General features: G+C 38.5%; 1 protein-coding gene and 1 pseudogene across 1 annotated transcript; both read left to right on the top strand.

The window, feature by feature from the left end:
* The first annotated feature begins 18,135 nt into the window (after window positions 1–18,135).
* LOC131535242 (NACHT, LRR and PYD domains-containing protein 3-like) lies at window positions 18,136–52,824 on the top strand (annotated as a pseudogene).
* A 19,386-nt stretch (window positions 52,825–72,210) lies between these two features.
* On the top strand, window positions 72,211–98,938 carry LOC131535240 (NACHT, LRR and PYD domains-containing protein 3-like). Its single transcript, XM_058768192.1, has 10 exons — window positions 72,211–72,509; window positions 72,738–72,819; window positions 78,556–78,669; window positions 78,942–79,055; window positions 79,157–80,953; window positions 82,203–82,376; window positions 87,071–87,244; window positions 88,024–88,197; window positions 97,247–97,425; window positions 97,787–98,938. Coding segments are annotated over exons 1-10 (2,850 nt in total). The 5' UTR covers window positions 72,211–72,469; the 3' UTR covers window positions 97,789–98,938.
* The last annotated feature ends 8,999 nt before the right edge of the window (window positions 98,939–107,937 follow it).

Raw genomic sequence — 107,937 nt, forward strand, 5'->3', positions numbered from 1 at the left:
ATCTCAAGATTGACTTATCTGCTGGTAACAGCCTCACCTGGTGAAACATCCCTTTAATATCGCTACTTATGGCGAAGGGATGCTCTCTAAAACGCAACAGAATGCCCAAAAGGGATGAAGTCAAGTTTGGTCCTGGTAAGAGTAACTCATTCAAATTGTGTCCCTGATATGAAAATGAACAATTAAACACAATTCTGTTCTTTCCATTATGTGTTACCATATGGTGTGGAATAAACCAGGATTTTTTTGGGGACATTGTCTCTCCTTCAACTTTGATTGCATATCATGCATGTTCAAGTTTGGAGATCTCTGCATTATAGGCAGCAGCACATTCTGGCTCTTTGAGAAGATGCATCTCGGTGTGACGAAGGTTAGCCATAACCGCTTCAGGGGTTGCTGACAGAGTGGGCGTGTTCTTTACACGCAGCAAACTCCAGCCACTTCTACTCTGACGGTTTTAGCTTGCAGGAGTTCTATGGCCTCCTTATCCTGCTTGGATCTAGTAACCAGTTTTTCACTTCTATATGGCAATACATCCAGTTGCCACAATTTTATCTCCTCATGTGGAATACAAAGTGCCAACTTACACTTGATGCACGCACATAGTCGACATAACAAATAAACCAGTCATGGCCTTCACTGCTCTCTAGGCCTCAACACTCCTTCAAATGCATTCCACCATTGCCATGTGCTCAGAGAGAAAGTGAGGTGACAGATATTTAAAGAACAGTTAGTATCGCCCCCTAATGGCCCATTCCCTTCATAAAAATCACAGAAAGTTAAAACACAGGGCTTATATAGGCAGAGTTAGCAATGGCAGGTGTGAAAAATGGAACCAATTGCCTTTTTTGCATTGATGTTATGCCCTGAGACACTAACGTGTGTAATGGATCAATCAGCGCCAGAATCTAGTGCAGGATCTAATTGACGATAGCTGTGTTGTAACTGATGCTTGTGTGTCAGCTTGTGATTTTAAACATGTCAAAAAGAAGTAGTTTGAGCTGTAAGGGTGGATAATTGAGGAGAAATGGAAAGAAAGGTATGTTCTTTGAGGTCAACTCAGACCGGTGTTTAATCATGACCCGTGGTTGTGGTAAAAGTTTGCAATTTAAACGGCACTATGAGACGCACTGGTCACTTAGGACGAAAAAGTAAATGAGCTAGGAGTGCGAGATATTTATCATCTACTATAATATTGTAACTCTTTTAATGATGTGCGAGGTGACAATATGTAGTTCTGCAAAAAACAAACACATCTTGAGAGTCTTTCACTGCAGGACGTCTTATTGTGACGTCAAATTATTCAAACTGGATTTCCCTCAAAATGTCATCAAACATTTCCAAACATGTTCAAAAGAATCAAAAGCCCTAGTCGGACGGGACTAGTTTTCTAAACTACGTTTCAGTTTCGGTTCTTATCACCTGACGTCTGCAAATATATATATATATATATATATTTATTTATTTATTTATTTATTTTTTCTCCCCCATGTACCAATTCGGATGGGTTGGATGGGTTAAATGCAGAGCACAAATTCTGAGTATGGGTTACCAGTGGGCCACATGTCACGTCGCTTTCACTTTCACTTAAATGAATGCATGGAAATATAATGCAATGTTGGATGTACAAAGGAAAAAAAAAATCCAGTATGCAGCTCTCTCGTGGCCATTCATCTCGCTTCTTTTAAAAAGCCCAAAAGGAAGTCAACAACAGGCATCTTCAGTGAAACTACCAGAGAACAATCACTCGGGAGGAAATCCCCACATAAGACAGAAGTCATCACACATTTACAAAGCAACATAGTAGTAATGGGGTGTCAAGGTTTTTTATTCAAAGGACATTTAAGAAAATAGTTATTTTTATACACCACTGAAAACCAAGGAAAATCAATGTCAGATTTTCAGTGATGGGCTCCTGAGCTGTCCAGCTCCATAGATTTAATATAGATAATCATAACTGTGTATTTTGAAATTCAGAAATAGACAACTTATCACTTGTACATTTCCTAACATTTGATTGTGTAACCTTTGTATGCATGTTTATTTTTATTAAAATATGTGCCCTCTCGAGAAGAGGGGCTTCCTCTTGATACCGTCTAGAGAAATGTGTGCCCTGCCATGATTTAAATGCACTTCAAAACTCTTATTTTGAAATGAGCTTCAGCGATATTGAGGGTCACCCAAAATGTTTTTTTTTCTTTCTTTTTTTATTGCCAAGGTATCAAAACATGTAAATGCATAACAAGTGTAAAAGTACATATTTAAATAAAATGAAAATGTTAGCAAAATATTTTGCATTTCATTTATAATTGATATAAACTTAAAATTTATCACAATAAATGAACACTGCCACAGGTTTATCGTCGTTTTGGAGTTCTGTGAGGATGAAATAGCTTGGATGTATTTCTGTTTCCATGAATGGTAGAGGTCGACTGATTGATCAGTTTTGATGATTAATCGGCACCGATAGTCGATTGCTATAATTATCGGCTAAAATCCATGCTGATGATCGACGGGTTTGATTTTGGCATTAATGGGGACATAACAGCAGACAACAGACATTTCATTGTTCGATCAAAATTATTGCTAGGGACAAGTGTCTATATTTTCTTTTGTATTTTTTGGCTACTCAATAGAGAATATAGGAAAATATAACTTAAGTTGTGTTTTCTGCTACCAAATTTCTTATAAACAAAAATCCAGCTCTATATTCACGTGTCGTCTTAAGCTGAAAAAAACAAAAACAAAACCAAAAAACACATGATTACCCAGGTGAAAAAAAAGTGCACTTCCATAATATACTTAAAGTTCTCTATTTTCACTAATTTTGTATTTAATATACTAAAAATGATCATTTTAGTACTCAAGATAAATTTAAGATCATCTTGTACTCAACTGTGCTTTTAGTTCATATTCATGGTGTCCCAAAATAGCACAGTTGAGTAGCCTACCCTTGTGAAAAAGAAGTGTGCTTAATTGCAGTAAAAGTGTACTTTTTGTGTACTTCAATTATTAAAAGTATACTTTTTAAAAAGTGCACTTGCAGATAATATAATATAATTTAAATTAAAGGCCACTTAAGTGTACTTAGAGTACACTTTAATGACAGTGGGGCTTAACATACTTAAAGGAACACTCCACTTTTTTTGGAAATAGGCTCATTCTCCAACTCCCCCAGAGTTAATAAGTTGAGTTTTACCGTTTTTGAATCCATTCAGCCGATCTCCGGGTCTGGCGATAGCACTTTTAGCATAGCTTAGCATAGATCATTGAATCCGATTAGACCAGTAGCATCGCGTTAAAAAATGACCAAAGAGTTTCGACAGTTTTCCCATTTAAAATTTGAGTCTTCTGTAGTTATATCGTGTACTAAGACCGGTGGAAAATGAAAAGTTGCGATTTTCTAGGCCGATATGATTAGGAACTATACTCCCAGTCCGGCGTAATAATCAAGGAACTTTGCTGCCGTACCATGGCCGCAGCAGGCACAGTGATATTACGCAGCGCCTGAAAGTAGTCCCCAGCTATATTATAACCAGTTACCTAGCTGGGGACTACTTTCAGGCGCTGCATCACTGCGCCTGCTGCGGCAATTCAGTTCAATTCAAATGAGCTTTATTGGCATGACTTGCACAGTATTGCCAAAGCATAATTATAGCATTACATTACCGGGGGTACCATTAAGACAGTTTGGTAATGTTTTACAATAAGGTCTCGTTTGTTTTACATGGAATGACAATTGTCTTGATTGTTGTTGTTTTTTTTTTTTTGTTTTTTTTTTTTTTATTAAGTGTGTGTGTTTGTGTGTCCTTTCCTGCACTTAAGTGCGAAGTGTTAGTTTCGATTTGAGCCATTGGCCCTGCGATAGGCTGGTGACTGTGCTAATTAAAGGCGGCCACAGCTTTTTTCACTCTAGACTGTTTATTTGTTTGAGGTCTGTGCGCTGACGCGGAAGCGTCTGCGGAAGCGTTCAGCCGTCGTGTTCAGCCTCCTCGTGTGAAGACCGAGGAGTGTAAAGACCTGCGACTTTTTCCTGCGCGACTTTAACCGAGCAACGACACCGAGCTACAAACTTAAGTATCTTTTTTCCTTCCTCACACACTCTGCTTTCCTATCCTCTTTCCTTCTACCTCTATCATGTGTCTCCAAAACATTCCGGTTCTCTCTCAGCCACGCTCTAACATTACACGCAGACGGCAACGTAATCCTTCTAACCTACGCCCTATCTCTACATCTTCCACTACACCTCTGGCTTTCTCTGTGGGTCTCTGGAATTGTCAGTCAGCTGTCAACAATGCTGACTTCATTTCTGCCTTTTCTTTAAAATCCACACTCAGCATCTTGGGCTTGACTGAGACCTGGATTCGTCCAGAAGACTCAGCAACCCCAGCTGCTCTCTCTACTAATTTCTCTTTCTCTCACACTTCGCGTCAAGTTGGCAGAGGTGGGGGCACTGGCCTGCTCATTTCAAACAATTGGAAATACTCAACACGCTCTACCCTATGCAATTACAACTCATTTGAATCTCATGCCATTACTGTATCAGCTCCAATAAAACTCCAGATTGTGATAATCTACCGTCCCCCTGGCCAAATTCTAGCCACCTTCCTAGAGGAGCTGGACGGGTTGTTGTCCTCTTTCATGGAGGATGGCACTCCACTCTTAGTCTTTGGTGATTTCAACATTCACCTAGACAAGCCTTATGCTACAGACTTCCACTCACTCCTAGCTTCATTTGATCTCAATCACCTTACCACTATTAGCACGCACAAATCAGGCAACCAACTTGATTTAATTTACACACGCAATTGTACTGCAGATAACATTCTGGTACAACCGCTACATATCTCAGACCATTTCTTCATTACATTTACACTACATTTTGCTACCCGTGTGCCACCAACCCCCTACCGGTTACTTTTAGACGAAACCTACACTCCCTTTCTCCCTCCCATCTTTCCTTTGTAGTATCCTCCTCTCTTCCCTCACCTAGCCATTTCTCATCTCTGGATGTAAACGCAGCTACTGAAACTTTATGCTCTACCTTAACTTCTTGTCTAGACGACATTTGTCCTCTATCAGCTAGGTCAGCACGGGCTGCCCCTTCTAACCCCTGGTTATCTGATGTTCTTTGTGAACATCGGACTAAACTCAGAGCGGCAGAGAGAAAATGGCGCAAATCAAACAATTCGTCGGACCTAAGTAGGTATCTTTCTCTGCTGATGTCCACACTGCCAAATCCTCACATTTCCACAACAAGATCAACAGCGCTCCAGACATGCGTAATCTCTTCAGAACATTTAATTCTCTCCTCTGTCCCCCTCCACCACCTCCCACCACTTCTATTACAGCTGATGACTTTGCTTTTTCACAGACAAAACTAGATCGATCAGTGATCAGTTCTCACCTCCACGCACATAGGACCCCCAACCAACCACATCCACTGCTAAAACTCCCATCTTCTCCTTCTGTCCCCTGACAGAGTCTGAAGTATCCAAACTTCTCCTCTCCAACCATCCTACAACATGTCCTCTTGACCCAATCCCCTCGCACCTTCTGCAAGCAATCTCTCCCATGCTCTTACCGGCACTCGCACACATCATCAACACATCCCTCCTCACAGGCATCTTCCCCACTGCGTTCAAGCAGGCTCGGGTACCCCCACTGCTCAAAAAACCTACATTAAACACTTCTCTTATAGAAAACTATAGACCTGTCTCTCTCCTTCCATTCATAGCGAAAACACTTGAACGTGTTGTCTTCAACCAGGTCTCACTGTTTCTTTCACAGAACAACAAACTAGACGCTAAACAGTCAGGTTTCAGGAGTGGCCATTCAACTGAGACTGCGTTTATCTCGGTCACTGAAGCCCTGCGAATTGCAAAAGCCCATTCCAAATCATCAGTCCTCATTCTGCTGGATTTATCTGCCTCGTTTGACACTGTCAATCATCAGATACTCCTCTCCACCCTCTCATCACTGGGCACCGCTGGAATTCCACTTCGCTGGTTTGAATCCTATCTCACTGGTAGGTCTTTCAGGGTGGCCTGGGGAGGGGAGGTATCCAAAGCACATACACTGGTCACTAGGGTTCCTCAGGGATCGGTTCTTGGACCCCTCCTCTTCTCCACATACACTACATCACTGGGTCCCATCATACAGGCACATGGATTCTCCTACCGCTGCTGATGACACACAGCTCTATCTCTCTTTTCAACCAGATAATCCAACGGTACCTGCAAGGATCTCAGGTTGCCTGGCGGACATCTCGGCATGGATGAAAGAACATCACCTTCAGCTCAACCTGGCAAAGACTGAGCTTCTTGTCTTTCCTGCCGTTCCAACTCTACAGCATGACTTCACGATCCAGTTAGGTTCATCAACAATTACCCCATCAACTTCGGTCTGAAATCTTGGTGTAATCTTTGATGACCAGCTGACCTTCAAAGACCACATTGCAAAGACTGCTCGATCTTGCAGGTTTGCACTACACAACATCAGAAAGATCAGGCCCTTTCTAACGGAGCATGCAGCACAACTTCTTGTCCAGGCCCTTGTCATTTCTAGGCTGGACTACTTCAATGCTCTGCTGGCTGGACTTCCATCAAACACAATCAAACCTCTACAAATGATTCAGAATGCGGTGGCACGACTGGTCTTCAACGAACCCAAAAGAGCCCACGTTACACCTCTCTTTATCTCATTGCATTGGCTACCAATCGCAGCTCGCATCAAGTTCAAGACACTGATGCTTGCTTATAGATCAACCACAGGCTCAGCACCCGCCTACCTGCACTCACTATTAAGAATCTACATCCCCTCCAGAAGTCTGAGATCTGCTAGTGAGCGACGCCTCGTGGTACCATCACAAAGAGGCTCAAAATCACTCTCCAGAACATTCTCGTTCACCATTCCTGGCTGGTGGAATGATCTTCCCACCCATATTCGGAGTGCTGGATCCCTGTCAATCTTCAAGCAACAGCTGAAAACTCATCTCTTTCGACACTACTTGACTTCACCGTACACTTAAAAAAAAAAAAAATCTCTCTTTATTTATTCCTTCCCTTGCTAGCTTGTACTTGGAGACTTGGTGTTACAAGCACTTTGTTTGTCGGATTGCCTCTTCAAGATGAATCGCTTTATGTATTCCCAATTGTAAGTCGCTTTGGATAAAAGCGTCTGCAAAATGACAATGTAAAAGTAAATGTTTGTGTGTTAGTAATCCTATACATTATGGAGACCAAATGACTCCACAAGGATAGTAATGCCAGTAAATTTTGACCTTGTTGACATTTTTAGGTCCCCAATGAGGAAACTTATACTTATACTTCATACAGAATTATGTTTTCTATGATGGCGAGATTAGGTACTTTTGTATGTAAGTGATTTTGCATTGTTCTCCAGACTCTTTCTAAAAAGTGAGTTAAAGTGTTGCAACTGTGTATAGTGTTGGGTTTTTCTTTTGCATCAGCAAATAACGTTTTTGTGTATTTGATTTAGAGATTGTTTTTTCAACAAATGTAGAGGGTTTTCCATTTATTTTCCATTTAGTTCACATTAATTGCTTATTCAGAAGTAAATATTTACCATATTTCAAAGTGCATATAAAATATACTAAAGTCCCACTTAAGAGGTTCAAAAATATCACTCAAAAGTTCAACTAATTGCATTTAATGTAATTTTAAACTGTAATATATTTGAAATCAATTACAAATAACATGCATTTAGGTGGTCGAAAACATTACATTTAATTCATGCTTAAGTGTATTATTAACTGACATTAAAGTATATTTTAGTTAGCATTAATTGCTTGTCAGTACATTAGTAGTACACTATAACCATATTTTAAAGACACTAGAAACAATTATGAAAATACATATGAAGATGTACTAAAAAGTCCCACTGAAGTGGTTTAAAAAAATCACTCAAGTTTAACTAATTGCATTTAATATCACTTTACTAATTTACTTTTTCAATTTAATTAAAAATACAATGTATTTAAGCGTCGAAAATAACATTTAATTTGCAATTATGTGTGTTCTTTTAAAGTATATTATTTCTGCAATAAGTACACTTTATAAAAGTATACTTAAGTGCACTTCTTTTTCACAAGGGTACACTTAGATGATCTTAAGTTTATCTTCAGAAGTACTAAAGAATAATTATTAGTAGGTATATTAAGTACAAAATTAGTGCGTGAAAATAGAGCACTTTAAGTAGCATTTCACATTATGAAAGTGTAGCCTACTTTTTCACCTGGGATAACTTACGATGTCTGGATAATGAAGCGTTTAATTCGCTTGGATATAAACCGAACACAGTAAGTATGCTCGCATAAAAATTTCCTTAATATCTCAACTGTCTCTCCTAAATGGAGATTAAACTTCACCTGAAAAGACAAAAGGCATATAATCCCACGTTTATCTTCTTGAAATCTCAATATCTGTGCTCATTTTTGCCAAAACGCAAACATCTGTAATCAAAAGTCTCATTATATCAATATTGACACCAATGTTTCTAGTAAATTAAAATTTGTTTCTTTACAGCAAATGAACTTCCTCTCAGCCTGAATCACTGGTGTTCATGTTTTAGTGGCTGTAGTGTACTACGCATGCAAACACTGCCCTGCTGAAAACAAAAAACAAAAAAACAATCGACACCATCACAGAATTTGTAATGGTTTTATCAGTTATCCTAGTGAAAAAAGTATACTTTATTGTATTTGTAATATATTCCCTGTTTTAATAGTACATTGCAAATATACTAACAAAAATCTTTAAATATATAAAAAGTATATTAGCATCATGCTTTTGTCTGTTTTCACAATACAACTTTTAACACACTTTAAAATAATTGTAATTTAGTATATTTTCTAATAATATATATTTTACAAAAATATACTTTAATTGAAAGTTGTTTATTTTTTTGTACGTATATTTATTTGCAATTTATTTAAATATATTTTATGAATACTTTCAAAGTACATTATTAAATAACCTGAAGTTGTAGTATGTTTGAAAAATGAATATTATCAGCCTCAATTTTGAAGCATCGCAACTTTAGCAAGAATGACTGAATAAAACTCAGATGTAGCCTAGCTATCAAGCATGTTTAAATAAACATTTTTAAATGTTCTCTGGTGGTGTTTTGTGTTATTTCTTGCCCGTTTTTAACCACAATTAGACTTGGCTCATATTGACACTGTTACGTGTATCTGTGTGACATTTATATTCTAAGCCCATAGGTGGCGTTGTTCGAGAGTCGCGTGACGTCAGCAAGGACTCCGGATAAAAGGCTGCGAGGCGACAATGGCAGTCTCTCTCTCTCTCTCTGGTTCTGCTTCCCATTGTTCTCGTTAGAGTCTCTTTCATTGCCTCTCTGAGGCTATATTTTTGTTTTCTTTTACGCTTAGGTTTAACTTGTAAATTTGTGTTTGATATGTGATATTTTTCTTTCTACTTATCAGTAGCGGGTAGTGTATTTATTAATTAGTTCACGTTTTGTTTATTTAGTCAGAACTGAGCGAGGGAAGCAGTTGCCCAGAAGACTCACCCGTTCTTATTTTTATTTCGGGAGACAGGTAAGAACTTTGTCCCGAGGACAGGTGTAGTTAGGAGTCTGTTTTCTTAGCTTTCCTACCCGTGAGTACTTTATTCCTAATGATTCTTCCTTTGTTAGTATCTAGTAGTATGTATCTTTGTGAATTGTGTATTATTTCTTGAATGTTTAAGTTGAACTCCGTAAAACTATTAAATAGAGGCGTCTTGAAATTCACATCAGGTGTTGTGATTCTTCAAATATGTTCGGCCTGTGTCCTTTTATTTTCATGTTGGAATTAACGAGCATTAAACTGGTTATGGGCCTTAACAACACAATACAATTAGCCTACTTTGAGCATTATGACTATGTGATTTTAAATAGGCTACTATTTACACTTTTATAAAAGCAAGTCTTTTTCCTGTGGACAACTAAAAGGTTTGTAATGTTGCAAGGGATTTGTAAATGCCAAATAAAGTTTTACTTGTATTCATTCATTCTTTCTGTATAAAAGTGCTTTGGTAATTCAGTGTTAAACATTGCAAAGGAAGTTACAGATTTGGAATAATAACTGTACAATAATTAAAAAGTGCATTTCTAATCTAATCTGTTTTGCAATCACATTAGCTGGGTAAAAACCATTAAATCACTCATTAAGGCAGGTTCTCATGACATACTAATGGTTTCATTGTTAATGGTTTTAATGGTTTAACATTTAATGGTTTCATACTCAATATTATAATCATAATCATAATCATGTATTAACACCTACTTGAATGAATGAAATGCTATATAAGAAAATATGCATATTTAAATATTTACCCAAGTTATTACAAACTTTTTAATTTGCAGAATTACAACTTTAACAAGAATGTCTAAAAGGAAATTCAGATGTAACTATCTGCGTATTTAAGTACATATTTAGCAAGAAACTGCTAGGTTTTGAGTCTTAAGGTCTGCTTACATCAGTCCATGTTTTCTATGTTTGAGATAGGCCTATGCTTAACAAAATAAATACACAGTTATGTTAAAAGCTGAAGAATACATAAGTGTGAATGCACAGTGTGGTTGAGGAACAGATTATTACAACAAAAGTCCAAACCAAAGAAAAACAGATATTATAATGTGTGAGTTTGACAGTCTGTTCCTGATCCACCATCTCTACACCTTGAGGTCAATTAATTAATCAGATAAATAATTAATGAATCCAATTTGTTAGGCCTCTAGCACTGAACTGAATATAAGCCTCTGATAGGTAAACTTGGCCTTCTACCCCAAATTTGTCAATTTGTTGGAAACAATGGATGAAACAACTTTCCAACTGTTGTTGGGTTTAAAAACAACTGGAACATTACCTGATGATCTGTCAAAAAAACCAAAAATATGTACTTTTAAGAAAGGAACGTCATGATTAAAGGTGAGTTGGGCATATTTAGTCATAGCACTTTGAAGACCTTGGCTGGGTGAGTCTTGTGGTCTGTGTTAAGATATATTAATGAACACAACTTGCTACTTTTAGATGAAGCTTTATACTACATAAGAAGATGTGGAGAGGGTGGTTTAGCCAAGGTTTTAAGTAAAGAAGAGGCCAAAGATGTTTTTACTGAATTCCATACAAATGCAATTGGTGCCCACTGTGGCATAGTAAAAACCACTGATGCGATCAGTAAAAGATTTTATTGGCCTTCCATGACTGTAGATATCAAAATTGGACCCAGACTACATTGGTCCATACACAGTTATGAATGTGGATGACAAATCCATTGATTTAAAGGACGTTCTTGTCCAAAGATTAACAAGGACTATTTAGTTTTTTTTTTTTTTTTTTTGGAGGAGTATCCCTCAAAAGTCCCCAAACTCAGTGATTCCTTTCCCGTTACGGTATCCTCAGCCCTCCCTAACCCACCTGGCTTCACCCTTGCTGCTACCACCCAGCCTCCTGTCAGTGCCGCTACCACCTTTTAGAAAAAGAAAAGCTTACAGGGGCACGAGTCATGACTGGCATGTTAGCCTGATGGGACCAACTTCCTCTGTAAGTGATTTTAAAACGTAAGACAGTACCCAGATTTGAAGACTACAATAAGATTTCACTTCTACTGATAATGAAATTTTGGTAGGCTACTATGAGATGGATAGCCTAAATGTTATATAATTCAGATGGGCTACCTGTTATTTCAATGGTATATCAAAAAGTGTATATTTTTCAATGTCATTGTTGGTACATTTTACCAGTATTTACCATACTTTCAAAACAAAAATTAAAATAGGAAAAATATGCAATTTGAAAATAATTTAAGAAAAAATGTGTTTTACAGAGAGAGAGAGAGAGAGAGAGAAAAAAAACAAGATTTGGTTTTCAAAAAGCCTTTTTCCAAAAGGTACATGTGGAAAAAGAGGAGTCGTCTTATATTCGGGACAATACGGTATATATATTGTAAATGTATAATATAAAATGGACATAAGGTACAACTGACACACCAATATTATGTGCATCACTTTGATTAATTTATTTCCACAGAGGACCTCTCTGAACTATGCTTGGCCTGTGGGGACAAATATCCATACACAGAAGACACTGAGGACTCTTGGGTCTGCTAATTAGCAAACTGTTCTTCGACATTTCACCCTGCTTCAAAACATGTTATAATGTCAGTGTCTCTTTCAGATTCAGTGTGACAGCTGCAACGGATGGATTCACTGGGAATGTGTAAACAGACCCATAAAAGATAGTTTTGTTTGTCACGGATGCCAAGGCCCTGCTTAATTTTGTATTAAGGCTTTCTTTTCTTTTTATTTCTTGCAAATAGAGTGAAATGCATTGTTTTGGGTAATTATCCAATAAATAAAAAGAGGGGAAAAAGTTGACCCCTGTCTCCTCTTTTATAAAAGTGTAAATAGTAGCCTATTAAAATCACATAGTCATAATGCTCAAAGTAGGCTAAGTGTATTGTGTCAGTATGAGCAAAGTGTTATTGTGGTTAAAAGCGGGCAAGAAATAACACAAAACAACACCAGGGAACATTTAAAAAATGTTTATTTAAACTTTTAAATAAAATGTTTTATTTAAAGTTTTATTCAGTCATTCTTGCTAAAGTTGCGATGCTGCAAAATAAACAACAAGTAAGGAAAGTTTACAGCTTCAAAAGATACGACAAATAACAGAAATATCAGCTTGATTCGTTTGTGCTCTGGCTTCAGTCTTTTTAATCCCTGACGTTACAAGGTTACACAGCAAAAACGATGATTTAAAATCAGAATAAAAGCGCTCTAATAAAAGCACATGCAAAATCATTTTAACCGATTATGTAAAGAATACGAACCTTCGCCTTTATTACTTAATGGAAATAATCCACCAAACAGAAAACAACAGTTTCCATTCCATTCCACTGTTTGCGGTTCAACAAAGCCACGCCCATCGCGGAGCGAACTTATGCATATTCATCTATACCCCACCCACTAGAACAGTTTTTCACAGGAAGGAACCGAATATTACACAACACCGGCCACCCCAGCCTGCAGCACGATGAAGTAGCTGGACTATATACACTAGTGGATGTTTTACGCACATGCACTGTAGTAGAATATTTTTATTTACATTTAATCATTGTGCAGACACTTTTATCCACAGCGACTTAGTCTAATGACTTGGTCTAAGTGAAGTCTAAGGCAGTACATGTAGCAAGGGTTTTTGACCTACAGTACAATACGCGATGACCTACATTACATTACAATGTAAAAATTTTAATGTCTAAAATCATTAAAATCATCCACGATGTTTTCGTCTTTACAACTTCAAAGCTTTTTTTTTTGATTAGTTTGTATTTCATATGTTACCGCCAGGATGCACATATCAGTGTTGTATCCATTACTATAAGGATACAACAAGCACTGTAACATGATTGATATGCGGAGGTTGCACTGTAAATAGCTAATTCAGGTATACATCACTCTGACAGATTTAGCCTAAATGTCTTTTTGATTATATCTGTCATGTTTATTTAAATGTATTATATAAAATGATTAGGGTAATGTGTGTTTCATGTGTTTTAGTATGTAACTGTATGAATATTGTTTATTGTATGTTCTATGCCAGTGTCAAATATGAATTTCTGTTCAGAACCTCTGTACAGACAATAAAGTCAATTTAATTGGGGATATTAGATTTGTAACGTGGCTGACGAGACGTGAGACATTCGGATCCAAGTGCAAGCTTTTATTGATAGGCATGGTCATAAATACAGGCAGGGTCGAGCAATGGCAAACAGGTATGGCAGGGACAAGACAAAGAGTAATCCTAGGGCAAGCAAAGGTCGATGATCGGTGAACAGTATCCAGTGGGCAAGGCAGAGAGAATAATCCAGGGAACACGGGCTAGAAATCAAACACGGGAAAACACAATCCAAGACAGGTAGGGGAAACTAGGAAAACTAACAAGGGCTCAGAGAGTTGCTACGGCTAGGGGAGCGGTAAACGCAAACAATACTCGGCAACGAGGGAGAGAAAGTCCAGGGTAGAAATAGTGTGTGTGATTAGTGATGCTGTGTGATCAGTGCCTACAGCTGTGTGTGCAATCAGTGCAATGAATGATTGGTGACAGCTGTGATCAGTGTTGGATGATGGGAAATGAAGTTCAGTGTTATGTATGGTGTGAAGTCCATGTGGTGAGCGAGTGACCTCTGGTGGAGGGTGAATGGAAGTGCAGACTGGATTCGTGATAGAGCCCCCCCCAAAGAGCGGCTTCCAGACGCTCCACACAGTCTATAATCCAGGAAGGAGGTGGAGCGGAGGCGGAACAGGGGGAGGGATGGAGGGCCAGGTCCATGTGGAAGTGGAGTGGTCTGGGATCGAGGTAGAGCCGGCACAGCAGGAAACCTGGGCAGAGCCAACGGACCTGGTGCCCACCAGGGCGGAGCCGACGGGACTTGAGCCCACCAGGGCGGAGCAGACAGGACAGGAGCCCACCAGGGCGGAGCAGACGGGACAGAACGAGAGTTCATTGACGGCCTCTGTAGCCGTGACCGGACAGGACGAGAGTTCATTGACGGCCTCCATAGCCGTGACCGGACAGAACGAGAGTTCATTGACGGCCTCCATAGCCGTGACAGGACAGAACGAGAGTTCAGGAACGGCCTCCGTGGCAGAGCAAGACGAGAGTTGGTGAGTGGATACCACTGACACCTCCGGAGGTTCTGCAGTGATTGCCGCCACCTCTGGAAGTTCTACAGCGGTAACAGTCTCCTCGACCGCAACTCGACAGACCGAGAGAACATTGCAGGGCGCCACCACCATGCAAGAGGCTGAGGCGAGCCCGGCCGCTTCGGAAGGTTCTGCAGCGTGTGCCGCCACCTCGGGCAGTTCTGCGGTGGTGTACGCAGCCCAAACGCAGCATAAAGCGATTCCCATCAGGGGAAGCGCTTCGGACAGGAGAATATGCAAAAGAACAGGAGAGTTAGAGTGAGTGGGTTTGGGGATACCAGCTGCGCGTGCAGACACCAGTAATACATCCCTCAAACTAGACATCAAACCAGGATAATGGGAGACTGACCTTGATGATCTGAGTGTGTCAGCCCAAACGTGACGTGACACTGGACGGTCAGCGTAGACGTGATGCTGTGACTCTGGACGAGCAGCTGTGACGTGCTGCTGTGACTCTGGACGAGCAGCTGTGACGTGCTGCTGTGACTCTGGACAAACAGCTGAGACGTGCAGCTGTGACCCTGGACGAGCAGCTGTGACGTGACTTGACTTTAGGAGATCAGCTGAGACGTGAAGTGACTCTGGACGAACAGCTGAGATGTGCTGTGACTCTGGACCATAGACTGTAAAAAAGATGGACGACGCGTCTCCGCTTCCTTCCACTATAGAAAAGTGAAGCGAATACATCTCAGTATGGCCGCTGCCATCTTGAGTAAATGACGTCATTTGGAGCCCGAGTCTGCGCAGTAGAGATTCGTTTGGAGCCCGAGTCTGCGCAGTAGAGTCATGAGGTGGAGCCGCAGAATCAAACTCCCGCAGACCCAATCAACCATAACGACACGCCCCGTTTTTATAGCATCAAATTAATAGCTAAAATCAAACGTATCACAAAAACGAACAATTGAACATATAATTACATATGTTATGTATGGTGTGAAGTCCATGTGGTGAGCGAGTGACCTCGTCAGGGTGAATGGAAGTGCAGACTGGATTCGTGACAAGATTAATGCCAATCCATTTTGTTTATTCAGATTTTATGTTATTGTAATATAGGTATTACAAAATTTTCAATAATAATAATAATAATAATTAAAAAAAATTCAATTTATATTAAGACTTTACCTCGCTAATAACGCGTCAGGTCAAAGAAATGTTTTATTAGTTTATTTTCACACTATCGTCTGATACAATACAAAACACACACACATGTTGGTTTATGTGGTTAACGGGGACTCTCCATAGGCGTAATGGTTTTTATACTGTACAAACTGTATGTGCTATTGTCCTACACCAACCCTACACCTAAACCTACCCCTTACAGGAGACTGTCTGCATTTTTTGATAAAAAAAAAAAACACACCATTTAGTATGTTTTTTAAGCCTTTTGATTAACGGGGACATGGGCAGTGTCCTCATAAACCACCTTCAAATTGTAATACCTCTGTCATACCCATGTTATTATACAAATTTGTGTCCCCGTAAACCACAAAAACATGCACACACACAAGTCTCCCTAGAGAGACAGAGTGAGAGAGAGAGAGAGAGCGCGCGCTCTCATAACAGAATGAATGGTTTATGTTTTTAGCCATTAGGTCTATCTATCTCCGGGGATTTCACTTGCATATAACACTCAAAAAATAGAAATTATCATCTTTGTGTTAATATGCCTTGTCCCCGATTTATTTATTTGTTGGACATGGGATTAACTGTAAAAACCCGGTATAACTATAGGCTAACGGAACCCCGACTAACAGGATTGTTTTTCTTCTTTTTATTTTTATACGGTATGAAAAAGATGTCCGCATATTTTAGTAGGCCTATAACTTTTATACTCTGCCACGTATAGCACAGAGAGTGAGAACGAAAAATAATATTTGATTCATGAACGAATTATTGACAGAGCTATAAGACTATCAGAGGAAAAAAATAAAGACAGTAGTTATACCCCATTTTTTCACAAATAACAAACTAAATTGTAATTAGTAGATTTTTACTTCCAAAATGAACCAAATAATAACAAATAAACATACCTTACATACCAAACATTTTCATTCAACCATTGTTGCTTGAATAAAGTTTGAATACACCAGTTTAAAATCACTGTATTATATTATTTGTGTACGCCTATGAAACACATATCTCGTAATTACAGTTTAATTTACATAAATACTAGCTTCAATGATAGCCCCACTATGCCCATGCACATTAAAATCAAATACTGCACATGCGTGTCAAACATCCAATACGTATTGGATCTGATCCAGTTACGTCATCTGCTACAGGCTGCAGCGAGGACCTCTTGTCTCATATAGAAATTGCTCTGCACTTAAAGTATTCCTGCAGGGAATCTTATGCCAGACAATGGCCCTTTATTGCATTTGTTGTTATTATTATTATTATTATTTTATTATTATTATTATTATTATTTTACTGTTTTATTTTGTTGTTGTCTGTTCAAGTGTTATGTGGATAATTTGTATTTTGTACTGTTTTGTATGTTCTTGATTTCAGCAAGTATAGACAATCCGAAAAATATTTTCTGCAGTATGCTGAACACATTTACAATTTATTATTGATTCAGTTTATATAGAGGTCTGGTCTATGTTTTGGATGAATATTATAGACGAGCCGCGCCTGTCGCAATATCAACGTTGATCCAATTTGCAAAATCGAAACACAATGCAACATTGATTCAACCATGGTACCCGATGTTGATTCACCGGCTGGGTATTTACTGGTCAGATGAAGTGTGAGCATTGAAACATACGCAAATATGATTATTTATTGAACCCTGCACCTTTTTTGTACAAATGCTTTTTTAATGATTTTGTATACTAAAACATGTACGTTATTTGAAAAAAATGATTTGATATCACAAACGTTTTTCCACTGTGTGTGGAGTTTAAAGACGCTCCCTTAAGCTCTATAGATGCGTGGAGTGATGCGCATCACAATTAATCACAATCGTTTCTCCATGTTAACAGCCAGAATCGATTCTATAAGGAATATCAAAGTGTTTCATAGGAACCTTTATAAAAGCTAAGCCACGATTTTACGTGTAGCTGCTTCATAGAAAGGCGGTGGATTTTGTGAATCTGTGTAAATAAGGTGAGTGCTGATGCTCAGGTGCTTTACAGGTGACTTCCTCATTCATATTTCCTCTAAAGGACGTATATTTTTTATGTTTTAATATTTTAATTTGCAAGCAGATGAATGTGGTTTGATTGGTGTTTGGTGTTGTCTGTGGTTTATTTGATCATTTGTTAACACACGACTAACATTGTGTATCTGAGTGAACCGTGTCTCATGATCTGTTTCTCTCAGGATCCGTTCAGATGAATTATTGTGTTTGTTTGTCATTTCCATTCAGAGTCAGTGCTGGAGATCAGATTCTGTTTCATCATGGATCACACACAAACATCCACAGATGAAGATTTTTCTCCAGGATGCAGGTACTTTGAATAAACACTGTATTAAATCACCTTGAATGATGGTAGATGGGAGTCTCCATCGAGTTTTTGTGTCTGGAGGTTTGTAAGTTAAAATTGAGATTTTATATAGTGCTGTCAATCGATTAAAAAATGTAATCGCATTAATCACAGTCATGGATTTAAATTTTTAATTCAAGGCAATTTTAAAATACTAGGATTTACCTGTAAATGTGTTGAAAAAGAAATGCATGACAAACTAGTTTAAGGAAACAGAACCTTTCACACTTCCGCCAGGTATGAGACATAATCCTCATTATTCTTTTGTCATTATTCTTTTGTTTTTATTCAGCCATTATCAGCCTTTAAACTGGCAATAAAACGTTTACCAAGCCACATCACTTCAATCCCAGTATACATTTACCCAACTGTTATCAAAAGTATTTCTAAATAAATACAACAAAACATTTCTTGCGACCTTACGTGAAGGATTATGAGAAAATGCATTATGAAGAAGAATTGGACCTGTTCTGCAGGTGCATTAGAGCTAATATTAGCATCATGCTTCATAAGACAATTTATGAGATTAATAGTGCGCTTTTACTCAGAATTCACTTTAAACCACCATCAAGTGTTTGTAATAACTTCCTTTTACGATCACATGTGGAATTTGGTTGTTTACTGTTGTTAAAATATGCTATTTATAGCCTTTTATATTGCTGCACAAATTTCCTATTGTAATCGTGTTTATTATCTTATATAATCTATAGTGGCTGTTGTCATGTTTATTTCTGCTGTGTAAAAGCCTTAACATGTATGCTCTGCTGAAACTCACGTTGTTTGTGATGTTACAACCGCCTCTCTGTTCTTAAGTTGCCAGGGATACATTCCAAGTATAATACACATTAGTAAAAGGATCTATTTTCATTTTTATTTGTCTATATACACTTTGGGGCGGCCGTGGTAGATTATAAAAGTAGCCCAAAAAACTGTTTCCAACTATTTTTTAGGGGAAGTTGCTAAAGGAAGGTTGATTTGTTGCTAAAAGTTGCTAAATGACATTATTACGTAATCACGATGCAAAATTGTCACCCCATCAAATCTCAGCGAAAAATATATTTTATATGTTAATTTGGATTTGTTCATTAAATAATATAAATGCATAACATAATATCAAAATGTAAATAACTGTTTTAAATACATTACATTTTTGAAAACAAGTTTTTGTATTAGCTAGTAAACAAGTAAAATTACTAGTACCTTTTCCATTTTCCTAGATATTGTTCTTACAGTGTACCAACTGTACAAGCTACTAAGTGTATCATAAAATTAACAATTATTAAATTACGAAATTATTTTTTTACTATCATTATTAAATTAAACAATTGCAAATAGCAGCTAACTTGATTCACGTGATGTGTGCACTACTAGGCATCTTTGTTTTCTCTTTTGTGTAATTTAAATGGTAAATGTTCCTTTTTATCATTTGAGTCCCTTATCAAATGTTGTTAAAAGTTGCCAAATAAATTTTAAAAATAGCTAAATTTGCTGCTAGGTGCTTTTGGAAGAAAAAGTTGTTAGGGTAGTCTGAAAAATTGCTAAATTTAGCAAAAAAACAGCTAAGTTGGCAACACTGACCGCAACCCACGGCTCTGTAATTTTTCCTGCGACTGTATTTTCAAAATAGTCCACTTGTGCCGCGATCCTGGCAACACTGGTTCACTGTACCCTCAATCACACAATGATAGATAACCTTCCACGCTGCGATGACAGCAAGAAGTTGGGGTCAAACCTTATCAAACGATGAATTTGCGGTAAAAAAATATTAACGCGTTAAAATTTTTATTAATTACCGTTGAAAATTAACGTTCATAAATAAACAAAAAAATAAAAGCCTTCTCATGGAGAAAATACGTGAAGACATTAAAAGAAATAGATTATTATAATAAAGGACTAAATCTGTTTTGTTATAGTTTATTTCAGCAGAAGACATCAGAAGCAGAGTCCAGCTGTGTGTCTATGAGGAGTGACGAGTCAATAGGTCATCCAGTAAATTTTAAGAGTGGAGATGCAACGACTGATCTCAGGTACATTTTTATATAAATATTATTATAGCATGTCATTTTATATCAGCTAAAAAGTGTTATCTTTAAAGATCTTTATCTGATATTTTAACATGTAGCCTATAATGTTGCGCAGAGAGACAGATTTGTGAAAGCACTCAGTTCTATTCAACATCTTTTCTAACAAAAGTGTAAATTAAATAATCCTGAAGTGATTTTTAAATTGATTTGTTTAAATAATATATGATGCACTTTGTTAAATATGGTAATTCAAAGGAGTCACTATAATCTCTCTCTGTTATAGTTCAGTTCATCAGAAGAGATCAGAAGCAGAGTCCAGCTGTGTGTCTATGAGGAGTGATGCATCTATGAGTCAAATAATAGATTATAAGAGTGAAGATACAAAGACTGATCTCAGGTCTAATGTTTCTGTAAAAGGTTATTTGATTATGATACAGAATACATAAGACACTGTGCTTATTAAATAATGTAGTATTTTAATTTTACAGGCATGAAGTCCTTAACGCATTTAGATCAAATCTGATGAAGAAGTTTGAGCGTCTGTATGAGGAACAGCGACGAGAAACCCAACACTCCTGAATGAGATCTACACAGAGCTCTACATCACAGAGAGTGAGAGTGGAGAGATCAGTAATGAGCATGAGGTGAGACAGATTGAGACACAATCCAGGAGAGCAGCAACAGAGGACACAGCCATCAAATACAATGACATCTTTAGACCTTTACCTGGACAAGACAAAGTCATCAGAACTGTGCTGACAAAGGGAGTCGCTGGCATTGGAAAAACAGTCTCTGTGCAGAAGTTGATCCTGGACTGGGCTGAAGGGAAAGAGAATCAGGACGTCCAGCTCATATTTCCACTGCCTTTCAGAGAAATCAACTTGATGAAGGACAAAACACTCAGTCTTTTGGATCTTCTTCACGTCTTTTTCCCTGAGACTAAAGAAATGGAAATATCCAGTGATGAATATAAAGTGCTGTTCATCTTTGATGGTCTGGATGAGTGTCGTCTGTCTCTGAACTTTAAGAACAAAGTGAAACTCTGTAATATATCTGAATCAGCCTCCGTGGACGTGCTGCTGACGAACCTGATTGTGGGGAATCTGCTTCCCTCTGCTTTCATCTGGATCACCTCCAGACCAGCAGCAACTGATCTCGTCCCCTCTGAGTGTGTCCATCAAGTGACAGAGGTACGAGGCTTTAATGAGCCACAGAAGCAGGAATACTTCAGGAAGAGAATCAGTGATCAGAGTCTGGCCAATACAATCATCTCACACCTGAAATCATCAAGGAGCCTCTACATCATGTGCCACATCCCAGTGTTCTGCTGGATCTCAGCCGCTGTTCTAGAGAAGATGTTGAGTCCAGCAGAGAGTGTAGAGATTCCCAAGACTCTCACTCAAATGTACACATGCTTCCTGATCCTTCAGACCAACATCAAACATGAGAAGGACTATGAGAAGAAGGTGACAGATGAAGACATGATCCTCAAACTGGGGAAAGTGGCTTTTCAGCAGCTTGTGAAAGGCAACCTGATCTTCTATGAGGAAGACCTGAGAGAGTGTGGCATTGATGTGACAGAAGCATCAGTGTACTCAGGATTGTGCACTCAGATCTTCAGAGAGGAGTTGGGCTTGTATCAGGGGAAAGTTTTCTGCTTTGTTCATCTGAGTATTCAGGAACATCTAGCAGCTCTGCATGTGCACCTCTCCTGTACAAACCACAACAGAAATGTGATTGACCAAATGACTAAACAAAGACCACTTTCTAAAGTTTTGAATTGGTTTCAGAATAATTCATTGTCTGGGCTGCATCAGAGAGCTGTGAATGAGTCTCTACAGAGTGAAAATGGATATCTGGATCTTTTCCTGCAGTTCCTTCTGGGTTTGTCAGTGGAGTCTCATCAGATTCTCCTACAACAAATAATGACACTGAAAAGAAGCAGATCTGACAGCAATGAGAAAACAGTTGAGTACATCAAGATGAAGATCAGGAACATTGACTCTCCAGAGAAATCCATCAATCTGTTCCACTGTCTGAATGAACTGGGTGATCATTCACTAGTGAAGGAAATACAACAGTATCTGAAATCTGGAACGATAAGTGAAGCTAAACTTTCTTCATCTCAGTGGTCAGCTGTAATTTTTCTGTTGTTGACATCAGAAGAGGAACTGAATGAGTTTCGTCTTGATAAATTTGTTAAAGGAAAGAATGAGCCTAAAAATATGGAAGTTCTTCAGAAGCTGCTGCCTGTGATTAAAGAATCCAGATCAGTTCAGTAAGTATCACTGAGAACAATCACTTCACTGCTAAAACATTAAGAAAATCAAAGTTAAAAGCTCATAAATCTTGTGCTGCAGATGTTGTCCAGAGTTTAATGGTCAGTGGTTTTATTTAAAATCAGAGACACCATAACATTCAGAGTCAGAGAAGAGTCATATTAATCAATTATTCAGGTTTGTCAATAATTAAAAATGGCTTTGCAAAAAAAAAAAAAGGATTTAAGTAATTGTAATTTTTAAACCACTGACATTGTGCAACAAAGGAATATTATTTATCTTTCTTAAATGAGGCTCATGTATTTGTTCTGTGACATTTTAGATCTCAGTGCAATTATCCAATAAACATGTTAATTTGTGTTTTAAGTTTGTACTTTATTTTTGATAATGGATTCACTGCTAAACTGATTTGATCTGAACTGATAGAGTGTAGTGTGTCATTGTTCTCTACAGGTTGAGTTATTGTGGCGTCACAGATGAAGGTTGTGCTGCTCTGGCTTCAGCTTTGAGATCAAACCCCTCACACCTGAAACAACTGGATCTGTCTTGGAATAAACTAGGAGATTCTGGAGTCACGCTGCTGTCTGCTGGACTGGAGGATCCCCGCTGTAAACTGGAGAAACTGCAGTAAGATCATATTTAACTCTCACATATAAAACAAAATGTAAATTATATTTGAAGCGTTGAGTCTTTCTGCTGCTGTGAGTTCAGCTGATTGAGCTGTAAATGATTGAACACATGAGCTGCTCCTCAGTAATATGATACTGCAGGACTGAGAGTCAAACTGAAATACACACTTTCACACACAATCAATATTTCAATCTCTTTAAAGAGTCAGTGACTGGTTTTAAAACCATTGCTTTAATTGTGTAAAATAACACAAATCACTGCTGCTTGCATATGAGTACAGATCTAAATAACACGGTAAAACTCAGGTAGTAAATAGTGTCATTTACTTAAAACAGATTTTGTATGAGACAAACGTTTTTTAAATAAAAAAAAAATCAGACAGTTGTTGTGATGAGGTAATGTTATTTTTCCTTCTTGAAAGAAACTTGATTTATGATCATGCTTTGTGCTCTTTTGGATCTCAATCCAATGATCCATCAAACATGTTGGTTTGTGCTTTAAGTTTGTACTTTCTCTTTAATAATGGATTCACTGCTAAATATATGAAGATAAAAGAGTAGCAAAAGTCGAGAGCTAACTGATTTGAATTTGAGAACTTGTCATAGTAATATTCATATTTGTTGAAAGTTGAAATTTACACTGACAGTGTACACCCATGTGATACACTTATGATTGTATCACTCCGCTTGCAGTATTTCTCACAGTGACTCATGGTGGACGCCGAAATCCACTATAGTTTTATAAGTAGTACTGTTTTTGTGTGAGTTTTTAGGTGAGAATGTGCTTATTTAGACTTCAAATATGCATTTTGTTAATAAAGATAACGTCTGTTTGAAAGTTTGCTTCAATGTTTTTGGAGATGTGAGCTCCAAGGCATCAGTAGCCATTCAGTGCTCATGAACTCGTTGAGAGCAGCCTCACCTCGACCAGATCTTCTGGAATTTTTGGCTGAGAGCAAAATCACATCACATTATATTTTAATGTAACTTTAATGCTGTATATCAGAGCGCTGCCTTTGTACTTTTGACTGAATTACCTATAAACTATTATGATGACTGTTGTTGTTTATTAAATATTACTGTTCAATAAATAACATTTGATATAAAAATGTAGTAGTATTTAGTAGGGCTGCACGATATATCGCATGCGATATTTAATGTGCATTTTGTCAGTAAAGCCGGTTCTGTAATCAGCGGTAATTTCCATCACGTGCGTGATTTCACATGGAGCAGCATTTACTACACAGAGCCGTTGTTCACTGACAAGCTGCGCAAATCCACATTAATTATCAATGACACACTTGTGCGCTCTCCTTATGTGTATGTGCACGCATCTTTGTACTTCACCGTTCATAACTTGGACTGAAAGATGAATGTGTAGAAAGTGAACATGTCTCCAAAAACCTTGTTGAGCTGCAGGTTTTTGGAGACATGCTCACTTTCTACACATTCATCTTTCAGTCCAAGTTATGAGCGGTGAAGTACAAAGATGTGTGCTACATTTATTTTTCACCAAAAGTACAAAGTACAAAAATGGCAGGTGCCGATGGAAAAACAGGGCGAGTTGGCATTTGATGGGCACTTTTCAAACTACTTGGGTGGAGCCCTGCGCTTCAGGCCAGACAGGTCTGACTCATGTGCAAAATCAATTAAAACTTCCAGTTTACCTGGAGGGCGGGCCGTTCAAACCGCACTTTGCTTTGACAGTCACTGGTGTTGGCATTTTGAATTAGTAGCTGTGGTTAATGTTTCAGTATTTTAGTGAATGTAAGTGAGCTATGCTCTGATTTTAAACTGTAATTTTGACACCTCCTGAAGTGGGTCATACCACTGCTATTACCAGAGCACTCAGCAGTTTAGTTGAATGGTAAAGCTCGCCCTCTTTAACAGTGCAGTTCAACTAAATGTATGTAGCAAACAAAGCTGAAATAGCTCGAACAGTAACAACAACACTGAAATAAGAGTGCATGCAATTTTTATGTGCATCTGACTGAAAGATAAAGAAGAAAACTGCCTCTCATTCTGTAAATTAGATCTGCGCGGGACGGATTTTTCGGTCACGCAACCACAAGATTCTTTCCTGCACCTGCCCACTCCTGCAGAAATGTATGTTATCCTGTCCCACTCCCGCCCGCAACATTCATGTTTTGTCCCGTTCCCGCCCGCAAAAGCCTGCATAAAAGTAGCCTTATATAGATTTTTATTTTTTCCCAGTACATCCATGAAATTTACATTAAATAGTAAGTTCCGTGTAGCCACAACATTCGAGCATAAATGTTCCCGATAAAATATTTGTTATTAAAGCATCAAAATTCACAAACCACTGTTATTTTTAACAGAAAAGCAAGCATAGGCTTCTGCGTGCATGGTTTGGCATGGCAGAATGCGAGCAAAGAGCTCCCTTTATAATCACTAAAAGCTGACATCTCAGTTCATTGCGATCTCACAAAGCTCTGTTATAACACAATGAATATTTGCACAATGAATATTTCATAATGTCTACACTTTGTGTGTTATAACGAGAAGATTTGTAAGAACGTAAATTTCAGCACTGCACAAGAACTCTAGCCTTTTGAGGGTTGAGTAGATTTTAAACACCTCTGATTGGCCATTGCGCTCCAACTACATTGCTGAACGCTGCAAACGTTATAAATAGAAATTCTACCTATGCTTGTGCCTGTTAATTGTTTTTATTTTATATTAGTTGTTCTTGTTGATTTTGTGCGGTAGATAAATACCGTACTCACCCATCAAGTCTTTTTAATTGCAATTTTTAGAACAACGAACATACAATGTGTAACAAGTAGAATTAGGTACTGCTCCTTTAAGGCGAAACACACTCTTACTTCCTCACTGATGAGTGGTCAGTCGTTATTTTGTTCCAAAATAGCCTAGCGTTGCATTGTCAATATAGGCTACATCATTCTTATGAAAATACCGAAATGGCCTGCATGCTATTCAGCTGTAGTGATATCTGATGCATTTGTCCATCTAAGAGATTTCCTGTAATGCCATATGTTTAGTGATTCTGACTAACAGATATTATATAAGTGTTTAATACTCCATAATGCTCACATTTGGGTAAAAATAGAAAAATAATACTAAAGTACTTTAGTAACGCAGTAACTTGAGTAGTTTTTCAGCAAACTGCTTTACTCTTATTACCAGAACATGCAGGATTAATGTTTAAGTAGTCTTTTGTGGTTTAATATTTATATATACTAGTCCATATTTAAGTGTAATCACCTACTTTTGATTAATTCATTTAAACAACCACCCTATAATGATAAAGATCCACCCAGTGTTTTTTTTTTTTTTTTTTAATCTCTTTAAATCATTTCCCCTTTCTCATATCAAGATGTTCTCAGATGCCTGTCAGTGTGACGTCACACAGACCAAGGCCGCTCCCATGATTGTTGATTGACACTAGCGTTTCAGCACAGACTGGACTGGTGTCTTACCTTAGACCTGCCCTGAATGAGCTGTCTTCAGTCCGCCATTGTTTCACCGCTGGAGCAGATGTAGACAAGAATGTCTCCTAAGCGATTGACGTGTTTTGTTGTTGGATGTAATAATGAACATAGCAGTCGTCATTTACTCCCAACATCTGAGCCGCTGAAGATGCAGTGGATTACGTTTGTTTTGAAGGAATGCACCCCCGATCTACCTAAATGTGTTTGTTTGCGCAAATCATTCGTGATCCAGCTTCACCTCCAGAAGTAGTGAGTATAAGGTTTTTAATGAATATTTGCAAATCGCCTTTCCTAATAATGTGCTTAGTTAGCAAGTTTCAAAATGAATGCGGCTAAAGTTTACCGTCTCTCAGAGAGTGGCTCGGAAAAGAGGGGCGGGGTGAACGGAGCTCATTTACATTTAAAGCAATATGCAACAAAACAGCTTGTTCTGAAAAGAGCTGTTTTAACGGTAAAACAGTGTTGTTTTACACTACCACTGAGAAATTTTAACCAAACTATGTTACAGACTTTTCATTAAGACCCTACAGAATCATATTAACTTGTGGAAAATTGGCATCCAATGACCCCTTTAACATGTCTATTGCACTGAAATTATGCGTTTTAAATCCATATCAGTTTAAATTTCTGATATAGGGTTTTCTGAGCGCACGTGCACAGAAAGCGGCTGTCACACGGCATTTGAGTACTAAAGTTCTCTTTCATGACTTATTGTGCTTAAACTGTCAAATACGCACAAGTTTGTTAAAAACACATGAGTCACAAAAACAGTCGGTTATGTCTGCGAAGGTAAACAGCTGGGAAAGAATTATATTATATCTGTGTGGTGGCAGCAGCGTAATATACAGTAAATAAATACAGGTGCATCTAAAAAATTTGGAATATCTTTAAAAAGTTCATGAAAGTCAAATGTCTTGTGTTAGAAAGGCCATATGCGAGGGAGTGACAATGTCCATGAATATTTAGTGATTCACACCTGAGAGACAAAGGGCCCTCCCCTAATGAGCCATAAGTGTAAACAAGTAAATTAGTAATAAGAGTAAAATTATGGCATTCTTAGAATTGACACTTAAGACTAAAATTTTACTTTGAGCAGCTTTATACATACGGCACCTGATCAGGATATCCCTAGTATTTAGCAAAAGCCTTAAACTTTAACTTTTTTCCTAATTTATAGTATTTGTTTTATTTACTATGGAATAGGCCAGCACATTTAATCATTGAAATAGTTCTGTGTTGGAAGACCTTTTACATAATAGTGATGTGTGTCAAACTGATGTTTATCAAGGTCCACAGTGCATCACATGGTCAAAGAACAGACAATGTATGGGGTGGTCAATACCGGTAGACACAAATAACAGGTAGAGATTTTGGACTGTCTTCTGAATTACAGTTACCTGCTCACGTGACATTGCTGTGCTACATGGTCATGAAAACTTAATGCTTGCTTAATTAGTTTCTTATTCTTATTTAATCGCTGACTGTTTACTTGTCTTCAGCTAGCTTGAGGTTTTTTCAAAGCTAGTATTAGTTTTATGTGATATTGACACTGGTGACAAGAATTATGACATTTCTATGGTATCAAAAATTTTGATAGAATAGAACTTTATTGTCATTGTTTAGGTACAATGAAATACAGTTTAGCAGCTCTTCAGATTAGCAGGTAACAAACAGTATGACTGTTTATAAACAACACTGTTTATAAGACAAGTAGACATTATAAACAGACAGCAACATTCAAGACAAAGGCATAAATACAAAAATATAAATATAAGAATATAATTACACTGAGGTAGTGCAAGATGTAACAGTGAAAGATGTAATCGTGCAGTCTGGTAATCTAATGGGGGAAAGATTATTGCACTTTGTTAGGGTAGGGGTTTATTGCACGAGTCCTTGAAGGAAGTGGAATTATGCATTTAAGCTTCTAACTGCCTGAGGAAAGAAGCTATTTTTCAGTATGTTTTTTCTGGATTGCCTTCTCCCTAAGGTAGAGGGAGAACAGATGATGTCCAGGGTGAGTGGGGTCTTTTAAAATGCGTCTCGCCTTCTTTTGAAGTCGGTCAGTGTAGCTGTCACTGAGTATGGGCAATGACGTACCAATGACACGCTCAGCTGCCCTCACTACCCGCTGAAGGTCCTTCCTGTTCTCTTCTGTGCAGCTGGAGAACCACACAGTGCAGCAATAGGTTAGCAGGCTCCCTATGGCTAAACAGTAGAAGTTGGTCAGCAGGTTTTGAGTGAGTTGGGGATGCTTCAACTTCCTGAGGAAGTAAAGTCTATGTTGTGCCTTCACCACCTGCTGGGAGATGTGCATAGACCAGGTGAGGTCAGCAGAGATATGCAGTCCAAGGAATTTGAAGCTCTCTACCCTCTCGAGTGCTCAATGCGCTTAGATTTCCTGAAGTCCAAAATTATTTCCTTTTAGGTGTTTTTGATGTTAAGATCCAAATTGCTGTAGGAGCACCATTCTATGAAATGCTGAATCTCCTCTCTGTAGGCTTGTCTGATATCAGCCCAACTATGGTGGTATCATCAGCAAACTTGACGATGGTATTTGTAGGATGAATGGGGGAACAGTCATTGGTGAAGAGGGCGTAAACGAGGGGGCTGAGAACACACCCATGTGGTGTGCCAGTGTTCAGGATGAGTGTGGAAGATGTAAGATCTCCCATCCTGACCTTCTGGGGTCTACTGCTCAGAAAATCCAGTATCCATGTGCACAGTGAACTACCTGAGCCCAGACTGCTTAGCTTTTGAACCAGTTTATGTGGGCTGACTGAAATCCACAAATAGCATTCTTACATAGGTGTTTCCCCTGTCCAGGTGAGTAAGTGCTGTGTGGAGAGCTGAGATGACTGCATCCTCCGTCGATCTGTTTGCTCGGTATGTAAACTGGTGTTGATCAAGGTCGGCAGGGATGGAAGCTTTAATATGAGAGAAGATGAGTCTCTCAAAACATTTAGTGATGATGGGGGTTAAGGCAACTGGTCGGTAGTCATTAAGGCAATTCACTGTGCTTTTCTTTGGTACTGGGATAATTGTAGCCGATTTGAGGCAGGTCGAACTGTGGATTATAGAAGCGAGAGATTAAAGATGGTGGTGAATATCGCTAACTGGTCCACGCAGGCCTTAAGGATTCTTCCTGTGACTCCACCTGGTCCAGCTGCTTTCATCTCGTTGATTCTACATAGTGTGGATCTGACTTGGTACTGGTGTAGTACCAGTGATGGGCAGTAGCGTCGCTACAAGTAGTGACGCTACTAGTTTAACTACATTTCTCAGTAGCGTGGTGGTAGCGTCACTGCTTTCTGAATCAAATAGCTTTTCGGTAGTTAAGCTCTTTTTTGATCAAGTAGCGGTAGCGTCAACAAAAGCTAACGTTACATTTTCCAAAGAAAGCATTCTGAAACTCAAGCTCAAATCAGAAATATAACAGCTACGGATCACTGATCCTGGATCAGTAAGTGACGCCACAGACACTAAAGCTCAGAACGCCATTGGCTCCTCAAACTGTCAGTCAAACCTCATTATTCCTCCCACCTCACTTATCAATGAAGTGCGGCGCGCATTTTGGAGCATCTCAGCTTGTTTGCAGTCTGAAGGTAAATAAAGAACTGTTGATTGAATAAGTACAGCGGTTTCTTTACTCAAAAACACTATATATAAAGGCTAATCCTTTTTTTTTTTTTTTTTTTTTGTTTCTTTTTGTTTTTGAGGAGCGGAGAAGAGTTTCTCTAGCATTTGTTGTCAAGTCACAGCCAAATAGCTCGTGCAAAGCGCTGAATCTTTCATAATATGATACTTTGGCCAAATAACAGAAAAAAACTGAACGCCCACATAATGACAGAAAACTGGGGAAAACGGGACACGAGTCATTAAAAAAAAAAAAAAAAAAAAAAAAACATTTGCTGGTCAAAAGCTTCGTATTTGAACTTGATTTTGGTGAAATGTTTATATTAATATCTAATGACACATGCAACGATGCAAATAAACATAGCCTATCTGTAGGCCTAAACATCTATATGGTAACACTATACAATACGATTTCATTAAAATACATTTGTTACAGTATTTATTAATCTTTGTTAATGTTAGTTAATGAAAATACAGTCGTTCATTGGTAGTTCATGTTAGTTCACAGTGCATTAACAAATGTTAACAAACAACTTTTGATTTTAATAATGCGTTAGTAAATGTTGAAATTAACATTAAGATAAATGCTGCAGAAGTATTGTTCATTCTTAGTTCATGTTAACTACTGAACCTTATTGTGAAGTGTTACCATTTATATAAATGTATCTGTATACAATAAAGCCTCAATACCAACAACCAATAGGAGGTTTCCGGCCGACAGCGAAAATTTATTTTGCCTATGTCATAATATGAGGTCAATCCGGCCCTGTATTTGATACTGATTATGTTGCCAAATTGGTTTGGAACAGCTGTTGAATAAACAATTAAACTGAACATGCCTGTCTATCTGCTTGACTGACAGTTTTATTGATCACTGAGAGAGCATTGACTTGGTATGATGTTGGTTCAATAGAATTTTTTTTTTTTAAATAGCTTGGATGTAGTAAACTACTTTTGCCATGTTGCTGTAGCTTAGCTTGCTACATTTCCCAGGGCTGTAGCTTTAGTGTAGTTAAGCTTCATTTAAAGAAGAGTAACTGTTAGCTTAGCTCACTACATTTTCCAAGTAGCTTGCCCAACACTGTGTAGTACTATGGGGTTGTTTCCCTCTGGTAAAGCAGTGTGAAGTCTTGTCTTTCCACTCCGGCGGTCAAAACAAGTAAAGAAGTTGTTTAAAGTGTCTGGCAGTGTGCTGTCTGTGGTGTTTGCGGCTGTGTGGTTGTCCTTATAGCAAGTGAGAGTTTTTATCCCCTGCCACATACATCTGGAGTTGTTACTGTTGAAGTATTCCTCTATGTGCTGCTTGTACCTGCATTTTGCCTCTCTGATGCCCTTCCTCGGGCTATTCCGAGCCTCTTTGTAGGCTTGCAGATCCCAAAATTTTAACCCAGCATCCCATGCTCTAAGCATTGTTTTTACCTTGCTGTTGAACCATGGTTTTCGGTTAGGAAATACTTTCACAGTCCTTGTCTCAGACACATTCTCAGCACAAAAATTTATATATGAAAGAATGGCTGATGTGTGTCCCTCCAGATCTATCCCCTCAGCAACAATGTCCCAATCTGTATCCTCAAAGCAGACCTGCAGGGCTGAGGTGGCTTCCTTAGTCCATATTTTGACTGTCTTTGTGGGTGGACTTTGTGTGCAGATGACAGGTCTGTATGCTGGTATCAGCGACAGAGACAGATGGTCTGAGAGTCCTAGATGTGGCAGAGGGGTGGCTTTGTAGGCTTGTGGAATGTTGCAGTACACTTGATCTAGAGTGTTCTTTCCTCTTGTCTGGAAGTTAACATATTTATAGAATTTGGGCAGAACAGAGTTTAATTTGGCATGATTAAAGTCTCCCACTGCTATAACAATGCTGTCTGGTTGGGCCGACATATGTTGGCTAATGGAGTGATGCAGCTTCTCCATGGCTAACCTGGCGTTAGCATGCAGTGGTACACAAATAGCTTTTATAACTATCGATGTAAACTCTCTGGGCAGGTAGAAGGTTCTGCACTGTAGCATCAAATATTCTAAGTCCGGGTCGCAGTAATTGTCTTTGACTGTGGCGTTTGCACACCAGTAATTGTTTGTGTAAATACAGAGACCCCCTCCTTTTTTCTTACCGGAGTGAATGGTCCGATCCACTCTGAAAACAGCATGGCCTGCTAGCTCGATTAGTAGCATCCGGGGTGTTTTGTTCCAGCAAAGTCTCTGTTATAACCATCGCACAGTGATTCAAGCAGTTTGAGGTAATCCACAATCACAATTCGTCCATTTTGTTGTTGAGCGATCGGGTGTTACTGAGAAAAAGACTCGGAATGGCCAGATTATACGGGTTAGCCTTTAGCTTAGCTTGCAGGCCGCCCCACTCACCCCTTTTCTGCTTTCTGTGTCTGCGCCATGTTAGTGGGAGGATGGTAAGCTTACCGCTCCGAGGATAGCGTCGGATCTCCGGAGCAATAAAGTCCCAGCTCTTATTGTTTGCAACGTCGTGATTATTGTCCGCAAGCATAAGTATTTCGGCTCTGCTCTACTGTGTACGTGCATACACTAGTGTACATATAAAAACATACAAAATAAACACGAAAAACCCAAAATAACTGCTAAAACGACTGGTCGCACCACCATCTTTGTATGCAGATATCGTACAGACCTTATGTAAAGCAAAAATAACTATATCATGATATCGTTACAGTGAAATAAAATGTCTCGTGTCGTGATATAAGATTTTGGTCATATTGCCCACTCCTAAGACAATGTTAGGGTTTTTATATTCTTGCATGGTCTTCTACCTCAAGTCTACCTTTTGATATTTAACTTTGCTAAGCAGAGCTACCACATTATGATCTTAATATATAGGGTATAGTGAAGAAATACACGTTGGTTCACTGGAGAACTTACTAAATTAATTTTACATTTATTTATGTTCATTTAAAACTTTTTTTTTTTTTTTTTTTTTGGCATTAGAACCAGGAAGTGTTGATACAGACAATTTGTTTATGAAAAGAAATTGCATCTATAGAGGGCACATTACTGTATAAAACTGAGCATTACATTACAGCAGAGTGTGTTGTCCACTGCTGGAGCCGGGAGGACAGTGAATCATCCACTGAGTGAGGAGAGTCTGCTGTCCACCACAGCTTCTGTTGTCCACCACAGCTTCCCGTGTCTTCTGTGTTGTTAGGTGAGCAGGTAGCCTCTGCAGTCTTCTGCCGTGCCATTACTTTCCCAAAGCCGGCTTTCCTACCAAAATGACAAACTTGGTGCCACTGCTGTGTGACGTCATCACACAAAGAAACAATCCAATTTTACTGGTGAGGCATCGACCAATTAGGTGTGTAACGATAAATTGATTAATCTAATGCATCGCAATTCTCTCTGAAATCGATTCTGAGCTTAGTTTTAACAGCAGATAGCACTGCATGCTTTAGAAACAGCTTGCTTTCAGTTCCTTACACACCACTTGAGTTCAAAGTTCAAAGTTCAAAAAGGTTGAAGCGAATTACAAGAGTGTTCACAGTGGGTTGTGTTTACATTAATCTTGCGTCATAAAAGCAGAGGTGCAAGTACATTTAACCACTCAGTTAAATGCACAAGCGGTCTTTGTGAGCATTTGAGTGTGCAGTTAAAAACTAGCCTAGAGTGCCATCTGCTGTTAAAAACTAAGTTCAGAATCGATTCAAGAGAGAATCGCGATGCATTTGGAAAATCACAGAATCAGTGGATTTATGGTTACACCCCTACGACCAATAAAATAGCTTCATTTTCACCCCAGCCCCACCCCTTGTTCTGCTCTCACGCATCTGCATTTACAAGTGCACAAGTGTGTTTTTGCAACAGGAATATTGCAAAAGGACTAGCAAGTCAAAGTGCTAAGATTTGAAGCTTTCTCCATCAGAGTTGTGAGTGTAAATTTCAACTTACAAATATGAATATTAATATGACAAGTTCTGAAATTCAAATCAGCTAGCTCTTGATTTATGCTACACTTTTACCTCCATATAAACTGATCCGATCTGAGAGAGTGAAGAGTGTGTCATTGTTCTCTACAGGTTGAGATATTGTGGCGTCACAGATGAAGGTTGTGCTGCTCTGGCTTCAGCTCTGAGATCAGACCCCTCACACCTTAGAGAACTGAGTCTGTCTGGGAATAAACTCGGAAATTCAGTGAATCTGCTGTCTGATGTACTACAAAATCCTCACTGTAAACTGGAGAAACTGTGGTAAGATTATATATGACACACTGTAAAGTATTTGTCAAATTAAAAACAAATCACCCAAATAAGTCAGAAAATACAATAATTCAAACAAAATGTAAAAATTAGGTATAGTTTGTGAATGGAATACTTACTATTGATTGGATGAGACAAATGTCAATCAAGATACAGAGAGTAAAATGTGTGACTGTGTTTCTTGTACATGTGTGGACTTCTGTATTCATGTTAAACCTGTTTTTTGCATTAGCAAAACCTTTAAATGGATTGTCTGTTTACACTAAGTGCTAATAGCCCGTCTTGTTAGCAAAGGCTTGACTGTTAGCAGACAAAATTACTAAAGAAACCAGTCAGATAAGTGGGAGAGTAAGGACAGTGGGCTTCTGAGGCAACCAACCTGAGTACAAATCTGCATTTCTTCTTTTTTCCCCATTGCATATTAACTCAGAAAGGTGTTTATATTAAAGAAAAATTATGAAAATATTAAAAACACGGAAATAAAGTGTATAACAGGTATTTAACAGACCTATAATTGAAATTGCATGTGGTGTCCTCACGTTGATCAGATGTTCTGGTGAATCAACCACATGCAGCTCATATTGTTCCCAAGTTCAAAACCGTGAGTCTCTTCCTGCAGCTTCAAGAATAGCTTTACTGATCAGCAGTTTCAGTGTGATTAGGAGCAGGTGAAGGGGTGGCTTTAGGAAGTAAGGACACTATAAGGCAGCATCTGTTTATGACTGATGCACTACACTGCAAAAAATGCTTTTCTTACTTAGATTTTTTGTCTTGTTTCCAGCCAAGATATCTTAAAAATTCTTAAATCAAGAAGGATTTTCAAGACAAATAAAAATGGTCTTGTTTTTAGAAAAAAAACAAGTCAAAATTAAGTGAGCTTTTGCTTGAAACAAGCAAAATAATCTGCCAATGGGGTAAGCAAAATAATCATGTTTTCTGTTTTAAATAAGATTATTTTGCTTAGAACAAGCAAAATAATCTGCCAATGGTCTAAGCAAAAACTCACGTAATTTTGACTCTAAAGTAGCCGAAAAACTCTTTTCTCTGAGTAACATTTTACCATCATCCTGTGATGACTTAGTTAATACTGTCACATAGAATTGATATTAACTCTTTCACCGCCAGCGTTTTTAAAAAGTTGCCAGCCACCGCCAGCGTTTTTGATGATTTTCACCTAAATTTGACGGCCCTCAGAATATTTTCTGCTATGAATATAAGAACATATTATATATCAAAATAAAGAACCAAGTCTCTGCTTTTAAACAAAAAAAACTATTTTATTCTATCTTCATGTGTTCATGTTTTATGACCATTTGAACACAGGTGGGTACCATCAAAATACAACATTTTGGACAAAAACTGAGAAAATGCATTTTTATCAAAGTAGTACATTTTCATGCAAAATACATTCAGATATCATATTCTTTCACCTGTAAATAATTATATGAATAATTTAAATTGCATTCAATAAACAGAACAAACAGACACACACACAGACACACACACACACACAAACATATGATTATACACACACACAGGCTACATACATACATATGCATACATATACTGTACGTGCACACACACACGTCCACACACACAAACACGTGCACACACACACATGCACACACACACACGCACACGCACACACACACACACACACACACACACACACACACACACACACACACGTGCACACACACACACACACACACAAACATATACATACATATGATTATACACACACACAGGCTACATACATACATATGCATACATATACTGTACATGCGCGCACACACACACACACACACACACACACACACACACACAATCAAGTCAAGTTGAGCTTTATTGTCATTCCGCTACATGCGGGGGCATACAGTGGAACGAAATGTCGTGCCTCACAGGACCACGGTACTACATAAATACAGGCATACAACAATGGAGTAAGACAATATAAACCTATACACAACTATCCTACTGATAGATTTTGACTATAAATATAAATATACTATCTATAAAAAAGTACCTATACAAACTAAAAAATACAAACTATACAAACTATACGAATGCTTCAGATAAATACTGTACATGTGCAAGGAGAAACATTGAGTTCAAGCAGCTGGCTGGGGAACAGTGCAGGAGGATTTGTAATGCATGAGCATGTAAACATACATATATTACTGAGTTCTTTTTGTGGAATTGTGTACACACAGCAGTGTGTGTGAAAAGTGACTAGTGCGCATAGAGGAGGAGAGTGTGCTACTACAGGTGGTTTGTACAGGCCCACTCACCTGTGTGTAGCACACTTCGAATTGCACGTTACATGTTACAGGAGGTAGGGGGTTTGTATGGGGGTTCAGAGAGGGGCGGGGTGATTTGAGTTCAGGGCTCTCACAGCCTGGGGAAAAAGCTGTTGAGCAGTCTGGCAGAGCGGGCTCTGATGCTCCGTACCGTCTTCCTGGTGGTAGGAGCTGGAAGAGACTGTGGGAGGGGTGTGAGGAGTCCTTCACGATACTGTTATCGTGAAGGACCACAGCCATATCACCCTGCAGCACAAGACCGGTTGCCCATGGAAGCTAAGCAGGGCTGAGCCTGGTCAGTACCTGGATGGGAGACCTCCTGGGAAAACTAGGTAGCTGTTGGTAGAGGTGTTAGTGAGGCCAGCAGGGGTGCTCACCCTGTGGTCTGTGTGGGTCCTAACACCCCAGTATAGTGATGGGGACACTATACTGTAAAAGAGCACCGTCTTCGGATGAGACGTTAAACCGAGGTCCTGACTCTCTGTGGTCATTAAAATCCCATGACACTCATCGTAAGAGTAGGGGTGTAACCCGGTGTCCTGGCCAAATTCCGCCACTGGCCCTTGTCAATCACGGCCTCCTAATAATCCCCATCCACTTGATTGGCTCTCGACACTCTCTCCTCTCCACCTGTAGCTGGTGTGTGGTGAGCGCACTGGCGCCGTTGTCCTGTGGCTGCCGTTGCATCATCCAAGTGGATGCTGCACACTGGTGGTGGTTGAGGAGAGACCCCCACTTGATTGTAAAGCGCTTTGGGTGTACAGCAATACACAATAAAAGCGCTATATAAATGCTTCCTTCCTTCCTTCCTTCCTGTTGGCTTTGCTGGAGCATCGTGTGAGGAAAATGTCCAGGATGGAGGGGAGAGGGGCACCGATGATCCTTGCAGCGGTGTTCACTGTCCGCTGGAGGGTCTTGCGGTCTGCTGCAGTACAGTTCCCGTACCAGACAGTGATGCAGCTGGTCAGCACACTCTCAATGGTGCCCCTGTAGAAAGTGGTGAGGATGGGTGGAGGGAGACTTGCTCTTTTCAGCCGGCGGAGGAAGTGTAGGTGCTGTTGTGCCTTCTTGGAGAGTGACATGGTGTTGGTGGTCCAGGTGAGATCCTCTGTGATGTGCACCCCCAGGAATTTAGTGCTGCTGACTCTCTCCACAGTCGAGCTGTCGATGGTCAGTGGGGGGTGATCACCGGAGTTTCTCCTGAAGTCCATCACAACCTCCTTTGTCTTACTCACATTGAGGGACAGGTTGTTAGTGCCACACCATTCAGCCAGCTGTGCCACTTCCTCTCTGTAGTGCGTTTCATCGTTGTTGCTGATGAGGCCTACCACTGTTGTGTCATCAGCGAACTTGATGATGTGGTTGAGCTGGACTTGGCAGTGCAGTCGTGGGTCAGCAGCGTGAAGAGCAGCGGGCTGAGCACACAGCCTTGTGGGGCACCTGTGTTCAGTGTGGTAGTGCTCGAGGTGTTGTGGCCGACACGGACTGACTGAGGTCTTCCGGTTAGAAAGTCCAGGATCCAATTGCAGAGGGAATTGTTAAGGCCCAGCAGGTTGAGTTTATTTATGAGCTGTTGTGGGATTATTGTGTTGAATGCTGAGCTGAAGTCAATGAACAGCATTCTAACGTAGGAGTCTTTATTTTCTAGGTGGGTAAGAGCCAGGTGGAGAGTGGAGGAAATTGCATCGTCCGTAGAGCGGTTCGGACGGTATGCAAACTGGAGCGGATCGAGTGTGTTGGGAGGCTGGTTTTGATGTTGTGCATGACTAACCTCTCAAAGCACTTCATTATGATTGAGTCAGTGCTATGGGACGGTAGTCATTTAGACAGAACACAGGTGATTTCTTTGGTACCGGTATGATTGTTGTGGATTTGAGACATGTGGGGACCACTGCCTGGCTCAGCGAGGTGTTGAAGATATCTGTTAGGACATCTGTCAGCTGTGCAGCACAGTCTTTCAGTACACGGCCAGGTATGTTGTCGGGACCCGCAGCCTTGCGTGGGTTGATCCTAGATAGGGACTTCCTTACGCCGGCTGGAGACAGACAGAGCGCCTGGTCGTTGGGAGGTGTGGGCAGTTTTGTGCAGGTGTGTCATTCTGCATTTCAAACCGTGAGTAAAAGTGGTTGAGTGTATCTGGGAGGGATGTGTCGTCATCACAGGCCTGTGGCGGGGGCTTGTAGTCTGTGATGGTCTGAATAGCTTGCCACAGGCTCCGTGTGTCACTGCTGTCTGTGAAGTGATTGTTGATTTTTGAGCATATGACCGTTTTGCATTTTGATGCTGCGGGACAGATTGGCTCTAGCTGTTTTGAGGGCTGCTTTATCTCCTGATCTGAATGCTTCATCTCTGGTCTTTAGCAGCCCACGAACCTCTGCTGTCATCCATGGCTTCTGGTTGGCGCGTGTGGTGATGGTCTTGGTGACTGTCACATCATCAGTGCACTTTTGGATGTAAGCAGTCACAGTTTCAGTGTACTCCTGCAGATCTGTGTGGTTGTTGTAGGTGGCCGCCTCTTTGAACATGTTCCAGTCTGTGTCCTGGAAGCAGTCCTGCAGTGCTGAGGTGGCATTGTTTGGCCATACCTTGATCTGTTTGTGAACCGGTTTGGCCAGTTTCAGAAGTGGTCTGTATGCTGGGATTAGCATAACAGAGATGTGGTCTGAGTACCCGAGGTGGGGGCGGGGTTCAGCTTTGTATGCGCTCTTAACTGTTGTGTAAACAAAGTCCAGTGTGTTATTTCCCCTTGTTGGAAAGTTCACATGTTGGTAGAACTTTGGCAAAACTGTCTTTAGGTTTGCGTGGTTGAAGTCACCGGCTATGATGAAAAAGCCGTCGGGGTTATTTGTTTGTTGTTCGCTGATGGCGCTGTACAGCTCATGGCGCGTCCTTTGCGTTTGCGACGGTGGGATGTATACCGCGACAATAACAATGGCCGTGAACTCCGCGGCAGATAGAACGGTCGACACTTCACAAACATAAACTCCACCAGCGATGAACAGTGTTTTGTCACTACCCCAGCATTGTTACACCATTCTTTGTTGACGTACACACAAGCCACCGCCATGAGTCTTACCAGACAGTGATGAATCTCTGTCCGCGGTAGCAAGTTAGTCCGTGCAGCTGAATGGCGGAGTCCGGGATGTTGTCGTTCAGCCATGTTTCAGTGAAAACAAACACACAACAATCCCTTGTCTCATGCTGTGTAGATCGACTGAGTTGAATTAAGTCCAGTTTGTTTTCCAGAGAGCGAACGCTTGAGAGCATGAGTGTTGGAAGAGCCGGTCTTGTGGGGTTTTCCCTCAGCCTAGCTCGTATACCTCCGCTTACCGCTTCGTCCTCTCTCACACCGCTTGCGACGCCGCCTTGTGCGGGTAGCGACAGTAGGCGAGGCCGCGGTCTCGAGGTCCGGCTTCAGCAGTAAACAGAGGCCTCGTAGCTTCTCAGTAGCCGCGAGAGTTGGTCTTTGTATGCGTTGCCGATATCCAAAAGTCTTTGGCGAACATATTTGAGTTTAGGAGTGATTTCCTTATGAACTAGCGGTAAATTTACACTATTTGGAGACGAACAGACGACATTAAAAGACAAAAAGCACCGTCTTTGGGACCTGGAGCAGCCGCTCGTCTGATCGCGCCGCCATCTTGGATCCTATCATATACATACATATGATTATACACACACAGGCTACATACATACATATACTGTACATGCAGACAGACAGATAGATAGATAGATAGATAGATAGATAGATAGATAGATAGAACACACACACACACACACCCCTATTCAGATCGACGGATCGGTTATAACTACAGATGTTTCTGTGTCTCTCTCTCTCTCACGGACTACATCGTCCCGATCAGATTCAAAATGGTCAAAGCATGATCTACATAGGCTATGATCTATATATGATCTACATTTTCTCTGACCCTCCATGTATGCCGATCGTCTTCTATTCACACCCTAAAGACCCGGAAGTCCCGTAACTCATTCAGGACATGCGCTAGGGCTTTCCTTACCGTAATACACATAGAACACGGAAAGCCGTAAAAACTCGTCAATGGCGGGGAAGCGTTGTCTCTTAATTGACGAGATATCTCGTCAATGGCATTGAAAGAGTTAATGGCATTGAAATCCTGCAGCAGAGTGATGATATCTCGGATCATTAACTAGTCTTGTGTATACTCCATATAGCAAAATCTACAAATTCAACTCAACATAAAAATATGGTAGAACCATCACTTCTACCACAAAAAGCTGTTTTGTAAATAATCTTCCTATGTCTCAATTCCTCAGCAAATCTAATAGCTCAGAAGAACTTGATGTTGTAAAAAACTATAAACTATCTGTTTTCTAACACTTTAGATGCAGTTGCTCCTTTACGCTTAAAGAAAATTAAGAAAAACCGTCTGATACCGTGGTATAATGAGCACACTTGTGCGTTAAAGAGAGCAGCCCAGAAAATGGAGCGCATGTGTAAGAAAACTGAACTAGAAGTGTTTCAGTATTGCATGGCGGGAAAGTACTTGTACTTATAGAAAAGCTCTAAAACATGCTAGATCTGCTTACTTTTCGTCTGTTTTAGAAGAAAACAAACACAACCCCAGGCATTTATTCAATACAGTGGCTAAATTAACGAAAAATAAAGCATCAACAGACACAGACATTTCCCAAAAGCACAGCAATAATGACTTTATGAACTACTTTGCTTCCAAGATTGATACTATTAGAGATAAAATTCTATTATAGGAGAGGAAGAATTGCATAAACTCGTCAAATTTAAATGATGAAGATGCAGATGACCGCCTCAGTGTTTGGCTCTCCAGTTGTTGAACTGTTTTTGTTAGTTTTTCCTGTTTTTTTGTTTCTCAAACATGATCAGTTTAACCAGGGATGAACTGCTGAACATTCAGCAGAACACACCAAACAATCTTCTACCTGATTTCGATTATTCGGATGTTTTGCTGAACATTGTAGTTGGCAGAGAAGCGGTGCTGATCAAACGCTTTAGGATGAGCAAACGTGGGAAGCAACCCGGCGCGCTCATGAAGCTCAGACAGGGCGGATTACGAACGGCACAGCTTAGCATCCATCTGGCGAATCTTCGCTCTCTACCCAACAAAACGGACAAACTTCTTCCGGTCTCCCAGATAAATAATGATTTTTCTCTGCTGCTTTGTGTTTCACGGAAACCTGGCTGAATGACACCATTCCGGACAGAGTTTTCCTCGTTCTTTCTAGTAAGTTTTTACATTCCACCGCAAGCACACGTAATCACGGCTTTACAAAAACTTGCAGTTTTCTTACAGAGCAAACAGCTCCATGGATGATGCAGTCAACATGGGACTGCACTTCATCCTGCAGCATCTGGACAAATCAGGGACTTATGTGAGGATCCTGTTTGTGGACTTCAGTTCGGCCTTCATCCCAACACTCCTCCAGACCAAACTAGCCCAGCTCTCTGTCCCTAGCTCTATCTGTCAGTGGATTACCAGCTTTCTGACAGATAGGCAGCAGCTAGTGAAACTGGGGAAATTCATGTCAAACAGCTGCCCCACCAGCACTTGTGCCCCTCAGGGATGTGTTCTATCCCCACTGCTCTTCTCCCTGTACACCAATATTTATTTATATATATATACAGGTGCATCTCAATAAATTAGAATGTCGTGGAAAAGTTCATTTATTTCAGTAATTCAACTCAAATTGTGAAACTCGTGTATTAAATAAATTCAATGCACACAGACTGAAGTAGTTTAAGTCTTTGGCTCTTTTAATTGTGATGATTTTGGCTCACATTTAACAAAAATCCATCAATTCACTATCTCAACAAATTAGAATATGGTGACATGCCAATCAGCTAATCAACTCAAAACACCTGCAAAGGCTTCCTGAGCCTTCAAAATGGTCTCTCAGTTTGGTTCACTAGGGCTACACAATCATAGGGAAGACTGCTGATCTGACAGTTGTCCAGAAGACAATCATTGACATTCTTCACAAGGAGGGTAAGCCACAAACATCCATTGCTAAAGAAGCTGGCTGTTCACAGAGTGCTGTATCCAGGCATGTTAACAGAAAGTTGAGTGGAAGGAAAAAGTGTGGAAGAAAAATATTCACAACCAACCAAGAGAACCGCAGCCTTATGAGGATTGTCAAGCAAAATCGATTCAAGAATTTGGGTGAACTTCACAAGGAATGGACTGAGGCTGGGGTCAAGGCATCAAGAGCCACCACACACAGACGTGTCAAGGAATTTGGCTACAGTTGTCGTATTCCTCTTAAGCCACTCCTGAACCACAGACAATGTCAGAGGCGTCTTACCTGGGCTAAGGAGAAGAAGAACTGGACTGTTGCCCAGTGGTCCAAAGTCCTCTTTTCAGATGAGAGCAAGTTTTGTATTTCATTTGGAAACCAAGGTCCTAGAGTCTGGAGGAAGGGTGGAAAAGCTCATAGCCCAAGTTGCTTGAAGTCCAGTGTTAAGTTCAAGTCAAGTCAAGTCAAGTTGAGCTTTATTGTCATTCCGCTACATGCGGGGGCATACAGTGGAACGAAATGTCGTGCCTCACAGGACCACGGTGCTACATAAATACAGGCATACAACAAAGGAGTAAGACAATATAAACCTATACACAGCTATCCTACTGATAGATTTTGACTATAAATATACTATCTATAAAAAGTACCTATACAAACTAAAAAATACAAACTATACAAACTATACGAATGCTTCAGATAAATACTGTACATGTGCAAGGAGAAGCATTGAGTTCAAGCAGCTGGCTAGGAACAGTGCAGGATGATTTGTAGTGCATGAGCATGTAAACATACATATATTACTGAGTTCTTTTGTGGGATTTGTGTACACACAGCAGTGTGTGTGAAAGTGACTAGTGCGATAGAGGAGGAGAGTGAGCTACTACAGGTGGTTTGTACAGGCCCACTCACCTGTGTGTAGCACACTTCGAATTGCACGTTACGTGTTACAGGAGGTAGGGGATTGTATGGGGGTTCAGAGAGGCGGGGTGATTTGAGTTCAGGGCTCTCACAGCCTGGGGAAAAAGCTGTTGAGCAGTCTGGCAGAGCGGGCTCTGATGCTCGGCACCGTCTTCCTGATGGTAAGAGCTGGAAGAGACTGTGGGAGGGATGCGTTGAGTCCTTCACGATGCTATTGGCTTTGCTGGAGCATCGTGTGAGGAAAATATCCAGGATGGAGGGGAGAGGGGCACCGATGATCCTTGCAGCTGTGTTCACTGTCCGCTGGAGGGTCTTGCGGTCTGCTGCAGTACAGTTCCCGTACCAGACAGTGATGCAGCTGGTCAGCACATTCTCAATGGTGCCCCTGTAGAAAGTGGTGAGGATGGGTGGAGGGAGACTTGCTCTTTTCAGCCGGCGGAGAAAGTGTAGGCGCTGTTGTGCCTTCTTGGAGAGTGACATGGTGTTGGTGGTCCAGGTGAGATCCTCTGTGATGTGCACCCCAGGAATTTAGTGCTGCTGACTCTCCACAGTCGAGCTGTCGATGGTCAGTGGGGGGTGATCGACGGAGTTTCTCCTGAAGTCCATCACAACCTCCTTTGTCTTACTCACATTGAGGGACAGGTTGTTAGTGCCACACCATTCAGCCAGCTGTGCCACTTCCTCTCTGTAGTGCGTTTCATCGTTGTTGCTGATGAGACCTACCACTGTTGTGTCGTCAGCAAACTTGATGATGTGGTTGGAGCTGGACTTGGCAGTGCAGTCGTGGGTCAGCAGCGTGAAGAGCAGCGGGCTGAGCACACAGCCTTGTGGGGCACCTGTGTTCAGTGTGGTAGTGCTCGAGGTGTTGTGGCCGACACGGATTGACTGAGGTCTTCCGGTTAGAAAGTCCAGGATCCAATTGCAGAGGGAATTGTTAAGGCCCAGCAGGTTGAGTTTATTTATGAGCTGTTGTGGGATTATTGTGTTGAATGCTGAGCTGAAGTCGATGAACAGCATTCTAACGTAGGAGTCTTTATTTTCTAGGTGGGTAAGAGCTAGGTGGAGGGTGGAGGAAATTGCATCGTCCGTAGAGCGGTTCGGACGGTATGCAAACTGGAGCGGGTCGAGTGTGTTGGGGAGGCTGGTTTTGATGTTGTGCATGACTAACCTCTCAAAGCACTTCATTATGATTGGAGTCAGTGCTATGGGAGTTTCCACAGTCTGTGATGATTTGGGGTGCAATGTCATCTGCTGGTGTTGGTCCATTGTGTTTTTTGAAAACCAAAGTCACTGCACCCGTTTACCAAGAAATTTTGGAGCACTTCATGCTTCCTTCTGCTGAGCAGCTTTTTAAAGATGCTGATTTCATTTTCCAGAAGGGTTTGGCACCTGCCCACACTGCCAAAAGCACCAAAAGTTGGTTAAATGACCATGGTGTTGGTGTGCTTGACTGGCCAGCAAACTCACCAGACCTGAACCCCATAGAGAATCTATGGGGTATTGTCAAGACGAAAATAAGAAAAAAGAGACCAAGAAATGCAGATGAGCTGAAGGCCATTGTCAAAGAAACCTGGGCTTCCATATCACCTCAGCAGTGCCACAAACTGATCACCTTCATGCCACGCCGAATTGAGGCAGTAATCAAAGCAAAAGGAGCCCCTACCAAGTATTGAGTACATATACAGTAAATGAACATACTTTCCAGAAGGCCAACAATTCACTAAAACATTTTTTTTATTGGTCTTATAAAGTATTCTAATTTGTTGAGATTTTTGTCTAATTTGGTGGGGTTTTGTTAAATGTGAGCCAAAATCATCACAATTAAAAGAGCCAAAGACTTAAACTACTTCAGTCTGTGTGCATTGAATTTATTTAATACACGAGTTTCACAATTTGAGTTGAATTACTGAAAGAAATGAAGTTTTCCACGACATTCTAATTTATTGAGATGTACATATGTGTATTTTATTCACATCTTCTTTTTTATTGTATGTTGTTGTCGTCTCTTTGTACTGGAAGCTTGTGACACTAAAACAAATTCCTTGTATGTGCAAATATTCTTGGCAATAAAGTTCTTACTGATTCTGATAATAATAAGAACTATTATTCTATAACTCAGCACCAATAATTGAGCAGCAAATCAGCATATTACAATTATTTCTGAAGGATCATGTGACACTGAAGACTGGCGTAATGAATAATGATGCTGAAAATTCAGCGTTGATCACAGCAATCAATTACATTTTAACAATTATTGACATTAAAAATTGCTATTTCACATTGTAATATTTCACAATATTATTGTTACTGTAATAATAATAAATGTAGTCTTCGGTAAAAACAAGTAAAAAATTGTTTCCAAACTTTTAACAAGGACTGCACATTTTAGTACAGATCTAAATAACTCAGCGATGTAGTGACTTCATCACTACACATTTTGCATAGAAATACAGTGCAGTAAAAAATATTATTTTTCTCTCTTCAGTGAGATCTTTTTTTTTTTTTTGTGCTCTGACATTTTAAATCTCAGTCCAATTATCCATCACACATTGATTTGTACTTTCTCTTTACTAATGGATTCACAGCTAAACTGATCTGATCTGAGAGAGTGAAGAGTGTGTCATTGTTCTCTACAGGTTGAGATATTGTGGCGTCACAGATGAAGGTTGTGCTGCTCTGGCTTCAGCTCTGAGATCAAACCCCTCACACCTGAGAGAATTGTATCTTTCTGAGAATAAAATAGGAGATTTGGGTGTGAAGCTTCTCTGTTCTGGACTGGAGGATCCTCACTGTAAACTGGAGATACTGTGGTAAGATCATCTCTCTGATAGTCTCATGTCTGTGTCCTGTAATGTAAATTCTAAGACTAAAGCTTGTAAAATAAATGTTCATTAAACACACTAAATTTTAGCCCAAATGACACTGATGACTGAACATGAAGTTCATTTAATTAATCTTCATCACATCACATGACCTGCTGCTCCTGTTTTTGATCCACCAAACATTTACTGGAGCTTCGGTTGCTTCTGCTAGTTTTATTAATACTCCTTCACCTGCCCATCTGTGTAAAAGTTTATTTTCCTCTTTTTTTCCACTTTTATGGGATTTTGAAATCCCATGAGCTCACTGTGTTCTCACAGATGTCATAAAAATTTAACCCAAATGTTCACGTACTAATGTGTGATTTAGTGATATCTGTTCAGTTTATAAGCTGCCAAACATGACGCAATGATGTTTGATCACAAGAGTTAATAAATGAGATACAGTGGGGAACACATGGCTCCTGTGAAGCAAATGTTTTCCTTTGTTTATTAGAGGAGCAAGTGACCGTTTCTCCAGACAGATCCGTCCTTATACCACTATGAAACAATATCTCACATTCAGCTCTGTTTCTGTTCAGTCCTGAAGCACATGACAGTTTCAAACAGCACCATTGAGCATCAACATACATATATCTCATTCTATCAGCAGCAGTTTGTGGCAATGCTTGTCATCACAGATAGTAGACAAACCAGAATGAACTTTTTTTACTGCTACGGGTGCTGTTGCCACCACATCTGCAAACTAATTTGCAGCCTTTGACCGCTGAGTGGTGCTTTAACCACAAGTTATCAAGGAAACGCATCAAAGCACATTTTCACAAATAATGTTAATAAATGTTACATTTGACGAGCCTGTGCTTATATTTAAGCTAAGCTACACAGTACTACACCATATTTTAGATTTGAAACATTTAACAGGTGTGCAGTATTATTAATATAATGTGAATAATGTGTTATATTACCTTAAAGAAATGGTGGTTTACTTTGCATCGGAGCATTAAAAGTGGTAGCCTATCAGTAGGCTACAAACATGGATTTATAAGCTAAATGTCAATATTCTCACATTACTTAATATTTGTCACAAATACATTTTTAATTTATATTTGAAAATTCCTTTAATAAAACAGCATGTCATGCACATGCTTTATTTGTTAACTGTCCTTTATTTTGACAGAGAACTACATGGGAAAAATACATCGGTCCACGAATTTAGAAATTGTTGCATATTTTTATGATTATAAAAATAAGAATTCTTTCATTTTATTTTAGTAAAATGTGAGGCACAATTTCATTCCCATTATTTACACACACGATGTAAAAAGGAGCTTCATTCATTGACAACTTTAGTGATTTTAAAAGGTGCCTACTTTACTCACTTTCATACAGTCCATTTACAATTTATGTAAAATAAAATAAAAATTGCAGCCGCATTTAAATGCAGTTGATCCGTTAAATTATCTCGCACAATATTTGATTTGGTGATAACCATATCAACAATAATATCAAATTTCAACATAAATATAAATATAAATATAAAACATAAATGGATAAATAAATGTAATGATTATAGAAATAGGCTATTTATCTCTATATTAATGTGAGGATGCTGCTTTTGTTATATAAATTACTAATGACTAAAACTACAATACAATGTTTGTATTTTTTTTAATATAGTAGGCTATTAATGTTTTTAAGAATAATAATGAAACTAAAAATTATTACATGAAGTCTTGGGACAGTTTCTTACTACTGCAATACATTTTTGTATTGCCAAAAGAACTGCATTGCCGTATACAATTAAAACAGTGTAAAATTTAGAGGTTGGGGGGGGGGGGGGGCAAACTGTAAGCAAAAGCCCAGATAGTAAGATCAGATTTCAGACTACCACTTTAGACTCACCGTCGGACCACCATCATATCTCTTGAGACAATACTTTTCTGTTTCGCTGGCTTCATCTTTCTGGTTGTGCCAGGCAGACTAAAACAAACTTTGTTGCAGCTGAGACAGGCACATGTAAGACTGCTAAATGCCCTGCCTGTTTAGGACTGCTAGCACCATTACAAGACAACGTACCAGTAGGACAATCTCTGGATGTACCGTTCACTGTCAAATAGGTATAGGCTACATACGTGTAGGCTATCACCAAATGTAATCAAAATTTATTTTCTCCTTGTCACTAAAAGATGTCTGAAATAAACATTTTAAAATGTCAATACAAATTATAGACACTTGAACTACAATTCAGATTGCGTCATTGTTCTCTACAGGTTGAGGGATTGTGGCGTCACAGATGAAGGTTGTGCTGCTCTGGCTTCAGCTCTGAGATCAAACCCCTCACACCTGAGAGAACTGGTTCTATCTGAGAATAAATTAGGAAAATCAGAAGTGAAGTTACTCTCTGATCGGAAGTATGATCCACATTATAAACTGGAGACATTAGACTATTGTGAGTATGTTATTATTTAAATATTATAAAATGGCCCATGTTTAGTAACAGGCCTGTCATGTGTGTAATTTGAGAATATAACATTTACATTTAGTCATTTTGCAGACGCTTTTATCCAAAGCGACTTACAATTGGGGAATACATAAAGCGATTCATCTTGAAGAGGCAATCAGACAGACAAAGTGCTTATAACACCAAGTCTCAGGCATTGTTCGAATAAGTACAAGCTAGCAAGGGAAGGAATAAATAAAGAGAAATAGTGTTGTTGTTTTTTTTTTTTTTTTTAAGTTTAGGATGAAGTTAAGTAGTGTCGAAAGAGATGAGTTTTCAATTGTTGCTTGAAGATTGACAGGGATCCAGAACTCCGGATAGGGTTGGGAAGATCATTCCACCAGCTAGGAATGGTGAACGAGAATGTTCTGGAGAGTGATTTTGAGCCTCTCTGTGATCGTACCATGAGGCGTCGCTCACTAGCAGATCTCAGACTTCTGGAGGGGATATAGATTCTTAATAGTGAGTGCAAGTAGGCGGGTGCTGAGCCTGTGGTTGTTCTATATGCAAGCATCAGTGTCTTGAACTTGATGCGAGATGCGACTGGTAGCCAGTGCAAGGAGAAAAAGAGAGGTGTAACATGGGCTCTTTTGGGCTCGTTGAAGACCAGTCGTGCCGCTGCATTCTGAATAACAAAATAACTCAAAATAACTCAAATATAATAAAATACCTAACTACATAATACTACTATTGTTAGAAATTGCAACAAAATTAAAATAGAAATATAAACTTTTGAACTGCGGGTTTCGTCTGGTCAGAGGAGAACTGACCCCCGACTGAGCCTGGTTTCTCCCAAGGTTTTTTTTTCTCCATTCTGTCTCAGAGGGAGTTTTGGTTCCTTGCCGCTGTCGCCTCTGGCTTGCTCAGTCGGGGACACTTAATTTCTAGCGATTATCGCCGATTTGATTGCACAGATACTATTTAAACTAAACTGAGCTAGACAATGACATCTCTGAATTCAATAATGAAATGCCTTTAACTGAAAATTGAGTGTTTAATCTTATCATTATACATTACTGACACTCTATCCTCCAATTTGATACTGTTAAGTGCTTTGACACAATCTGTATTGTAAAAGCGCTATATAAATAAAGGTGACTTGACTTGAATCATTTGTAGAGGTTTGATTGTGTTTGATGGAAGTCCAGCCAGAAGAGCATTGCAGTAGTCCAGCCTAGAAGTGACAACGGCCTGGACAAGAAGTTGTGCAGCATGCTCTGTCAGAAAGGGCCTGATCTTTCTGATGTTGTGAAGTACAAACCTGCAAGATCGAGCAGTCTTTGCAATGTGGTCTTTGAAGGTCAGCTGGTCATCAAAGATTACACCAAGATTTCTGACCGAAGTTGATGGGGTAACTGTTGATGAACCTAACTGCATCGTGAAGTCATGCTGTAGAGTTGGAGTGGCAGGGAATCCAAGAAGCTCAGTCTTTGCCAGGTTGAGCTGTAGTTGATGTTCTTTCATCCATGCCGAGATGTCCGCCAGGCAGCCCGAGATCCATGCAGCTACCATTGGATCATCTGGTTGAAAAGAGAGCTAGAGCTGTGTGTCATCAGCATAGCAATGGTAGGAGAATCCATGTGCCTGTATGATGGGACCCAGTGATGTAGTGTATGTGGAGAAGAGGAGGGGTCCAAGAACCGATCTCTGAGGAACTCCAGTGACCAGTTGATGTGCTTTGGATACCTCCCCTCCCCAGGACACCCTAAAAGACCTACCAGTGAGATAGGATTCAAGCCAGCGAAGTGGAATCCCAGTGATGCCCAGTGATGAGAGGGTGGACAGGAGTATCTGATGATTGACAGTGTCAAAAGCGGCAGATAGATCCAGCAGAATGAGGACTGATGATTTGGAATCGGCTTTTGCAATTCGCAGGGCTTCAGTGACCGAGAGAAGCGCAGTCTCAGTTGAATGGCCACTCCTGAAACCTGACTGTTTAGCGTCCAGTTTGTTGTTCTGTGAAAGAAACAATGAGACCTGGTTGAAGACAACTCGTTTGAGTGTTTTCGCTATGAATGGAAGGAGAGAGACAGGTCTGTAGTTTTGTATAAGAGAAGTGTTTGATGTAGGTTTTTTGAGCAGTGGGGTTACCTGAGCCTGTTTGAATGCAGTGGGGAAGATGCCTGTGAGGAGGGATGTGTTGATGTGTGTGAGCGCTGGTAAGAGTGTGGGTGAGATTGCTTGGAGAAGGTGTGGTGTGAGGGGATTGGGTCAAGAGGACATGTTGTAGGATGGTTGGAGAGGAGAAGTTTGGATACTTCAGCCTCAGTGAGGGGACAGAAGGAGAAGATGGGAGTTTTAGCAGTGGATGTCGTTGGTTGGGGGTCCTGTGTGTGTGTGGAGGTGAGAACTGACTACTGATCGATCTAGTTTTGTCTGTGAAAAAAGTGGCAAAGTCATCAGCTGTAATAGAAGTGGTGGGAGGTGGTGGAGGGTGACAGAGGAGAGAATTAAATGTTCTGAAGAGATTACGCATGTCTGAAGCGCTGTTGATCTTTTTATGGAAATGTAAGAATTTGGCAGTGTGGACTTCAGCAGAGAAAGATGAGAGCAAAGACTGATAACTACTAAGGTCCGACGGATCGTTTGATTTGCGCCATTTTCTCTCTGCCGCTCTGAGTTTAGTCCAACCAGGGGATAGAAGCGGCAGCCTGTGCTGGCCTAGAGGAGAGAGGACAAATGTTGTCTAGACAAGAGGTTAAGGTAGAGCATAAAGTGTCAGTAGCTGCATTCACATCCAGAGGTGAGGGAAGAGAGGAGGATACTACAGAGGAAAGATGGGAGAGAGAAGGGGAGCGTAGGTTTCATTTAAAAGTAACTGGTATTGGGGTTGGTGGCACACGGGTAGCAACATGTAAAGTAAATGTAATGAAGAAATGGTCAGAGATATGTAGAGGTTGAACCACAATGTTATCTGCAGTACATTATAAGATAATACTTCAACTCCACTTTAGTCTTTGTACTTTAAATTGTGGTTAATTCTGTGATGATCTATGCATAGAATATTTTCATCTCTTCCAGTGTGTCTGTGTGTAAATGATAAAGAGTGAGTTGTTGATCATTCACTGTTATTAATCTATGATCAGTTGTTCATTCATATCTCTGGCTGTAATATGAATATGCAGTTTTTTCTGAAATGGATCTGCTGATGTGATGTTACAGCAGTAATATCTCATACTCATATCTGACTGTCTGTGTGTTTTATTGTAGGACTCTCAGTATTTAGACGTCAGTCCAGTTTCCTCAGGATCAGCTGATGCTGAATAAGGAGCCACTACAGAGACGTCACAGTCACACAATCAACAGAGAATGAAGACACAGAGACACACAGCATCATACTGTCATATGTGTCGTCTTTCACCGTCTTGTTTTATAGGTAATGGCCCATGAAATTGAGTGCAGAATCAATTTGGATTCACTAGATATTGTCTACAATGTAGATTGGGGTGTCAAACATGCGGCCCACAAAGATGTGTTCTCTCCCCACTGCTCTTCTCCCTATACACCAATGACTGCACCTCTAAAGACCCCTCTGTCAAGCTCCTGAAGTTCACAGATTAAGTTAAGTCAGTTAACACCATAATTTATCAGTATGACACCAAACTTATCAGCCTCGTCCAGGACGATGACGAGTCGGCTTACAGACAGGAGGTTAAAGAGCTGACTGTTTGGTGCAGTTACAACAGTATAAATTGAGATTTATACATCATCTGAAAGCTGAATAAATAAGCTTTCCATTGATGTGTGGATTGTTAGGATAGGACAATATTTGGCCGAGAAAATCATCCAAATGAAGCTCTTAGCAATGCATATTACTATACATGATCTTTACTTAATATTCTAATGATTTTTGGCATAAAAGAAAAATGGATAATTTTGACCCATACAATGTGTTTTTGGCTATTGCTATAAATATAGACTGGTTTTGTGGTCCAGGGTCACAAGTATTTTTTTGTATATTGTTATTTTCTATTTACTTATTCTGTTTTTATTCTTTTTATTATCTGTGTCTTGTCATGTCACTGTCATTCTGTTTGTGCTGTGGAAGCTTCTGTCACCAAAACAAATTCCTCGTATGTGTAAACATACCTTGCAATAAAACTCTTTCTGATTCTTTTAATACAATAGCATGTCAGAAACAATAACATGTTTGCATGTTTCCCTATTATTGCACTTCTTCTCTGGCTTAATAACTGTCCTGCCTTTGAGAAAATCTTTCTGCAGGTACAGATGATGCAATGACTCTGGTGACTCTTGGAGAGACAAAATAAAATTGACTTGTTCTACTGACACATCTGGACTGGACTTATAAGAACATTATAGGTACTGACAGCAAGACCATAAAAGGTTTCAATACCTCTGAAATGACGTTGGCATTGTGCTGACAGCTCAGCAGATAGCTTGTTACCTTGGCGCTGATAAGATACATTTGAAGTGGCACCAGGGGAATCCATTAAGAGCTATAATGGAGTATTTTACTACCACATGTAGGGTGTGTGCAAAACACAGATAATGTGCCCAACCTGCTTTGCGCACAGCAGCAACCATATTGGCACCATTGTCTGTTATTACAGCCTGAACTTTGTCTGTCATGCCCCATTCATCAGTGACTCTTTTAATTGTGAGCAAATGTTGTCAGCGCTGTGTTGTCCTGAAAAACTACAGGTTTCTAGGACATAAGCTTGCATTTGCCAGTTCTCATCAATAATATGGCATGAGACAGTTAAATAAGCCTCTGTGCCTCTTGATGTCCACATGTCTGTTCTAAGTACAGCACTGTTTACACCATCTGGAGATTTTTTTCACTTTTGAACGGTACACTTCATATGTTGCTGGTATTTTCCCTTCCATTATTATTATTATTTTTTTCTACTTGGAATCCTTTAACATAGATTGAGTGTCCTGACAAAATTCCTAAAACCCATTTTTCTAAAAATCCTAAATCCCTGAAACCAAAATTCCTAATATCCATAGCTCTTGGGGAATCACCTAGGTGAAATAGCAAAATAATTAAGTCTAGCATAAAGCCTATCTTGCCTATGTAGCCAAAATATAGGAACACAAAAGGGATATTCAGCCATTTTCATATTTCAGGTTTAAGGTATATATTTTTCAATTCAAGTAAAATAATTCATATAAATAGCAGGTTTCAATGTGCTGAATAAATATAGTCTATATTTAATCAGTCTGCTGATTAAAGTAACAACTATGATGACCAATTACACCTTTTTTTTTTTTTTTTTTTTTTTTACAAATTAGCAGTAACTAATGCTGAAGCTCCTATATAACTAAAATATTAATTTCACCACTATGGTGATATTCATTGCCTCTCTGAAAGGACTCGGCCAGTGACTTCTGTCTCAATGCTGGCACTGCTGGGGGTCTGTCTGAAGGATTTGCCTCCTCTCTCTCTCTGTTTGTCTTGGAGCTCAGCGTTCTCTTTTTCGTGTTGTTTTATGCGTTTGTGGTGTTGCCACAGTAGCAAATAGACTTTCTACACATATCGCAGTTTGCAATGTTTTCATTCACTGCTGTAAAATAACTCCACATGATGCTCCTCTTTCTTTCTTTGTCATCTCTCATTCAGAGCAGACAAAAAGTACTTGCGTTCGGTGCCACTGAATCACGTGATGACAGAACAATTAAACACAGCAGAACAGGGGAGGAGCAACGTGCATAGATTAAGTTTGGTGTACCTACAGTATAGTTTTATGATTAGTGTACAGTGAAATCTGTGAAATGTAGATCTTCAAATATTTCATTTTTATAGCCCCTTAATTCTTTCCCTGCCAAACATGGATGGAAGGGATCTACTGCATCTATGCTTTGATCATCGTACTGAGTATGATCCAGATGTAGTATTTGATAAAAATGTGATTTTTCTCAGCTTTTTGCTTAATTTTTTTATTTTTTTAATGAAACTTACCTACATTCATGTGTTGATTAAAAAATGCATAGTAGACCATAGATAGATAAATAGATGCCTCATCAGCGTCTGTTTCTATGGGCCGCGATACGTAAGCCATCTGCCATTTTTGGAACGGTCTGCAAACCTTTGAGCGCGTTGATTGTGTGCGTCTACAACAGCAGGTTATACGCCTGTATATCTTTGAATTTTCATCGATTACAGGTGCATCTCAAAAAAAATTGAATATTGTGAAAAAGTTCATTATTTTTTGTAACTTATTTCAAACAGTGAAACTTTCAGATATTCTAGATTCATTACATGTAGAGTAAAACATTTCAAATTTTTTTGTTTTAATTTTGATGATTAGTCAAAAATCCAGTATCTCAAAATATTAGAATATTTCCTAAGATCAATCAAAAAAGGATTTGCAAAACAGAAAAGTTCAAGTTCTTTAAAGTATGTTGATTTATGCTTTCAATACTTGGCTCCTTTAGCACAAATTCCAGCATCATGGAAGTGGCATGGAAGCGATCAGCCTATGGCACTGCTGAGGCACTATATGCTTCAGATAAAGTTTTGAGCCGCATATATATTCACATTCATTTGAAATTGACATCCTATGACATGCAATTTGTCTAAATATAAAATGTTGAATACAAGTCTACACTTACACCACATATATTATGATCTCACAGCTTATGAAAGTAAACATGTTTAGAGGGCTATTTCTGACTTCTCGTTTAAACAGTAAGAGGGAGTGATTTCTTTTGAAGTCAGTTGCCTTTTGACAACTGCGTGTTGATGTAACCTGTTTAATCAAACCTTAACTTTCAGTGAAGATTTAAGTTGGATTTTCCTGAAAAAAAAAAAAAAAAAAAAACATTGACATTCATTTCAGTTAGATTGCTAATCATGCACATGGGCCATTGGTGCTTGGACCCTGATGATTGCTGCTTGTGGTTATATTTTGTTTTTAATTGTAGTATAGATGTTGTATAGATGATATTCTATAGATTGAGTATAGATGATTGAATGCTTGTTTGCTTTGGTGTTTCCACCCTAAAAATAATTTTCTAGATGCACCCCTGCTGTCCTGCCCTCCTTCTCTGTCTACCTCCCGTCTGGCTTTGTCCACCTGATCTGTGCCTCGGGTCTGCCTGGGATCATGAGGTTTCTTCTCCCTTCTCCAGGTTTGGTTCGGTTGGATTTGCCTACTGGATCTCCCTCCCGCCTGCCTCTGGTCCTCTTAGCTTGCTTGTTCACTTCAGTTTGTTGTCTCTGTCACTGTGAGATTTTCCAGTGGTCTGGTCTACTTCCCTCTCATTCTCTGGCACTAACTGGTTTTGACCCCAGTCTGTCCTGACTTCGACAGCAGCTGCACCTTTGTGGTTTTGCCTCACAGATTTTTCCTGCCTATCTGTGACTGTTGTCTGGCAATGGATTAATTGTTTTGACCATTTTGGGCTGTTTTTTGCAGAGTCTGTTTTTTTTATCTAATAGCGCTTTTCCACTGCATGGTACGGTTCAGTGCGGCTCACTTTTGGGGGGTTTTCCACTGGGTACAGTACCTGGTACCTGGTACTTTTTTTAGTACCACCTCGGCCGAGGTTCCAAGCGAAACCGTACCATTACCAAAACGTGACGTGTGAACTCTGCTGATCACTGATTGGCCGGAGAAAATCGACAACACAACAGACCCGCTAGATTTAAATCAGCACAGACAGTGAAGGATCGAACGTGACTGTTTTGAATGAGTGCACCTTTCTTTTAATAACCAAAAAATGGCTGTTTCGTTGTCTGTTGAGGAAGTACAGACTGTCCTCTCATTGATAGCTGAGGAGCAGATCCAGCGAGAGCGTGATGGAGCGACGCGGAATTAAAATGTTTTTCAGGAGTCACGGCAGTAGAGGCGGTGCAGTGTATAAGGACACGTGAATAATCCCGCCCACTCTAAAGCAGTACTAAACTGCACTGGAAACTTATGTCAATTTTCTTAGTGGTTTGGTCGCTTGAGTTACATAGGGGTTTTGTTCTCACAAAATTCCTTTATATTTTATGTCTATAACCTTTTCAAGAGAGTGGAACTTTTAACAACCTCAGACTTTACTGAATGTGCGGCTTTGAGCTTGATGGTGAGATATGTTTCAGTTGTATGGTCTGCTGATACAACTCTTTAAATTCGTGTTGGATGGTGAAAAATCCACATTCTGTGCATCTAAAGTATTAGACAAGCCCTTAAAAAAGAACACGAAGCCACGATACTCGTACTAAGACCGGCGGAAAATGAAAAGTTGCGATTTTTAGGCTGATATGATTAAGAATGATTAAGAATGATTAAGGGGGGGGGGGCACAATATTATTAACTCATCATTAACTTAACATTAATTCATGACTTGTTAATGTATCATAATGCCATGATTTTACTTGGGGGGGCACAATATTATTAACTCATCATTAATTACTTATAACTTAACATGAATTCATGAGTTGTCAATGTATCATGTCATGACTTGTCTTGGAGGGGCACATCTTTAAAAAGTTAACAATTACACGTTTTATACATATTCAGTTCATCTAAATCAGATATTTGGTGTTTTTTGGTGATTTGTAAAAAAGTGGAAGAGCAGAGGTCATGTGGCTGCATTTGGATGGAGAAGGAACTGAACGGTAGGAGGAAGGTTAACATTTTGAAGGAGCAATAGTGGCCCAAAAGAAGAGCAAGAACACAAGACAAACGTCTGATTTCAGTGCATTATTATGATATAAAGACAGTAAACCAATCCATAACATAACCATCATCTCTATGCTAACACTGATTTTAATTTGGAAAATTGCATCTGCTTAATGAATACATTATTGTAGGAGGGCAGCAGTGGAATCACTCAAAACAGGATGAGATGAAGTTGATTTTAATTATGAATGCATCATTGTGCGTTGGATGAGTTAGGTTAAATGTAAATATTGCAAGAAATCCACTGTCATTCACTGATGTTTGTGACATAGCTGCAGGTGGAAAATTGATAAACAATTTCGCAGTGTGCCATTTTCATGAATCTTTCTTCTAGAGCATGTTTGATTTAGTTTACCCCAAAGTGTTAATTAATACATTAACTAACATGCAGGAACTAACATGTAATTAAGGTGGTGTTATTCATGCGGTAATTCATATGACTCATGTCGTAGTTAAGTTAGTTCTTCATTAGTTCTTGATTAATACATGTCTTAACTCTTCATTAGTTCATAGTCAAGTAATTATTAATTAAGGTATTAGTACATGATAATTCATGTACTGTTATTGTAAAGTGTTACCGAGAAGTGTGACATAATATACCTCTGTAAATAAATACTATTTAAATTTATGTCTTGCACACTTTAATCCCCTTTGTATGTAACATATACGCTCGCTTCGAACTGGAATCATGGTGAGGACTGAGATTGGGAACCGCTGTTGTAGCCTATTGTAGTAATGTTGTCTCTCTTATTCGGTCTGTGAGCGTATATGCGTTCAGGGGGCGTGGCTTTGGACAACGATTGCAGGGAGGGTGGGACGTTCACTTTCAGTGCTATCAGGCTAAAGTTAGCATTTTCCAATATCTCATACTACACATTTAAGAGCGCATGCATGCAGCAGCGCTCGTTCATTCAATTTTCCTGACAGCAAAATTGATATATTTACATGTAACCCTTTTCTTAACCCTAGGGGTTAATTTAACTTAAAGAATATCTAGAATATCTCTTTGGGTTTGAGACCTTAATCTTTGTGACTTTCGGGATCTCATCTATGCACAAACAGCTTGAGAAACACTCCAAAGAGAAGAAAACTTGAAATCGCATCATATGACCCCTTTAAATGTAAACTTGTTTGTGTTGCTTCAAGAGAGCAATCATACATTTGTGTTTTATTTCCTTGTTTTTATTCATTTATCACTTAATCATTTAATCATACAATAACATATAACCATTAGCCATTTATGTAGTTTATCATTTGATTATTTTAACCATTTATATTATTAAATCATTAAATCATTTATTATTGTTATTAGGTTTTTATACTTTACATTTCTATCATTTTTCTTGCTAATGCATTTTTATTGTTTAATGTCGGCATGAAACGGAAGTTGCGACTGTCTTTTCTTCTCTACTGTGACATAGACACGTCTCGAGTTTCCGACACACTAGTGCTTCGAAACAGTGTTCCGGAGCATTGCTTGAAATGAGGCTGTCACGTTTTTTTTTATTATTTATTTTATTTTTACGAGGTGTATTATTGTTAATAACAGTAGCTATTACTATTAAAAAATGACTTTTGAATGTCTGTTGTCTGAATGTAAATTAAAACACTTTGCGAGCACAAACGCTGTTCCCAAAAAATAATAAAAGTCCTTCCTCAACTACAAACTTGTTTGCTGCTTGTAAACGCCGTCCTCAGCTCACATTGGTATTTTTGACATCGATATGGAAAATGCACGGAAGAGACCCCGTTCTCAAGTGTGGGAACACTTTAGTCTGGACACTCCTAATAAAGTGTCATGCTTAATATTTGATCAAACTTTATCGTATTCCAATAACACCTCATAAATGCTTCGCCATCTACGCTCGAAGCATCCCAATGCTATGGCCAATGAGACTTCTGCAACAGAGCACCATTCTGCACCAACTGGAGAAGGTAAAATTAATAATAATAATTACAGGAGTTTTCTTCAGGACAATATCTACTATCCACAAATAAATAAATAAACACAAATTAAATTAGTGGTAAACTTATTAAAATGCAAGAACATTTACCCTTTTGGAGTTCAAGTTTTCATATTCTATTCCATTTCTTCATGTAGTGGAATAAAAGAACACTGAGTATCACAAATTTGTAATCAAACCAGTAATAGCATAGCCACAGTTTCAAAGGCATTTGCTAGAACAGCCTTAGTTTAGCATATGAAGAAGTGAACCAATAGCCTGTTTGTCAAATTCATGTCTTTCACACTGACTTTTATACACATAATTGTTACTTTTTAAATCCAACTTTTTGTCTCAAATAGCCTGTGTTTATGAAATTCAGGTCCTTTGCCCACCTTTGTATTTTAGTATCCATTAGTTAGGCGGGTTGTTATATAATAAGTATTGTATTAATTTAGGCTATGGATGAAAGGCCAGCTCCAAACAAACATTACTGAATTGTGTCTACATCTATAATATATTGTAATCATCTGAACTCCAAGGGGTGTACAGATTTTGTATTGCCAATGCACACTTATTAAAAGATAACATTTTATGTTACCTGGTTAACCACTGCATGGGCTGATTTTGAAGGGGTTACTTTGAATTATTCTGACTATAATAAATGGTAATTGTACTGTGTATTAATAGGAAGGAAGAAGGAGCTTGATGACACCCTTGTAAACATGATAGTGAAGGACTTGCAGCCTTTTTCCATCGTGGAAGATGAGGGATTTAAAGAATTTAAGAAGTTGGACCCCACATATGTTCTGCCAACTCTCAAAACTGTGAAGTCAATGGTCAGACAGAAATACCAAGAGGAGAAGCAAAAGGCTGTGGAACATCTAAAGAACATCCCGTCTGTCTGCCTCACAGCTGATATGTGGACCTCCCTCACTATGGAGTCCTATCTGGGGGTCACATGCCACTACACTGACAGCAACACAGAACTGGGCTCAGTGGTGCTGGGAGTGTCAAAGTTTCCAAAATCACATACAGCAGACAACATCAAAGAGGCTTTGTCAGATCTGATATCTGACTGGGGTCTCACTGGTTCAGTTGCTGCCATGGTGACAGACAATGCGGTCAACATGGTATCAGGAATTCAGAAACTGGGACTACGCCATCTCCCTTGCTTTGCTCATACTATAAACCTCATTGTTAAGAGGGCAGTAGAAGAACATAAGGTGTTGGTAGACATTCGTAGCAGAACCAGGAGAGTGGTGACTTTACACCAGGTGGAACAGCACACATGATATGCTGCAAAGATTCATTGACCTCAGACAGCCTGTTGGTGCTGCCTTGGCTAGTTTGTCAAGCGACATTTGCCACTTTCAAGTGCTGATTTTAACATAATTTCTGAAAGCCTTGAAGTACTGGCACTCTTCAAGTATGCCACTGAAGAGCTCTGTGCAGAGAAGAGAATGTCAGCTTCAAAGATAATCCCAATCATTAGGCAAGAAATGCATCTGCTTCATCCTTAGGGACGGCTCTTCAGCAGTACATCAACAAGAGGTGCAGTAATGTTGAATCAATCCGTGTGCTTGCACTGGCTACGTTGCTAGACCCCAGATTTTAGACCCTTGGGTTTGGCAACCAGGATAATGCCCGTGAAGCTGAACGGCTATTGACGGGTGAATGTGCTTCAATAATCCGGCTAGCCACTGAGCATGCTTCACAAGCAGAGGCATCATCATCATCTCAAGCAGCTCAGAATCCTCCAGCCTCAGATGACCTGTGGGACCTCCTGGATAGCCGGGTCAGCGAAACACAACGGGATCATAGCTGTAATGCTGATGCCACCATAGAGGTAAAGAGATACATCAGTGATGCATACCTCCCTCGAAGTGAGGACCCTCTCAAATACTGGCAGGCCCATAAAGAGTACCCCCATCTATATGCTTTGGCCAGAAAGTATCTAGCTATTACAGCCACATCTGTTCCATGTGAACAACTATTTTCTAAAGCTGGTGATGTGATTAGTAAAAAAAGGAGCCGCTTAAGCTCCAGCACAGCAGAACAAATAATATTCTTGAATAAAAATGTGTAGTTGCATTTGTATTTGTGCATTTGTGTTTTTTAACAATGTGCATGTTTGTGCTGTTTTGTAAGGAACACACAAAAATGGTACAATGAAAAATCACACAGGTCTAATTTATTAGCATATTAAACATACAAGGGGAAAATACACAAGTTTGATGTGATTACATATGAAGAACAGAAAGTCTTTATTGTCATTGTATTGTGCAAAAAACAATGAAATTTGGAAACTCTATCACTGCACACACACACACACACCATCTTGCTAATGATATACTGTATGTTTATTAATGTACAAATAAACCTTACAATGACATCCCAACGAACAAATCATCTGAATGACACAGTTGGTGTAGGAATTTTTATTGACCACCAGATGGCGGAGTAGAGCACTGTGTCAAAAGCTTCGAAGCATCAACACAGTTTGATGTAAAAGCCTCACTGCTTCAAAAGCTTCGTTCGGCACATCCCTACTGTGACGTATATTCGAGTGAAACGGCATCTGAAATGAGAGGGCGGGACTTGATTTTGTCCTTCTGAAATTGATTGGATCGATGGAAGCTGGGGCGTAACTAACAAAATGGAAGCAGATCTGAAATGCCAGTTTGCAGATAGTGGTGGGAGATTTCTCGCCACTGGATTCACCGCCGACACCCAAGCATGAATAAATGTTTTATTTATTAGGGATGACGACCACAATCAACAGCACAAAACATGCCTAAACAGCGCGCGCGCACGAGAGAGAGAGAGAGAGGGAGAGGGAGAGAGAGGGTTGGCAGAACCCCTGGCAGTCCCTCAGAGAGCAACAGAGAATCCAGCAAACCTCAACCAAGGAGACGCCTCATCACAGCATCACCACACAGCATCTTCCCCACATCCAGCTGAGCCCTGGAGACTCCGTCGACGGCGTCCTATGTCCCAACACCTTCAGCCTTCCCTGCTGTACCCACATACTGAACTCCAACACCCACGCTTTCGGCCTCCACACCCGCCTATACGTGAACAGCCTGCACCCCATCGCCGTCAGCAGCGCCAGGACCATACCAGCAGTGGAAAAACCAGCCAGGACCCAGAGAAGCCCGGCCGATGGGCAGCAACACCTCAACAGAGCAGAGGCCTGGTCCACAGCCAGAGCAACAGGAGCAACGGAGCTACGCTGCAGCCCTAAAAGGCCCAAATGACACCCACAGCACCAATCTAAGAGAGATCAAGGACATGCTCAACTTAATCTGCACATGGTTGATGGACTAGTCGTAAGTAAAACACACCGGATTTAACAACTACACTGCATAATTATATAGCATAGCATAGCATAAATAAATAAATAATGTAAAAAAATAAATAAATAAATAAATCAACTGGTTCAAGCTGGACTGGTTCTATTCTAGAGGATTGTTAAAATTGTTTTATTGACCCCATGAAACCACTGACAATCACACTGTGGAACATTCAGGGCATTAACTCATCCAGGCTGGGATGTAAAACCAAAACCCTGGATTTTAAGAAGAGTGTTTTAGACATAGACATAATAATACTACAGGAAACGTGGCGCAGAACTGATGAGGTCACTCTTTGTCCTCCAGGATATCATGAAATATCCATATCATCCCAAGAACATGGACAAATTACACACGGGAGAGATTGAGGGGGCACAATCATTTGGTACAAGCTTGAAATTGCTAAATACATCCAAACAATTAAAGAAGAAGAATCTCATATCTGGCTCAAAATTGATAATCAACTCAATCAAACTACGAAAGATATATTCTTATGTGCTCTTTATATTCCTCCCTCTGAATCTCCCTACTATGATGAAAACATCTTTGTGACCCTCCACAGTCAAATCAACCACTTCCAGGCCCAGGGAAGTGTGCTGGTGTGCGGGGATCTCAATGCCAGAACAGGATCCCTACCGGACTACACCACAGACAGTGGGAATAATCATATTTTTGGACAGAGCTTTCAACAAAACATTGTCAATTTTTCAAGGAATAACTCTGTCGAAGCCTCGGTCTGTACCTCGTCAATAGCAGGGTGAAGGGGATTCTCTAGGAAGATACACCTACAGTTAATTTCATGGTTGCTCAACAGATGATTACATGATCACAGATCTAGATCCATTCTCTTTCAGAGGATTCACGGTCAAACCATTAAGACCCCTACCAGATCACAGTCAAATAACTATGTATTTAAAAAGGAAATAAAATACTAACATACACCCACAACCCAGTAAGCTGTACAATATTAGAAAAAATTACAGATGGGTCCAAAACAGCACCGAAAATGACTGCAATTGACCACCCCCAAGTGTGTTTACTTATGGATAACTTTATAGAGAACATTTATCCTCATAATGAATATGGCGTAAATCTGGCCGTAAAAAACATAAATAACATATTTGATCATTTGGCAACAATATCTAATCTTAAAACCACTAAGAAAATTCATAAGCAAAAACAAGAGACCAAAAAATGGTTTGATTCGGATTGTAAAAGAATAAGGAAAAATTTAAGACAGCTTGCAAATCAAAAACACAGACAACCAGACAGTTCAGATTTACGCCTTCATTATTATGAAGAGCTTAAAAAATATAAAAATACACTTAGAAACCATGAAGTGAACCCTGAAAAAAGTCTCCTGATTCAGATGCTCCTGAAGCTGCAAACACAAACTAACATGACTAACAACATCCAGCATCAGGACTCTGAAATATTCATCCACAAAATTCGGCCCAACCAAATTATTAAAACACAAAAAGAAAATGATCTAACCTATTGGAAAGAAACAACAGAAAAACAAAGTAAACTTGAATGTTATTTGGCCCTAAATAGAGATTACATCACTGCAGAATATCTGAGTACAGTGAAAGACTGTAAACTAAGAAGACAAATGACGAGGTACAGACTGAGCAACCATACTCTCACTATAGAGACGGGCAGATATCCACAGCACTGGCTGCCCAGAGAGAGCCGCATCTGCCCATATTGTACCCACAGAGCAACACTTCCTCACCAGCTGCCCTAACTATCAAGACATTAGAAAGAAATTTTATCCCAAATTTGAAATATTTTACCCTGACTTCAAAATGTTAAACAAGAAAACACAACTTCAGTATTTATTAGGGGAAAAACAAGATTGTAACCTTCTAGCAGCAAGATACCAACATTGATACCTGTCACAAAAAGAGGGAGGAGTCAACAAATCAGTGATGCGTCCACAAACACACACACAACATTGAATTTTAAATTGTTCATGGAATTCTAAAATGTTGATTTGTTCTACCTTTTAAATGTATCTACATGCATGTTTTTGTTGCATATCTGTTCTAGATTCAATGTAAACACTACGCCTTGGCGATACATTGTAACAATTGTCATGCCAATAAAGCACATATTGAATTGAATTGACTGCCTGAATGACTGAGCGCATCCTCCATCAGGTTAAGTCATATTCATGAAATAAATTAGTTTGCGATGTCCTAAGAGTAATGTTGTCATAATATCCTAATATCTTTTCAGTATTTAAGGGTAACGTACTCCCTCATGACTGGTGTCAGTGCCATAAAGTGAAGCATCTGCTTCAGCTTTTCCCTTGTCGTTTATCCCAGCGTTTACCCTCACATCACAGCTCTCGCCATCACTCGTGACCAGAAGAGTAGATGAGTCATTTTGAGGGGGAGGGGAGGTTAACATTTTTGATTAAAGATTATGAGGGCACATGAATTAAAAAAAAAATAATGAAGTGCACGGATAAATTCTTTATAATAAAAACTACAGTATTCCATCAAAAAACAAGAATAGTCCATTCTGATTTCATGCCGACTTTAACCTTATGATTTTGGGGTTTTATGAACTGTTCTATCTTCCTGAATAAGAGATAAAAGGGAATGTTTATGGAAATTAAAAGTTAAATGGGAAATTGTTGTGAAGCTTAACATGTATACTTTTTTTTTTTTTTTTTTTTGTACAAATGCTAGATTTTTATTTTTATTTTTTAAATAATGATTTTGTATGTTAAAACGTACTTTATTTGAATGAATGATTTGACTTCACAAACATTTTCCCGCTGTCTGTGGAGTTTAAAGACGCTCCCTTACACACTATAGGCGAAGCCGCCACTCCGAAATGCATGGTCAATCTAGCCGCCGCGCTGTTTTGTTGTGCGCGCATATACAGTGCATTACGGCGATCTTCCGCTGGTCTTTCGCCTGCATTCACTCAGCCAATTTTTTTGTTTGTTTTTTTTTTGTTACTGCTTAACTTATACATACAAACAAGAACAAGGAAATAAGAGTAAGGGTAATATATATTAAGAAAATGAACTATACAAATTAATAAAGTAATATCAGATTAACTGTCTGTAATATTATTATAATAATCTCTAAAAAAAATGTATTTTAAATAGGCCTTATAAAATTAAATTGTCTAAAAGTGTTAAGTAACAACCTAATAATTATGGTTCAAACAAAATGATATCAAAATAACTGATGTTGAATTACAAAATAAAAGCCCTCCAAAAACTCATATATGACCAGTATTGTCTTTGATTTTGGATTGCTCTAAAAAATAAACTCTCTGGTTTCACAGACCAGTTTCAATTCAGATTAACAGTTCACTGCCCCAGGGTGTATCTAAACCAGTTTCAGGACTGTCTGATGTTGCATTACAAAATTCAAGCCCTCCAAAAACTCATATATGACCAGTTTTGTCTTTGATTTTGGATGGCTCTAAAAAATAAACTCTCTGGTTTCACAGACCAGTTTCAATTAAGATTAACAGTTCACTGCCCCAGGGTATCTCTCAATGAGTTTCAAGACGATCTGATGTTGCATTACAAAATAAAAGCCCTACAAAAACTCATATATGACCAGTTTTGTGTTTGATTTTGGATCGCTCTAAAAAAATAAACTCTCTGGTTTCACAGACCAGTTTTATATCAGATGGATTGTACACATAATCCCTCCAAAAACTCAGAAAAATGCATTTTAGTCTGACAATTCAGATTAAAAAGTAAACTCCATGTTTCCACTCAACATGTGCCAGTATTCACTAATGTAATATATAACGAGAATGAACATTCACAATATTGTTATCGTGGGCACTTAAAAATACTATTTTGGATTTAATTCATTTTAACTTTTAAAAATGTTTTATTGTGGTAGTTAGCTGTATTTAAAATAAAAATTGTATTGTATTTGTTAGTTATATATTTTTTTTACCTAATCAAAATAACCCAACTGTAGTTTGTTTGAGATTAATTGGAATGCACAATGAAAAAACATGCTTTTAAAATTGTTTTCATATATATATATATATATATACATATATATATATGTGTGTGTGTGTATATATATAAACAATTTTACGTAATTTACCTTAAAATAATTTAATAATTGTAACACACTTATGGCCTCCGGTGAGTTTTAACCGTAGCATAGCAACTTCCATTAAAGTCAGAGTTTCGTACCATTCTGATGAAGTAGTAATTTTTAAAATTTAAAATACTTTTTTTTTCATGCAAAATTACTAAAGCACACCATAGGGTTAAATGTTTTAAACAGCTATTCAGATTTTATATTGGCAATGGAGTTCAGCACAGCGCCAAAATATTTAAATACTTACACCTAATAGGCTATTTATTTTCTTTATATATATATATATATATATATATATATATTAATCTGTACTTTACATTAATTAACATTAGTTCATTCATTAATTAGCATAAACTGCCAATGAAAAATTGTTGTAATCATCCACTAATTTTAATTAATTTCAACATTTAACACATTAAAAGCAAAAGTTTAACTTTATTATTTAATGAACCTGAGCTAGCATGAACTAACAGTTGTATATTTTTAAGTTTCAAGTTTAATTTATTTATATAGAACCATTTACAACAGCAGCATCTGACCAATGTGCTTTACAGCATATATATATATATATATGCATCTTAATAAATTAGAATGTCGTGGAAAAGTTCATTTATTTCAGTAATTCAATTCAAATTGTGAAATTCGTGTATTAAATAAATTCAGTGCACACAGACTGAAGTAGTTTAAGTCTTTGGTTCTTTTAATTGTGATGATTTTGGCTCACATTTAACAAAAACCCACCAATTCACTATCTCAACAAATTAGAATACTTCATAAGACCAATAAAAAAAAATCATTTTCAGTGAATTGTTGGCCTTCTGGAAAGTATGTTCATTTACTGTATATGTACTCAATACTTGGTTGGGGCTCCTTTTGCTTTAATTACTGCCTCAATTCGGCGTGGCATGGAGGTGACCAGTTTGTGGCACTGCTGAGGTGGTATGGAAGCCCAGGTTTCTTTGACAGTGGCCTTCAGCTCATCTGCATTGTTTGGTCTCTTGTTTCTCATTTTCCTCTTGACAATACCTCATAGATTCTCTCTGGGGTTCAGGTCTGGTGAGTTTGCTGGCCAGTCAAGCACACCAACACCATGGTCATTTAACCAACTTTTGGTGCTTTTGGCAGTGTGGGCAGGTGCCAAATCCTGCTGGAAAATGAAACCAGCATCTTCAAAAAGCTGGTCAGCAGAAGGAAGCATGAAGTGCTCCAAGATTTCTTGGTAATTGGGTGCAGTGACATTGGTTTTCAAAAAACACAATGGACCAACACCAGCAGATGACATTGCACCCCAAATCATCACAGACTGTGGAAACTTAACACTGGACTTCAAGCAACTTGGGCTATGAGCTTCTCCACCCTTCCTCCAGACTCTAGGACCTTGGTTTCCAAATGAAATACACAACTTGCTCTCGTCTGAAAAGAGGACTTTGGACCACTGGACAACAGTCCAGTTCTTCTTCTCCTTAGCCCAGGTAAGACGCCTCTGACATTGTCTGTGGTTCAGGAGTGGCTTAAGAGGAATACGACAACTGTAGCCAAATTCCTTGACACGTCTGTGTGTGGTGGCTCTTGATGCCTTGACCCCAGCCTCAGTCCATTCCTTGTGAAGTTCACCCAAATTCTTGAATCGATTTTGCTTAACAATCCTCATAAGGCTGCGGTTCTCTCGGTTGGTTGTGCATCTTTTTCTTCCACACCTTTTCCTTCCACTCAACTTTCTGTTAACATGCTTGGATACAGCACTCTATGAACAGCCAGCTTCTTTGGCAATGAACGTTTGTGGCTTACCCTCCTTGTGAAGGGTGTCAATGATTGTCTTCTGGACAACTGTCAGGTCAGCAGTCTTCCCCATGATTATGTAGCCTAGTGAACCAAACTGAGAGACCATTTTGAAGGCTCAGGAAACCTTTGCAGGTGTTTTGAGTTGATTAGCTAATTGACATGTCACCATATTCTAATTTGTTGAGATAGTGAATTGGTGGGTTTTTGTTAAATGTGAGCCAAAATCATCACAATTAAAAGAACCAAAGACTTAAACTACTTCAGTCTGTGTGCACTGAATTTATTTAATACACGAGTTTCACAATTTGAATTGAATTACTGAAATAAATGAACTTTTCCACGACATTCTAATTTATTAAGATGCACCGGTATATATATATATATATGCTGTAAAGCACATTGGTCAGATGCTGCTGTTGTAAATGGTGCTATATAAATAAATTAAACTTGAAACTTAAAAATATACAACTGTTAGTTCATGCTAGCTCAGGTTCATTAAATAATAAAGTTAAACTTTTGCTTTTAATGTGTTAAATGTTGAAATTAATTAAAATTAGTGGATGATTACAACAATTTTTCATTGGCAGTTTATGCTAATTAATGAATGAACTAATGTTAATTAATGTAAAGTACAGATTAATATATATATATATATATATATATATATATATATATATATAAAGAAAATAAATAGCCTATTAGGTGTAAGTATTTAAATATTTTGGCGCTGTGCTGAACTCCATTGCCAATATAAAATCTGAATAGCTGTTTAAAACATTTAACCCTATGGTGTGCTTTAGTAATTTTGCATGAAAAAAAAAAAGTATTTTAAATTTTAAAAATTACTACTTCATCAGAATGGTACGAAACTCTGACTTTAATGGAAGTTGCTATGTGCTACGGTTAAAACTCACCGGAGGCCATAAGTGTGTTACAATTATTAAATTATTTTAAGGTAAATTACGTAAAATTGTTTATATATATACACACACACATATATATATATATGTATATATATATATATATATATATATATATATATGAAAACAATTTTTAAAAAGCATGTTTTTTCATTGTGCATTCCAATTAATCTCAAACAAACTACAGTTGGGTTATTTTGATTAGGTAAAAAAATATATAACTAACAAATACAGCTAACTACCACAATAAAACATGATAACATAATAAAAAAAGTTAAAAATGAATTAAATCCAAAAATAGTATTTTTAAGTTCCCACGATAACAATATTGTGAATGTTCATTCTCGTTATATATTACATTAGTGAATACTGGCACATGTTGAGTGGAAACATGGAGTTTACTTTTTAATCTGAATTGTCAGACTAAAATGCATTTTTCTGAGTTTTTGGAGGGATTACGTGTACAATCCATCTGATATAAAACTGGTCTGTGAAACCAGAGAGTTTATTTTTTAGAGCGATCCAAAATCAAATACAAAACTGGTCATATATGAGTTTTTGGAGGGCTTTTATTTTGTAATGTAACATCAGATCGTCTTGAAACTGGTTGAGATACACCCTGAGGCAGTGAACTGTTAATCTGAATTGAAACTGGTCTGTGAAACTAGAGAGTTTATTTTTTAGAGCTATCCAAAATCACAGGCAGAACAGGTAGAATATGAGTTTTGGAGGGCTTTTATTTTGTAATGCAACATCAGACAGTCCTGAAACTGGTTGAGATACACCCTGAGGCAGTGAACTGTTAATCTGAATTGAAACTGGTCTGTGAAACCAAAAGAGTTTATTTTTTAGAGCTATCCAAAATGAAAGACAATACTGGTCATATATGAGTTTTTGGAGGGCTTTTATTTTGTAATGCAACATCAGACAGTCCTGAAACTGGTTGAGATACACCCTGAGGCAGTGAACTGTTAATCTGAATTGAAACTGGTCTGTGAAACTAGAGAGTTTATTTTTTAGAGCTATCCAAAATCACAGGCAGAACAGGTAGAATATGAGTTTTGGAGGGCTTTTATTTTGTAATGCAACATCAGACAGTCCTGAAACTGGTTGAGATACACCCTGAGGCAGTGAACTGTTAATCTGAATTGAAACTGGTCTGTGAAACCAGAGAGTTTATTTTTTAGAGCCATCCAAAATCAAAGACAATACTGGTCATATATGAGTTTTTGGAGGGCTTGAATTTTGTAATGCAACATCAGACAGTCCTGAAACTGGTTGAGATACACCCTGGGGCAGTGAACTGTTAATCTGAATAGAAACTGGTCTGTCAAACCAGAGAGTTTATTTTTTTTAGAGCAATCCAAAATCACTGGCAGAACAGGTAGAATATGAGATTTTGGAGGGCTTTATTATGTAATGCAACATCAGATCGTCTTGAAACTGGTTGAGATACACCCTGGGGCAGTGAACTGTTAATCTGAATTGAAACTGGTCTGTGAAACTAGAGAGTTTATTTTTTAGAGCCATCCAAAATCAAAGATAATACTGGTCATATATGAGTTTTTGGAGGGCTTTTATTTTGTAATGCAACATCAGACAGTCCTGAAACTGGTTGAGATATACCCTGAGGCAGTGAACTGTTAATCTGAATTGAAACTGGTCTGTGAAACCAGAGAGTTTATTTTTAGAGCAATCCAAAATCACTGGCAGAACAGGTAGAATATGAGATTTTGGAGGGCTTTTATTTTGTAATGCAACATCAGATCGTCTTGAAACTGGTTGAGATACACCCTGGGGCAGTGAACTGTTAATCTGAATTGAAACTGGTCTGTGAAACCAGAGAGTTTATTTTTAGAGCCATCCAAAATCAAAGATAATACTGGTCATATATGAGTTTTTGGAGGGCTTTTATTTTGTAATGCAACATCAGACAGTCCTGAAACTGGTTGAGATATACCCTGAGGCAGTGAACTGTTAATCTGAATTGAAACTGGTCTGTGAAACCAGAGAGTTTATTTTTAGAGCAATCCAAAATCAAAGACAATAGTGGTCATATATGAGTTTTTGGAGGGCTTTTATTTTGTAATTCAACATCAGTTATTTTGATATCATTTCGTTTGAACCATAATTATTAAGTTGTTACTTAACACTTTTAGACAATTTAATTTTATAAGGCCTATTTAAAATACATTTTTAGAGATTATTATAATAATATTACAGTTAATCTGATATTACTTTATTAATTAGTATAGTTCATTTTCTTAATATATATTACCCTTACTCTTATTTCCTTGTTCTTGTTTGTATGTATAAGTTAAGCAGTAACAAAAAAAAAATTGGCTGAGTGAATGCAGGCGAAAGACCAGCGGAAGATCGCCGTAATGCACTGTATATGCGCGCACAACAAAACAGCGCGGCGGCTAGATTGACCATGCATTTCGGAGTGGCGGCTGGCTTGACCGCAGTGAATAACCAGAGAATATTGAAGCTAAAAAATAACTTCACCGCGCTCGAAGTTTGATCTGATGTATCTAATACTATTCTAGTTGAATGCCTGTAATCGTTCAATCGGGAAAAAACTGAATCAAACGCACCGGATGAGGCTTGAGATCGCGCGCGTGAAGTGACTCATCACTGTTTTTCGCGTCACAAAAGTCAAAGCAAATGTTCAGAGTTGATGTTTCTCCATTTAAGCCAGAATCGATTCTGCTTTACAGGTGACTTCCGCACTCATATTTTCTCTAAGGTATATTTTTATGTTTTAACATTTTCTATTGCAAGCAGATGAACGTGGTTTGATTGGTGTTTGGTGTTGTCTGTGGTTTATTTGATCATTTGTTAACACACGACTAACATTGTGTATCTGAGTGAACCGCGTCTCATGATCTGTTTCTCTCAGGATCCGTTCAGATGAATTATTGTGTTTGTTTGTTATTTCTATTCAGAGTCAGTGCTGGAGATCAGATTCTGTTTCATCATGGATCACACACAAACATCCTCAGATGAAGAGTTTTCTCCAGGATGCAGGTACTTTCAATAAACACATTTACATGTTATAATTTAAAAAAACAAAAACAAACAAAAAAGGTACGTAATGCCTTTTTTCCTGCTTGTTTTGCAATCACATCATTTGTTATGTTGAAGTAATAAACTGGCACGGGGTGGCACCGGCCCCCCTCAAAATATGCTTGGCTAAAATGTCAGGTTTTAATAATGTTAGCGTTCTGACACTTGGAATTTTAAGATGTAGAATAGTAAACACCTGTTTGTATTGAATAAACAAACGTTTTTGCGTGGTAGTCTTATTTTTTATTTTTTCGGTTGCAATGTCCAAGAACAACTTCATATTTAAATGATTTTGTCTTTAATCAGATGAGAATATGGCTATTAAATATACTATTTGTGTAATATTGATGATTAAGTTAGAGTTTTTATTATTTTTAGACAGAATTTTGTGTAAAAAAAAAAATTAAAAGGGGACAACAGCAGTAATACATTCAAGGTTTCTTCAAGAAGAATGTCAAAGACAGGTAGATACACTGCAGTGCATGTCAGAGCCAATCCACCCGGCAGGGCCAAGTTGGCCAGCAAATTAGCAGCCCTGAACCTGGCAGCACAGGTCAGAGCCAGCCAGAGAGGGCCAGTGAGGACTACACCAGCAGCCATCTATCTGCAGCAACAGGTGAAAGTCAGAACATGAACAATTTTTACAATAAGTTCACTAGAAACAAACACACACACACACCGTCTGTTTGGACAATAAAAGTTGAGAACAAGTATTGTCTGTTCAGTAGTTTTTATTTATAAAAAGAGAGCTGAGTTGTCCAGGCACTTTTGTAGTGCCATTTTTATGTCATCCCACTTGTGTACATGACTTTTCCTATAGGCCCCCCCTGGCTGGTTCTTGGTCCCCCCGTGCCACCCCATTAAACAAATCCTAGAATCGCCCCTGTTAGCAATATCGTTAACAATTCTCGTTTATAATCGATACTAATATTGTTTCTTCTTATCAAGATCTTTAGTCTATATGCTGTGTTCCAAGATGGCGCCGGTGTGTGTGGCCGGCCGTCTACTCTGTGTTTCCTGTGATGTTTTTAGTGTCCTTATTGTCTTCGATGGTGTTTTACTGCTCTTATATCACATATGATCGCCAACAACTGATTGATATCTATCAATCTATGCCCAAGCAGCTAGAGACCCATGTGAACTATACTGAACTTAGCAGAAAATGCTTTTATTTACCACCGGAGTCTTCAGACATTTCCGGTTATCCGCGATGGCATATCTACAATATCGCTGGCAGGCGAAGGTGGAGAAGATGCGGAAGACGCACCGGTGTTGCCGTGAGGTTAAAGAAGGCTCTGGCTTCGGGGCTGCTCTTTCCGAGCTCAGACGGTCTGGTATTCACTAGACGTGGACTGGTGTCTGTTGACATCGCAGCGATCACAGAGATACATTCGGTGCATTCAACCAGATTCGACCGATTCATCTGACTGGCCTCTGTGATGCATCTCCCCGCGGATTCGGCAAAGGAAGGCTGACAATCGCTTTCTGCGTTTACTTCGCAGATTTTCGCCAGCCCAGCAAGAACTTCCCCAGCTCAGGATGGCTCTTGCCAATGCCCGCTCTCTAGTCAATAAAACCTTTATTTGCAACGACTTCATTGGCACTAACGTGTTGGATTTTTTCTTCGTGACGGAGTCTTGGATAAAACAAGGTGACTTAACTCCTTTTTCTGAATTGATACCACCCGATTATGAATTTTTTAATACTCCCCGCCTAACTGGGCGTGGAGGAGGACTGGTGACGATTTTTAAAAATACGCTACAATGTAAACTGTTATCTACATCCAGTTTTACTAGTTTTGAGGCACAGTTAATCTATTTGGATTCTTCTAGACCTGTTTTGACCATTTTAATTTATCGACCACCAGTATCCAATAACAAATTTATTGATAAATTTGCTGATTTTTTTGGGTGAATTTCTGACTAAATATGACTATATTTTATTGCTGGGTGACTTTAATATTCATGTCTGCTGTGCTGCTAATGCCCTGGCTAAGGACTTTTTAAATCTTATGTCCTCTCTGAACTTTGTGCAATGGGTAAAAGGTCATACATTAGATCTGGTCTTGACCTATGGTCTGTCTGTCACTAATATTAAGACATGTAATGCCCCTCTTTCTGATCATATACCTGTACTGTTCACAGCTCTGTTGCCTTCTCCACCATGTACTGTATCAACTCATGAGCGCTGGTCGCGTGTCATAACTGCACAGTCCAGTGATGATTTCTCTGTTATGTACTTGGAGGCTCATCAAACTATTACTCTAGATTTGGGTATCTCTAACACAAATGTTGAGGATCAGGTGGATTTTTTTTTTAATAACAGGTGCTCTAATATTTTAGACCTTATTGCACCACGCAAGCTTATTAAGCTAAAGCACAAATCACAGCCATGGATAAATAGTGATGTTCGGGTGCTCAGACAGCAATGTCGTCAATGTGAACGCAGGTGGAAGAAAGACGGGCTTCAGGTGTCCTATGAAATGTAGAGGGACTCACTGAGCACATTTCAAAAGGCGGCTAAGGCAGCCAAAGTAAAATATTTATCAGAAATCATTGTAAAAAATTCTCATTGTTCGAAAACACTATTCTCAACTATTGATTCTGTGTTAAATCCCCCAGTGCATACATTTCCAGAGCTTTCTCCTTTATTATGTGAAAATTTCCTCAGGTATTTTGTAGATAAAGTAAATAGCGATAAGGCTCAGTTAGCTACTATGGTAAGCCCCGTCATAGATCCTGTTTTATCAAATATTCAGTGGAGTGAATTTGAATTGGTCTCTGTATAGACATGCAGAGAAATTACTTTAAAGTTAAAATCCACTTTTTCCCCTCACGATGTAGTTCCGTCACAATTTGTTAAACACATTTGAGACTATTGGTTCAGATTTAGTGACTATTATAAACAGTTGTCTTCTAACAGGGGTTGTACCGGATTGCTTTAAATTAGCGTCTGTATTACCTATTCGTAAGAAGCCTTCACTTGACCCTGCAGTTTACTCAAATTTTAGACCAATTTCCAATCTCCCGTTTCTATCAAAGATTTTAGAAAAAAATGTATTTTTGCAATTGCAAAACCATTTGAGTATTAGTGGTATTTCTGATGTTTTTCAGTCTGGTTTTAAAAGTTTGCACAGTACAGAGTCTGCCCTTTTGAAGGTTCTTAATGATATTTTACTAACGACTGACGCGGGCAATATTATGGCATAAGTGCTTTTAGACCTTAGTTCAGCATTTGATTTTGTTGACCACGGTATCTTGTTGTCTAGGTTGGAACATTGTATAGGTATTAGAGGCACTGTACTTAACTGGTTTCGAGCTTTTCTGTCCAAAAGAAAATTTTCAGTCAGCATTGGCAAGCACTCCTCTTCTGTAGCGCATTCTATATGTGGTGTACCCCAGGGATCAATCTTGGCACCGATATTGTTTTCACTGTATATGTTACCCATGGGATCTATATTTAGAAGATATGGTGTATCGTATCATTGCTACGCTGATGATACCCAGCTCTATATACCACTAAAGCGTGACGATAATAATTCTGCTGTAAATCATTTAACTGCTTGTCTCCTTGAACTGAAAACGTGGCTTACAAATAACTTTCTACATCTAAATAATGATAAAACACAAATAGTTTTGTTTGGATCAAATGGCAAAACTGACTTGAGGAAAATCGATTTGGGCTCTCTTACCCCATATCAAGTCCACGAAGCTAAAAATCTGGGATTTATACTTGACTGCGAACTAAGGCTTGATAAACAAATTAATGCTACTGTGAGCTTCGTCTTTTACCATCTTCGTAGATTAGCAAAGGTTAAACCCTTCCTGAGCAGGAAGAGTTTTGAGACTGTAATACATGCTTTCATCTCTTCGCGACTCGATTATTGTAACTCGCTTTATTATGGTTTGCCAGTCTCATCTATACATCGACTTCAGTTGGTTCAAAATGCAGCTGCCCGTTTGCTCACGGGCAGTCACAAATGGGTACACATTACACCTATCTTACGTTCGTTGCACTGGTTACCACTGCAGTATCGTATTGAGTTTAAAATTCTGCTTTTTGTGTGTAAAGCCGTGAATTGTCTTGCTCCTCAATATCTCTCAGGGTTGCTTACTGTTTATAATCCTATTAAGTCACTGAGATCTCAGACTACACACATGTTGTGGGTTCCCAGAACAAGACTAAAATGTAGGGGAGATAGAGCCTTTTCTGTTGCTGGTCCCAAATTATGGAACGCTCTGCCTATCTATCAAAACTGCTTCTACAGTGTCTGAATTTAAATGTTTGTTAAAAATTCATCTTTTCTCCCGTGCTTTTAACTGATAGATGATTGGGTTGTTTTAAGGTTATATGTTTTCTGTTGTACTTATGTACTTAGCCTATGCAATACTATATGCAGTGCTTAGATTTGTTAATTTTTTTTTAGATGTTTAGGTTTATGTTTTATGTACAGCACTTTGGTCAACTAAAGTTGTATTAAATGTGCTTTATAAATAAATTGAACATTGAACATTGAACTGTGTTCTGTTAATGCATGAATTTCATATTATTTGTAGTGCACTTGCCGTCCAGTAATCGCAATAAGCTTTGTGCTCTGTTACCTTTTAAATAATAAAAAAAAAAGTATCAGCTTTAAAATTCTGCCAAATTGATAAAGAAATTCAAACAATAAATACAATTCTGGATCTCCTTGATGCGGCATGAGCGATCACTTTAGCACCTCGGTTCAAGTGGCACGTGAACCCATCTAACCCGATCTCATAAAGCGTGTATCAATACCACGAGTTTCTATTTCTAAATGACTTTGGCGTGCATTTGATACGCAGTGGTTAGGATTAGGGGTGTTTGGGATGGGTGCATATCGTGTGTATCATATGCACACCAACGTCAATTTCTGCATATAACTAGCACGCCAAATAGAAACCGAAAATCATGCTATTGATACGCTTTTTCATGAAATGGACGTCAAAAGGTATATTATTAGATGGCCTACAGTACAACTTACTGAAATGTCTCATGTAATCGCTCATTCAGTGTTTCAAACTGCGGAAAACGTGTAAAAAAAATAAATAAACAAAAAAACCGAAACAATACATTTACCTCAGAATAACCATTTGGCATCCATGAGCTCATTAGTCAGCTAGAAAAACTAACTATAAAGAGGAGCATTTTGCTAAATTTATGGCTATATTGCATAATAATTTTTACTTAACCTGTTGGTTACTTAACCTCAATGGCAAAGTGATGCTGAGTTGTGGTCCGTGATATTGGCACAGATTCTGTGTAATACGATTCTTTGTCACTGTATATAGTTCTCAAGTTGGAAAAGACGTTTAGTTCCCACTTTAAGTGAAGTTCCCAGGACATCTACAAGGTGGATTAAAATGCTGATAAATATATGAAAAGATGAAACATAAACACATGAGAGTATGACTGAAATGTTGAAGTGTTAAAAAAAAATCAATAAATAAAACATGCCTAAAAAAATTATTTGGCGCCTAATTTTTTTTTTTTTTGTCTGGAGCCCTGCATTTGTAGAACCACGGTTTTACTACAAATACCTTGGTTAAACTATGGTTAGTGTATCAAGACCATGTTTAATTTTCGTAAGGGATGGAGTGTTCTTGATGTAAAATACTTAAAGACCTTAAAAGAAAATAATTATCATCATAAAGGATTAAATCTGTTTTGTTATAGTTTATTTCATGAGAAGAGATCAGAACCAGAGCCCAGCTGTGTGTCTATGAGGAGTGACGAGTCAATAGGTCAGCCAGTAAATTTTAAGAGTGAAGATACAAAAACTGATCTCAGGTACATTTTTATATAAATATTATTATTATAGCATGTAATTTTATATCATCAAAATAGTGTTATCTTTGTCTTTAAATGGCTTTACCTGATGTTTTAACATATATAGTGTCACACAGAGAGACACATTTGTGAAAGCACTCAGTTATATTTAACATCTTTTGTAATAAAAGTGAAGTGTTTTTTTTTAAAGTGATTGTTTAAATAATATATGAAGATGAACTTTGTTAAATATGGTAATTCAGAAGATTCACTTTAATCTCTCTCTGTTATAGTTCAGTTCATCAGAAGAGATCAGAAGCAGAGTCCAGCTGTGTGTCTATGAGGAGTGATGCATCTATGAATCAAATAATAGATTATAAGAGTGAAGATACAGAGACTGATCTCAGGTCTAATATTTCTGTAAAAGCTTATTTGATTATAATACAGAATACATAAAAGACACTGTGCTCATTAGCTTATTTAATAATGCAGTATTTTAATTTTCCAGGCATGAAGTCCTCAACAGGTTTAGATCAAATCTGATGAAGAAGTTTGAGCGTCTGTATGAGGGAACAGCGACGCAGGGAAACCCAACACTCCTGAATGAGATCTACACAGAGCTCTACATCACAGAGAGTGAGAGTGGAGAGATCAGTAATGAGCATGAGGTGAGACAGATTGAGACACAATCCAGGAGAGCAGCAACAGAGGACACAGCCATCAAATGCAATGACATCTTTAGACCTTTACCTGGACAAGACAAAGCCATCAGAACTGTGCTGACAAAGGGAGTCGCTGGCATTGGAAAAACAGTCTCTGTGCAGAAGTTGATCCTGGACTGGGCTGAAGGGAAAGAGAATCAGGACGTCCAGCTCATATTTCCACTGCCTTTCAGAGAAATCAACTTGATGAAGGACAAAACACTCAGTCTTTCAGATCTTCTTCACGTCTTTTTCCCTGAAACTAAAGAAATGGAAATATCCAGTGATGAATATAAAGTGTTGTTCATCTTTGATGGTCTGGATGAGTGTCGTCTGTCTCTGGACTTTAAGAGCAAAGTGAAACTGTGTAATATATCTGAATCAGTCTCAGTGGACCTGCTGCTGATGAACCTGATTGTGGGGGATCTGCTTCCCTCTGCTCTCATCTGGATCACCTCCAGACCAGCAGCAGCTGATCTCGTCCCCTCTGAGTGTGTCCATCGAGTGACAGAGGTACGAGGCTTCAATGAGCCACAGAAGCAGGAATACTTCAGGAAGAGAATCAGTGATCAGAGTCTGGCCAATACAATCATCTCACACCTGAAGTCATCAAGGAGTCTCTACATCATGTGCCACATCCCAGTGTTCTGCTGGATCTCAGCCGCTGTTCTGGAGAAGATGTTGAGTCGAGCAGAGAGTGGAGAGATTCCCAAGACTCTCACTCAAATGTACACACGCTTCCTGATCCTTCAGACCGACATCAAACGTGAGAAGGACTATGAGAAGAAGGTCACAGATGAAGACATGATCCTCAAACTGGGGAAAGTGGCTTTTCAGCAGCTTGTGAAAGGCAACTTGATCTTCTATGAGGAAGACCTGAGAGAGTGTGGCATTGATGTGAGAGAAGCATCAGTGTACTCAGGATTGTGCACTCAGATCTTCAGAGAGGAGTTGAGCTTGTATCAGGGGAAAGTCTTCTGCTTTGTTCATCTGAGCATTCAGGAACATCTAGCGGCTCTATATGTGTATCTCTCCTGTACAAACCACAACAGAAATGTGTTTGACCAGAGTTTGTCGTCTAAAGTTCAGGACTGGTTTCAACTCTTTTTAAAACATGTTTCATTTTCTGAGCTGCATCAGAGAGCTGTGGATGAGGCTCTGAAGAGTAAAAATGGACATCTGGATCTTTTCCTTCGGTTCCTTCTGGGTTTGTCAGTGGAGTCTCATCAGATTCTCCTACGACAAATAATGACACTGAAAAGAAGCAGCTCTGACAGCAATGAGAAAACAGTTGAGTACATCAAGATGAAGATCAGGACCATTGACTCTCCAGAGAAATCCATCAATCTGTTCCACTGTCTGAATGAACTGGGTGATCGTTCACTAGTGGATGAAATACAACAGTATCTGAAATCTGGAAGAATAAAGGAAGCCAAACTCTCTTCATCTCAGTGGTCAGCTGTAGTTTTTGTGTTGTTGACATCAGAAGAGGAACTGAATGAGTTTCATCTTGATACATTTGTTAAAGGAAATAATGAACCTAAAAAAAATATGGAAGTTCTTCAGAAGCTGCTGCCTGTGATTAAAAAATCCAGATCAGTTCAGTAAGTATCACTGAGAACAATCACTTCACTGTTAAAACATTAAGAAAATCAAAGTTAAAAGCTCATAAATCTTCAGTGCTGCAGATGTTGTCCAGAGTTTAGTGGTCAGTGGTTTTATATCAAATCAGTGACACTGTAAGATTCAGAGTTAGAAAAGTGGCATATTAATAAATTATTCGGATTTGTCAATAATTAAAAATGTCTTTGCAAAAAAAGGAATTTAAAGGGGACATAACACACACAGTTTCACCCAATCTCATGTTAATCTTGAGTACCTATAGAGTAGTATTGCATCCTTCATATCTCCAAAAAGTCTTTAGTTTTATCATATTTCTAAAAGAAAGATAAACAAGTTCCACCCTCGTTTATGTTGTCATGGCAAATTAAAATCACTCTCACCATGTAAGAGACAAATTCACTTGGTTGTCTTTCACAAGTTTTATTCTTTGCAAAGAAGGTCAAACAGTCATACAGAAACACAAGTTGCTACAGTTGTCCACCTTTATATCTCTTCCCTAACCTTCAAGGTTACAAACCCAAGCAGCTGCACTTTTCCACACACACTGCAAAATAAGAGAAAAACACGTTCTACTATATCATGCTTCTAGCTCTGGCCCCATTTTTAGGCTAATAATGGGCCATTAAATCATGGACAGACGCCAGCAGGTCTTCCAGTTGTTCCCTTCTGCCCATCTTAGGTCCTCTCGGACCCCTCTTGTCACCCATTCATCTTTTCTCTTTGGGCCCCTAACCATATCTCAGTTTCACTACACAGCAGTTCTAAATACATAATGTTTCATAAGCATATAGAATCATGCAGACTCAATCAAAATGAATTTTTCTTCCACAACGTCCTGAAGAGCCACGATCGAAAAAAGCTCTCCGAAAACCCAGAAGTAAGATTTTTGGCACAGAAATACTGTTATACGTCCAAATTGTTTTTTTTTTTTAAACTTTGTCCATGCTTAGAATGAGAATCCAACTCTTTAATAGTGTAAACAACTCTGAATGAATGAAACAGCATTGTACCCCCCTCCCCTTTAAGTAATTGTAATTTTTAAACCACTGACATTGTGCAACAAAGTAGGGTTGTGCAAATAATCAAATGCGATGATCATGCCCATCTCTTCAGTAAAGCCGGTTCTGTGATTGATTTGTGTTTTAAATTTGTACTTTATTTCTACTAAAGGATTCACTGCTAAACTGATCTGATCTGAGAGAGTGAAGAGTGTGCATTTATTCTCTACAGGCTAAATAATTGTGGCGTCACAGATGAAGGTTGTGCTACTCTGGCTTCAGCTCTGAGATCAAACCCCTCACACCTGAGACAACTGGATCTGACTGGGAATAAAATACAAGATTCTGGAGTCACGCTGCTTTCTGCTGGACTGGAGGATCCTCACTGTAAACTGAAGAATCTGTGGTAAGATTATGTATGACACACTGTAAAGTATTTGTGAAGTGAAAAACAAATCACCCAAAAAAGTCAGAAAACACAATGACAAGTCAGACAAAATGAAAAAATTAGGTATTGTTTGTGAATGGAATACTTACTACTGTCAATCAAGATACAGAGATACAGAAAGTAAAACGTGTGACTTTGTTTCTTGTACATGTGTGTAGGCCTGTCGCAATAATCAATATATCGACTTATCGCACAATATATGTACATGACCTCAATAATTTTTGGTGATGCAATATATTGACCATTATATTTATTGTTACCATGTTTTTTGCATTCCACTTGGACCTGTGTCTTTTGCAGCTTCTCATACATAATGTGGTGTAGTCATGAGGTGCTAGTTCAAATTTAAAAATTGCCTCTAAAAAAAAAAAAAAAAAGTTTCATCTGCAGATATGGCCTTGTTTAGGATTCTGTGCATTTTGTGCATACAGAGGGCTGACTGCTAAGTAGTGATTGTGTTTTTCAGCAATAGTGTGCACCCTTAATTTACAGAGAAAAGAAGGTCAGGGAAAAATCTGTAGATGGAAAAATCTCCATACAAGTACTTTGTGCATTTACTTTACTATTTATTCAAGTTTTATTTAACCCTCTGGGGTCGACAAACGCATATATGCGTTTTGAGGCAGATTTTCCTGATAAGGCCGAAATGAGCTTGAATTGCTCTGCCATTTTTGATCGTACAGATAAGAGCAATACACCATTCGAATCTGTAAGGGGTCTACTTTTATTTGTATACACTCATAATAACAACTAAACTTTGTGCTTCTGAAGAATAAAGAAAACAAACAGGGTGTGCTCTCTGTCTTCTCCGTCTCCGCGAACTGTTTTTAGAAACGCGTCACTAAAATGAACTGTAACTCAGCAAATACTTCACACAGAGACATGAGAAATATATCTATAGAAAGCTTGAAGTCTTATCGAAAACAAACATTCTGTGATGAAGTAATCCGTATGAAACCAACACGATGTTCAATCTGTCCCGTCTGACTCATTATCGCTAATGTGACCCCGCCCCCGCGCAGCTCGCGCTGTTCATATGTAAATAGCCACGTGGTAAGTGCGCGCGTGCAAACGCCCAAAACAAACAAAGAGTGAGGAGATGCATCGCGGCTACTGTTCGTTTCTGGAAGAAGATGCGCTGAGTAAAGGCAGGATTTCCCTCGAAAGAAGAACACGATTTCATCCAGAAGAGGAGATGAGTAAGTAATGTTTCTTTTTTACATTAGTTACCGTTTTATTGTGACATAAACTTGAACAGATTTACTAACAGTTAGCTGGGTTTTCCCCCAAACGACAACATGATGAATGCTACGCATCTAAGAATGTTTAGACCATGTTTATTATTAATACTCTGTTCACAAATAGATTTTAATAGCGTGCTAAACAATAATAATTCGTTTCTCAGATATAAAATATTTTTTATAGTACAAAGTACATCCTTTTATTGTACAAAGCATGTTTGAGTCTGTGGCTACAGAATCATATCATAGGCTACTATAAAATCATACATACTAGGCTATATGACTGCAAAATCATAGTTGGGTTTTTCTAAGTATGTTTAGTACATGTTTATTATTAATAGCCTACTCTGTTCAGAAATAGATTTTAATAACGTGCTAAACAATTAGTTTCTCAGATATAAGATTTCTTTCTCTTTTTTATGATAGTACAAAGCATGTGTGAGTCTATGGCTACAAAACATATACAGATGTTCCTGATATTAACATGCTCACAAATGTTTTTTTGTTTGTATTTTATTGAATCAGATACCAGCACCAGATGAATCCTGATGTCTCTTCAAACTGTTTTCCTCTGAGAGCGCTGCACCAACATGAGATGTTCAACTACACTGATATTCTATGTTAAAACAAGCTCCTTTTCTACTGATTATGTTTTTTTCTTCTTGAATCCATGGAAAGAAGTAGAAACACTTAAATAACACACGTAAATATCAGGTATGATTTACTTGTTTCACTTGTTGAACAGAATCTGTTGCAGGAATGACTCAAAGTCTGTTCACATCTCTGTGGTTAGATCAGTGTGCACAATAGTGTGTCTTTGACCTTCATTATGTATGTTTTGATTATACTGTGTTGTAAATAAAATACAAATAATTTAAAAAACCCTTTTTTTCAATCTCCTCACATTCTGTCTTACCTGCCTCACAGTCACAGTCACACTGATGGGCCATTAGGGGCCATTAGGGGAGGGCCCTTTGTCTCTCAGGTGAAAATCACTTAATATTCATGGCCATTGCCACTCCCTCGCATATAGACCCTCGATGACAAAACATGTCTTGAAAATTTTAAATCAATATATTGTTTTCTGTGAATGAGTAAGCAGAATGATTTTCACATAATTTTGAAGTAAATATTCTAGGCTACAAGACTGATTACTCAAAAGTCTTGGTCAGGACTATTTAGTATGGGTTTTAAGGCCTTATTTCAGCTAATTTTTTTTCCCCCAAAACTTACTAACCACGCATAATATTTTTTTTCTAAAAAATGCAAACATGTACATCCATCTTGGTCACATATTATTGTAGCACAGTTTGTGCTGAATACAAAAAAAATTACATGTTGGTCAATAGTATGTTTTAAGTAGCTGAAATAAGCACAAATATCAGGGCATGTCAAAACATCTCAAGGGCCCCAAAATGACCTCAGACCCCAGAGGGTTAAGGTATCTAATATTTTGATACTTAATTTCCATTTTCTAAATCTTCTTAAGAATTAAAAGTTTGTTGTCATTTGAAAGTGAGTAGGCCTTCTTGCATTATTATGCGGTTATATTATGATTATATATTCAGTGGCATAAAATGGTCTTAAAATGACAATAATATCGCTTATCGCAATTATTTCTGGGGCAATATATCGCACAACAAAAAGTTTTTATCGTGACAGGCCTACATGTGTGGACTTCTGTGTTCTTTAAACCTGTTTTTGCAGTAGCAAAACCTTTAAATGGATTGCCTGTTTACACTAAGTGCTAATACCTTATCTTGTTAGCAAAGGCTTGAATGTTACCAGACAAATTTACTAAAGAAACTAGTCAGATAAGTGGGAGAGTAAGGACAGTGGGCTTTTGAGGCATCCAACCCGAGTACAAATATGCATTTCTTCTGGGTTTTTTCCATTGCATATTAGCTCAGAGAGGTGTTTATATTAAAGAAAAAATAAGAAAATATTCAAAACATGGAAATAAAGTGTCTAATAGGCATTTAACAGGCCTATAATTGAAATTGTATGTGGTGTCCTCACGTTGATCAGATGTTCTGGTGAATCAACCACATGCAGCTTATATTGTTCCCAAACTCAAACATGACTCTCTTCTTTTACCTTCAAAAACAGCTTTACTGATCAGCAGCTTCAGTGTGATTAGGAGCAGGTGAAGGGGTGGCTTTAGGAATAGACACAAGTAACAACACTATAAGCCAGCATCTGTTTATAATGAATAGAATCATATAAAGAATATGTTATTACGTATTGTTTTGTAAATACTGCAATACATTGAGGTGTAAGTACTGTCTGCCACAATTTACACTAAGTATGAATGATATCTCAGTGTAGGTGATCTCAGGTTTTGCTATCCTTGGGTAACGGAGGAGAAACACACACACACGCCACTACTCCATACATATTATTACAGATCAAAATAACAGTATAAAACTCAGCTGTGTAATGAATAGTGTGATTAAACAGATTTGTATGAATGTCTTCATAAGACAAGGCAAGTTTATTTATATAGCACATTTCATACACCATGGTAATTCAAAGTGATTTACATAAAAGGAAGTAAAATAATCATAGAAAATGATTATATATAAAATACAGTGCAATCAATTCGGACATAGCACAGTGCTCATTCAATAAATGCACAGCTAAACAAATGAGCTTTGAGTCTAGATTTAAATGTGGTTAATGTTTTAGCACATCTGATCTCTTCTGGAAGCTGATTCCAACTGCAGGCGGCATAATAGCTAAAAGAAAACTCCCCTTGTTTTGTGTGAACCCTTGGTATTTCTAACTGACTCGATCCTAATGATCTGAGTGGTCTGTTAGGTTTATATTCAGTGAGCTTATCTGCAATTGTATTTAGGTCCTATGCCATTGAGTGATTTATAAACGAGTAAAAGTACTTTAAAATCAATCCTAAATGTAACTGGAAGCCAGTGTAAGGACCTGAGGACTGGTGTGATATGCTCAGATTTTCTGGTTCTTGTCAGAATCCTGGAAGCAGCGTTCTGGATGAGCTGCAGCTGTCTAATGGTCTTCTTTGGAAGGCCGGTGAGGAGACCATTACAATAATCCACCCTGCTGGTGATAAAGGCATGAACAAGTTTCTCCAAGTCTTGACTGGAAACAAAACATCTGATTCTTGCAATGTTTTTGAGATGATAGTATGCTGATTTAGTTACTGCTAAATCAGACAATTTGGTGAAAAATACTGACAGTGCAAAAAAGAATTATAATTTATCTTTCTTGAATGAGACTTTACATGATTTACGATCATATTTTATGTTCTTTGACATTGTAAATCTCAGTCCAATGATCCTTTACACATTGATTTATAGTTTTGTACTTTTACTAATGGATTCACTGCTAAACTGATCTGATCTGAGAGAGTGAAGAGTGTGTCATTGTTCTCTACAGGTTGAGTAATTGTGGTGTCACAGATGAAGGTCATGCTGCTCTGGCTTCAGCTCTGAGATCAAACCCCTCACACCTGAGACAACTGAGTCTGTCTGGGAATAAACTAGAAGATTTGGGTGTGAAGCTTCTCTGTGCTAGACTGGAGGATCCTCACTGTAAACTGAAGATACTGTGGTAAGATCATCTCTCTGATAGTCTCATGTTTTTGTCCTCCGTAAGATGTGTCTTTTAATGTAAATTCTAAGACTAAAATCAGCTTGTAAAGTAAATGTTCAGTAAACACTCTAAATCTCAGCACAAATGACTGAAGATGAAGTTAATTACATTCATCATCATCACATCACATGAGCTGCTGCTCCTGTGTTTGGCCCCCAAACATTTACTGGAGCGTCAGTTGCTTCTGCTAGTTTGATTAATACTCCTTCACCTGCCCATCTCTGTGTAAGAGTTTATTTTCCTCTTGTTTTCCACTTTTTCTGAAATTAGCTCATTGTGTTCTCACAGATGTCATAAAGATTTAACCTGAATGTTCAGATACTAATGTGTGATTTAGTGATTTCTGTTCAGTTTAAGCTGCCAAACATGACACAATGATGTATTTGATCACAAGAGATAATAAATGAGATGTAATGGAGAACAAGTGGCTCCTTTGAAGCAAATGTCCTCCTGTAGGTGTTTATTAGAGGAGCAAGTGACTGTTTCTCCAAACAGATCCGTCCTTATATCACTATGAAACAATATTTCACATTCAGCTCTGTGTGTATGTTCAATCCTGAAGCACATGACAGTTTCAAACAGCACCATTGAGCATCAACATGCACAAATCTCATTCTATCAGCAGCAGTTTGTGGCAATGCTTGTCATTATATCTCCTCTCCTGCCCTGCAACTAGAGTCAATAACAAACTACAGACACTTCAACTACAATTCACATTGTGTCATTGTTCTTTACAGGTTGTGTAATTGTGGCGTCACAGATGAAGGTTGTGCTGCTCTAGCTTCAGCTCTGAGATCAAACCCCTCACACCTGAGAGAACTGAGTCTGTCTTGGAATAAAATAGGAGATTCTGGAGTCACGCTGCTGTCTGCTGGACTGGAGGATCCTCACTGTAAACTGGAGAAACTGTGGTAAGATCATCTCTCTGATAGTCTCATGTCTTTGTCCTTTAATGTAAATTCCAAGACTAAAGCTTGTAAAATAAATGTTCAGTGTAAACACTAAATCTCAGCACAAATGACTCTGATGACTAGGATTGGGTACCGAGAACCGGTATTTTTTGGACTGGTACGTAATTGGGTCAGTACCGGACTACCGATAAGCTTCAGGACAAACAATACTGTTATCGATACTTGCGTTTTTTTTATCTCCGTATACTTCAATGTTAATGGCGAATTAGAAGCTGCTGCTTGTCATTTTCCTTCACTGAATGATGTGGCCGTCATTTGCTCGACATGCGTGTGATATTCATGCGCATGTGCAGTGTTTGTTTGCATGCAATCAGGGCTGTGATGGTCGCCGTGACAACCGCATCACCACGATGGTCGGTTGTCACTGCTTTTGACTATTGCCACCGGCGGTAGTGCACGTGACGTCTCTATAACAAGCATAATACAAAGTTTTCTATACAGGTGTAATAATATACAGTTGCAGATTGTTTTATTTAGACTATAAATTTATGCTAATTCACTAATTACCTCAAAAACTATGCACGGCATTTCCTTTAGATTGGCAGGTTTGAGCGCAGGAAAATACAGTTTATTCTGCATTTAGCAAATTTATTTCGTGATGAGCGATGGACCTTTTTGGGAGATCTGGAATCATTTACATTCATGTCACCCATCCGCGTTTGTACAAGTGTCTTCAAGTTCACGTGATCGCAAATGCCCGGCTGGTCAAGTTTGTATTGGTGAGGCTTTCTCCAAACTGGCCAAATACGAACGAGACAGCGGTAAATGGAAGATGCTAATAAGAAATGTGGCAACATACGCCGCGATTCCTATTCCACAGAGAGCACGTACAGACTAGGAGTTAATGCGTCCGCTTGCTTGGTGGGGGAACAGTGAACCGTGTCTAAACCGGACGCCGCGTCGCAACACAACAGGTTGAGTCTGTCTACAGGACATTTGAACTTTGTGTCAGTACATCATAAATAGGACAAGGCAGTTTACTGTGAGGGATTTGTCGTGTCGTATCGTGCCGCATCTAGTGTAGACAGCATCACTGATTATAATGGGTTCTCGCCGTGCCGCTCGTGTGAGGTAGACAGGGTGTTTTTAACTTTCTTATTTAAGGCTAGTTTCCTATTTAACTGTATTATTTCTTTGATATTTATTTTAGTGTTTTGCAGGCTGAGTGTTCACTGACAGAAGTGCTAAAGTAAACACGCACGTTTGTTAATGGTTGAGCCTCATTTATTTATTTTTGCAATTCAGAATTATATATATATAAATATACACAACACTGCGCCACCGGCGGTAGTTGGTCCATTACCACCGCGGTGGTAAAAATCTGCCACCGTCACAGCCCTAGTGGCAAGAGTGAAATGTTCGAAAGTGTGGGCTCACATTACAAAACTAATAGTGAACTGTAATAGTGAACAAAGGAGGCAACACTAGTAATATGATGAAACATTTACTAACAAAATACAACATCTACCTCAAGCAATGCACTGTATTTACTGTCTCCCAGCTCCAGGTCCAACCGCAAATTACGAGACGCATTCACATTGAATGTTGATTCAGCGGTAGAGTTACACTCAAGAGACACTGAACTAAACATGCTGCCGTTTGTCATCAAAGGGGTAGTTCACCCAAAAATTAATATTGTCATTATTTACTCACTGTAATGTTGTACCAAACCTGTATTAATTTTTATTCTTGTGCTGAACACCAAAGATATTTTGAAGAATGTGGGTAACCAAACAGTTGCTGGTCCCCACTGACTTTGATAGTAGGAAAAACATATATATATGGAAGTCTCTGGTGACCAGCAACTGTTTGGTTTCCCATATTCTTCAAAATAACTTTTATGTTCAACAGAAGAAAGAAACCCATTCAGGCTTTAAACAACTTGAGAGTGAGTAAATGATGACACAATTTTCATTTATGGGTGAACTATTCCTTTAATGTTAATAAAATAAAACAAAACAAAACACAAAGACAAAAATAACTCGCTGCTCTTGACTGAAGAACTTTAATACAGTTGCTAAAGTTCAGCAGTAATAAAATAACTCGAAATTTTCAACAACTTTTCACACATCTTTTTGCACCAAATAGTATCGATAAGTTCCGGTATCGATAAGCGGTATTGGTATCGATAAAATGTAAACGATACCCATCCCTACTGATGACTGAAGATGAAGTTAATTTCATTCATTTTCATCACATCACATCACATGAGCTGCTGCTCCTGTTTTTGGCCACCAAACATTTACTTGAGCTTCAGTTGCTTCTGCTAGTTTGATTAATAATCCTTCACCTGCCCATCTCTGTGTAAGAGTTTATTTTCCTCTCATTTTCCACTTTTTCTAAAATCCCATGAGCTCACTGTGTTCTCACAGATGTCATAAAGATTTAACCTGAATGTTCACGTACTAATGTGTGATTTTAGTAATTTCTGTTCAGTTTATAAACTGCCAAACATGACACAATGATGTGTTTGATCACAAGAGTTAACTAGATTAAAAAAAAGTTTGTAGACGATCTTTAAGTTGGTTTGAAAAGCCTAGCCAGAAAGTTTGAAGTAGTTTTAGAAGCTTGAAGTTCGAAGTTTTGAATAGTCAAGTTTTAATTTAGTAGTTTTAAAAGCTAGACAGATAGATAGATAGCATGATTAGCATAACATTAGCATGATTGAACGTTGGTAGCATGATTTAACACATTGTTAACATGTTGCTAGCACGTTGTTAGCATAAACTAGCTAGCTAAAACAAAAAAGCTTAAAGGGGTCATGACATGGATTTTGTTATTTTAATATGTTCCTTTAGGTTTGCTTATAATGTTAATAAAGTGTTTTGCCCAAAATAAACCCCAGCATATATATGTGGAAAAATTATTATTTTCAACCCTCATTCTGAACCTCTCTCAGAAATGTCCTGTCTCTTAAAGTCCTTTAAGGCTTCTCAGTAATCGGCCACTGGTATGCTTGGCTAACGTCATTGCATAAGAAACAGTATCAATGCCCCCTCACTATTGCACATGTGTTTTGACAACATAATCAAAATAAAACGGTCATTTCCAGACAAAGCATTATGAAATAATTTACTTACAGTTTGTGATGCAGCTGCAGTCAGATCTAGTACCGCTTCATCTCTCAACAAATGTTTCTTTGTGAACTCTCCATGACACTGTGCCTCGTTTATAAAACAAAATACTCCGACCAATCCTCAGACACGATCCGGGATGCCATTAAAAATAAACTATCCACTTGTTCCTTATGCTGGGATCCTTCTGATATCTGTACAAAGACATGAACGAGCTGTTTAAACCAAACGCGTCAAAGCAAACGTACTTTCACTCCATTTGTCACATTGACGACAGACTCAAGCACGTGGACTGTGTCAGAAAGCAAACACGCATCTGTATACTGTATCCAGTGTAGACAAGATAGAGGCAGTGATTGTCATTTCTATTTGCTTTTGATGTGACGCAACACTTACATTCAGCGTGATCGAGTGTCAGCCGTAACGCGAGTGAACGCAAGTTGATGTCTTGCTCTGGAGGTGGTGTTTATGCAAACGACTGGGGCTAGGTGACGTCACCTTGTCCCATAGGATCCAAAGCTTGATTTAAATAAATGCTTTGTTTATAATGAGGAGGATATCTAAAGCTATGAAACTTGGATGTTTTAATGGTACAAATACCTCTTATATGGCAAAATATCAAGACAAATTTGATTTCTCATGTCATGACCCCTTTAAAACAAGATCATTTAGCGAGAGCCAGCTAAAACCAGCTGATTTAACAAAAAAAACCCAGCTAAAAATCTACTAAAGCCACTATATTTAGAAAAAAGCGATAAGAAACAAGCTAAAATCAGTCGATTTAGCAATAAATCTATAAAATAAAAAAAACCCAGCTAAAACCAGTTGATTTAGCGAAAAGCAGCTTAAAACCAACTAAACCAAGCTAAAAACAGCCGTTTTAACAAAAACTGCTTAAAACCAGCTGATATAGCAAAAAAAAAAAAAAAGTTCAAAACCAGCTGATTTATTAAAAAAAAGAGTCTAAATCCAGCTGATTCAGCAAAAAGAGCTAAAAACCAAACAGCTAAAACTAGTTAAAACCAGTTGATTTTGGAAAAACAAACAGCTAAAAACCAACTAAAACCAGTTAGAATCAGCTAAAACCAATGATTTTGGATAGATAGATAGATAGATAGATAGATAGATAGATAGATAGATAGATAGATAGATAGATAGATAGATAGATGGATGGATAGAAAGGAAAAGGAGAGGAAAGGACGTGTTGTGTCCCATACTTGGATTTTGCACTCTGCCTTTATCCCATCCAAGTGCACACGCAACGGTGAGTAGTGAATACACACCCGGAGCAGTTGACAGCCATATTGCTGTGGCGCCCGAGGAGCAGTTGGGGGTTCGGTTCTTGCTCAAGGATCTCACCTCAGTCGTGTTATTGAGGATGGAGGAGAGCGCTGGTCATTTACTCCCCCACCTACAATCCCTGCCGGTACTGAGACTCTAACCATTAGGCCACGACTGCCCCATATAGATGATAGATAGATGAGCAATATCACACTCGTAGATGTGAGATATTGCTGTATATCTGCACGGCTGTGATTCGGCCGTAGGTAATCATACGTAGGCCGATATACAGCCATATCTCACGTCTACGAATATATTGCGTTTATACAATAGTTTGACGGCACGAGTGTGTAAATGCATAACAAAATAAAAACAGAGTGTCTTTAAAAGCCGCCTTTTGTGCAGAACTACTTCCTTCTGCCGCAGATTCGAATCTCAGTTTGACAGCTGAGCCCAAGCCTCCGATACTAATTCGAAAACGTCACTTTAGAACTAGAAATGATGGAACGTTGAGTTGCTTCATTGAAAACTCATTGTTTTACTGTACTAAAAGCAGTGTATAATGTATAGTACAGTATTATGAGAGATTGACTGAGCGAGTGTGATTACCTGCATCTGATAAAGCATTCATTCTTCAGATCAATCTCAAATTCACAATAAATCAGTAGTTTGAATGTCCGATAGACTCGTACTATCCTTTCATCTGTTAAGGGTGATTCCTGATGACAGTGCTGCTCGGTGCATTTGTTGGCAGTGTACAAGCTAGTTTTGAAAGAAAAATAACTTCCTTGTTCAAAACTGCGCTTTAGTATTTTTAAATTTAAGTCTTTACTACTGACTCGTAAAACAGTCTCTTGTCGCCATCTAATGGCAGAACAATGTCACTAAAATTACCATCACGAACGCGCGCACACACACACACACACACACACTGAGGCGTCATGCCCATTCAAAGTGAGGGGGCACGTGCACCCTCAGATTTCTGAGCCAAGTGGATTTTGAATGCAGCTTCCAAAAGACAAAAAAACGCAGAATAACATTTTTTTGATACAATCACACCGGTGTTATTAGATCGTTCAGTGCGCCACTGCATCAGCTGCTAAATTCAAATCTGTGTTTGAGGTTTGGCTGGCGCTGAGCCAGATACAGACAGATTTGCACAGTGCTGTGTTTTGTTCCCTTGATCGCTTACGAATATAAGCAAGATATTCATTTTACAATGTAAACAGCTTCAGTGATTTTAATGGGAGTTTTTGAGAGTGCCTGAACTCTGGCTAGACTGAATGAAAATCTTATTTGATAATGTAATGTTCTTTAACCTACTCTCTGTACAATAGAAGTGTTATAATTAGTAACGTACAATAGGGCCTATTGTTATTAAATTCACATTAAATACAAAGTCAGTCATTTTTAAAAAATTATGGCATGCCACCCATATCTGGTACTTAAATAAAAAGTCGGGGTTTTATGTGTAGTAAATAGATTACACTTAGTCTACTTTGCCCATCACCATTAATTGATCAAATAACAATATATAAAGGTGCAGAACGCATTTACTAATTTGAGAATCGAGATATTTCCTAATACAGTGAACATGTTTGGAAATATTTTTAATAAAAAAATAAAACATAAGCGCAATGTCTGATATACAGTGCTATCGTAGCTGCTGTGTCACATGACATGTGTGACCCCCCATGACCCCTCAAAATCATGAGTGCATGACACCCCTGCACACACACACACAGTTTCATAATACTAAATACTACTATTATTAATATAAAATATTATTTATTGAATAATATTTAATAAACAACAACAACAGTCATCATAAAAGTTGCTAGGCAATTCAGTCAAAAGTACAAAGGCAGCCTCTGATATACAGCATTGAAGTTACATAAACATGATGAGATTTTGCCAAAACTATTAGCACTGGAACAAATAATAGATTAATGAGACCAAATACTGCCCGTTAGATTTATCCAAAACTAATTATATTTCATGTTTAACCTCTATAGCGACATCAGAGCCAGCGGTAAATTCCAGAAGTGGCTGAGGTGAGGCTGCTATCGGCGGTTCATGAGCGCAGAACAGCCGCTGACTATCTGGAGCTCACATGTCCGAAAAAGTCGAAGCAAATTTTCAACTAGACGTTATCTTTATTAACAAACCGCATATTTGAAGTCCAAACAAGTACATTCTCACCTAAAAAGCTCTTAAAACTACATTATGTGACACAAAACAGTATTATTTTTAAAATTGTAGTGGATTTGGGCATCCGCCATGATACTCGCTGTGAGAAATACAAACGGTGAAACGGCTATTGGAGTTCTGTCGGACTCTTAATATCAACACTCTTATCAGCTAATCAGATTCGATGACCAGAAAGAACTGTTGTATAAGTAAGGTATAATCAACGGCTTGCCTTGCATTAAAGGATTTTAAATATACAACGTGGAGGCCAAGAACCACCAGACGCGTTGATTATCCCGCTTATTCAATGGTCATTTGCCAAGTTATAGACAAGTTCAAACTAGTATTGCTCTTTGCAGTGAAATATTTGACCGGAAGGGTAAAAATTTATTTAAAGGGGTGGTTGACTGTTTTTATTCTAAGCTTGATTGTGTTTATGGGGTGCAGTCTAACGTGTTCATGCTTCGTTTTTTTTAAAAACGCATAATTTTTTCATATAATTTACCTTTATTCCACACCGCTCTGTCCCTTCTCTGATAAACGGCTTGATTATTTCCTGGTTTTATGAAGCCCCTCCCTCAGAAATACGTGATGGGCTCTGATTGGTTAGCTGGCTCAGCTGTGCTTCGCTAAACCGCCGAGTGTGCGTCTAAATGTCTCGCCCCTCACCTCAGCGGCATGTGCTCCGGTTGTATTGTAAATAATAGCGTTGTCAATATTGATAATCAATGTGAGCCCAATTGAGACGCAGAGGATATTAGTGAAGAGTATCGTGCAGAACCTGTACAAGCACGGCTCTGAATGGTATGTTTGTTTGTTGTTCTCTCATACTTTTAGATACTCTGTTGTTTGTAAATGCTACTGCTTCTGCTTCAGTAAGGCAACCGCACGTGCGTCCATGTATAACGCTTCTTATAGCTATGTGAAAATAAGTGTATAATTGGAACAGTTTGTTGGAGCTGATCTGACGATCTGAATAAGAGGGAGAAAGGGAGAAAGAGGCAGAGCAGGGCGATGCGAGGAACAGTATTAAGAACCGCTGCTTTAGAACATTGATTTTGAAACTTGTGAATCCATTAGAATCGTTAGAAGACAGAATCGCGATTTAATATATGAATAGATTTTTACGTGCACTCCGTAGACGGGAGTCTTCTCGTCCTCTTCTCTAAAACAGCACAGCATGGCCTCGTCCCCTTCGTTACATGTTCCCGGGGGCAGGGTTTATCTTGGTCCGTGACACATTGGACCCGGGAAGTAACTCGTTGAAGTCCCTTACCAGCCGTTTTTGTAGGCATTAAACAGCCAGAATTTTAAAAGACGATATCTCTGTTTGCATTGAACTTTCAGCGCTGCAACTTTGCAGATACTGTTTATGCTCAAACAGCAACATTACACACTAACTAATGTTAAAAAAGTGAAATCGCAATCAACCACCCCTTTAAAAATAAATTTACCATCAGAGATGAAATAGTGTGATAAGATCACATTTATTTGAATGAATTATAGCATTTATTTCAATTAATTATCGATCGAGAGAGAGAAAGAGAGAGATGACGGTTGTGTGTGCATTTCTTGCGTGCTGCATCTGCGCGTCTCTCTACAAACAATTAATTACTTCAAAAACACTGATTTTACCACCTCATTGTTGAGGAATTTAATGTAGCGATCTAGTATCTAGGCTATTTTATTAATAAAAATTGCAGGGAATCGATGACAACAGGTTTATGTGTGTGTGCAGTGCAAATGTTAAATGAGTTTGAATGGTCTAGAAATAGTACATAGAATGGCAGCTAAATGGATTCTAAAGACCTTCAGTTTGTTTACATTTGAATTTTGACAGCTGGATTTTGAATAGTCGTGGCTCATCTGAACAGTTCGTCAATGTAAGTCTATGGGATTTTTATGATTTTTAATCTTCATTTTTAGGAAAACGTAAATCCGATCAGTTAGAAAATAAAAAGCATACCAGCTCAGAACAGTCTGAAGGTCTGGGCCAAGTTTGGTGGTTCTAGCTTGAGAACTCCAGTACGAGTTTAAATTGCAAATTTAGTCTCAGAAGAATGATAATAAGAAACTTAAATAGCAGATCAGTAAGTTGTTTTTTCAAGCCAACTTAATAAATGAGATGTAATGGAGAACAAGTGGCTCCTGTGAAGCAAATGTCCTCCTGTAGGTGTTTTATTAGATTGTTTCTCCAGACAGATTTGTCCTTATATCACTATGAAACAATATCTCGCATTCAGCTTTGTGTGTCTGTTCAGTCATGAAGCACATGATAGTTTCAAACAGCAGCATTGAGCATCAACATGCAGAAATGTCATTCTATCAGCAGTAGTTTGTGGCAATGCATGTCATTATATCTCCTCTCCTGCTCTGAGACCAGAGTCAATAACAAACTACAGACACTTGAACTACAATTCACATTGTGTCATTGTTCTCTACAGGTTGAGTCATTGTGGCGTCACAGATGAAGGTTGTGCTTCTCTGACTTCAGCTCTGAGATCAAACCCCTCACACCTGAGAGAACTGGGTCTGTCTGAGAATAAACTCGGAAAATCAGCAGTGAAGTTACTCTCTGATCTGAAAGATGATCCACATTATAAACTGGAGACAATATACTACTGTGAGTATATTATTATTTAAATATTTTAAAATGGCCAAAGTTCAGTAACAGGCCTCATGTGTGTAATTGGAGAATATAAGATAATAATTCAGCTCCACTTTAGTCTCTGTACTTTAAACTGTTTAATTATGTAATGATCTATAAATATATTAATATTTTCATCTCTTCCAGTGTCTCTGTGTGTAAATGATAAAGAGAGAGTTGTTGATCATTCACTGTTATTAATCTATGATCAGTTGTTCATTCATATCTCTGGCTGTAATATGAATATACTGTGTTTTTCTGAAGTGGATCTGCTGATGTGATGTGACAGCAGTAATGTCTCATACTTATATGTGTCTGTCTGTGTGTTTTATTGTAGGACTCTCAGTATTTAGACGTCAGTCCAGTTTCCTCAGGATCAGCTGATGGTGAATAAGGAGCCGCTACAGAGACGTCACAGTCACACAATCAACAGAGACTGAAGACACAGACACACACAGCATTACACTGTCATGTGTGTCGTCTTTCACTCTCTTGTTTTATAGGTAATGGCCAGATGTAGATCAGGGGTGTCAAACATACGGCCCACAAAGATGTCCAATCTGTGAAGAAACCGCAAACACAAACAGTTTTTCCAGTCACGAAAGAGTAAAAATTGAAATCACAGAATCATAAGTGGAGCTCTGTGAATAAAAGAGGAAACGGAAATGGGGTAAGGAGGTGTATTGTACAAAGAGGCACGTAGATACGTGGCATGAGAGTGTGTGCTGCATACCTTAGCGTCTTAGTCAAGTTGTCGAATTAGATGCACGAGAGAGGATTAGTAACGCCAAACAAAGGAATTAGCTATTACCGCATAATCGGATTCTTCCTGGCGCAGACTGCAAAGTGTGGCCTGGTCGTGGCGTGGAGCACCGCCCGTTCCTGTTTGTTCCTGGTACGGATGAATGGATGGGTTTGGTCCGACTCGTGTCTCCGACGCCGATGCCACTTGCAGCACGTTGCCGGATCACAAGCTGGTTTCCTATCCCCTGGCGTGTTCCTCGTTCACCCGATAATTTTCAGTTCTCCTGTTTCTGTGCTGATTCTGAAAGTGATGATGACAATGCAGGTAATCTCCAAACCCACGTATTCCTTTTCGTCTACAAGTTTCCCTACGCAGCTGGCTGGCAGCATTTGGATCTTGCTCACTTACACGCACACGCACACACACACCAACACTTAACACGCACGTTCAATGAACAAACCTACATTTACACTTACTTAAATTTTTTGTTGTTGATGTTTTGTTTGGGAACTGATCATTTTGAACTTGTGACTTCATTGCTGTGATTTTTGAAACGGAGATTCCTATACCGTTGTGCTTCCTGAAGTTTTTTGTTGAAAGCAAACTTTTTTCCTATGAACTACTGATGTTGACACAACGTCAAAGGAGCTTGTTTAAAGTGTGAATTGGTTGATAATTGATTTGAGAATTGTTGAAAATTATTTTTGTTATTTGAACAATATATTCATTACGTTTTACCTGCAACACCCTTTGAATGGCTTGATTCTTTAATTGTTTGATCAAATTATTGTGTGTTATCATTCCTGTTTGTAACTGGCGGTTTCAGTTATCCTGGGTTAAGAAAGTGTTAACTTAAATTATATTAATTCAGTGTGGTAGACTAAATTCTACCTGGCGCCTGAACTGATAATATAGTTTACAGTTAAAATACCTATTTTTAGGGTGCACCACCATTACAAATCTAACCCTGGGATGATTTGAACAATAATATAAATAATAACACATTATTTTGAAAGGTAAAGTTCAAGTTCAAGTTGAGCTTTATTGTCATTCCGCTACATGCGGGGCATACAGTGGAACGAAATGTCGTGCCTCACAGGACCACGGTGCTACATAAATACAGGCATACAGCAATGAAGTAAAAACAATATGACCTATACACAACTATCCTACTGATATATATATATAGGATATTTATAGTCAAATCTAAAAAAAAATGTTTTACCTATACATAAACTAAAAAATACAAACTATACGAGTGCTTCATATAAATACTGTACATGTGCGAAGAGAAACATTGTGAGTCAGCAGCTGGCTGGGGAACAGTGCAGGATGATTTGTAGTGCATGAGCATGTAAACATACGTATATTACTGAGTCTTTTGTGGGATATGTATACACACAGCAGTGTGTGTGGAAAGTGACTAGTGCGCATAGAGGAGGAGAGTGTGCTACTACAGGTGGTTTGTACAGGCCCACTCACCTGTGTGTAGCACACTTCGAATGCACACAAAAAAAAAAAAAAGTTTCATAAATAAAGTGTATTTGTGTTACGAACTGCTCCAATACTTGGGTTGAAGATCCAAACGCAGCTTTAATAAGGGTAATCCACAGTCGTAATCCATATTCCAGGCAAATGGTCAAAATCACAGCGCAAACAATCCAAACAACAGAGTCAAAAAAAAGAGGCAAACAGGGAAATCCAGGAAACCCCAATATCAAAACCATAACACTGGTAACCAGAGAGAGCGCACAGAAATGGAGTGTAACACAAACAAGACTTGAGAGAGTGAAAACACAAGGCTTATATAGGCAGAGTTAGCAAGGGAAATGGCAGGTGTGAAAATTTGCTACAGTATTTTGTTTTTAATTTAAAGTGGAACAAATTACTCATTTGCATTGATGTTATGCCTTGGGACACTAACACAAGTGTGTTATGGATCATAACAATGACTCACGGTCAAAATTTAGTGGATTTACTCGTATAATTTTTCACACTCACTTTGTCATTCCTGAAACGGAATGTCGACGTTTGGTCCTCTTAAACAAACAAAACTTTTCTTCCAACTGTGAATGGATTATGTAGAGAGAAATGGTGCTCCCCTTACGGCATGGTACAGTTGACTGGAAATGACTGAGCTGGCTTAGATCTGATTTGACTGATCTGATCTGATCTAGATCCAGAAAGTATTCGTGCATATGGTAAATTGTAGACCTTATGTAGCGGGGCTGACGAAACGTGAGACGTGCGGATCCATGTGCAAGTTTTTATTAGGCAGAGACGTGGTCGTACAGGCAGGGTCGAAACGATGGCAAACAGGTATGGCAGAGACAAGACAAAGAGTAATCCTAGGGCAAGCAAAGGTCGACGATCGGCAACAGTATCCAGTGGGCAAGGCAGGGAGATAATCCAGGGAACACGGGCTAGAATCCAATGGGGTGCAATCAGAGTCCAAACGGCAAGGCAAGGGTTAATCCAGGGAAACACAGGCTAGAACAAACACGGGAAAACACAAACCAAACAGGCAGGGGAAAACTAGGAAAACAACAGGGGCTTGGTAGAGTAGCTACAGCTATGGGAGCGGTAAACGCATACAATACTCGGCAGAGAGGCAGAGAAAGTCCAAGGCTTATAAAGCGTGTGTGATCAGTATGTGCATGGGATCAGGTGTGCGTGTGATTAGTGCAATGAGTGATTGGTGACAGCTGTGATCAGTGTTGGATGATGGGAAATGGAGTCCATGTGGTGTGTGGTGTGAAAGTCCATGTGGTGAGCGAGTGACCTCTGGTAGTGAATAGACGGAAGTGCAGACCAGATTCGTGACACCTTAATTGCTATAAATTTAAAAGACAATATCTCTGTTTGCATTGAACTTTCAGTGTTGCAACCACAAAAAAAAAAAAAAAAAACAGTCAACCACCCCTTTAATTGCTGGTTACAGAAGTGAATCAAAAGTGATTACTTTAATGTTTAAATTAAATAAATGACATTAAAATTCAATGTAAACGGACAATTAATGTAAATAGTAATTGATGATTCTCTGAATCTGACAGTCTGCAAAAGCATCATAAGCTACAAGCTTAAATAATAATGATAATAATAATAATAATATAATTGACTTTTTAAACTTATAATGTCAAGTTATGAGGGAAAAAGTTGAATTATTATTATTATTATTTTTTTTTTTTATTGGCTGAAACAAACTTCCATAAAACACAATGCATTAAGAGCAGGGGACGTAAACTTTTGAACAGGATGATACATTTTTCTCATTTTGTTTAAAGATCATATTTTTCATCCAGTATTGCCTTTTAGAAGCTTATAACTACATGTTTCCTAGAAGACAAAATAAGTACAATTTACCCTGTTCATCAAATTCAAAACGTTTACACACCTCAGCTCTTAATGCATTGTGCGTTGCCTTCTTGAGCATCAGTATTTTTTCTTTCTTTCTTTCTTTTTTTCAAGATTTTTACTTCAAGAAATATTGTGGAAACTGATGTTGTTTAAAATAATATGCAGAGCAAAACCAAGTCAATGGTTCCTTTTTGTTATCTTATAGTTATATTATGTATTCCAAAGTATTCTGAAGTTACAAAATTTGTGTAATCTAATGAAGTGTTACAAATTACCTTTTAAAGCATGTATTTTGTAATCTGTAGAAAGAAAAAAAAAGATTCTGATTTACACTTACTAAAATATATTAAAACCGCAAACTGACAGATTTGATCATATTAAGCAATAAAGTCAAACCTGAGTGCTGATGTCTCTCCCTGTCTGTTATATTCTCCTGAAGTACAAACAAAAAAGGCAGGTTCTCCACTGAACTTTATATACAGTAGATGCATATAAATAATGTCTGTGTATATAGATACGTATAAATGAAATTATGTCCGTGATCCTTGAAGTCATGTGATGTATCAGGAAGTGGACATGTTTGTTTTAGTTTATTTGTACATTACCGATAATTGTATAGAAGTATTGTTTTAAGTGTAAACTTGTGCAAGACTCACAGAAGGTTACAAGCATAGACTTGCTCTTAACTTCTTCTGATCTTGATGAATGTGGATAATTGTATATGAAGGTAGTGGATAACAACAAATGGGATTTACCATGCTAAATGTACATGGGTCAAAGACATTTACATGTCTGTATACAAAATAAATTTACAAAAGTGATTGTATACATAGATAGCACGTTGCATGCAAGTAAAGTGTCTGCTTTTAAGGTTTTAAATAAATTTTAGGAGAATAAAATGACAAAATTTGGTTGAAATAATGTTCCATTGTCATTTTATGTAACACTTATACGTATTTATGTAAACATTCAAACAACATACTTATTCTGACCTGTACATATTAAAAAATATAAAATAAGTGAGCATACTAAATTTTATTGCGTAAGTAAAAAAAAATCTTACTGACAAATGGGCAAAACCTAGGATAGTGGCAAAGTTTAAAAATGTAAAATTACAAGTAATTAGTATTTGGGGTGAAAGTAATTATTCTTTCAATATGCTATAAATTGATTTTTGTTGTAAATATGCCTGACAAGTTTGTTACACTGAATGACATTTTAGTGGGTGTCTTATGTAAATCAGGGTAAAAATGTATGATATTTATGTTTTACTCAGAAAAAAAAAAAAGTTTAATTTCATCCTGGTTTTGTCACACAGTTGTGTCCACCATATTTTGTCAGAAAGAGGTGACCTTTAAAGAGGGAAGGAAAGTAAAGAACGTGAAAGCAAACTCTGGCAAGTTTGCACAGGCTGTGTGAAAATACACTTAAGTCTGTCACAGGGCAGATCAAAAACACATTTAATCATGCATGTCTTTATGAAAACAACACAACTCAACAAATTACATTTACTGAGGTTAGGCAGCAGGATGAGGAAATGAGCTAGTTTATTTGATGTCTTATATCAGTGTTTCCCAATTCCAATACCCCCAACTTAAATACACATTTAAGTTGACACTAGGTGTCGCTTGGGCATAAGAAAAAGAAGAGTAGAGTAATAAGTGTGGGGAGAAGCAAATGGTTTTGCTGCCACAGGAAACAATATTTCTTGCCACACTATTTCTACACTTCCACAAAGAGTGTACAAAAACCCTAATTTCTATATTCAATAGAAAAAAAATGTTACAAAAAAATGAATATAAACAAATCAGAATGGTTAACAGATTTGCTTTGTTTTACCTTTTTCATGTTTTTTTTTTTTTTTTGTGGATAAGACAGTAGAGATTGACATGAAAGAGTGGGGAGTGGGGAATGGTAAAGGACCTCGAGTCAGGATTTGAATTTAGTGCAGTTGCACTATCTGTCAGGCAACCACTAGGCTATCCGTTCCGCATGATTCTGCTTTCCTGTCTGAGGACCCTGTGTTGGGAGCATCCTGTCAGCATAGTGACCGTGGACGAATCCCTCAGAGGCTGGAGAGTGGTCATAGAAGGCTGCTTTACGAGAGGTCTGTGTAGAGGACATCATATCTCTTGGCACATCATGTTCTAGTATAAACAGACACTATGTTGGAGGTCTCCCACATAAGTCATCACTGAGTTGCGCCCTCTGTGAAGACTGGTGCATCCTTCTGTGGTCCCAGGGCACGTTGCTCTCACTCAGAGTGATCTCTGGGGACCAGAGTTTGGGGTTAGATACTCTGTCAAGGTAGGGGCTGAGGCCTGAGGTATGGAGACTATACCCAGATCTGTTGGTGTCACAAGAGACATCCCACTGTCCGCTCTGGTGCTCCTTTATGATTTTCCCCATTGCTTTGCTCCCGGGAGTTCTAGAAAGAGGGGGGCTGACCCTTGAGGGGGATGAGTTCCTGAATACAGGTCTCTCAACTGAGGTTGTGGAGATGAATCTCAATTCTAGAGCTCCCCCATGAGGAATCTTTCTATGGAGTCAATTTAATGCCGCATATATATGCAAAAGAAAATAAGTTTTGCAAAGAAAAATAAAGAATTGCAAAATAGATAAATAAAACAGAGCAAAAGCAATGATTTTGCAATACATATTTTCCATGGCCATATCTACTAATTTATTTGCAATGCAACTTTTATTTTGCCTTTCAGTCAAGTTTGAGTTTGCGATACCGTTTTCCCTTTGCGCTTCACGTTTCTCGCGTCTCACTTTGTGGCGCTGTTTTGACATGGGGTGGAGTCAGGGGACGGGGCGTGTCCAACAGGCCTGGGCATGCCTCCCTGGAAGTGACGTCATCGGCCCGAGACGCAGATCACAGCTGATCCAGGCACCGTCATTGAGCAGAGGCATGCGGGTGGATCGTTTCCTTTTATTCACTAGCTTTAAAACATGCATGCTTTCGTTTTATTAACAAATCTATATGTGTATTAGCAGTTCAAGTTAAAGAAGTTGTTAATATGAACATCTGCTGTTTATTTCTCTCAATGTGTGCACACTTTTATAGCATTAAAATGTGTATTGTTTCATCTGGTTAACTAAATGTGCATTAATAGTGCTTGTTTAAAATCTCTTAACCTGTGCACAGCGCTCTTTGTTTACATTAGTTCAGAGTTACTGCTAGTTTTAATGTAAAAGAATGCAATTAACTTCACAACTATACATCATTAAAAAGGTTAATCATCGTCATGGCCACGACAAAACTAAACCAAAAATACTTTTTAATCTTTTTTTAAACTTCCAGTGCCAGTCGTTTCTTAATTTATGGCAGGAGTTATGTAAATGAAAACGAGGTCGAGATGGATATGAAGCTTGAGTCTTAGACCTTTTAATGATGTATAGTTTGTGAAGTTAATTGCATTCTTTTACATTAAAACTAGCAGTAACTCTGAACTAATGTAAACAAAGAGCGCTGTGCACAGGTTAAGAGATTTTAAACAAGCACTATTAATGCACATTTAGTTAACCAGATGAAACAATACACATTTTAATGCTATAAAAGTGTGCACATATTGAGAGAAATAAACAGCAGATGTTCATATTAACAACTTCTTTAACTTGAGCTGCTAATACACATATACATTTGTTAATAAAATGAAAACATGCATGTTTTAAAGCTAGTGAATAAAAGGAAACGATCCACCCGCATGCCTCTGCTCAATGACGGTGCCTGGATCAGCTGTGATCTGTGTCTCGGGCCGATGACGTCACTTCCAGGGAGGCATGCCCAGGCCTGTTGGACACGCCCGCCCCTGACTCCACCCCATGTCAAAACAGCGCCACAAAGTGAGACGCGCAGAAACGTGAAGTGCAAAGGGAAAACGATATCGCAAGCTCAAACTTGACTGAAACGCAAAATAAAAGCTGCATTGCAAATAAATTAGTAGATATGGCCATGGAAAATATGTATTGCAAAATCATTGCTTTTGCTCTGTTTTATTTATCTATTTTGCAATTCTTTATTTTTATTTGCAAAACTTATTTTCTTTTTGCAATACTTCATTTTCTTTTGCAATTCTTTATTTTTCTTTGCAAAACTTATTTTATTTTGAAAAACTTTATTTTCTTTTGCATATATATGCGGCATTAAATTGACTCCATATCTTTCTGCCATTGAAGTGTCTCAGTTTTGCTGTCAGTTGGACCCAGTTAACTGCCCAGTGGCTTCAGTGCTGGAGTTCCTTCAAGACCATTATTCTACCGGTGTTTTCCCACCCACACTTAAAGTCTATCTGACAACCACCTCTCGGGAAGTGTCAGTAGGTAATTTGATTTCTTTGTGGCATTAGGAGGATGAGGAAGTGAGCATTGGGATCGCTAGATATATTTATTTATTTATTTTGTCTGTAGCTCAAAATTAGAGCGCATTCCGACTCATTTTGCCAGCACGGGTTATATAGCCTATATATATATATATATAATATATATATGTGTGTGTGTGTGTGTGTGAGTGTGTGTGTGTGTGCGCGTGCGTGTGTGTGTGTGTGTGTGTGTGTTACAGCATCCTGACTAATTTAAAAAGCACCCTCAGTGATTTGATTCTGGAGCTGGGCCTGAGTTACATGTACATTTAGTTACATTAATCTAATAAAACAGTCTTACATGTTAATTTTTCATTGAATGAAATAATAAATTTTTTTCTGCTATAATATAATTTTAATGTCTGTTGGAAAGAGCTCTTTATTCAGACAATCTCAGGGCCTAGAATTAGTGTGTGTGTGGGGGGGGGGGTGACGTGTCAATACCAATATCCAGCGACTACCATTACCAAACTGTCCCTAGCAATAATTTTGATTAAACAATTAATTATATGTATATGTTTTTGTCATTTCACACGCATCTGAAAGGTCATTGACATATACTTAAGAAGTTAAAGTAAATAGCTACGTTACAAAACTGCACGCTTACAAGGACGCGCATTTAATACATGGGAGTCGCACACCGGACGAGGAGAGCAGTCTAAAACAGTGCATATAAAAGCCCACTTCAGGAATTAACAAAGGTGCATCGATGAAGAACGGTGTTTGAAAAAACAGAGCAAATGGAAAGAGAAAGCGCGACCTGGCTATTATTAGACATACAGATATAAAGACAAGCGTTGTGCGGAAAGATAAACAATCTTCCAGCCTAGGATAAAGTCATTATGAACATTAACAATAATTTGGGACAAATAGTGTAGCCTATTTTATGGTAAACTATGTAAGTGCACTCTGTGCTGCAGCAGGATTTGGAACATGCGTCCTGAGTCGCCGCGGACAGTCTTTAACTTTAAATTAATGTTGTTCAACTGAATGTACAAATCAAACTGGTAGCTGAAATGCACATAATAAAAAAACAACAACACTGAAATAAGAGCGTGCGGTTTATCTGTCAATCAAATGTGCATGAAAGGTCAGCAACAGCAGAGTTTTCTTTCAGAATCTGGATCGATTAATATTAAAATAAAGTGATGCATGATAAATTGTTTGTTAAACATTAATTAAACTAAAAAAAAACTCTGTATATGAATTATGAATATGTTGGCTACCATAGGCTAAAAATAAAGACTTTAGGTGACATGAATCTGTTGTCAAAGGTCTATCAAAAATGCAATAATGATTGGGTTGTTTATGTCCCCACCAATGTCAAAAACAAACCTACGCCCTTGCTCTTAGGAACTTTCGGTTTTCTTTTTGAGTGTTGGGCTGTTACTGCCCCTAGAGGAACTACAGAGTAGTTTAGAATGTGCTGGATGGAAAGTGCGTCATAAAGTAGTCAGTTGTTGGTATGTATCTATCGTGTGGTTTTCACAGGAGTTTACTTCATTCTAGTGGTGTTGTTTAATCGTGTGCATGCATCTAAAAGTAAGTTTCTATGTTTAGTGATCATAAGTAACCTGTCGTTTACCGGTTATCACCAAAATTATGTTTCGTTGAGTTATGTAACTAATATGGCCGATCAGTCTGCGTGTAGCTATATAACTTACTAGCCTTCCTAATTGCATGATTATAATTGTTTATACGGTTCCTCCTTATTGTTTATATGAAGCGGAAGTATATTTGTCTTTCATTAAGTGTATTTAAACAGTATTTATACGATTTGACGACATTGTTGAATACGCTAAGAAATGCTAGTCATGCTATTATACACGAGCTATTCTGTGTGACGTCATTAGTGCAAACGGCTGCGGGTTCGATTCCCGGTCTTTTCAAAGTTGAGTAACTTATAAATAAGGTATTGAAAGTGAAGAATATTTCTTCTGGATATGTTCTAGTGTCTTTCTAACTATTAATATTGTTAACTTTTGATATTGTTTATTGTATTGTTATGCTATGGTGAATATT

Source organism: Onychostoma macrolepis, unplaced genomic scaffold (assembly GCF_012432095.1).
Source record: "Onychostoma macrolepis isolate SWU-2019 unplaced genomic scaffold, ASM1243209v1 Scaffold2, whole genome shotgun sequence".
Classification (NCBI taxonomy): domain Eukaryota; kingdom Metazoa; phylum Chordata; class Actinopteri; order Cypriniformes; family Cyprinidae; genus Onychostoma; species Onychostoma macrolepis.

Bases quoted from the DNA above. Each gene is read 5' to 3' on its own strand.
- LOC131535240 (XM_058768192.1), top strand. From the start codon at position 72,470: ATGTTTCTCCATTTAAGCCAGAATCGATTCTGCTTTACAG. The intron at 72,510-72,737 runs GTGACTTCCGCA...ATTTCTATTCAG, and splicing joins GAATCGATTCTGCTTTACAG to AGTCAGTGCTGGAGATCAGA. The intron at 88,198-97,246 runs GTAAGATCATCT...TGTTCTCTACAG, and splicing joins TGTAAACTGGAGAAACTGTG to GTTGAGTCATTGTGGCGTCA.